This window comes from Ovis aries, chromosome 2, assembly GCF_016772045.2.
Source record: "Ovis aries strain OAR_USU_Benz2616 breed Rambouillet chromosome 2, ARS-UI_Ramb_v3.0, whole genome shotgun sequence".
NCBI classification, from domain to species: Eukaryota; Metazoa; Chordata; class Mammalia; order Artiodactyla; family Bovidae; genus Ovis; species Ovis aries.
In genome coordinates, this window is record NC_056055.1 from 74,423,899 (window position 1) to 74,532,560 (window position 108,662).

Here is a 108,662-nt window from a genome sequence, read left to right on the forward strand (position 1 = left end):
CACCTGATGTGGAGAACTGACTCATTTGAAAGACCCTGATGCTGGGAGGGATTGGGGGAAGGCGGAGAAGGGGACGACAGAGGATGAGATGGCTGGATGGCATCACCGACTCAATGGACATGGGTTTGGGTGGACTCCGGGGGTTGGTGATGGACAGGGAGGCTCAGTGTGCTGCGGTTCATGGGATTGCAAGGAGTCGGACACGACTGAGCGACGGAACTGAACTGAATGTTGAATTTTGTCAAAGCCTTTTTCTGCTTCCATTGAGATGATCATGTGTTTGTCTTTCCTTTTGTTAATGTGTTGTATGACCTTGATTTGCATATGTTGAAGCATCCTTGTAACTCCAGAATAAATCTTGACCATGGTGATGATCATGGTGGTCATGACTTGATCATGGTGTATACTTTCTTGTAGCGTTAGATTCTGTTTGCTAATATTTTGTTTAGAATTTTTTCATTTATATTCACCAAAGATATTGGCCCATAATTCTCTTTTTTATAGTGTCTTTGGTTTTGGTATCAGGGCAACAGTGGTTTCATAGAAGGAATTTGGGACTGTTTTCTCCTCATGAATTTTTCAGAATTGTTTGAGAGGATAGGTATAAGTTCTTTTTCGTATGTTTCATAGAGTTCTCCATTGAAGCCATTCAGTACTGAACTTTCATTTGTAGATAGTTGGGGTTTTTTTGTTATTATTATTATTACAGATTCTGTTTCACTTCTGGTGATCAATCTGTTCAAATTATCTGTTCTTCATGGTTTGGCTTTAACAGGCTATATGTTTCTAGAAACTTGTCTATTTCTTCTAGGTTGTCCAATTTTTTGGCATATAACTGCTCATAGTATTCTACTTTATTTTTGTATTTCTGTATTTTGTTGTTGTATTTCTGTGGTATGAGTTGTTATTATTCCTCTCTCATTTTGTTTATTTGGGTCCTGTCTCTTGGTGAGTCTGACTAGAGGCTTATTTATAAAAATAAGATTTATCTTTTCAGAAACCAGTTCTTGGTTTTATTGACCTTTTGTATTGTTTTTTAATCTCTAATTAATTTATTTTCTCTTATGATTATTATTTCCATCCTGCTGCTGGTTTTTGCTATTCTTTTTTCTAATTTTTTAAGTGATAGATTAGGTTATTTTCTTGTGTTTTTGAGAAAGACCTGTATCACTATGAACTTCCCTCTTAGAACTAATTTTGCTGAATCCCATAGATTTTGTAAAATTGTGATTTCATTTTCATTTGTCTTAAGGTATTTTCTCATTTCTTCTTTGATTTCATCATTGACCCATTGGTTTTTTACTAGCATGTTGTTTAGTCTCCATCTGTTCATTCTTTTCTTGTTTTTCTTTCTCTGCTTGATTTCTAGTTTCACACAGTTGTGGTCAGAAAAAATGCTTGAAATCATTTCTATTCTTAAACTTTGTTGAGGTTTATTTTATGATCTAATATGTGGTCTATCCTAGAGAACATCCCATGCACACTTGAAAAGAATGTGTATTCTGGTTGTTTTCTTTTTCTTTTTTTGAAGGGGGTAGCTGTGGTGTCCAGTAGATACTGATTACATCTACTTGGTCTATTGTGTCATTTAGGACCTCTGTTACTTTATTGATTTTCTTTATGAATGATTTGCCCGTTGATGTCAGAGAGGTATTAAAGTCTTCTACTATTATACTATTGTTGATTCCTTCCTTTTTTGGTTTTTGGTATTTGTTTTATATATTTAGATGTACCTATATTTTTGTTGTTGTTTAGTCTCCAAGTTGTGTCCAGTTCTTTGCATCCCCATGAGCCTGCTAGGCTCGTCTGTCTGTGGGATTTTCCAGGCAAGAATACTGGAGTGGGTTGTCATTTCAGGTACATACATAATAACAAATGTAATATTCTCTTCTTGTATTGGTCCCTTTATCATTATATAATGTCCTTCTTTGTCTTTCTTCACAGCCTTTGTTTTAACCCTCTTTTGTCTGATATGAGTTTTGCTACCGCTGCTTTCTTGTAATTTCTATTTGTACGAAAAATCTTTTTCCGTACCCTTACCTTCAGTCTGTGTGTCTTTCACCCTGAAGTGAGCCTCTTGTAGGCAGTATATTGTAGGTTCTCGGTTTGAAAACAAAAATCCAACCTGCCATTTATGTCTTTTGATTGGAATATTAAGTTCATTGGCATTAAAAATAATTATTGATAAGTATATTCTCATTGCCATTTTAATCCTTGTTTTCCAATTCTTCTTTGCTCATTCCTTTTTTTGTTTTTCCTTTTGTGGTTTGATGGGTTTCTTTTGTAGTATACTTGAATTCTTTTCTTTTTTATTATGTGAATCTATTGCATATTTTTGAACTCCATAAAATATTGCATATTTTTAACTCCATGGAGTTCAGGTGTGCTGTGACTCATGACTGTATCTACTCCCTTTAAACTGATAATCATTCAAGTTCAAACATTCTAAATTATCTACACTTTTATACTCCCCTCCCCCACACTTTGTGATTTTGGTGTCATATTTTAACATCTTCATGCTTATTTTTCATTGCTAATTGTAGCTATAATTTGCTTTTACAATTTATTTTTTAATCTGTGTAATGGCTTATTTAAATGATCTTCAATCCTCTTATATATGTGTCTTTCCTATTATGATTTTCCTTTTCCTATGGAATCTGGCTTCTTTTTTATTTTGTAAAGATCCTTCAATAGTTCTCTTAGGGTAGGATTAGAACTGCTGATTTCTTTCAGTTTTTTCCTTGTCTGAGAAGTTATTTCTCTCTCCTTGTATTCTAAATGATAATCTTTTAGGATAGAGCACCCTGGTTTGCAGGTTTTCCCTTTTCAGGACTTTGACATATCATGCTACTCCCTGCAATAGGTTTTTATTATTGCTTTATAGGCTTCTGAAGTGCATTTATTTACCAGTGTCAGAGTGGGAAAAAATGAAATGGGAATGACTTTCTCCTGATTTTCATAAGCCATTCTAGAAGCTATTACAGTGAAGCATATGGGTATATAACCATTTCCTTTGCCTCAGAAAAGATCATTGAGCAGCAATAACAAAAATATCTTTCCTGGATGATTTTCAACAAAATTACAATATTTACAGTAGATAATGTCTGTGGTTAGAGTTGCTGGGAGAAAAGGAATAGATTGTAAATTTTCTAACCTGAATTTTTAAAAGCAAATTAAAAACTTCTTTTATATCTGTAACTTTATGTGATCATGATATCATATTTTAAACCTCAATGAAAGGTTTGGATTTTCAAAATAGGGAGAATTTCTGAGAACAAGCACACCAAAACCTGCCAACACACAAGAGCCACTACAGATTTGTGGACAAACCAGCCAAGCAACCACAGGCTTCTTTGCTTGTATGCACATAATGAAGGCCAAATCAAAACAATTATTTTTCAAAATGATTCAGTACACTCTCCCTTATTTTTCTAAAGCCAGTATCTATTCCTAAGATATTCTTAAGATAAAACATACATATAGATTCTATCTCTTTAGGTTATGTATACAAAACTCTTTCTTTTCTTACCACCTATTTTTAGAAATTATTAGTTTAAATTATTGAGTTCTGTGTTTTTTAAGGAAAACATTTTGTCTTAACTATCTAGCTTTAGAAAACAAAGTTCTTTATTTAAGCTATTTTAGGATTTAATGTGATTTATTAAAAGGAAAAGGAGCTCTGAAAATAATCTCATCTAGAGGGTTTTTTGCAAAGTAAAAAGGACAAGTCCATTGCATTCTTTCTCACAGTGTTTTCTCTATGCAGTGGTTTTTTTGTTATCTATTTGTCAGTGTGCTGACTAACATTTTTAGATAATTGTGTTTTCTAAGATTAATATTGATTACGTGGTTATAATTCATTTAGCTGTTAGAAATCTGAACTTCTACCTGGCTGAAGCAAATGTTAAATTCCTAAATTAGTTCTGGATTGGTTTGTTTGTTTTTTAAATAGCAATTCACCCTTTATTTAAGGTATTTTACTGCTTGTAATTAGTAGTAAGTTGTAATATTAAAAGTAAAGTGGATAACAAGACAATTTTAAGTTCATGGATATAGCATCATCCCATAGATTCATCGCATCCCCCTCCCCAGAATTTATCTGCTGAAGTCCTAATCCCCAGTGTGATGGTATTTGGAGATAAGCCTTTAAAGAGGTGACTAGGTTAAATAGGTCATAAGGGTGAGATTCTAATCCAACATGATATCCTTATAAGAAGAGAAGGAAACACCAGGGATGCACCAAAACAGAAAAAAAGACCATGTGAACATACAGTGAGAAGGCAGCTATCTGAAAGCCAGGGAGAGAGCCCTAGGAGAAACCAAACCTTGGACACCTTGATCTTAGACTGCCATCCTCCTAACTGTGAGAAAATAAATTTCTTTTAAGTTACCCAAGTTTGTGGTGTTTTGTTATGACAACCTTAGAAAACTAATACAACATCTGAGGCTTTTAAATCACCAAGTATTTTTAAGCCACAGATAAATGCCTCTGAATGATAATAGGAAAAAAAACCCCACAGGAATCTTGCAAATAATTTAACAGAAAAATAATAACTGGTTCTATACACAATAGCAAATAGAAAGACCATGTGTCTAGATGCTTTAATGACTACACCACAGTTAAACTGATTGCTCCAAAGCTAGGCTATGTTCAGAGTAACCAACTTAATCACCATATATGGATTGGGACTCAGCTCAGAAAAGATACAGAGAAATCATACTTCCTCTGTGCACCACTACTACCTCTCTTATTGTTTTGCTTGGACTTCTTTCTTCAAAGGAGACATTCAGGGGCATCTATTCTATTTCTACTTAGATTTCCAAACTATGGGACATATAAAAACCCTCAAAGCGACTTCACTTTCAATATTTTAAGGGTTGATTTGCTAAAGTTACTGAATACAAAATCTGACAAGGCCATGACCCTATCTCAATTACATCCACTGTCCTTGAGTTTCTTTTGGCCTCTTTGACAATTATAATTCATTCAGCATATATGCTGACTTTGGATAAAGTTGTTGAAGATAATTTCAATGTAATGATCTCAGTCACATTCATTCCTAATCCATTATTTTCCACCACCCATCTATGACTAATTCACAATAGCTGAAAAACCTCACGGAATATATTTTTAATATGATCCTACTTTTAAAAATTCACACTTTTCTTCAGTTTGTCCCCATAATCATGATATCAGGAAGCTAAATGCAAATGTATTTTGGCTTTTAATTTTTGACTTTTTAAAACTATATGCATGGGATATCTCAACACATGAGGAAAAAAAAATCCAGTAGCTCTCATTCTTTCGTCTCTTCTCATTCACATGTCATCCCAGTCTCTTTATCAAAGACCTTATACCACACTGTGAGCCAAGTGTCTGCTCATTCTCCCCCAGCTTTTTCACTCCTGCCTTGCCTCAGGAGCTTGGTCTCTCGTCCCCTCCTGCATTTGTCCACACCATAGCAGCTTCTCTGTAGTCACATAACTCCTAACTACCACCTCCACAGTGAGGTTTGCTTCACTTCACTCCTGGTGGCTTTGTGAAGTCTAGGATCACCGTCCTCCCTCACTACATCCTGTTTTTCTAGTTACATTGGCCCCAGGGAGAAGTGCGGTGGTAAGGCTGCTCTTCTGTTTACCGCCTTGTCTTCTTCATTCCCTGCACACTGTCCCCACAACACCAAGCACATAAGGCTGCAGAATGGGTGCTATGCTTTCCTGAAACATTGTGGGAAATATAGAGTGAATTACTATATAGGAAAAAACATAGAAATGGATGCTATAGGTCTAAAGGAACAGAAATAAGGGTCTCCTTGGGCCAGCACTTTAGTTCTAGACTTGCTTTGTCTACCTTCCTTCATAGTTCACTATTACCCTCCTTTCCTCTTCACAGTGTGGTATTAACCCTACTTTAGAAATATTCTAGTCCCTAACACACAAGTGACTTCCTAGTCCTAGGCTCTCTGCCTTGTATCCCACCTCCATCTAGAGCAGAACATTTCCCCAAATCTGCATTGTTATCCCAGAGAAGGCAATGGCACCCCACTCCAGTACTCTTGCCTGGAAAATCCCATGGATGGAGGAGCCTGGTAGGCTGCAGTCCATGGGGTCGCACAGAGTTGGACACGACTGAGCGACTTCACTTTCACTTTTCACTTTTATGCTTTGGAGAAGGAAATGGCAACCAACTCCAGTATTCTTGCCTGGAGAATCCCAGGGATGGAGGAGCCTGGTGGGCTGCCGTCTACGGGGTCGCACAGAGTTGGACACAACTGAATCGACTTAGCAGCAGCAGCAGCAGCATTGTTATCCAGAATAATAGCCCTTGGGATCTTCAGCAGAATTTTGGGACTCAAAGCCTACACCCTTTCATGAAACTTTTGCTATTTTAGAGAACAGTTATGCCTCCTCACACTTCCTAAGGGAGTTTAGTAGAAAATACACATGCATACATGCACATATTAGTGTGCATAGAGCATATGCACACACATGGTTACAAAATGCATACATATTCATACATGTGTATATGTGCCATACCTTTCCCAAGAAATAGAACAACCAATCTCTCATCAATATTCTTAATTCATGAAACTGTGGAATACTGAGGAAGCTTTTATTTATTTTGTGTGTGTGCTATTTTGGGGGGTGTTTTTGTCTTTTAAGAAGCTTTTAAATTTCGTTTGTCTTATAATTTTGACTAGATCAAATTCTTATACTGGACTTCCCTCTAATTAATCTCTGAAAGAGGAGGAGGAATAGCAGAAAACAGATCAACTTGAGGCCATGAGTAAGATTTATGTTTTCATTTATAACACCACTAGATAGAATTTTAAAATCCACTTTTTCTAAAATGGACATCTATATAAATATGTGTATGCTTTACTATACATGTATGGTAAAGTGAATATATCATGAGTATATAATTTACTAAATTTTTACATATCTAAACCCTGCTGTGGCTCCTACCTAGATCAAAACACAGAATATTACCAAAACCCAGAAGTTTTGCTTTTACTCTTACCAGTTAACACTACAAATTTTGTTACTCCCCAGAGGTTTGACATCTAACAATATGGACTAAATTTGCATCTTCTTGAACTTTATATGATCTAACATCCATTGGATCATCAAAAAAGCAAGAGAGTTCCAGAAAAACATCTATTTCTGCTTTACTGACTGCCAAAGCCTTTGACTATGTAGATCACAACAAACTAGAAAATTCTTTAAAAGATGGGAATACCAGACCTCCTGACCTGCCTCTTGAGAAATCTGTATGCAGGTCAGGAAGCAACAGTTATAACTGGACATGGTACAACAGACTGGTTCCAAATTGGGAAAGGAGTACGTCAAGGCAGTATATTGTCACCCTGCTTATTCAACTTATATGCAGAGTACATCATGGGAAACACTGAGGGGATGAAGCACAAGCTGGAATCAAGATTTCTGGGAGAAATATCAATAACCTCAGATATGTAGATGACACCACCCTTATGGCAGGAAGTAAAGAAGAACTAAAGATCCTCTTGATGAAAGTAAAAGAGGAGAGTGAAAAAGTTGGCTTAAAACTCAACATTCAGAAAACTAAGATCATGGCATCCAGTCCCATAACTTCATAGCAAATAGAGGGGGGAAAAGTGGAAACAGTGAGAGGCTTTATTTCTTGGAACTCCAAAATCACTGCAGATGGTGGCTGTAGCCATGAAATTAAAAGACACTTGCTCCTTGAAAAAAAAGTTATGACCAACTTAGACAACATATTAAAAAGCAGAGACATTACTTTGCCAACAAAGGTTCATCTAGTCAAAGCTGTAGTTTTTCCAGTGGTCATGTATGGATGTGAGAGTTGGACTATAATGAAAGCTGAGCATTGAAGAATTGATGCTTTTGAACTATGGTGTTGGAGAAGACTCTTGAGAGTCCCTTGGACTGCAAGGAGATCCAACCAGTCCATCCTAAAGGAAATCAGTCCTGAATATTCATTGGAAGGACTGAAGCTGAAACTCCAATACTTTGGCCACCTGATGCGAAGAACTGACTCATTGGAAAAGACCCTGATGCTGGGAAAGACAAGGCAGGAGGAGAAGGGGATGACAGAGGATGATATGGTTGGATGGCGTCACTGACTCAATGGACATGAGCTTGAGTAAACTCCGGGAGTTGGTGATGGACAGAGAGGCTTGGCGTGTTGCAGTCCATGGAGTCACAAAGAGTCAGAGACAACTGAGAGACTGAATTGAACTGAACTTTATATAAGGGAATCATATAATATGTGCTTTTTGTGTCTGGCTTCATTTAATCAATAGTTTTTTGATACATTCATATTTTGACATATATTAGCAGTTAATTCTTTTTTATTGCTGTGTAGTATTCTCTTGTATGGATAAACTACAATTTTTTCATCTATTCTATTTATAGACATTCAGGCAATTTACGATTTGGAGCTATTATAACTAAAGCTACTATGAACATTCTCGTACACATTTTGTTAAACATATACACTAATTTCTATGCTCAGGTTTCAGATTTGGTTGAATTAATTTGTACTCTCACCAGCAATGTATGAAAATCCAGTTGCTCTATATTCTTGCTAACATTCAGTATTTTCAATCTTTTTATCTTGAGTTCATTCTACCGAGACTTGTGATAAGTTTTAAGAAACTAAATATTGTGATATTCTTAAAAGCAGTTTTTATTTTTATGGATAAAAACTAAAAATTTTCTAAAGTCTTTTAGATTTTATCATAATATATTCTGAGAGGTCATTCAATAAATTATATAATTTTTTCTTACAATTGGATAAAATGATACTTGATCACAGATTTCAGATAGATCAGTTTACGGGCATCACCCAGTAATGTGACAAAAAATTTCAGCCTGTACCAGCACATATATGTGCACACTTATAGCAATAATCTGTGCTAGACTGAAATACTGGAAGATTATGAGAAGCAGAGTAACAAAATTACTAAAGCCATAAAATATTATTAATGGGTAATCTATTTTGACTAGGATTGGTAGGAGATGGTGTTTCAGATTAATTTTAAAGTGGCCATAATTATTTCCCTCTCTATCCCTTTGCAATGAGTCGTTGCATCTCCTCCTTTTAAGAAAAGAAGTCAATTTTCCCTTTCCTTTAGCTTGGGCTGATATGACTTGCTTTGGTCAATAAAACTGATGAGCTGACCCTGGGCCAATTACAAGTCTAGACTTCAAGAGGCCTTGGTGGCTTTCACTGGTTCTTGTAGAACCCTGCACATCTACCATGTGAACAAGCCCAGGCTCGACCTATGTGGTGCAGTGACAGATCATCCCAGGTGAGGCCATTCTAGATCAAGGCAGCCGTCATCTGAGAGTTGAAGAACTGTTCAACTGGCCTAGACCAAATTGTTACCACACAGAATAATGAATTAAATATTAATAAGTGGCTTTTGCTTTAAGCCCAAAGTTTTGAGATGGTCTCTTAGGCAGCAAAATATATATAACAAATACAAGAGATATACAAGAAATATATCTCATGTACTTTATGGGGAAGGAATTCTTAATTATTAATAAGTATTACTCCAAGAAACTCACACTTCTGAACCCTGCCAACAGCTGCTGCTGACAGTGGCAGTCAACATTCATAAAATGGTAATGTTAAGTACTATATGTATCTTATTTATTACATGATATCTTATTTATTCTTACCACAGATCTACTAGGTACCTAATCAGTTATAGTTGAGGAAACTGAAGTTTGCCTCACAGTTTACTTCAAACCTGATCCCAAAGCTTAAGTTCTGAACCATTGCATCATCAGCTAAGAGCAAGTAGTTTAACCCAATACTACCTTTCCTGCTCATCTTGATTTATGTATAGGAAATTGATAGCCAAGAAAAGCTATGATTTGCCCAAAGCAGTTCCTTCTAACTCCCAGTATAATATAGTCTTTTGCTAAAATTCTTTGTTGTCTATAAATTACACTAAAGCTTATGATAAAAAAAATTGTGGTAGTTTGTAAACAAAATATGTAAGCCAAATATTCTAGAAAAATTCTCTTCAAAAACCTACAAGGGATAACCAAATTTCTTCAGTGTATGGAAACTTTATAAAATGTGATTTTAATAGTAAGGTTTGGGAAGGAGTTGCTAAAGGTATCTGGTTTATTCACATTGTATAAATAGCATTTTAGAAGTTTGTTTTGTTTAGTTGCTAAGTCGTTTCTGACACTTTACCCCATGAACTGTAACCTGCCAGGCTCCTCTGTCTCTGGGATTTCCCAAGCAAGAATACTGTAGTGCGTTGTCATTTCCTTCTCCAGGGTATCTTCCTGACCTGGGTATTGAACCTGCATCTGCATTGGCAGGTGGATTCTTTACCACTGAGCCACTCGGGAAGCATGAGTGGGATTATTATACCCTTTACAGATTCAGAAATCAAAGCTCAGAGAAATTAAATAAGTCACCCAATGCCATAATACTGGTAATGAGCAGAACCCAGATTCAAATTCAGGTCTATCTAACTCTAAAGCCCCTGTTGTTTCCATCATGCTACATAAATTCATTAAATCTGTATTAAACAAATAATTACTAAATGGATATAGAACAGTTATACAGTATTTCTTACTTATGCAAATCTGCAAAATAAATTTAACATGTATTTTTAACTGGAAATGAGGAGGGGACATATTTTTCTATAGATAGTATCAATATTTTAAGGTCAATAACTTTTCTTCTTTGCAGGCAACAATCCTTACTTATAACACATTAAATATTATATTAGTGAGACTGAAACACTATTATTTTTTTGTCCAAAATAGTCTAGGAAAGAAAACCCATTTTTTATTATCTTAATTTTCTTGTCCTTCATAAATAGTAATAGTTTTGAAGGTGTTCAATACCTTAGAACCTAGGAATTAAGACCATGAGAAAATGTACAAGCAAGTTTTTTCTATGCAAAAACTATAACCACATAAAGGACACAATTTATCTGCCTCCCTGCAAAGAGGAAGGGAGAGGGCATGAAGAAATACTCTCAGGTGAGGTGGGGTAGAATAATGAAGAGAGGTGTCTTTAGAGAATTGCGTATTATGCAAACTTGTTTTTTTCCAAGCAGACACCTAAATACTAGTTCCTTCCTCCCTCCCTTCCATCTTGCAACAACCACTTGTTAAGTACAACTAGGTACCAAGCACTGAATTCTGTGTTGGAAACAAAGCTAAATAGAACAAGTCTCTGTTGTCTCAGTGGAGAAGACAATCATGTAAACAAATAATTACAGCTCTAAATGTAGTGTTAGACATATGAACTAAGTATGGGAACACAGAAGCAGTCTTTCCTTCAGCTGGGAGGTATCAGGAAAGGCATACTAGAGCAAGTGGCATTTGTGGAAAATCTTAATATATGAATTAAATATATTCATATAGGCAGAGAAGGCATTGTAGGAAGATGCTAGTCTGAGTTCAAAAGAGGGTGACTAGAGGGGTCTAAAAGTAGATGTTCATTGACCTTTACTCTCAAGAATAAATAATGAGAAGTGGAGTCCAGTGTGGCTTTTCATAAATCAAAACTTTAGTAAATCTGTCAATTTTATTCCTAAATTAGTGTTTCTCAAAATTTCTTCTCAAGGCAAAGAAGCATGATAAGGATGGGGTTGGGAATAGCTTTCAGTGAACACAAGATATCTAAAATGTCATATATTGTATACTAGAGCTAGCGTCAGCAAACTATGGTCCACAGGCCAAATTCTGTACTGTATCATCTATTTTTATAACTAAAGTTTTATCAGAACACAGTTACACCATACACCTACATATTGAGTAGAGCTGCTTTTGTACTACAACTGCAGAATAAGTAGTTGCAACAGAGATTGTCTGCCCACAAAATCTAACATATTTACCATCTGAGCCTTTAAGAAACTTTGTATTAAAGCTACATATCACCATGAGTAAGTTTCAGAAAAATAATACTGAGTTCAAAAATAAGGTTCAATGCTATAGAGAATCATTTTGTGTAAAGCTGTGTGTATGTGTGTGCACATGCATGTGTTAAGTCATGTCCAACTCTTTTCGACCCCATGGACTGTAGCCTGCCAGGTTCCTCTGTCCATGGGATTTTCCAGGCAAAAATACTGGAGTGGGTTGCCACTTCCTTCTCCAGGGGATCTTCCCACCCAGGGATGGAACCGATGTCTCCTGCTTGCGAAGTGGATTCTTTACCACTGAGCTATCTGGAAAGCCCATATAAAGCTTTAAAAGACCCCCAATTTACTATTGTTTAGAGATACATGTATTAGAAGTGTAAAGATGGGCATAATAATGGTAAATAAGATAATGTTTATCTCTTTGGAAAATGGAATGAGGACTGTAAATAGAGAGGGATTTTAACTATTTTAAATGTTTTATTTCTAAAGCAAGGTGGTGAATACAAAAGTGTCTATTATATTATTCTCTGTACTTTTCTTGAATGACTGATGCATTTCATAATTAAAAAACTCTTGGTCATACAAAAAAAGGGGGAAAAATCAGATGGAGGAGTTGTGTTGCAGATTCTATTGCTCCTCCAACAGATGCAACTTCTTTCATCCTGTATACTCTTTCTATGTTGCTTTGAAACCCTTCCCATTGAGAGGCAAGGTCTCTATCCCCACCCCCTGAAATTGAATGTTCTGGTCAAAATAATATGGTAGAAGTGACACTGGATTAACAGGCAAGTTTGGCCTTGGAGTATAGAAGGACGCGTGGCAAGGGCTAACAGTTTTGCCAAGAGAATGCACTGGTCATAGCACACACCCTCTTCCAACAACACAAGAGATGACTCTACACATGTACATCACCAGATGGTCAATACCAAAATCAGACTGATTCTATTCTGTGTAGCTTAAGATGGAGAAGCCCCATAAAGTCAGCAAAAACAATACTTGAAGTTGACTGTGACTCAGATCATGAGCTCCTTATTGCAAAATTCAGAGTTAAATTGAAGAAAGTAAGGAAAACCATGAGGCCATGAAGGTATGACCTAAGTCAAATCCCTTATGATTATACAGTGGAGGTGATGAATAGATTCAAGGGATAAACCTGGTAGACAGAATGCCTGAAGAACTATAGACAGAGGTTCATAATATTGCACAGGAGGCAGTGACCAAAACCAACCCAAAGAAAAAGAAATGCAAGAAGGCGAAGTGGTTGTCTGTGGAGGCCTTACAAATAGCCAAGAAGAGAAGCAAAAGGCAAAGGAAACAGGGAAAGATATACCAAACTAAAGGCAGAGTTCCAGAGAATAGCAAGGAGAGATAAGAAAGCCTTCTTAAGTGAACAATGTAAATAAATGGAGGAAAACAGTAGAATAGAAAGACTAGAGATCTCTTCGAGAAAATTAGAGACACCAAGGGAACTTTTCATGCAAAGATGGGCACTATAAAAGTCAGAAATGGCAAGGACCTAACAGAAGCAGAAGAGATTAAGAAGAGGTGCCAAGAATACACAGAAGAACTCTACGAAAAAGGTCTTAAGGACCTGAAAAATCACAATGATGTGGTCATTCACCTAGAGCCAGACATCTTCAAATGTGAATTCAAGGGGGCCTTAGGAACTATTACTATGAACAAGGCTAGTGGAGGTGATGGACTTCCAGCAGAGCTATTTAAAATCCTGAAAGATGATTTTGTAAAAGTGCTACACTTAATATGCTAGCAAATATGGAAAACTCAGCAGTGACCACAGGACTGGAAAGAGTCAGTTTTCATTTCAATCCCAAAGAAAGGGAATGCCAAAGAATTTCCAAACTACCATACAATTGCACTCATTTTACATGCTAGCAAGGTAATACTCAAAATCCTTCAAGCTAGGCTTCAACAGTATGTGAACCAAGAACGTCCAGATGTACAAGCTGGATTTAGAAAAGGCAAAGGAACCAGACATCAAATTGCCAACATCCATTGGATCATAGAAAAAGCGAGGGAATTATAGAAAAACATCTCCTTCTGTTTCATCGACTATGCTAAAGTCTTTGTGTGGATCACAAAAAAACTGGAAAATCCTTAAAGAGATGGGAATACCAGACCACCTTACCTGTATCCTAAGAAACGTGTTTGTAGATCAAGAAGCAACAGTCAGGACCAGAGGTGGAACAATGGATTCGTTAAAAACTGGGAAAGGAGTATGACAAGGCTGTATATTGTCAGCCTGCTTATTTAACTTATATGCAGAGTACATCATGAGAAATGTAGGGCTGGATGAATCACAAGCTGGAATCAAGATTATCAGGAAAGATATTAACATTCTCAGATATGCAGATGATACCACTTTAATGAAAGAAAGTGAAGAGGAACTAAAGAGTCTCTTGATGATGATGAAAGTGAAAGTTGCTCAGTTGTGTCCGACTCTTTGCGACCTGATGGACTATACAGCCCATGGAATTCTCCAGGCCAGAATACTGGAATGGGTAGCCTTTCCATTCTCTAGGGGATCTTCTCAACCTATGGATCAAACCCAGGTCTCCCGCATTGCAGGTGGATTCTTTACCAGCTGAGCTACCATAGAAGCCCCGAGGGTGAAAGAGGAGAGTGAAAAAATTGGCTTAAAACTCAGCATTCAAAAACCAAGATCACAGCATCTGGTCCCATCACTTAACGACAAATAGATGGGGAAAAAATGGAAGCAGTGACAGATTTTATTCACTTGATTCCAAAATCACTGCAGATGGTGACTACAGCCATGAAATTAAAAGGTGCTTGCTCCTTGGAAGAAAAGCTATGACAAACCTGGACAAAGTATTAAAAAAGCAGAGAAGTCACCTTACTGACAAAGGTCTATATAGTCAAAGCTATGGTTTTTCCAGTAGTCATGTATGGATGTGAGAGTTGGACCATAAAGAAGGCAGAGTGCTAAAGAATTGATGCTTTTGAACTGTGGTGCTAGAGAAGACTCTTGAGAGTTCCTTGGATAGCAAGGAGATGAAACCAGTCAATCCTAAAGGAAATCAACCCTGAATATTCATTAGAAGGACTGAGGCTGGTATTCTCACTGTTAGAATCTAATTTGAACCCATCATCAGGATGTTGAACCCTAACAGTCTTCAGTGAAGAAATCCAAGCAGATTGACCCAAAACCCTCAGAGAGGTTGAACAATAAGAAGGACCAGTCTCACAAGGCAAGCGAAGGAATGTGACTGAAAACGGAATAAACTGCAAGTGTTTAGTGAGAATCTCAGGTCCTCACTCCTACTTGAACCATCAGGTATTCCAAAGAACCAGAGAACTCACTGCAAGAAAAACGAGGATTATTCTCTGGACAAAGTGAATGGGCAGGCCTCCAGAGAAACAAGAGGGACAGCTGAAGGGTAAAGAACTCTGACTAAGAGGAAGGACATGGGAAATTTAGGGTCCTAACACTGTCAGTTATTGATTCATGTCCTTGTCCAAGTCATTTTCTCATTTGTTAAAGAGCTTAGAGCAAAACGACCTATGAAATATATTTCTATAGTAAAAATCTGTGATTCTATTAAAACTAGAAAAAAAATTCTAGTAAAAATAAGTGATTCTTTAAAATATGGCTAATTTAAGTAATGAACCACAATATAAAGTGTTTTTTAGTCAATGGAAATTCTAGTTCAATTCTTGTAACATGTAGTTCATTTTAAAATAGCATTAGAGACACAAACCTCTGGACCAACCTTAGAAAGTGAAAGTGAAGTCGCTCAGTCATGTCCGACTCTTTGCGACCCCGTGGACTGTAGCCCGCCAGGCTCCTCTGTCCATGGGATTCTCCAGGCAAGAATATTGGAGTGGGTTGCCATTTCCTTCTCCAGGGGATCTTCCCAACCCAGGGATCAAACCCCAGTTTCCTGCACTACAGGCAGATGCTTTATCCTCTGAGCCACCAGGGACAACCTTAGGAGGGCAGAAACCAAAAGGAAGAAAGAATTCAACTTTGAAGCCTGGGAAAAGGAGACCTCAAACACAAGAAGTTAAAAAAATAATAATGAAAAGGCAGAGAAATACTACACAAATGAAGGAACAAATTAGAAATACAGAAGTCCAAATAAATGAAAAGTAAATAGGCAAACTACCTGAAAAAAGACTTCAGAATAATGATAGTAAAGATGATCAAAAACCTTGAAAACAAAATGGAGAAAATGCAAGAATCAATTAACAAAGACCTAGAAGAATTAAAGAATAAACATACAGAGACAAACAACACAATTACTGAAATTAAAAATACTCTGGAAGGAATCAATAGAATATCTGAAGCAGAAGAATGAATCAGTGAGCTGGAAGATAAAATGGTGGAAATAATTTCTGAAAAGCAGAATAAAGTAAAAAGAATGAAAAGAACTGAGGATAGTCTGACACCTGTGGGACGATATCAAATGCACCAACATTCGAATTATAGGGGTCCCAGAAGAAGAAAAGAAAAAGAAAAGGTCAAAAACGAAGAGATTATAGTTGAAAATTTGCAGTCCAAAAAGAAGAGATTATAGTTGAAAATTTTCCCACCAAGGAAAAGGATATAGTCAGTCAAGTCCAAGAGGCACAAAGAGTCCCATACAGGATAAAATAACATTAGAAACTATTACAGAAAATCTCCCCTTGAGGTACTTTTAATGTTTATTTCCTCCACAAGGGACTAATTAGTGTGGGCCTGTGAAAAACACTATGGAAGTTCCTCAAAAAATTAAAAATAGGACAAACGTTGTGTTGTTTGTTTAGTTGCTAAGTTGTATCTGACTCTTTTATGACCCCATGGACTGTAGACTGCCAGGCTCCTCTGTCCATCGGTTTTCTCAGGCAAGAATACTGGAGAGGGCTGCCATTTCCTTCTCCAGGAGATCTTCCCAACCCAGGGATTGAACCCACATTGGGTTCTTTACCACTGAGCCACCAGGGAAGCCCAGAACTACCACATGACCCAGCAATTCCACTCTTAGATATTAAAAAAAAAAACAACACACTAATTCAAAAAGATATATGCATCCCAGCAATGTTCATAGCACCATTATATACAATTGCCAAGATATGGAAGCAACCTAAGTGTCCACCAACGGATGAATAGATAAAGAAGATGTGAAATATATATATATATATATATATATACACACAAACACACACATACACACATATATATATACAGTGGAATATTACTCAGCCATAAAAAGGAATGAAATTTTGCCATTTGCAACAAAATGGATGAACTTGGTAGGTATTGTGCTAGTGAAATAAGTTAGACAGAGAAACACAATTACTGTTCAGTTCAGTTCAGTTGCTCAGTCAGGTCTGACTCTTTGTGACCCCATGAACCACAACAAGCTAGGCTTTCCTGTCCATAACCAACTCCAAGAGCCTACTCAAACTCATGTCCGTTGCGTTGGTGATGCCATCCAACCATGTCATCCTCTGTCGTCCCTCTCTCCTCCTACCCTCAATCTTTCCCAGCATCAGGGTCTTTTCCAATGAGTCAGTTCTTCGCATCAGGTGGCCAAAGTATTGGAGTTTCAGCTTCAACATCAGTCCTTCCAATGGACACCCAGGACTGATTTCCTTCAGGATGGACTGGTTGGATCTCTTTGCAGTCCAAGGGACTCTCAAGAGTCTTCTCCAACACCACACTTCAAAAGCATCAATTCTTTGGTGCTCAGCTTTCTTCACAGTCCAACTCTCACATCCATACATGACTACTGGAAAAACCATAGCCTTGACTAGATGGACCTTTGTTGGCAAAGTAATATCTCTGCTTTTCAACGCTGTCCAGGCTGGTCATAGCCTTTCTTCCAAGGAGCAAGCATCTTTTAATTTCATGGCTGCAGTCACCATCTGCAGTGATGTTGGAGCCCCAAAAGATAAAGTCTGACACTGTTTCCACTGTTTCCCCATGTATTTCCCATGAAGTGATGGGACCAGATGCCATGATCTTCATTTTCTGAATGTTGAGCTTTAAGCCAACTTTTTCACTCTCCTCTTTCACTTTCATCAAGAGGCTCTTTAGTTCTTCTTCACTTTCTGCCATAAGGGTAGTGTCATCTGCATATCTGAGGTTATTGATATTTTTCCCAGAAATCTTGATTTCAGCTTGTACTTCATCCAGTCTGGCATTTCGCATGATGTGCTCTGTATATAAGTTAAATAAGCAGGGTGACAATATACAGCCTCGATGAACTCCTTTCCCGATTTGGAACCAGTCTGTTGTTCCATGTCCAGTTCTAACTGTTGCTTCTTGACCTGCATACAGATTTCTCAGGAGGCAGGTCAGGTGGTCTGGTATTCCCATCTTTTTAAGAATTTTCCACAGTTTTTTGTGACCCACACAGTCAAAGGCTTTGGCGTAGTCAATACAGCAGAAGCAGGTGTTTTTCTGTAACTCTCTTGCTTTCTTGATGATCCAATGGATGTCGGCAATTTGATTTCTGGTTCCTCTGCCTTTTCTAATGTGGAATCTAAAAAAATTAAAGCAAACTAGTAAGTATAACAAGACAGATAAAGAGAACAAGCTAGGTGTTACCACTGGGGAGAGGGTAGGAAGGAGAGGCAAATAGAGGTAGGAGATTAAGAGATACAAACTAATAAAACTATAACTATAAAATAAATAAGCTACAAGGGTATATTTTACAGCACAGGGAATATAGTCAATATGTTATAGTACCTATAAATGGACTAGAACCTTTAAAATTGTGAATCACTATGTTGTATATCTGAAATTTACATAGTACATCAACTATAACTCAATTGTAAGAAAAAAAGGAGAGAAAGGCTATGGGCCAAGGTATAGGGAACTGAAAGACTATATATATATGAATCTAGGACTGTAAAAATGTTACAATTCCTAGACCCAAGCAACAAAAGAAGGGAGAAATTTCAAGAACATGAATAAGTAAGTCATGCTTAGTGAGTCACTTTCAGAGAAAGTCACTTTCGGGGAAATAGTTACTTCCTTAGCCAGGAAGGCTAAGACACCTTTCAGGGAGAAAACCAGGGGAATAAATATACTGACCTCACTCCTTTCCCATTCTGCAGTGTTCCTGTCTGTGCTTCCTCTCCATTGGCCAGACTCAGTTGGAAGTTGAAAGTATGAAAGCACTGACCCTATCTATGTACTCTCTGTCTTTGGACTTCAGGACAGTGGGCAGGTAGAGAGTGGTCCTGGAGGAGTGAAAGGAAGGTAATCATAAAAATGTGCAGATAAAAAGGTGGTAATAAAAACCTTAGAGACCAGAATAAAATTCACTCTACGTGTGTGTGTGTGTGTGTGTGTTGACTAGTTGAGAAAAGGAGATATTCTGAGGGGTGATAAGATTCTAGAATAATTAGTTCAACAATCAATTTTTATTTTCTGTTTTTGCCTCTTTTGATTTGAACGAATATTGAATCATGACTGATGGCATAAACTTTAGTATTTGCTTCTCATCCATGTAAATAATTCCTCTTTTCTTTCCTTGTTCACATCCAGGTTGTTTCAGCTACACATCTGATAATAAGGTATGGTATGTCAGAACTGTCTCATATTATGAATTTTGTCAGAGAACTTCTATCTTGTTTTTAAAATGGGGCAACTTCCTAAGTAGACAACAGCATTGCAAGGAAAGAGAGAAAATCTTTACATGTACTGTGTGAATAAACACAAAAGGATGTATTTTGTTACACATAAAATCACTGTTTGTGGTTATTTATAGGCTAAGTAACTTAGTATATATAAAATATATGTTTCCAGATGTAATTCATTTGATCTGCACAGGACAAATAATATATTTTCTGGGTTTTAACATCTCTAAGCCCTGTCCTATCAATCATTTGGGATCTATACTGACTAGATTAACACATATCCTATATAATCTCAGTAGATGACCAATTTTGACAGTTAATTTCCTCCTCTCCCCACCCTCACCAAGAGTTCTCCATGGAAGACCCACTACATTAACAAGGACAAATTGTATCATGGAAGTGAGTACCAGAGGTCTTGATCAGTGCCTCCTTCAGAACGTCCCTCCAAAACTTTGGCCTTGTATTTCCAACTGTCACATAGATATCTCCATCTAGGTATACTTTAGATGCATTTCAAATGCTATACAGTGCAAACGGAACTCACCTTATTTTCCCAATTTGCTTTCTCTTCTAGTTATAAGCATTACCATCTACCAAAACCATCATTTAAGTCTCCCAAACTAGAAACACTGGGCTGGAAGAAGCACAAGCTGGAATCAAGATTGCCGGGAGAAATATCAATAACCTCAGATATGCAGATGACACCACCCTTATGGCAGAAAGTGAAAAGGAACTAAAAAGCCTCTTAATGAAAGTGAAAGAGGAGAGTGAAAAAGTTGGCTTAAAGATCCACATTCAGAAAACGAAGATCATGGTATCTGGTCCCATCACTTCATGGGAAATAGATGGGGAAACAGTGGAAACAGTGGCTGACTTTATATTTTTGGGCTCCAAAATCACTGCAGATGGTGATGCGGCCATGAAATTAAAAGACGCTTACTCCTTGGAAGGAAAGTTATGACCAACCTAGACAGCATATTCAAAAGCAGAGATATTATTTTGCCAACAAAGGTCCATCTAGTCAAGGCTATGGTTTTTCCAGTGGTCATATATGGATGTGAGAGTTGGACTGTGAAGAAAGCTGAGCACCGAAGAATTGATGCTTTTGAAGTGTGGTGTTGGAGAAGACTGTTGAGAGTCCACTGGACTGCAAGGAGATCCAACCAGTCCATCCTAAAGGAGATCAGTCCTGGGTGTTCTTTGGAAGGACTGATGCAGAAGCTGAAACTCCAATACTTTGGCCACCTCATGCAAAGAGTTGACTTATTGGAAAAGACCCTGATGCTGGGAGGGATTGAGGGCAGGAGGAGAAGAGGACGACAGAGGATGAGATGGCTGGATGGCATCACCGACTCGATGAACGTGAGTTTGAGTGAACTCCGGGAGTTGGTGATGGACAGGAAGGCCTGGTGTGCTGTGATTCATGGGCTTGCAAAGAGTCGGACAAGACTGAGCGACTGAACTGAACTGAAACTAGAAACGAGAATTATTCTTAGCATTTTCTTCATTCCTCATATCCACACATTCTGCAAGGCTGAGAGGCTTGATTTTCTAGAATACTCTAGAATCTATCCTTTCCTCTCTCACCCACTGCCACAAATTTCACCAAAACTGACACAATTACTGTTCAGTAAGCTTTCTGACAGCATTCCACCTCCGCCCCCTACTTAGTTTTTCCCTAAGGCATCCTTCCACATTCCTTCTGCTGTCTTTCCAAAGGCCTATTTAATCACATCAGTGGGCTCCTGTAAAAACCTTAATTTCTCCCTGGGGCCCACAAAATCTACTGCTTTGAATGCTAAGCTTCACACTCTGCTCTTCTCCATTTAGTCAAACTTTCTCTTACATGCAATTCCTACTGGACTGCAAAATTGTGTACCGTCAGTCTTTGCTTAAGCACTCTTTCCTCTGAGGGCATTCTGTACTTAACTAAATCTTCTCCATAAGAGCACAAAAATAATTGATTGTGTACCAGCTAGGCACTATGCTGAACCCTCTACACTCTTTAGACATTACAAGCACCATTTTACATTGAAGAAACTGAAGTAAACAATCCCTCCAAGATCATATTTTAAGTAAAGAGCAAAACTGAGTTCACAATCCAGGCCTATCTCAACCTGTGAACTGATTATTTAAATACCGTCTTCCTTATAGTACACCATTTAACTCAGGTCAAGGTGTACCCCTGTCTTCAAGCTCACAGATTATTCTAGTCCCTCATCTCTAATTCTAGTCTCTCATGTCTAATTGTTGCTTTAATCAAAAGCAGACTATTTAGTACTAAATTATTCTTTAATATTTTCATGCTTTCTAAATCTTATCTCAATTGGATTGTAAATTCTTTGTAAGCAGAGAATTAGAAAAAAATTTTCTTAATATGCTTCCACAGTGGCATAGGATATCCTATGATAGCAAATAGCTATCCCTTATTGGGACAGGTTACAAGCGTGCTTAATAGTTACACATGTAATGAATACTCAGTATTTGCTTTAGTTAGGAGCAGAGATGAATCATATCTAGAAGATACAGCAAATGTAAAATTTCCAACGAGAGCAGAGACCAAGTCTGTATAGGTATTCCATTCCTTTTCTGTCCCTCCCCTGTTGGGCCATCTTTTTTTTTTTTTCCCAATCATACTACTGGATCTCTGTACGGCAATTATTTCAAGTGGTTATAACAAAAATGCTGCTCTGCCTTTATGCTAATAATTTGCACCAGTCTGAATAGTCAAGTTATGGATTTTGGCAAATATTAAGTTCAAATCTTTTATATATGTATAATTTTATAATGCTCTCTTCCTTCTTAGTTGAAGTAAGCGCACTGTTTGATGTCTTAGGTAACGTGCTTTGGGCCTATTTCTGATAATTTATTCCTAGTAGGATCTCTGGACTTCCTCAGAGGTGTGTAATTTTGCATCCTTTAAAAGCATTATCCACGACCCTTCAGTCCCTCAGACCAAATGTCGGGTAACTCAGGTCCACAATCAGTAACCGCGAAGGGCCCTCCCGGCGGCGGTACCAACACTTCCGAGGCCTGAGGCGCAGCGGGCCGGAAGAGACGATCCCAGCAGGCCCTTAGCCTGCCCGCCTAGGGCCGCCACCTCAGCTCAGCGGCGGGAAACCCCAGGATGCAGGTTTCCGCGCGAAGACAGCATTCGGGCCTGGCGGGAAACGACTTCGCGAAGCAGAAGGGTCCCCAGGGTCTTGACTGGGTGGCCGGCCCAGCCAGGCCGCGTGGCTGACAGTGTCTGGCAAAGAGCGGTGGAGCGGGTTCATTTCCTGACGTGATTTCTCACAAATTTAGGCTGCACCCGCACGCACGCACTCCCCTTTTCTTGATCACACAAGTGCACGTCAGAATTTCTTATCTTTGGTGTGTTTTTGAGACCACAGAACCGAATCCGCTAAGCCTGACGAGTCGCTGGCGCCCTGGGTAGCGAAACCTGGACCAAAGCGGGAATCCGTGTGGGCGGCCTTGTAACCGCCAGACACCCCAAGGCTAGAGGGCGTGTCCAAGGCCCAGGTGCAGGCGGAGGCGCAAGTAACGGCTCTCGGCGGCCCCGCCCCTCTATCGCGTCCTCCCGGCTCCCTCCCATTTTAGTTCCCTCTGGTCTACGGCCTCTTCCCTAGTCGCTACCTCTTTAAGGCGGAGCCCGGCGTAGATCTCGCGAGATCCGGGTTGGCGCCGTGACCTCCATGTGGGAGCTAGAGCTCTATAAGTAAACACTCCGCGCAGCGCAGACAAGGCTGTTTCCTATTTGTGAGGCGGGGGCTGCAATAGCAACCGAGCTTCCGACTGGTTTCGTTTTCCTTCCCTCTCCAGCTCTGTTGGGCGGGCGCACGGTCTAGGATTCACCGCCGCCTGTCGGGCCCGGCGCCTGGTCAGTCTTCCTCCCTTGTGCGCGCGCTCGCCGGCCAGCCGCTGAGAGCCAGAGCCGCCGGGGAAGCGGCGCGGGCCGGGCGGGGCGCGGCGCCCGGAGCGCAGGGGTAGACAAAGCGGAGCCGGCCCCTTCTCCCGGCGCCGAGATGTGGATCCAGGTTCGCACCATCGACGGCTCGCAGACGCGCACCATTGAGGACGTGTCTCGGAAAGCCACAATTGAGGAACTGCGCGAGCGGGTGTGGGCGCTGTTCGACGTACGGCCCGAGTGCCAGCGCCTCTTCTACCGGGGCAAGCAGGTAAGGCGCGCCCAACGCACTTCTCTGGAAGCCCTAGCAAGGGCAGCGGGATGCTTGGGCTGGGCGGGCCGGAGGGCTTGGTGTGCCGCGCGCACAGAGCGCACCTGGCTCCACTTCGGGTGGGCAGCCCGCGAGGCTCAGAGTGGGGCCCTGGGCCCGCCTGTAGGGCGCAGCAGGGTCCCGGCCACCCGAGTTGCAGGTGCGCTTGGCGGGGTCGGAGGCGGGGGCGATCCGAGCGCCGAGACCTACCGCCCTTGCCAAGCCGGTCAGCAGCCGCAGGCACAGCCCGCTAGAGTGCCTGGGGTCCCTCCTTTCCCGCGCTTGGTGGGGTCCGTGGCCCCTGGAGGGCGGGGAGGGCAGAGGGCTCTGGCGGCCATGCCGAAGTGCGGGTGGGGAGGGCAAGAGGCTCCGGCTCTCGGCCGTGCTGACCCGGCTAACGGCTCGTATCGCTTCCGTACCTCAGACGCGCTGCCGACTCCCAAGTGGGAGGGGAAACTTACATATTGCTCCCTATGGGGCACAAGATTGTAAGTCCGCCTCCTCACTGTGGAAGGGATTTGTATACACTGAAGATTCGAAGGGTTTCCAGAACTTCTGTTTCCCCACCCCACCTCCTTTCCTAGAATCGAATCTGTCGTAGGGGAGATTAGAGACCTGCTGAAGAAGCTGTTGGTGTAACCCGGGACCAAGCTTAAACTGCCCAGTTTGGGCCAAGGAGGTTGTTCGAAGAGTGAAAAGCAGTGCAAAAGATTTGTTTTGCTCTTATCCTTCACCTTCTACTAGAACCCTCACTCAAGCTTTTGACACAGTAATTGGAGCATAGCCAGCGGTACACACTTGAAGGCGAAAGTGTTTTTTGGCGGTGAGGTTGCCTGTGAGCGTCGCTGGTAGTTGAACGGTATGGCCTTGGTCTGGCCCATTGAAGATTTTTCCTACTCACATGGTCTGTATCAAGAGACTCAGACCCGTCCTATCTTTATCTTTTTCTTTTTTAAAAAATGTTAATCAAGTAAAGAAGTTGGCATCCTCCAGCTGATCATAGTTTGGCTCCAGTCCTGTTGTTTGAAATAAGTGTAACTCTCTTTGATTTGGTAGAAGTAGCCTTTTTTTCCTACAGCTTAGTGTTTGAAAGGAATATTTTTCTCCCCTTCGTAGGCTTACCGTTTGAAACTGTCCAGAAATTTTAGAGTAATGAGATTACACTCTGAGAGAGAAAGAGCCAGGGATTGTTTTAAGTAAGAAATATCATGGGCTTCCCAGGGAATGCAGGGGACACAGTTTGATCCTGGGCGGGGAAGATCCCCTGGAGGAGGAAATGGCAACCCACTCCACTATTCTTGCCTGGGAAATCCCACGGATAGGGGAGCCTGGCAGTCTATTGGGTCACAAATAATCGGACACGACTTAGCTACTAAACAACAACAGCAAGAGATGGCATCTTTGGTAATAGTTTTATATTGATCTTCCAGTGTTTGACTTACAAAAACAGCTGTTCGATTTAAACTTTGCTTTAAAAATAAATGTATGTATTAAACTATGCAACTTTATATCGCTGTGCCTCCTATGGCTAATACCTTTTTTATCTTTTGATCAAAAGTGAAAAGCATGTAATCAAGTCTATTGAATTTTATTTTCTAGCTAGGGACAATAGTACATAAATTCCCAGGATACTTTTTAACTTCACCAGAGATAGAAATGAAGCATGAAAATGTATTCTCAGGCAACACCTCTTAGTGTCTAATAATAAAAATATGATAAAAAGAAAATGTGCACCTGGCTGTCTTGAGGGAAAGGAAGGGATTGTGATATATTCAAGGCAACAGAGTACATTTTCAGGACACCACGAAGCTATTCCAGGCTCATGGGAAAACTGTTGAGGATAACAACCTTATGTACTCCTTAGCCCAGGACAGTTGATAACTCTCTGCTTTGATTTCTCTATAACAGTAGGCAACTAGGAATTAGGAATGGACCTTGGGTTCCTACTTAGTTGGAGAGGGAAGAAAGATAGTGCTACAGGTGTTTATTTACGAGCTGACAAGTAGCCATGGAGTGATTATTATCTCTATTCTCCTTTGGAAATACTGTCTACAGTCCTTGGACAAGATAGTGTGTCTGTAGTAGGCTTCTATTGGATTGGTGTCAAAGACCTGCCCTTATCCTGTAAAATGCTCTTTTGAGAGTCAAAAGGAGAAAGGGCGGAATAGATCGATGCTACCTTTGAGAGTCAAAATGGAGAGAGAGCAAGGCTGTAAATTCCAGGTAAAGTAGGGTAACCTCATTTGGATATGGTTCTCTGAGAAGCTGAATTTGCACTCTGGAGGTCGGAATTTTTTTAAGGATGAGTTATATTGGTGAATCTCTAAATCTTTGAGAAGTCAGAGTTTTGTGCTTATTAGGAAAACACACTCCTTCCTCAAGATACCTTATGCTGCCACATAATGAAAAATGTCATAAATAAAAAAACATTTACAGTGTCCATGATGTAGATTGCCTCCTCTTCCACCTTTGTATGTTAGGTCTCCTGCTTTTAATCTTTGATAAAGCATCAGAATCACTTGGTGGATATTTATTATAGATGTTCACTTCACCCTAAAATTGCAAGTGGTTGAATTTAACAAGACCCCAAGGGAGATACTGATGAACACCTGAGTTTGAAAGTGCATTTTGTAGGAATTCAGCCTAATACTAGTTTCCTACTGTTCAGAGTATGGTCCCTGGATCTGCAGGACCAGCAGCATTAGCTTCACCTGACCAGCCCCACTGTACTAGAATCTGTATTTTAACAAGGTCCCCAGGTGGTCGGTATGCAAATGAAGCTTGAGCAGCGCTGTAATTGTGTGATTGACTACTTTTGAGAGTCAAAATGGGGAGAGCAGCAATTCTGGGCTGTAAGTTCCAGTTAAAGTAGGGTAACCTCATTTAGATACTCTTTGAGAGGTTGAGTTTGCTCCCTGGGGGTTTGTTTAAGAAAAGAGTTGTATTGGTGGATCTCTAAATATTTGAGAATCCAGAGCTTTTCCTACTCTGAAAGGATTCTCTTCCCTCTTCTCTTCCCTGTACCATTGTAGGAACTCTTAGAGTAGATTGTAGATGTGAAGCATGAACCAGAAGAAAGTTTTCTTTTGCCCCTGTATTCAGTTTTCACATGCAGTACAAAGTAAAAGTGTTTGCCTGCTTGAAAGACCGGGGAGGGGCAGGGGGGTTGGTGGTGGGGTGTGTGTTTGTAGTATATGTGCTGTGAAAGACAGATGGAAGTTAGTAATGGTCTCCACCTGCATCCCTTATCAGTAGCCTCTTGGTGTTTGCTTCCTAGTTTTCCCTTGCATCACAGCTGTAACTCTTACTGTTACCTATAACTTAACTTCAATCCAATTCAAAGAAAAAAATTATAGGACTATCCCTGCATCTTTAATATTATAAATTCTTCAGCCATATCTTCTGGAATGGCAGTTCTCAAACATATTCTACAATGAGACATTCATTAGTTAAATGCCTGAAACTCGTAAGTGTAAGTTTCAAATCACCAATCTGTTTCTCCCCTACTCAGCATAATTTAAGTGCAGGTAATTTTCAGTCTATACTTTTGTTAAATTTGGGAGGACTTTAGTACTTTTATTATTCAGTTGGCTGCATGGCTCCTGGAGAAGGGAATGGCTACCCACTCCAATATTCTTGCATGGAGAATCTCATGGACAGAGGAGCCTAGTGGGCTACAGTCCGTGTGGTGCTGAAGAATCAGACATGGCTAAGTGACTTTCACTTTCAGAATCTTAGTTCCCCAAACACGGAGTGTACTGCCCTTGGCAGTAGAGTCCTAACAACTGGACCACCAGGGAATTCTTGGTACTTTTAAAGTAACAAATCATTCCAACAGTCTTCACAACTCTGCACAACAGCAAAACTCTGTGGAACTTGCTATACAGTGGATGGATAATCACTATTTCAGAAAAACTTTTGAGAGTGCCTATGAATTAGGAAAGGACTCATCATCTGGGTAAAAGTGGCTATCTTAGCAAGCATAACTGATTGAGGAACAGTGGTTACAGGTTACTGTGGGCCTGATTTCTATTATACGGCTTCATATAGGTATCTTCATTTGGGGGAATGTCCTACCAGTTAGTTTTCATGTTCTGTGCTGTTAGGTGTTTTGGTTTTTTTTGGTGAGGTGGGGATGCTATTGGAGACAGGCAAAATGAAGGTGTGAACGTGTTTTTTGCTTATTGAGGTTTTCCCAGTAGTTGAGGATTAGGAGTTCTTGTTTTTCTAATCAGATAAGCCATGTTAACATCTCATCCTGAAAAGGGCTTATCTGCTTACTGACTTGGGAGACTCCTTAGACTTATTTGAAAGAAGCATGTTAGCTAGTCTGTTAGATAATGTCTTGTTTAATTCCACTATTGGGAAATTTTAATTTCTCAATTCCTTGATCTGTTTAACAGTTGTGAACACCTGTGATGTGTTCAGCTCAGTCGTGTCTGACTCTTTGAGAGCCCATGCACTATTGCACACCAGGCTTCCCAGTCTGTCACCCCAACTCTCAGAGTCTGTTCAAACTCATGTCCATCGAGTCAGTGATGCCATGCAACCATCTCCCATCCAACCATCTCATCTTCTGTTGTCCCCTTCTCCTGCCTTCAATCTTTCCCAGCATCAAGGTCTTTCCAGTGAGTCGGTTCTTAGCATCAGGTGGCCAAAGTATTGGAGTTTCTGCTTCAGCATCAGTCCTTCCCATGAATATTCAGGACTCATTTCCTTCAGGATTGACTGCTTTGATCTCTTTGCAGTCCTGTAATGTGTAGGATTGTTCTAAGTATGTTTTGGATTGCTTGAATTAAAGGTACTTATTTAATATACACTAGTAAGTTTGTCATTCAAAGACAGATTTTTATTCTTGTCTCTTTGGTTGACTTCTCACATATGGCCTTATTGTGTTAGAGGTGTGGATGGTGACAGATTACATACAAAGGGAAACATGACTAGGGATTAAATTGGTTGTGTTTCCTGGGAAATGATAGTTCTGAGCCTTACAGAGTTTAGTGAAATGGCCAACTAAATTGTATAAAGAAACAAAATGGAGACTTAGTTTGCTAGGGCTTGCATAACAAAGTATCAAACCCTAGGTGGCTTAAGAGACATACTTTGTCCTACATTTCTGTTAGTTGTAAGCCCAAAGTCAACTTGTCAAGCAGGGCCATGCTATACTCTAGGGGAGAATCCTTTCTTGCTTCCTTCAAACAGTTTCTTGATGTTTTGATAGCAACCCTTGGTGTTCTTGTCTTGTAGATACATCATTCCAGAATGTTACTGTTTTCTCCACATGTTTGTCTGTCCAAATTTCAGCTTCTTACAAGGACACTAATCATAATGGATTAGGGTCCACCCTTATCTAGTTTTAACTTGATGACCTCTGTTAAGATCCTATTTCCAGATAAATATGTTCACATTCTGAGTTACTTGGGATTAGAACTTCAACATATTTGGGAGGAGTGAGAGTGGGAATGGTGGATGCAATTCAGTCCTTTATAGAAACCTTGCCAAAATATGGATAAGTTACAAGATAATTTGTTCACTAGTCATCCTGGAATACTTTTCATAATTCAACTTGACCACCTTTACAGAAAACTTTGAGCAAGTTGGAGTAGCATGAGCAAGCATTGTAATCATTCATGCTTGAATTTTTTTCTACTTGGTTTTTAAAGTTGCTGCTTCAGAAAGATAAAATGGTTAACTAAATGTCTTTATGAACACAAAGTTATAAAACAATTCACTTTGAAAATTCACCTTTTGTTTCTTGTAGTGGATTCATTAAAATGCATAGAACTTGTTGAAGATGAGTTTTTCTGCCTAGATGATGAGATCACAGCAGCAGTGATAATATTTGGTTTCAGTGGCTATCCGTTTTCCCTATAGTTTACATAGAATGATTCCTAAGAATTTATTGAGGTTCTGAGAAGATGCTTCCCAGGTGGCGTAGTAGTAAAGAATTCGCCTGCCAATGCAGGAGACACAGGAGGTTCGGGTTCAATCCCTGGGTTGGGAATATCACCTGGAATAGGAAATGTCAGTCCATTCCAGTATTCTTGCCTGGAGAATTCCATTGACAGAGGGGCCTGGCAGGCTACAGTCCATGGGGTCGCAAAGAATTGGACATGACTGAGTGCACACACAGACAAACTGAGAAGATGCTGACATCAGAGGCCATAGGAATGGCTTCAAGATCACTAAATTGTAATGCTGAGAATTTTATATTAATAATTTGACTAGGGCATTTGGGTAACTAAGGATGTAAAAAGATCGAGTTTTGAGAGAAGCATTTTAATCTTTTTCTGTCCTTTTTTTTTTCCAGTTGGAAAATGGATATACTTTATTTGACTATGATGTTGGACTTAATGATATAATTCAGCTACTAGTTCGCCCAGACCCTGACCTTCCTAGCACATCAAAACAGACTGATATACAGGCCAAACCCTGTTCTAATAGTCCACCTAAAGTAAAGAAAACCCCAAGGGTGGGACCTTCCAGTCAGCCGTCTACATCAACTCGTGATTTTCTTATCGATCCTGGCATTGGACTATATAAGGTATGTTGTCTTCCTCAGACTTCTTGTTAATTGTGAGAATATAGATGTATTCTCTTCAGGATGCTGTGAATAAGTAAACATTGATTGCCATTTGAAAGTAAAGATTGGAGTTGTTAATATTTTAACTTTTTAAAAAGTAATATTGAAAAAACAGTGAAAGTTGTGTAGACATACTATACTCAGTGGTTCAGAGCATAAAAGCAAATACCTATGTAATTCCACCAAGGTTATGTAGTTGCTTTCTGAAGCCTCTTGTATGCCCCTGCCAGAGTACATCTCACTCTCTCCCCCTCAGAGGTAAACTACTTGTTCTGACGTCCATGATCATTCCATTTTTCTTTAGTGTTACTAGTTATCTCTAAATAACATTTTGTATTGCTTTTATTTGCAATTTTTCACATGTGGCTATATTTTTTCACTGTTTGTATTATTCCGTTTTATTAACATACCATAATACATTTATCTAACCCATGATGAATAGATAATTGGGTTGTTTCCAGTTTTAGCTGTTATAAACAGTGCTGTTTTGAGCCAATTATGTGTATCCTGGTACACACGTTCAAGAATTTCTTTAGGAATTTTTACCTAGAAATAAAAATACTGCTGAAATTTCAATGGAAACCATATCTGTAGACCACCTTGAGGAATTGACATCTTTACAATGTTGAGTCCTTCATTATTGGAATGATAGATGTCTCCATTAATTTAGATCTTTGACATCTTTTTCAGTTACTTTCCTCTTTACATACCTTTTGTTTATTTCTAGTAGCTTTGTTTTTGATGTTATTATAAATGGTTACCTTTTAAAATTAGTTTGTTTGCTATATAGAAATGTGATTGATTTATTGACCGTTGTTATCTAGCAACTTCTTCAAATTCTAGTAAATTTTGTAGAAATAATTAACACTTTTGCTACATCTTTATCCTTATATTTTTTCATAATTCTTAATGGTTGAGGTAAACTGGGACCCAAACTTAACTAAAGATTGGCAGACAAAATGAATCACATAAGAAATGCAGATCGAGATCTATGAAAACATGCAAACAGAGCCACAGAAAAGGAAAGAATCGAAACTGGTGAAGAGGTGTGTCAAAGCACCTGGCCTGGCTGCACTACACTGAATTGCTTCAAACCTATAAAGAATAATAACGATATCTAAATTGAGCCACAAGATTTTAAAAAAAAGAAAGCTTTCATTTGTTCTATAAATTTAGTATAACACTGATACTGAAAACATGATTATAAAAGCACATTAGTATCACTACATATTGATATAAAATCTCAAGTTATAGTTTACAAATAAAGTAATAACTATATATTAGAGGAACATACGTTGACCAAGTGTGGTTTGTCAGGAAGTGGGGTAGTTTATTGTTAGGAAACATTTTAATATAATTCATCATATTACTATAACCAAAGAAAACAAATGATCTAATCTGTTTTCTGCATCTAAATAAAAATTTGAATTTATTTCTGATTTTTAAAAAAATCCTTAGTAAGAGGAACAGATGGAATAGATGAATATTTTAAACCATACCCAGCATCATGCTTAATGGTGGGGAAAAGCCACAAGCATTTCCATTAAAGATAGAACCAGACAAACAAGCCTGTTAATGCTATTGTTTAACATCGTTCTAGAAGTTCTAGATAATACAGATAAGCAAAAAACAAAATATTGTAAATCCTGGAGAAGGCAGTCAATACTTAGGAATACCTGGTAAGCTGAGAAAATACATAAGAGCATTATGAGCCATTAGCAAAGTCTCTGTTTAAATATCAGTAGCTTTCCTTACTATGGTCATTTAATAAAGAAAAAAAATTATAGTAACAAAGCAAAAGTCTGGGAATAAACTTACATGATATATACAAAACATATAAATTAGTGCTTTTATATAATGTTCACAGTTCAGATCGAATTGTTAATATTGAAAGCGCACTTGCCAAATTGTCTATTTCATTCATTGGTTTCATCCCTCTTTCAGTTACCAAGACTTTCTACTTGATAATTTTTCACATTATTTTAAAAATAAAGTTATTTTAGAACAGTTTTAGATTTACAGCATAGTTGGGAAGATACTGCAGAGTTCCCATATAGCCTACACCCAGTTTGCCATCTTACATTAGTGTGGCACATTTGTTGCAATTAATGAACCATATCTCCTTAGCATTTATCTAATGTCTTTTATGTTCCAGAACCCCATCTAGGTTACCACATTACATTTACATTAGTTTTATACTAAATAGTCATCTCCTTAGGCTCCTCTTGGCTGTGGCAGTTTCTCAGACTTTGTTTTTGATGACTTTGACAATTTTGAGGTGTATTGGTCAGGTAGTTGTAAAATGCAACATAAGAATATATTTTCTTCATCGTTAGACTGAATTTACATACTTGGGGAGGAAGAACACAGAGGTAAAGTGCTATTTTCAATGCTCAGAGCTAAAGTGCTATTTTCAATGACATGTCTAGGGCACAATACTGTTGATGTTCTATTTTATAATTATTTAAGTTTTAAATGAATAGTAACTTACCATTGTGAACTTTAATCACCTGGCTAAGATGGTGTTACGTTTCTTCACTGTCAAGTTGTTCTACCCTATCCCCTTTTGCATACTGTATTCTTTGAGATTAAGTCACTATATGTAGCCCACTCTTAACACATTATTGCTGCTGCTGCTAAGTCGCTTCAGTCGTGTCTGACTCTGTACGACCCCATGGAGAGCAGCCCACCAGGCCCCTCTGTCCACGGAATTCTCTAGGCAAGAATACTGGAGTGGATTGCCATTTCCTTCTCTGTAACACATTATTGACTGGGGGATTTTTGCAGCAACTGAGGCCTGTGACCAGCAATTTGTTATGCAAGTGAATATTGAAAACATCCCTGCTGTAGTCAGTAACGTTCAGGTAAAAAAAACATATTCTGCATCTGTGTTTAATAAGTTGTTAAAGAATGGAGAGTTAGGAACCCTCCATATTTAAGGTCAGATTATCTACAAAAGTTATTAGGAATTCTTTTACGTGGGTACTTGTCTCTTCTTCATTTTTTTGGTCATATATTTACACTAGTATTTTTTCTCCTCTGTCCTTTCCATATGCCCCTATTTGGGGTTTGAGTTTTGTTTTGTTAAAACCTTTCTTTCTGGCACTAGAAGGTGCTGCAGGCTCATCTTGTGTGTTTCCTGCCCCAGTCCTGCAGTCAACCATTTCTCTAAGAAGCCTTAGTTCCTTTAATTGGAGAATGATATTGGAAGCTAATACCTAGGCTTTAGATATGCTCTTTGCTTCTAGCATGTCCTTGTTTTGAGGGTCCTCGGTGTAGAAGGCAATGACACCCCACTCCAGTACTCTTGTCTGAAAAATCCCATGGACAGAGGAGCGTGGTAGGCTGCAGTCCATGGGGTCGAGAAGACTGAGTGACTTCACTTTCACTTTTCACTTTCATGCATTGGAAAAGGAAATGGCAACCCACTCCCGTGTTCTGGCCTGGAGAATCCCAGGGACGGGGGAGCTTGGACTGCATTCTGTGGGGTCGCACAGAGTCAGACATGACTGAAGCGACTTAGCAGCAGCAGCAGCAGCAAGGAAATACATGTGTGTATGTGCAATAACTTCTGTATATCCATATATCTATAAATATTTATGTAACCATCTTTGTATATATTATGCTTACATTGTTACATTTTAACTTTTTATGATGTAATGTAACCGTTTGGAAGCTGCTGCTTTTGACCTGGTTTGTTTGGGGCCATATAAGTATAAATGTGTTTTCATAGGAGGACCAGCTTATATATCTGATGGTCTGAAATTAATCAAAGTTAAACCGTTATGGTCAATTTAAATTCTCTGTTTAGCACACTTCTCAATACCCAACTGTGTCCCTTCCCCCAATCTAATTTAGAAAAGCACCATGAGAAAGTACTTCTCTTAGCAGATCTTTGTGTTTTATTTTCAGTGTTAGCACTTTGCTGTCAACTATTCCTCGTACTTTCTTTTTTTTTTTTTTTTAAGCATCTCTTATATTTCATATTAATACATAGCATAGATGTTAAGGACTTGAGCTTTCAACTTTCATCAGACTTGGTTTCATGTTTCAACTCGGCCATCTTCTGAGTTGGACAAATTTGGCAAATAAGTACATTGTCTCCCCTTGCTCATTTAGAAATACACTTGGAATCTGGCACGTAAACTCTCAAAAGGCTAGTTATTTGTAAAGTAATATTTAGTCAAAGTTTAGTCAAAGCCATATTTAACCTTCCTTGTTAGTTAAAGAGTGCCAGTACAGATTTACTTGGTTTTTTGGATGAAGCTCAGTAATTGCTATAGGTATTTGAAATTTTGACTAGGGACTTTCATATAGAAGGAATTATTTTTGGATAATTCAGTCATTGAATATTAAGGTATTTAGTATGTATTTGTACTAGGTACTAGAAATGATGGGTAAACAGATGATATTGCCATTGCATGGAATTCATGGAATCATACTAGATACTAACTTCATTTTGGGCTAGCCTGAAAATGCTTAGAGGCTGCTACTTTTGATTTAAGTTTGCTTTGAATTTTGTCTGTTTTCGTTAGAGCAAGTCTCTAAATAGTAAGTATATCAAAATTTCATTGTTGAGTCTGAATTATTTAAAATTTGGGAAATTTTTTTTTTCTCTTCTCATGAATTCTTACCTTCGTAATTTTTGGTTTATAAAGATTTTGCTTTATGGATGAGCAAACAGATATAGGGGCTTTCCCTATCGCCTAAAAATATATTTGGACCTCATGATTTGCAGGCACAAAAAGTAAATTAAATATTTTCAGGTAAGCATACATAAAACAGACTATAACATTTAAACCTTAAGATGCAATTTTAATTTGAAGTTATTACCTAATATCAGTCTTGTTTTGCCTTATTTGGTAACTTTGAGCAGTATTTGGTCAGTTGTAGCTATCTTTTCATGTGTAGTAAGAAACTAGATATCACTATCATGTTTGGAGAACCTGTGGAAAATAGTACAGAGGGCAGGGGTCCATTTATTCCCCTTGTACAATACATTGAATTGCTGACTCTAGGAAGTAGTTTATTTTCCAAAACCAGGTGGACTTCTGATGCCTAAATTGGTGTTCTGGTTTTTGTGGAAGCTGTGTATGACTCACATGAGGTCTCGCTGTTGAAATGACTCATTCTGGCTTAAATAATGACTGTTTAGCTTCCTGATAGTAAGCTTTCGGGGTTTACCTAAGTGTGTGGCACTGTTAAACTTTTTTATATGCCTATGCTCATTGTAGCAAATAAAGGAAAAGGAAAGTTATCAATAATTACTAAGTAAACATCATGGATTTCTTAGTATTTCCTGTCTTTTGTCTAAAGTACTATGCTGCTTTTTAAAATCTTTTTGGTCATGAAATGTAATAGACAATATAAATATGAGTAGAACTTAACAACCTATTATAAAGTCATTGTCCATAAATACCACTCAAATCAACCCCAGAAACTTCTCATGTACCCCCTCTTGATTAAACTTCCCTCTCCCTAGTTACTGCTACTACCCAAGCTTCTATGGTAATCATTTCTTTGCTTTTTATCAATTTTATCCTGTTATTACCATTAAACAGCCTGATAATAACTTTTAACCTATGTCTACATCCCTATTTTTTCTCCATCTGAACTTTATGTAAATAGAACCATATTGTGTTTTGATTTGTAACTCTGAAGAAACATGGTATAAAGAGGAATCCTGTTCAGAGTTAGAGAAACCTTTATTAGCCCCCACTCCTAGCTGTATTGGAGAAGGAAATGGCAACCCACTCTGAGATTCTTGCCTTGAAAATCCCATGGACAGGGTATAGTCCATGGGGTTGCAAAGAGTCGAACACGACTTCACTTCACTTCTAGCTGTATATCTCCTGAGGGCAAGTGTTTTTCACTTCTGAACCTAATTAGGAAATAAGAATGACTTTGTATTGTAATTTTTAAAGGAGATAATGTATATAGCATTAAATGGATAATGTATTTCCTAAGCATGGTATAATAAGACTTAACTATGAGCTTTAATAAGTCTTAACATTGAACATATATTGATAATTAGTGGAAGGAGAGTTTTTTCATTTGTTGCTACTGTATGCTTGCTAAGTTAGCACATTATACAAATTGTCACCTAATCGCAATACACCGCAAAGTATGTTACTTTGTAAAAGAAGCTGAGGCTGGAACAGGTTAAGGACTTTGTTCAAGGTTACATTTAGGAGGTGATAAGCAAGGACTTAAACCTAGGTTTATGTGCAGAGCTTGTGTGTTTTTCACAAAACATACAAAACTGTAGCTAGCTATGGTAAATCCTCAAGTATTTGCTGTTGGTGCTATTTTATTTTTTAATGATTTTTCCTTTCCTCTCATATGTGGAGCTTTTGTTTGGGGTGTTTTTTTTAATCAAATACTTCGACATGAAAGACTCTTTTCTAAATGTGGCCAAATGTATATCTCAAAGATAGTACAAGTTTGGTTCCAAATGACTGCAAAAAAGAGAATACCTCACTAAAGCAGGTAACACAAGTTTTTGGTTTTCCAGTACGTATGAAAATTACATTTACACTATTCTGTTAAGTGTATAATAGCATAATTTTTAAAAAATGTGCATACCTTAATGTAAAAATGCTTTATTGCTAAAAAAAAAAAAAAAAGCCATTGTCTGAGCCTTCAGTAAGTCATGATCTTTTTGCAGATAGAGGGTCTTGTGTCCATGTTAATGGCTACTGACTGATTAGGGTGGTCATAGCTGTGGCAATTTCTTAAATAAGATGACAATGAAGTTTGGCCACATTGATTGACTCTTCCTCTCACAAACAAGTTTTCTGTAGCATGCAAGGCTTTGAATAGCATTTTACCCACTTCTTTCAAAATCGGAGTTAACCCCCTCAAACCCTGCCACTGCTTTATCAACTAAGTTTATATAGTATTCTAAATCCTTTGTCGTTTCAACAATCTTCACCACATCTTCACCAGGAATAGGTTCCATCTCAAGACACCGCTTCTTTGCTCATTGATAAGGAGCAACTCCTTATCAATTTGCTTCACTGCGGGATTACAGCAGTTCACCTACATCCTCAGTATCCATTTCTAATTCTAGTTCTCTTGCTATTTCCATCACATCTGCAGTTACTTCCTCTATGAAGTCCTGAACTCCTCCAAGTTCATCCATGAGGGTTGGAATAAACTTTTTCTAAATCCTGTTAATGTTGATATATTGGCCTCTTCCCATGAATTGCAAATGTCCTTAATGGCATCTAGAATGGTCAGTCCTTCCCAGAAGGTTTTCAGTTAACTTTGCTGATGCTGAGATCCATAGGAGGAATCACTATGATAGCTATATCCTTACATAATGTATAGCAATGTGCAGTAGCAAGAACATAATCTTTAAGGTTAAGGTGTCTTCAGATCCTAGTTTTGCATTTTATTAACTTCCATTTGGAGCAAGTTAACTTGTCAGAGCTTTTGTTTCCTTATCCTGTAAAATAGGATTTATTAATTATTAAGATTGTTAAACCTAACTGAAGTAGCCTTGCATAATATCTAGTATATAGGTTTTAACTTTTACTATATACTCACCCCCACCCCACCCTATATGATACCTTAAAGTGGTCTTAGACTCTTAGAAAGAGCTAGCTTGATTAGGTGATGATCTTGTATTAGTCATGTCATTTTTTTGTTTTTAAAGACTTAAAGTTGAAGGGACTTCTCTTGATTATTGCTTCTGAAAGGGCCTTAACCTGGAGACCAATTCCTTCAGTTTTTTGACAACATAATTTTTTTAAAAACCAGCTTCTTTAGGTAAATCTAAATTTCTCTGGTATACCTGTTTTTCTGACACCTTGTTTTATACCTTTTGTTAGATTGTATGATTTAGTTCTGGAACATCTGCTAGAGTTGACTACATATATTTTGCATCTTTATAGCTCTGTTCTCTTTATATTTGTCCTTTGAGGTAGTAAATAATGCATTTGCTAGTGAATTACTGTTGGTGAAACTTAACCCCATTTTGTATAGGTGGGTTCATTAAATTCTTTCCTTTGTACATGTGCACAAGTCCCTCTTTTATTTTTTGCTTAATACACTGTTTTCTGGTTGGTCTGACTAAGTTATCTGAAGGATTCTGAAGAAATTAACAGAGTAAATTAGTTTTACAGTCACAATACTCCAAAGTTCTGGCTTTTTGTTAGTGACATTCTTAATGAATAACATGCCAGGATGACTCTTCGGTACACAAGAATTATATTTTAAAAGTCTAATATAGATAAGGATAAGGAATAGTTAAATACCTATTTCACTGAAGGATATTGGGAGGAAAGTTAATTTCATATTAGTAAATAACAGATTTGACAGTATAATCCAAAAGAATAATTTTGTTCTAATCTTTGAAATTACTTTAAACTTTTGTATCTGCAAATATTAACCGTGATAACTCTCAAAATAACTTGAGTCATATTAAGGTTTTTGAAGCAATAGATGAAGTTACGCTTCATTAACTAATTTTAAACTTTTTTAGGTAAATGAATTGGTGGATGCCAGAGATGTCGCCCTTGGTGCTTGGTTTGAAGCACGTATACATAGTGTTACTAGAGCTTCTGATGGACACTCACGTGGCAAAACTCCACTGAAGAATGGCAGTTCTTGTAAAAGGACTAATGGAAATGTAAATCATAATTCCAAAGAGAACACAAAAAAATTGGACAATGTACCCTCTACATCTAATTCAGATTCTGTTGCTGCTGATGAAGACGTTATTTATCATATCGAGTATGATGAGTAAGTGCTCATGATATTGAGGACTTCATTCATATTTTTGTTTGCAGAAGCAAAATCTCCCATTTCAAGATTGTTTTCAAATAAGTCTTTCTGAAGAGATCATCTAGGAGTCATGTTTGGTCTAGTACCATGTTTTTGTTTCTGTTTAGTGGTTATAATAAGAGCTCCTTAACATTCAACATTTGGCTCATAAGTAGTTTGTATCTGGTATCCTAATACCTGGCTTAATTTAATATGTAAGGTTTCTCTGTCTGGTCCTCTGGTATGTTAGGGCTTTTGCTATGCATTTTAAGAATATTTTAGAAAATATATAATAACGTGGGATGTAATAGTCTTTAGAATGGAGTTGAAATATTTTCTGAAAGCTATTGCTGAGTTAATTCACATAAAATTTATACATATAAAGGGTATAATTCACTGTCTTTAATATAGTCACAGGATTGAGCATTATCGCAAACTAATCTTAGAACACTTTTTTTATTTTCCCTCCAAAAAACTACATAAGCAGCAATCACTTTCCAGTCTCCCTCTCCCAACCAAATGTTTTTAAATGTTCACGTGAAAATAGTATTAAGAACTTGATTTGAGGGCCAAGACTCTAACACTGAATTATCATCGTTGTTACTTATTTTTAAAATCCTACTATAAAATTTACTGTGGTGAAAGATTTAATATTTATTCAACACTACATAAACTTTTAAGTCTTCACTCAAGTGACATCTTCATATGTGTAGAAAATACACAACCAAATATTTTATCAAATGTAAGTTCAAGATTCTAAAAGGGTTGTAATTTTTCTTACAAAAATGGTATGAAAGATTTTGGTGTTGACACATATTTCCAGGATACCTGGAAAGGGCTCCAAAGTAGATCCCTTTTATCTTTTCTGACACTTCTTATGGCTCTAACTAAGTTGCCAACATGGCTTATTTCAAATGGCCATCATACTGCTTTTTTTTTTTAAAAAAACATAGTAGATGATAATAGAACCGACAGTTTAAATGAGTATTAAAATGTGGGATTGGCCAGGACTTGAAATATTGGTAAATCAAGGCTGGGATAGGAAGGGATTGGAGTTGGTAGGTTAACAGTAACCAGTCTCTGGGTTTATGAGTACCATGGCAAAGAGGCAAGACACTGCATTAGTGGGGGACTTCAGCTATCTGTATATCTGTTGTCAACAAGTAGAGCTCTTGATTTGTTTTGAGTGTTTATTTCTTAGAGAAAAGAACTCAGAAACCAGCTACTTGGGACTTGATTCTGGCCCATAAAGGAGTTATTATTTGGCCAAAAATTAATAATTGTATAGAATGGCACAGTGTGGATATAGAGTGAGTTTTAAACACTAAGTGAACTAAGGCTTACTAAATTTTTACAGGTTTAGGGGCTCTTAGTTGGTTTTGGAATACAACTTTCCAAGGGATAGGCCTGAGTTTGGTATAATGTTAAAGCATAAATCACAGTATCTTAGCATTTATTTGACTATTTATTTGGTTGCACCAGGTTGGCATGTGGGATCTAGTTCCCTGACCAGAGAAGGAACCTGGGCCCACTGTCTTGGTAGCGTAAGCCACTGGACAGTCCCTGGCTATTTTTTAATGTAGGAGAAATTTTTCTTGACTAGAGTGAATGTTAGTAAAAGGAAGTGTAAACCCAGAATGCATGAGAAGACTAAAATTATCTGTTCAAAATAATTTCACTGGATGGAATTATTTCAGTACTGGCAACTTAAGGAAAACAGTATCTGAACTTTCTTTGAGAAATAAAGTATCAGAAGCTTAATTTAATATGTATCACTTACATCTTCAAAATGAACAAAGGACTATATGAAATAAAGTATGAAAATAGATGAGTTTCTGGATAAGAGTCCTAAATAACAAAAGGCTGGTGTAAGCACCTAGAAAGACCCATGACCCCATATGGATGTGATGACAAATCTTGTTAAAATTTCATTCTTCATGGTTATCAGAAAAGTTAAAAATTATAGTCAAGTTTATGTTAATTTCAATAACTTATTAAACAAGTCCTTACTTTCTTGGGTGGAGGATGCATTGACAAGAGACTGGCATATATGGCTTAGCAGTAGTAATACAGATTCTTACTGAATAGTAAGCTCCAACTTAGTCAGTAGAATGTAGCTGTCAAATAGTTACATTGTAAGGTGCTTGATTAGAAACAAGATAGGTAGAAGAAGACTGGTGTTCCTGTTGTACTGGGCTGATTATTCTCTACTTGGATATCTTTAGAACTCAAAATACAAAATCATCATGAAGAATAGCTGAAAGAACTAAGTATTTAGCTTGAAAAGACTGGGATCAGGATGGCTTTCATATTTTAAAAGCTCTGGGAGGAAGTTCTGTACAACACAGAAAGTAGGTTTCAGGATAACCTGGGCTTCCCAGGTGGCGCAGTGGTAAAGAATCTGCCTGCCAATGCAAGAGACGTGAGAGACATGGGTTCAGTCCCTGGGTCGAGAAGATTCCCTGGAGGAGGAAATGGCAATCCACTCCAGTATTCTTGCCTGGAAAACTCATGGACTGAAGAGCCTGGTGGGCTACAGTCCATGGGGTCACAGAGAGTTGGACACTACTGAGCATGCACACAGTTCCCTTTAGAGATAACAGAAACTTCCTACCAGCCAGATCTCTAAAGATAGAGAATGGTCTGCCCTGAGAAGTAAACAAAAACAAGCATTGACCCGCTTTAGTCTTAGGTGGCGGATTACTAAATATGTTACATTGCAAACAGAAATAATCCAGTCATTCTAACTTCAGTTTTCACTTTCAAAACAGTATTTGTCAGACAATTTTTTTGTACTTAAACTTAATAAATTCTAAGTACATATAGGTTGCGTTTATGATTCTGATCTAGTACTATCATTTCTCAGTGACTTAATTCATTTTTCTCATAGAGTAAGTTGAAAGTAATCTGCTTGATTATTTCCAGGCTCTGAGTGCAGCAGTGCATTTTGAACAACTTGTCATTTAGCCTTAGCAGAGGGATATGGTACTTGGGACCAAGGAACCTGTCAGAGGAATTCTTTGGGAATAAGTTTAAAATGGTGGTGTCGAGAAGTTAGTTTTATGGTGACCTACTGGTCCTAACATATTAACCAGATCAGAGTTTAGAACAATTTTTACTCTATGAGAAGTGACATTACAGAATTATGATATAACTTATAAGGTTCATGGTTTCACCAGTCTAGCCCCAAAAGCCAGATCTAGTAGTTAACATTGTTATAGAATCTAAATGAAATCATTTGTTTCTTAATCTTACTTCATTTTTCCTCAAAATTATAGCTACAAATATTCTAAGTTCATAAAAAGCAGGTTATAATAAGAAATTTATTTGAAATGTTTTAAGGTTTGAGTTTTTACTGTTTGTAAGAGTCCCTTTTCTATAGATTCTTCAATGAACATAGACTGAATTTAGAGCTTCTTACTACAAATAATGTAAAGCAAAATCGTGGAGTTAACATCAGAGTACCTGATTCATAAAACTTAAATGTGTGTGTGTGTGTTTTTTTTTAATGATTGTTGTTCTGACTCATCTAGCATCACCCTTGTCTGAGCAAGGGTTTTGTATTTTTAGAGTTAAACCACCCCATTAAGTACTTTGAGAGAAAGAGTTGGCAGTATAAATATTAATTCTAGACTTTAGAGATTTAGATCCAAAGGATTCTTAAATCTTTTGTAAAGTTTTTTAAATTCTTAAAAGCAGCTATGTTAAGACAAATCACACAGCATTCAATTTGCCCATTTAAGTGTAAAATTCAATTTTTTTTTAGTATATTAACAGGATTGTACAACAGTCACCACAATCTAATATAGAACATTTTCATCTTCCAAAAGCCTCATACCCATTAGCAGTCACTCTCCATTCCCCTACCTCTGCCCCCACCTCCTCCAGCCCTTTTCTCAACCCCTCTCAGCCATAGGCAATCAGGAATCTTCTGACTCTGGATGTGTGTATTCTGGACATTGCATATAAATGGAACCCTCTAATATGTGGTCTTTTGTGACTGGCTTTTTTTACTTAGTAAAAGTAAACAGGTTCATCCACGTTGGAGCTTGTGTATCAGTACTTTATTCCTTTTTATTGCAAATAATTCATTGCCAAACCACAGTTTACTTATCCATTTATCAGTTTATGGGCACTGATATTTTCTACTTTCTGCTGCTATGAACCTTCATGTACTATTTTTTGTAGGGGCATTTTAATTTTTTGGTATGTATGTGGCAGAGGGATTGCTGGGCTGTATAGCAGTTATGTTTCACCTTGGGAAGAAGTGCCAGGTTTATTTCCAGATGGCTGCACCATTTTATATTCCCATGAGTTATGTATGGAAGTTCCATTTTCTCCATATCCTCACCAAAAGCTTAACTACTTCTTGATTAAAGCCATCCTGTAGTGTTGGAGTATAACTGTATTATACTATATGTATATATTTACATATATTTGCATGTTGTATATATATATATGTCATTTTATAGTATTGTAGGTATAATTGACCTACAACACTGTAGCAGCTACAGGTGTTGAATATAGTGATTCAGTATTTCTATACATCACAAAATGATCTTACTCCTAAAGTGTGTTTGTTGGAGAAGGACTATGCCTGATTGAAACTTTTTTTTCCCTAGTGATATTTTGGCAGAAAATAAAAGGAAGGTAATACAGGAAATTAAAAATGCATGAAGTCGTTACGGTCAAAGAAAGAGAAGATGAAAATTTTCTTTATTTCCTAGTTATATTGTGCTGTATATTTCCATAGCTTTCTAAAAGTTGTTTATTCCCATTAGTTACTCTCTGTAGTTATTTAAGGTTTAAAATTTTTAAGGGTCCTAAACATTTAAATTCACAAAGCTATAACTGCAGTCTTGTGAGAGTAGAGATCCCAAAGCTGTTGTGATGAAGAGCCATGACCTTGACTGATGTGGAAGTAGATGAAAAGGGTCAGTCAGTTCTTTAGCATTTGTAGTAGTTTAATATGTCTATAGTGTAGCTTACAGGTACTTACATTAAGTCTTTTTTAAATTTAGGTTTACTTAACTACACTAACTCTTCTGTACCAGACTCTGAGCTAACTTCTTACTGGAATGTTCATATAATCTTTAACATAACTGTAATGTTTCATTAACTCCCATATGAAGAGACCAAGACTTCTGTAACTTGCCAGAGGTCACATGTTAAATGGTCTGACTCAGAGCTTGTGCGTTAACCAATATGCATTATTGGCACTGTGCCTAAACATGGTATATATAATTGGTAGAGGCCTACGTGACTTCAAAGGTCAAACATTCTGTATGACCTAAAGACTGGCTTTGGACTCTGCCAGGGTTTTAAAGCAGACCGCACTCACAACTTTGAGTTCAATCCTGGGTAGCTGAGGGCACACTACTGAGTTTATACTCATCACTTGGCTGCTCTATCAACAGATAAAGGCTTAAGTCCTTACCCTGCTTTTGTATTAAGAAACATCTGTTCCTTGTGGATTTGGTTTAGATTCTCTTTAATTACGCTAGTGGTTCTCAACCCTACTTCCACGTTAGTTGTCTAAGAAGCTTTAAAAATATCAGTGCCTAGGACCTACTCCCAGAACTTCCTATATAATTGATCTTTGGGATTTCCAAGCATTGGTGTCCAAAAAGTTCCTCTGGGATTCTCATATGTAGCCATAGTGAGAACTATGGCCTTGGAACAGTGGTTCTCAAAGTGTAGACCTGGCTGGGAATGTGAGCATTATACTTGCTAGAAATCCAGTTCCTTGTACTTAACTCCAGATATAATAAGTTGATCTCTGTAGGTGGCCCTGCAATCTGGGTTTTAATATGTCCTCTGGGTGGTTCATATGTATACTCAAATTTAAGAACCACTCACTCATTGCCTTTTGCCCACCTTTATCATTTGCTATCACATACCTGCCTCTAAAGACCAATATGAGGGAAAGGGGTTGATATGACAATTTAAATATAGTAACTATATTAAAGACTGGAGATGATATACAATACCTGAGGAACCTGAGTGTTCATCTTTTAGTACCTATATAGGTGGCATATGACTTATTGATTTTTCCATTTTTGTTTTTATATAGATAAAATTGTTAAGTCTTTTTTCTATTAATAAAAGAATTGTATTTCATTTAAGCTAAATGATCTATATCATTTAAATGAGGGCCCATATTCCACTATGCAGTCTTTGTGCCAGCTTGGCTAACATAGGGAAGCAATGTCCATAACATGTTTGTGGAGAATTTATCTTTTATGATATATTGGTAATTTTTTTTGTTTATTCTTTATATATATAAATTTTTTTAAACTGAAGGATAATTGCTTTACAGAATTTTGTTGTCTTCTGTCAAACCTCAGCATGAATCAGCCATAGGTATACATATATCCCCTTCCTTTTGAACCTCCCTCCCATCTCCCTCTCCATCCCACCCCTCTAGGTTGATACAGAGGCCCTGTTTGAGTTTCCTGAGCCTTAGGGCAGATTCCCTTGGCTATCTGTTTTACATATGGTAATGTAAGTTTTCATGTTACTCTCTCCATACACCTCACCCTCTCCACCCCTCTCCCCATGTTTGTAAGTCTGTTCTCTATGTCTGTTTCTCCACTGGTAATTTTTTTTAGCCAGTTAATGTTTTGAGTTTTGTGACAATTTTAGTATGTTAACATCATTCACATACTGTTTCTTTTGACTTGATAATTTCTCTGAATTCCCCAAACTTCGCACTTCCTCTTAAGAACTCAACCCAGATCATATAAAAGGAACTTGGTAGTAGTATTTGCAGAATTAGCTCCAGAATGACTGTTTAAAAGTATACTTTATTTCTTCTCTCTGTTCCATCATCCATTAAGTATTGGTAAATTCTGGAGTGGGGGCCAACACTCATATAGTAGTTGAGTATTTGCTCTGAGATCTAGTCCTGGCTTTCCTTTAGAATTACACTCTAAAAGGCATCTGTGGTTTTGAGACAAGCTTCCTAAATTTGGCTTCACGTTGAATTAGATCTCAGTATCTTCCCACATACATGCTTTCTTGCTTGTGCATCCTTACAATGTGTACCTTTATAGGTCATTTGAAAAGGTGAATTTGGGAATACTAGTCATGTTAGTGGCTTTTTAAAATTGCTTTGTTAAATTTAGTGGTCTAATTTAGAGACCTTGGTTTATAAATTGGAGCTAATTTCTATAAAGAGAAATGTAAGTTAGAAACCTCTAGTAGTTTGAACAAGGAAGTGTATATCTAAAGAGGGAAAATGTTTATGAAAATTACTTTATTTCTATATCTTAATAATTGTCAGTGGCTAGGCAAAGTTGAAATCTTGAAACATGAATAAGTGTTAAGAGTTTTCATAATGATGTGAAAATTACCATATAAGCTTTCATGTTCCATAGTGTTCACATTTAGAATAGAAATGTTGGTTTACCTTGGAAACAAACTTAACTTCTTATTTTGAATTTTTAGTAAATTATTCTGAAGTACCCTTTTAAAAGTATAGTTCAATAATTCTCTTTTTAATACAATGCTGTGTGCCAGGCACTCTACAAGTCCTTTACCTGGATTATTTCATGTAATCCTCGTTAAACAATCCATGGAGTAGATACTTTTCTAAGTGTAAAGAAGGAATAACTGAGATTTAGAGAAGTTAGCTAACATACCCAGTATTGAATAGTTGATAGGAGGCAGATCGAGATTCAGAAAAGCACATACTTAGAACCACACTACCAGACTACCTCTCACTTTGAGAGAAGCCTGCTTATAAAATATTTTAATATATAAATAAATATGTATGTATAATATTATAAAACAGTTATGTTTACATATTTTTAAATTTTCTGTCAGTCTCTCCAGTTATACTTTCACAGAACAGAAACCTTAAATCAATAAACAAATACCTGTGTGCTTTCTTTTTTTCTGTAAGGGAAAATAGATTATTAAACTGCTGTTTTTAACACAGTGTCATGGCTCAGCCCATGGGAATGAGATCAAATGGAACTGTTAGAGCATCACTTAGGACTTGGAGGGTAACTTATGCTAGGCTACAGTTAAAAGCCCATCTGGCGAATGTCTTAGAATAATGTTGTCATTGCCACCAGCAGTCTTTTTAAGATTTTTTTTTTTTTTTTTTTGAGTTATTCTGAGCCTGTGGTGCATGCTTTTGAGTAGCCTTGATTATGGTTACTACAAATAGAAGTCAGTGAGCCAATTTTGAATAAAATCAAGTGGTATTTTTAAGTAAAAGTTGTTCTGTAAAGTAACAAAACTGATTTTCTTAAATGTATTGATGTGATCTGTTTCTAAAGGACTGTCAAAAATGTTTGAATGATTTCTGGGTTTTCACGGGAGAAAAGGAGTATGATTTTTAAAAATCAGGTCAGCGTGTCATGTTGATCTTGAGTAGGGAGCTATAAATGAGAAGTTAAGTTTCAGAACCCTGGCGCAGTGACAAGTCTGCTTCATTGTTTCTTGGTTGTTACTGACATGTTTGCCAAAAACTTAGAGTATTTCCTCTATGACTTGCAGTGTTCTGAATGGATAAAAATCAAAAGGAGGGCAGAAGAAGTTAGATCTTTAACCTTATTGTTGTTCTTCTCTTGTGTTAAAAGATAACTTAGTGCTTAGAAAAATAACTACAAATATTAAAATGACTACAGATATCAGTTGATTTCACTTTTTCCAGTTTATACATCATTCCTTTATAGTAGTATCTCTCAAAGATGGTCAGCAAAACTGTGGATTCACCCAGGTAAGGTGTCTATAGTACAGTTTCCCGAGGGCTATCAAAGACCCACTCCCTGCATTGGGTTGGCCTGGAGTAGAGCCCAGGAATCTGCTTTTCAAACAGGCAGCCAGGGCCTTCTTAAGTATACAGATCATTGGTTCTGTTATAGGCAGCATAGTTTTCAGGCATTAGAATCAGAAATTTGGTTTGAATTCTAGGTCTTTGGTTAAGTTTTTTGCTTTGCTTAACTTTCAGCTTTAATTTACTCATTTGTAAATATCTACTTGACTGTGTTCTCTTTTTCCCTAACAACCTCGAAAAGTATCCAGTAATAATAGTCAAACTTTCTGCTTTTAATTTATTAATAAGACCAAGTTATTTTGGTAAGTACTCTAAAATAATTTACCTTTGGCATAGCTATTTTTAAACATAATTACATTGTTTTAACAATTAAAAGTTATACACCATTGTTAACGTGTTGTACAAATGAGTTTTATTTCCATGTATGTATTTAAGTCCTACTGTAAGCAGTTTTAAGTAAGTTATTTTTATCTGTGAGTAAGCTTTACATTTAAGGTGTGAAAGTTAGCAGTGCTACTTATTAGATTAAAAAATGCTCTCTTTTTGCATGTAGTATGACATTAAAGATTGGCTAAACTAGAACATGCCTCCAGATGAATGTTGTCCTTATTTAAGCATTTTAACCCCAGGAAGCCATGTTTTGAAAGAAGGTTGCAGTGACAGTACTTTGCTTAATTCAGTTTGAATCTTATAAAATGATTAGTTAGCTTACAAGTCACCTAAGGAAATGTACTTTTACTTTCTTATAACAAACCTGTTGTAAAAATTGTGCTTAATCAATTTCCTTGTAGTTTAATTCCCCAGGTTTTACTCAATTTGCTAATTGAGAACACAGTTGGATTTTGTTAAAATGTCACATAGTTCAGGATAAAGCATATACTGAAGGATAGCTCTAAAAGATACCTGAAGAGTATGTAGAGCAATGAAAATGTTACTGGGAAGAAAAAACTTAGGGATATTTAAGGTTTATCTGAAAATATAGGCTGTATAACACCAAAGTGTTTCTCTACTCTCACAGATGCAAAGTAGCTAACTGGAATAGTCTGTCTTACATCTCTATTAGGATAATAACTTGACTTCAGGTTCTGAGAACAGGAGGGCATGAAGTGTAATTAGAAAAAAAAAGGACCCTAGTCTCATCTTTGCATATCTGTATGTAGGCTCATGGCACAGTCTAGATGGAGTCAGCTTTGATATGTTCCTACCTCTCTGCTTCAGATTTTGAGGGATATCTTGAGCCCTGTTTTAGAATTTTTTTTAAGCTTCCAGCACTTTCCAGAATATTTCATGCAGTCTCCTGCAGTCTTCCTCAGTGCCAATGCTGGAAGAACTCAGTGCTTGAACCAATTTGTAGTGCTTATCTTCAGCCCTTTGATGCCATGGGAGGCAGGGAATGCTGTGTTAGAGATTGCTTTTTAAGAACTCCAAAAATGTAATCTTTAAAGTACCTTTTTGTTATCTCTGTATAGAGTTCTTCACTGCCACTTAACTATCCTAAAACACAGTGGTCATAGTTGATTTATTACATTTTTTTCAAGAGCTTTAGTTATATAAAAGATTTTTTCATTTAATGAGTTGCATGTTTCCAAACATTTGTTAGCCTGTTACATCCCAAACACACCAAAGTTTGAACATGGTACCTGCTGCTTAATGAAAACTTGGTATTTTACAGTGTAAGTTGTGATAGAAGTACGCACACCTAGCTTTCAGAATACCTTAAGTTCTGAGAATATAAGGTAGAGAAGGTAATTCTGTATTCCTGACGGAGGAGAATGCTAGGATACCGGGATAAGGAGATAGGAAATATGGCATTACCTGAGGGTAGACTAGTATGGGTGGAGTGTAGAAGATACATGGTGAGTAATAAGAAACCAAAGTAAAGGTGAATAAAGATTTCCAGTTAAATGTGGCAGATTAAGATGCATGTTTGTCTCCACTCCTTCTTAAACCCTCCTAGAAGACAGTAAAAGAATAAAGGCATAAGCCCCTGAGGACAAAAAAAAAAAATGTGGTAGAAGTAAAACACAGAAGAGAAAACAGCAAACTTTTGAAAGGTAAGAAGCTAATGGGTAAATGATGCCTAACTTAGCAGGCCATAAAGAGCTGAAACCTGAGTGTAAGCCAACAACAAGCAAGTGCATTGTGTTGAAGAACCTTAGGAAGGTTCGGATCTTGGATTTACCAGGTACTTTGGAGGTCGGCATATCCATGGGGTGACAAAGTGTTGGACACAAGCGATTGAGCACACACACACAGGAAAAACTGAGAACAAAAAGATTTATTTATATGAAAGAGCATTTTAATCACTTCTACCACATTCAAGGCTTAAGTCAAGAAAGAGGAAAACATGGTATTTGGGAAATAGGATTCAACACAAGAAGTAATGATAGGAGATCCCAGCATGATATTAATGAAGAGCAAGCTGTCCAGGTAAGAATAGGACAGAGGTATTTAGAAAATGTTTTGCAACCCAGAAGATTAGTAGAATACCTGAAATGTCTGAACACAGTGGAGTTTTAACAGCTGTGGCAGAATGGGGGTAATTAATGGTGAAAGTGTTAGTCACTCAGTTGTGTCTGACTCTTTGTGACCCCATGGACTGTAGCCTACCAGGCTCCTCTGTCCATGGAATTCTCCAGGCAAGAATACTGGAGTGGGTTGCCATTTCCTTCTCCAGGGGATCTTATCGACCTCGAGATCGAACCTGGGTCTTCTGCATTGCAGGCAGGTTCTTTACCATATGTAAATAGAAAACTAAGCAAGTAGCAACCATAAAGAAAACTTAAGTACACAATAGTGAACAAAGCTGTGGAAGAGCGGATGTATAATTAAAGCATACTTCATTAGTTAGCTGTGAACACTTATTAATATTTAGTCAAGATAATAAAAAAATACTGATATGTACAGACAACTCATTTTGTTTAATGTGCTTAAGAGCAAGCAAGTTCATCAGTCATTGCAAGAGTCTAGAGCCAGGTGATCAGTTTAAGTCATGCCTCTGCTTCTTACTTCTTTCCAAATAACTTCTCTGCCTTGTCTGTGAAATGGGGATAGAATAATATCTATCTCTGTCCTAAGAGGTAAATGTTAACACTTAGAGCAGTGCCTTGTGTTAGTAAAGTGTAAGAAAGAGGGGGATGGAGGCAAATGAGCTGTACATGAGGGGTGGGTAGAATAAGTTTGAAGTAAAAAGCAATGTAAGCACATTGCATAAATGTAAATGTGGAGGTGAACAAAAATAGCTAAAAGTTAAACAGTTGCATCTCGGGAATAGAAATCAGAAGTGTAGTGGACTGGAACCAGAGGCTGCTTGTCCTCATTGTAAGCCTTGAGTGTTAACTTTGAGTTTCGTTCACCTGTGGGAAAACTTTAAAAAAGTGGGAAGATCCTTTTGCCTGAACTTGAAGCACAAAGCATTTTATTTTTTATTGTAGAAATCTTATGCAGAGGTTGAGAGAAAGTATAATGAACTCATCACCTATCTTTACTCATTTTGACCTCCTGGCCAATCTTGTTCAGTCCCTGCCAGCATCCCCAGGTACCACCACTGGATTATTTTGGAGCAAGTCCCCAATTTTAAGTGTTTTCAACCAGAAATAGCCTTAGCAGCTATGGTGGGCACACTGCTCAGATCTTCAAGACAGAACTTGTTGACCTACAGGGAGTGATTGCAGTTAACTGACAACTTTTAATCACAGCACTTTTGAGATCTGTTACAGTGTTTGAGCCAAGGCCACACTCTTTCCTGGTTCATCTTGTTGTTGACATCTTAAGAGCATTCAACTGAGAAAATAGCTAAATGGATTCTTTTTAAAGTGTGCAGAAGAGAGCTAACATCAAGCCAGAGATTTACTACTTTTTGAAGGGTCGATATGTGGTTGACCTTTGGCTGGTGTTGGGGAGCTAACTTTCAGGAGAATTCTCATTCCTTGATAAAAATGGTTGACTATGCATAAGCTCTACAAAAGAAATATGGATTATGTTGAATACCTGCTTCTGAGACTCTGGAATTTTGGTTTGTGCTAGGCATTGAATGCTGATGTGATCAATTCCTAATAAAACTCTTGAGCATTCTTTACTGCACATCCCTGGTAGACAACATTATAACACATATGTTGTCAGAATTTGTTGCTGAAGGAATTAAGCACATTTTGTGTGACTACTGGGAATGGACTGCTTGAGTTTGTACCTGGTTTCCTCTGGGCTTGACCTTATGTTTTTTTTCCTTTGCTGAATTTGCTTTGTATCCTTTCATTATAGTAAATCATAGCTATGGGAAGAACTGTGTGCTCTTCTGTGAGAATGAGACCTGTGAGTTCCCCCAACAAATCACTGAACCTGACTTGGAGACCCCAGCATGTTAAAAAAAAAAAATCACACCTGAAATTTACAATGATTCCTTAAAATCAAATGACCAGTCAATGTTCAGACTTATTTGTTTTTAAAATATATTCTTAGAATGTACAGATAAGGATAAAATTAAGATTCATCCATTGCATGTAGTTGCTAGATTAAGTCTCAACCTACAGATCCCCCCTACTTTTTTCTTTTTCTCCTTATTATTTGTTTATGCAAGTGACAGTTTATTCAGTTTTCCCACAGTTGGGACTTTACTGAACACATTTTTGTTAATGTTAGTTTCCTGAAAGCTTATACAGTCATCCCTTGGTATTCATAGGGCATTGGTTCCAGGACCCCAGTGCATACTAAAATCCATGAATGCTCAAATTTCTTAAATGACTTTTTGGGGTATAACCTATACACATCCTCTTATTTAAATTATGTCTAGATTACTTGTAATACCTAATACAATGTAGATATTCTGTAAATAGTTGTAAATACTATATAGTAAAAGTGCTCAGTTGTATCTGACTCTTTGTGACCCCTTGGACTACATCCCACCAGGCTCCTCTGTCCATGGAATTCTCCAGGCCAGAATACTGGAGTGGGTAGCTATTCCCTTCTCCAGGGGATCTTCCCAACCCAGGGATCGAACTCACATGTCCTGCATTGCAGGCAGATTCTTTACTGTCTGAGCCACCAGGGAAGCCCAAATACAATGTAAATGCTGTATCGGGACTTCCCTGATGGTCCAGTGGTTAAGACTCTGAGCTCCCAATGGAGGGAGTAGGTTTGATCCCTGGTTGGGGAACTAAGATCCCACGTGCTGTGTGTCCAATAAATAAAACATTTGGGGGGGAAAATGCTGTATAAATAGTTGTTGGAACCTGGCAAATTGAACTTCTGCTTTTTTGGAACTTTCTGGAATTTTTTTCTGGTTCTTTTCCAACAGTGATTGGTTGACTCTATGGATGCAGAACCATCCATATATTTACCTGTTGCATGACATTGAGAAATGTATAATACCTGCTTCCCCTTTCTTTTTTTGTTGTAAGATTTGGGTGTTGTCAGTCTGATAAATCCATTGTGAAATTTGCTGCCAGCTTTTAATGGTTTTAGTAGCCATTAACCTTTACCTTCTCAGGTGGTGCAGTGGAAGAGAATCTGCCTGCCAATGCAGGAGATGCAGGTTTGATCACTGGGCCAGGAAAGACCCCCTGGGAGTAGGAAATGGCAACCTCCTCCAGTATTCTTGCCTGGAAAATTCCATGGACAGGAACCTGGGGGGCTGTAGTTCATGGGGTCACAAAGAGTTGGACACGACTGAGTGACTGAGCACCCACATAACCTTTACCTATCGTTGCTATGTAATGAAATGTAGTAACAATGGTAATAGTTCTCTTTCCTTCATTTGTTAGCTATATAGCTCTTTCATAAAGAACTTTCCTTAACAGTTGATTCATATATGAAAGATAGAATAAACTATCAATTGTTGAACTTTTTCAGTGTTCAGAGTGAGTAAATTCCCTAGCATCCTCCAAAGGATCCTCCAAGGTCAGTGAGATTTTTACTAAGTATCATGTGAACTAATGGATTTTAATACTTGCTTTAATCTAACTCAGCTCTTTGTGGTGCCCAAGTTGTCTCATCTCTGGCCTGTGGAAGCTCCTTCAAGTTGAACCTGACTTAATGAGGATTTCTTTACACTCAGGTACAACAGGACGTCGCAAGCTCTCCTATTTCCTGCCAAGGACTGGATTCAGCCATTTCTTTAAGGAGCTTTGATTCTTTAGAGTGTATAGTCAGCTGTTCATTGATACTTGCTTTGATCGTGTTTCTAGGTCTTCACATTGGAAACAGCTAAGAAATGTTTGTATTGATACTTCCAATTAATTTTAGAGTTGAAGGGCTATCATTTAATCTTTTATTTTTTCTCTTACTCGAGAATCATAGTTCTGATAATGTCAGCATTACCCTGCTTTATTCTACTCATATGATGGTTTCAGACTAACAGTGCTACTATTGCAAACAATATTAGTGAAAAGTTGGTGTATTTTTTACTTTGTCCTTAGAGAAGTATAACTCCACTAGGAATATAGAGTTAATTTAGTGTATTTTCAAGTCACTTAAGAGTTTGTATTTAAGCCACTTTTTTCATTTTGCTTTTGATCTTTAGCGATTTATCACATTTTATAAATTTATGATCATTTGAAACATTATACGGTTCTAAAGGAAAAACATCAATAAGTACATTAAGAAAAACAGTGTCCATCTTGGTTCCTTCTAGCCTATTTCTTATCTCTTTTTGTGGTAAATAAATGAGTTTTGGTTTATCCTTCTATGTCAAAATATACATATTTGTGTGTGATGACATGTATACTCACACATATATACACTTATATATGTACATACATAAGTCAGTCATGTCCGACTCTTTTGCAACCCCGTGGACTGTAGCCCACCAGGCTCCTCTGTCCATGAAATTTTCCAGGCAAGAATACTGAAATGGGTATCCATTTCCTCCTCCAGCGGATCTTCCCAACCCTGGGATCAAACTCATGTCTCCCGCATTGGCCGGTGGATTCTTTACCACAGAGCCACCTGGGAACCTATTCTTCAGGCACAAATACTGGAATGGGTTGTCATGCCCCCCTCCATGGGATTTTCCTGACCCAGGGATTCTCCTGTATCTCCTGCATTGGCAGGCAGGTTCTTTTACCACTAGCACGGGGTGGGGAGCCCATGTACAAATATATTTATTTCAACACATACTTAATAGGTAGAAGATAAATATTGTTTGCATCTTGGGTTTTTTGAGTTAATATATCTCTACATATATATGTATCACTCCAGTAAATGTCATATTCTTTCCATTATATAATTGTATCATGTAGTAAGTAGTTTCCTATTGTGGACATTTGGTTATTTCTAGTCCTGCTGTTACAGATAGTTGCAGGCTTATGTGTGTGTCTTTTCATGGGGTGTTTTGTTTCTTAATGTTTGGGATGGATTCCTAGAGTAGATAGAATTCCTGGATCAAAAGGTAAATACATAGGCAGTTTTGCTGGATATTGCCAAATTCGCCTCTTCAGGGAGACCATACCAGTTTGTATTCCCATCAGCAGTGTTTGAGAATGCCTGTTTTTCTACGGCTTATGAACACATTATTATCAGGCTTCACAAAATGTTTTAAGTAGATCTGTGTTTTAGAGTCTTTGGCAAAAGTATGGTGGAGTCTAAGGAGTCTAAAACAGGGAGATGAGTTGGCCTTGACAGCCTCAGAGAAATGCAGGCCTTTACTGAGGATATAGAGTTACATTAAAGTGTTGACAGTATGCATAAGGAGGACTTAGTAATGATGGAGAAATTGGAGGTAACTTCAGTTTCTGGGAGTATGAAAAATAGTGAAGAATATTGAGCATCGGCAGATTAGAGGATGGGGGAATTTCTTGAATTTGAGGTGCTCCTGAAATACATGTTAGAGATGTAGTTGGATATATGAATCTGAAGAGAAATTTGGGTTAGAATAGAGCATTTGAGTCATCCTGTGTGATGTTAAGATATGTGTAAATGAAGATGCTGAGGAAAAGAATAAAAGTGATAATGGAGCCTCAGCGTGTTCTTGACTTTGGTAAAAATAGTTTTATGGGTCCTTTCTATGTCTTCTTACTTCGCAGCTGACTTAACATCTCTGGGTAGCATTAGAAAAAGTATACTTCATTTTCATGACTTTTACACACTATACATAAAGACTGTGTATTTATATGCTCTACAATGTAATTCTGTTCTGAACTCGTACAAACTTAGTTTCAGGGCAAACATAGCTTAAATTCCTTTGATGTAGGGGATGGTTTATTTTGACTCATCTCCAGTAAACATGATTTTATATATGATTTTAAGACTTGTTTAAAATATTTCCATTCTTGGTGTCTAATCATAGGCAAATGGAGAGTTCTTGCCAGTGAAATACCCTTTTTTCCCTATATTAATCACACAGGAGTATATGATAATGTCAGGATGTAAAGATCATGTTACAGCTGAGAAAAGGATCTCATATAAAAGAACAGTTTTCTATCATTTATGGCCTTAAGAATATTGAGTCAGAAAAGCCCTAAAATAGCTAGTTAAAAGTCTTCACCATTTTAGTTTTCAAAACAACCATATGGGCTAGTTAATTAACCACGAGGTATGTTTTACACATGAGAGTCATGTGTAAACTAAACACAGGTAAAACTAAAACAGCGAAGTTGGTAACTTTCCCAAGGATACACAGTAGTAGGAAGCTAAAATGGAATTTAAACCCAGACAAGTTGAAAATAGAACATATTTTGAGTGAAAAGACAGGATGATAAAGGATTCAAAACCTTATGTAAGTTGAAGGAAATTCATTTATAATGTTTTATACTTAAAGGGTGGCAGGGTGACCAACTTAGACTATCAAGGATTAGGTCTTTAGTGGAGACGGTGTGTAGATTTCTTCTTGGCACTTAAGCTCATTGTGTTTATCTTTGGTCCGGTATCAAGTATATTCTGTTTCCTATGTCAGAGTTATGTGAAAACAAAGTGACTTTTTTTGAAGTTAGAGCTGCCCTCTTCTCACTGTCCAAGTAGAGGTTGCTCGGAGGCTTGTGGTAAAAGGGCATTGCAGCACTGAGGGTGAATGGACCAGACCCTTTTTAAGGCCCCTTGCAAGTCTGAGAGTTTTTTTCTTTTTTCTTCTCTGTTTAACTAAAATTTGAAGAAATTTGATTAAACTGAATGATTAACTAAAATATCACCAGGATTAATATCCATTTATTATAAATAAGTTAGACATACTGTGAGAGTCCTAGGCCTGCATAGTACTATTTGATTTGGAAGAACCGAGACAAGCTGCTAGAGCTGCTTCCAGATTCAGGCTCACTTCCATTTTGAGTAGGCCACTCAATTAGTTAAGGGTTAATGGTCTCTTCCCTTAGTTACTACCTTGTTAATGCCGTCACAAAATGCTGTGATATTTAACTATTCTTGTGTTTCTATATAGCACAGTAGCTTATCAAAGTTGAGTATGCTTGAGAATTGCTGAGAGGATTTGTGAAAATAGACCACTGGGCCTCACTCCCAGGGTTTGAGTCAGATCAGAAGTGGAGTAAGGAGTTTGCATTTATAGCATGTTCCCAAATGGAACCACTGCTTTGAGAACCACTGCTATAGTAGTTTGACCTACCCGAGGAGATTGAGTTTTCTAAGAGCAGGAACCAGAAATTACTTGTTTCCTTACCCCTCTACTAGCAAGCAATACATAAAGACAACAGATCTTATTAATGTCACAGAAACCACTGTGGATGGTTACATTGCTCTTTTTGTCTGTGGATACCAGATGTTAGGCCCCAAATTGAGGAACCTTTTAAGTTCAAGTCAGGTTTAGGTTTGTTAAACCTTTAGAAATTAAAGTAAGATCAAGATTCTACTGGAATTCTTTCGCATGGGCTTCCCAGGTGGCGTTAGAGGTAAAGAACCTGCCTGCCAGTGCAGGAGACTTTGGAGACATGGGTTCGATCCCTGGGTCAGGCAGATCCCTGGAGGAGGGCATGTCTCTCCAAGATTCTTACGTGGAGAATCCCATGGACAGAGGAGCCTAATGGGCTACAGCCTAGAGAGTTGCACAGTCAGACAGGACTGAAGCAACTTAGCACTCATGCATGTTCTTATTATGCATAAAGCAAATGGCAGAGCTGGATAAACTAGTTCCAAGTTCAGGAAGAGATGAGCATCTAGTCTTACTAAAGTAATTTTTAAATGTGGGTTAAGAAAATGTAGAAAAGAATAACTTGTTTTTTTTACCTATCTCTACTCATCATTCCCCATCACCTCCCTCCCCAAGCTAGTTAAGAATAACACATTAAGATTTTAACAAGACTTGTTTATTCTGGCATTTAAAATCAGAAATAAATATCATTTACTTAAGTGCCATTAAGAATAAAATTATTAGGCTTTTATACATATAATTTTAGTCTTCCATGCTGATAATCATAATCATAAGCAGTGTTCTGTGATTCTTTCTCCTCAGATATCCGGAAAGTGGTACTGTAGAAATAAATGTCAAGGATCTTCGACCACGAGCTAGAACCACTTTGAGATGGAATGAACTAAATGTTGGTGATGTGGTAATGGTTAATTACAATGTAGAAAGTCCTAGTAATAGAGGATTTTGGTTTGATGCAGAAATCACTACATTGAAGACAATCTCAAGGACCAAAAAAGAACTTCGTGTGACTGTTTTCTTGGGGTAAGATTCTCTTCACTTATGCCGTTTAATTACTGAATTAAGAAATGTAATTTTTAAGTGTTAAGCGCATGTTCTTTAATTTAAAGAAAGATGAAATCCATGAAAGATGGAAATTTCCATACTAGAGGAAAACTTTTTAATAGATTTCTTGGGTTTTTTATTAAGAATGACCCTTAAATCTCCATTGCTACTTTAAGGCTGAAGGTATTGTTTGAAAGCACCTTGGAAACAATTGAACATGTTATTAGAGAAATTTTTGTCTACTGTACAAGATTCTACTAGGCTAAACCAATAATATACAGACATGTTTCAATAGCTATGTTTGCTGTGAAGATCTATTGATAGAAATGAATGTCTATCTAGCCAGCTATCTGCTGGACTTGAAAGACTAGCAAAAATTTTCCTTTATAGTAATTTTATTTAACTTAGAAACTTAAAACCACCTTTGAAAAGGATTCAAAACATAAAATATCACCCAAGATTTCATATCACTCAGATGCTTCCATTGTTAATTCTTTAAGAAATACTTTTAGATGTTTTCTTCAAGTGATTCAAGTACTATGCATTGTTTCAAAGCTACCTTTTTACACTTGGAAAAATGTTGTCAACACTGTTTTGTGTTCAGTTCTTCTGAATAAAATGTATTTAAGAAATAGTCACTAATTTACTTTTTTTAAAAAGTCTGCTAAAGTATTTCCAGTTCTTTATCATGATGCTTAAGTAAAAACCTTGTGTGTGCACTTCTGTGCATTTTTCTTTAGAATGAATTCTTAAAAGTACATTTGTTGTGTTGAGCATTGCGAACACTAGAATGACCCTGACAGTTTTCTTTCACTTAAGAGAAGCAGCCAAACTAACATACGTGTAAGTCCTGGTTAACTGATTATGCACTGGGCATACATATAAGGGATACATGTATATCTAGTTTACCGTTGAGGTGACAGATCTAAGGTTAAGCATCTGCCTGTAATGAGTAATATAATGAGAGGTGGGTAAACTGTGGCCCATTGGCTACTGTTTTATGAAAAGAAATTTTTATTGGAACACAGCAGTGCCCATTTATGTTTTAGCTAAAACTGGCTTTTTTGTCTGTGTACTCAACAGCATTGTTGAGTAGCTGCAAAAATAAAACTTACAGAATTTTAAACTACTTACTCTCTGACCCTTCATGGGAAAAGTCTGCTGACTCCTAAGATAAAAAGATTGTGAACTTTTTTTTAGAACTTTGTGCAAACACAAGTGTGATTCTGTTGTCAGGCTAAGGATGTAATAACTCAATTAACAGATTTCTAAGTAGCTTGAAATTCTGACATGGATACAAATCATGAAGGGAGAAAGCATCTACATAAATTAGTTATATAGAGATTCTTATAATGTACATAGGTGTAGGAAGTTAAAAAAAAAGGATGTATACACAGCAGTACTCGTAACATTGAGCTAAAAACGCTTGCTGTTTAAAACGTTTTCCTGAGTAATTCTGAGGTACAGTTAGTGGAGCACTCTGGCTTTAGGGACTAGAGATAAGATTGAGTGGAAATTATAGATAGGCAAATACTGACTCATGAGAAAATGGTGGTATTTGAGTGCTGTCCCAAAATAAAACACACTGTCCTATATAAAGGCTTATGTTTGCTGTCATATAGGTTTTCACTAGGCTTGTTAAGGATACAGGAGCCAAAAAAGGAATCACTTTGGCTTGTGGATGGGAATTTTTTTTCATTGTTAGAAATCTTTTCCCTTCACTGAAAAGAGTTTGGTGCTGTTACAGACAGTGCTTCCATGACATACTTCTGTCCTGGTGCTTATGTGTGTTAGTTTCTGTTGGGTGAGTCTTTTCTAGAAGTAGAATCACTTGATTGTAGAACTTGTGCATCTCTAACTTTAGTAGATAGAACCAAATATTTAAGTGGTTGTAACCAGATTCCACTTCGACCATAGTGAGTTCAAATTGCTCTGCATTCTTAACAACACTTAATTTTGTCGGACTTGAGTTTTTGGTACTCAGGTGAGTTTCTAATAATACACTGTTGTGGTGTTAATTTACGTTTCCCTGACTATTAATGAGTTTGAGAACCATATGTTTATTGGCTATTTGGATATCTCTTGTAAGAATCCTGTTTCAAGCATTGGTGTATGTTGTAGTTAATTAGGTAGTCTCTCATTGAATTTTTAGGAGTTCTAGTTACGGACTTGACCATTTCAGTTATATATGGAGAAAATACCTACTTCAATTCTGTGGCTAATCTTTTTTTCCTGTGTTTGAATTAGTCTTAATTTTAGGTTGTCGAATTTATCAAAAATTTCCCTTAATGCTTATAGTTTCTGTATCGTGGTTTAAGAAACCTTCCGAGGGTTAGTCAGGGTGGGAGATGGGTGAGAGTGGTTAAAAGGTACAAACTTCCAGTTATGATATATAAGTTCTAGGGATATAATGTATAGCATGGTGACTATAGTTAATAATGTACTGTATATTTGAAAGCTGCTTAGAGAGTAGATCTTAAAAATTTTCATCACAAGGAAAAAATTTGTAACTGTGGGGTGTTGGATGTTAACTAATCTTTTTGTGGTAATCGCTTTTCTGTATATTAAGTCATTATGTTGTACACCTTCAGTTCAGTTCAGTAGCTCAGTCGTGGCTGACTTTTTATGATCCCATGGACTGCAGCACACCAGGCCTCCCTGTCCATCACCAACTCCTGGAGCCTAGTCAGACTCATGTCCATTGAGTCTGTGATGAGCCATCCAACCATCTCATCCTCTGTCATCTCCTCCTCCCACCTTCAGTCTTTCTCAGCATCAGGGTCTTTTCAGATGAATCAGTTCTTCGCATCAGGTGGCCAAAGTGTTGGAGTTTCAGCTTCAACATCAGTCCTTCCAATGAATATTCAGGACTGATTTCCTTTAGGATGGACTGGTTGGATCTCTTTGCTGTCCAAGGGACTCTCAAGTCTTCTCCAACACCACACTTCAAAAGCATCAATTCTTTGGTGTTCAGCTTTCTTCATAGTCCAACTCTCACATCTATACATGACTACTGGAAAAACTTCATGTCTAGCTTTGACTAGACAGACCTTTGTTGGCAAAGTAATATGTCTGCTTTTTAATAAGCTGTCTAGGTTGGTCATAACTTTTCTTCCAAGAAGCAAGTATCTTTTAATTTCATGGCTGCAGTCACCATCTGCAGTGATTTTGGAGCCCCCCAAAATAAAGTCTGTCATTGTTTCCACTGTTTCCCCATCTTTGCCATGAAGTGATGGGACCAGATGCCATGATCTTTGTTTTCTGAATGTTGAGCTTTAAGCCAACTTTTTCACTCTCCTCTTTGACTTTCATCAAGAGGCTTTTGAGTTCCTCTTCACTTTCTGCCATAAGGGTGGTGTCATCTGCATATCTGAGGTTCTTGATATTTCTCCCAATAATCTTGATTCCAGCTTGTGTTTCATCCAGCCCAGCATTTCTCATGATGTACTCTGCATATAAGTTAAATAAGCAGTGTGACAATATACAGCCTTGACATACTCCTTTTCCTATTTGGAACCAGTCTGTCGTTCCATGTCCAGTTCTAACTGTTGGCTTCTTGACCTGCATACAGATTTCTCAGGAGGCAGGTCAGGTGGTCTGGTATACCTTAGACTTAGACAATTGTACGTCGGTTATATCTCAGTAAAACATGGAGTGGAGCAGAGGGGAGAAACTTCGTCCTACTCATAGATTATATTCTCCATTATTACCTTATAAAAGCTTAATACCAGCTTTCTTTAGCTCTTTAACCCACTTGAAGTAGGTTTTTTGGTACAATGTGAGGTAAACATTAGACTTGCCTTAATACATGTGAATAATCATTTTTCCTGGCATCATTCATTTAAAAGGCCATTCATCCATCTAATGTATGGATGTATCTATTTTGTATCATTGGTTTATTTTGTATATCCTTACATAAGTTTCATACTTTCATAATATGACAGAGCATTCTAGTCACCTTGGTAACACCTACATAAAAACCATTAGGAATTTGAGAGGTACAGGATTAAATCTAATCTATGGGTGTGATTTCTTTGCATTTATTTAGGCCTTTAATATGATTTTGTCATGTTTTTATTAGGTTAGGCATGTGCGCTCAGTAATGTCTGACTCTGTGATCCCATAGACTGTAGCCACCCCCAGGCTCCTCTGTCCATGAGATTTTCTGGGCAAGAATAATCGAATAGGTTGCCATTTCCTTCTCAAGGGGATTTTCCCAACCCAGGGATTGAACCCATGTCCCTGTGTCTTCTGCATTGGTAGGTGGATTCTTTACCCCTGGTGCCACCTGGGAAGCCCTTTTTATTAGATTGGACTGTATGAAATGTTTTTATAGATTCAAAATATTTGAATGTTGACAATTATATGACTCAGCCTGGTAGAATTCTCTCCAGAGGTCTGATCTTATGTGTCTTTTATTCTTACTTAGCCTCAGGTAGCACTTGTTATAAATAAATAAATTTCATTTTTCTTTCTTACTGGTATGTAAATAACCTTTGATTTTGGATCGATTAGCTTTACTAGAGTTATTAATTTTAATTTACGTGTAGGTTGTTTTGGGGTTTTTATGATTGTAAACATAACTGTGAATTATGTTTGTGTTAGTCACTCAGTCGTGTCCGACTCTTTGCGATCCCACGGACTATAGCCTGCCAGGCTCCTCTGTCCATAGAATTTCCCAGGCAAGAATATTGGAGTGGTTTGCCATTCCCTTCTCCATGAATTACATTTATGTGTTCTTTTTCCTTTGATCCCTAACTTTGTCTTCATTCACCAGTTGCCGCTTGGTGGTTAGAAGGAGGTGGTGAAGTAGGTATCTTATTTTTCTTTCCACCCTGATCGCCAAGAAAAAACTTTGTTGAACATTTTACCAATACTTACAGTGTTTGACAGGTATTTTTTAGGTATGCTTTCCTGGATTTGGCTTAACAGTATTTTGTGTAGGACTTTTCCATTTGTTAGTGAGTGAAATCTGTATATTATCTTTCCTATCTAGCTATCCTTTACAAATTATGTTAATTTTATAAAAATAGTGTGCTGTAATATTTTTCTATTTTATGGTAGAATTTCTGTCCTTTTCTTGAATGTTTATTAGAACTTCTCAGTTAAGGTCTTTGGGGCTGAGTTTTCTTTGTACAAAGTTTTTTTTTTTTTTTTTTTTTTCCTGTAATGATTATATAGAACTATAAGGTGCAAAGGAAGAAGCAAATAGAGGACATGATTTTTAATCTGCCTTGGAGATTTGATAAGGGAACTTGGAGTTAAAGTTCATTATTGTTTCTAATTTTTAATGTGAGTACCAAAAGGCGAATATGCTTAAACTATCTAATTCTAGTTAACACATTCTATTTTTCACTTGTCATTTCTATTTGAGCTTTGAAGAAAATAGAAGTCTAGAGTTTAAATCCATTTTTTAAACTTTTGTTCACTTACTCTTGTATACTTAATACTACATGAAATTATACTAGATTCGAGTTTCCTAAGTAGAATTTGAATCCTATAGCAAAAAAATTTAACCTCACTCAAACTATGAATATACATAGCATATTTTGCGTCTTTTTTATAGGGTTTCATTTACTAAATTTTATCTATACTTGTTTATCATAACATCTCTAGTGATGATTTTATTGTTGAATGTGCCATTTTTACAGATTTATAAACTTGATGTCCATATCAAGTTATATCAAGTTAAATCAGAGTTCACTGTCTTCCAATCGTATTGGCCTCCTTGTGTTGCTTAATCATACAGACGTGCTTCTGTTTCAGAGCGTGTGCCCTTGACCATTTCCTCTCACTGGTCTGCTCCACACCAGTATTCATTGACTGGCTTTGTCTTTCGTTTTATTTCTTTATTCAAACATCACTTTGAAAGACAACTTTCTTGATCATGCTATGTAAAATCATACACACCCGGCATGGGTTACTTAAATTCTCCTTTAGTCTAACTTAATTTCTTTATGATACTGATTATCACCTGACATTTATTATTCTCTCTTGCCCTACTTGTATTAGTTTCCTATTATTGCTGTAACAAATTACCACAGACTTCAGTGGCTTAAATCGGGGAAGGCAATGGCAACCCACTCCAGTACTCTTGCCTGGAAAATCCCATGGACGGAGGAGCCTGGTAGGCTGCAGTCCATGGGGTCGTGAAGAGTTGGACATGACTGAGTGAATTCACTTTCATGCATTGGAGAAGGAAATGGCAACCCACTCCAGTGTTCTTGCCTGGAGAATCCCAGGGATGGCGGAGCCTGGTGGGCTGCCGTCTATGGGGTCGCAGAGAGTCAGACATGACTGAAGCGACTTAGCAGCAGCAGCAGTAGCTTAAATAATACAACTTACTATTTTACAGTTCTGTAAGGCAGAAGACTTACAGAATTCACTGGGCTAAAAGTATCAGCAGAGTTGTGTTCCGTTTTGGATACTCTGAAAAAATATATATATTTCCTTGCCTTTTTAAGATTGTAGGGATCTCCCAGTTCCTTGGCCTATGGCCTACTTCCTCCATTTTTAAAGCCAACAAAGTTGTATCTTTGACTATTCGTTTTTAGTCACATCATCTTCAGCTCTTTCTTCGCTCTTCTACTTTCAAGATTCCCCCATGATTACCTTTGGTCTATCTAGATAATCCTATTTAAAGGTTATTAACTTCATAATGTCTGCAAAGTCCCTTTTGCCATGTAAGGTAATATATTCATAGGTTCCTGGGCTGATAACAGATATCTTTGGGGCCTATTATTTTGCCAGTCATACCACTAGAATGTTAATGCTTTGATTTTTGTTTTTGCTGCTGTGTGTCAGACCTTGTTCTAAGAACTAGTTTAAATAGATATTCAGGAAATACAGTATTTCATAGAATCTGAAATGAACTTTTCTGTATTTTAACATCTGTGAAATTAGGGTGTATCTTAAAATTGCTATTGGACTGACTAAAGTTGGGTTCTTTCAGATACTTGATTTTACTTCTGCTAGTTACGTTGGAGTGCCATCTAACTTGAAGTTAAATTTTCTGTATCTAGAAATAGGACTAAAGGAGGTACATAAAGGAGAAAATATAATATGTAATGGCTTTATGGGTAGTATGTAACAGCTTTATGGTATGACACTATAGCCGTAACTGTAATACATGGAAGAAATTTTTAAGTATTTTCTATAATCCTAATGACACCTGGTGAAAATGTCTTATGTGTAACATGGAATAAAGCAAAGAAGTACTTGTAGCATTCTCATTTAGGCATCCCTGCTGTCTTCGAGAACTAGGATTTTCTGATCGTGAAAGAAAAGAGAAAGAGATAAATAATTGCTTTGTCAAAAGCCAACTTTCCCTTCAGTCCTGAATTTGAACAGAAAGTGTTTGCATGATCTCATGAGGTATCTTGCATATGTATTAATGTGTAGGTCTCAATTTTGTAGGTTTGTCCACTAAAAAGACCTGAAAATAGCAATCAGTCCAGTTGCAATAAGCTTTTTAGTGCCTAAATTGTGGTCTTGAAATAACCATTTCCACCTAAAAGAAGGCTTCCCAGATAGCTCAGCTGGTAAAAAATCCACCTACAATTCAGGAGACCCTGGTTCAATTCCTGGCTTGGGAAGTTCCCCTGTGAAGAGATAGGCTTATCCACTCCAGTATTCTTGGGCTTCCCTGTGGCTCAGACAGTAAAGAATCTGCCTGCAATGCGGGAGAACTGGGTTCAGTCCCTGGGTTGGGAAGATTCATGGAGGAGGACATGGCAACCCACTCCAGTATTCTTAACTGAAGAATCCCCATGGACAGAAGAGCCTGGCAGGGCCCAGTCCATGAGGTCACAAAGAGTCAGACATGACTGAGAGACTTAAGCACACACACACACACCCACACACACCCCCCTAAAAAACCAGGCTTCACTGGAGATAATAGGACAGACTAGAGGCAGAAATGTACAAGAAGAACTAGGAACATCTTGTCTCGCAGAAAACAAGAAAGCCCACAAAGACTGCTAAACTCCTGTCAGAAAGATTTGAGAATCAACTGGAAGATTCCATTGGCTGAAGATGAGACAATTTGACCATCAATAAGGCAAATAATAACTAAAGTGGATTGAAACACCTCAAATATGTAAACTCATAGTAATATAGAAACTGATTGGTCAACTGCATAGAATGTTTGAGAGCTTTTTTTTTTTTTTTTCACTGCTTAAAAAAAGTATTCCATTTGTATTTGTTATATGAGCTATACCACTGAGTTACCAAATAATTGATGTGGTCATGTTTCTGTTTATGGAATTATTTCAGCAAATAAGTGAAAAGGGAGTGAAAGAACTAGAATGTCAACATTATCCAATCCCCAGTGAATTAATCTGGAGAAGGTAATGGCACCCCACTCCAGTACTTTCACCTGGAAAATCCCATGGACAGAGGAGCCTGGTAGGCTGCAGACCATGGGGTTGCAAAGAGTTGGAAACGGCTGAGCGACTTCACTTTCACTTTTCACTTTCATGCATTGGAGAAGGAAATGGCAACCCACTCCAGTGTTCTTGCCTGGAGAATCCCAGGGCCGGGGGAGCCTGGTGGGCTGCCGTCTATGGGGTCGCACAGAGTCAGACACGACTGAAGCGACTTAGCAGCAGCAGCAGCAGCAGCGGATTAATCTAGTTGTTGAGCATCTGTGGCTGCTATCATCATAGGAAAAGACAACTAAATAATTAGGTGCTTACTGATGAAAATAGACCTGTAGATGATTTAACTCAAAAAATGAACCTATTTGAGTAAACATTGAGAAGAAGGTTGGCAGTTCTATTCTGTAAAGAGCCAGATAGTGAATAGTTTAACCTTTGGCCGCCAGATGGTCTCTGTCACAACTCAACTCTGCTGCTGTAGCGTGAAACCAGCCATAGAGAATACATAAATGAATAGGCCTAGCTGTGTTCCAGTACACATTTTTAAAAACATGCCTCAAAGCAACGGTTTTTGACCTTTTCACCAGACCAACTACTGATTTACTGGAAACACAAATGACAGAAAAAACTGAAATGAACTTAGGGAATTCAGATATCAAAATCAAAACCAGGGGAAACTGTAGGACAAATGGTGGGGGTTCGTCAACAAGTTATAAGGGAAAAGATTGGGAATTTAGTTTTTGAAACACAGAACTATATCATATACTTAGGGAGGAAGACAGGTGAGAAGACTGAAGAAAATGAAGGTAAAAGTGACTCATGGGAGGGAGTGAAGAGGTTTTGACTTGGAGGGAGGATGTGAAGTGCTGAGGGGGTTGATAGTCCTATCTCTTGTCTTGGTTGATTACAAGGATATGTGCCTTTTAATTGGCTAAACTATACATCTGTCTATAAATTTTCTGCATTTGTTTGCATTCTATGTTAGAAGTTTTAAAAGAAAGGTGAAATATTTGAAAAAGTCACCAAGCAAATAGTAACCCAAAAAACCAAAGGTACCCTTGTGATACAAAATGTGTTACTAGAGATAGAAAGACATTTCATAAGAACATTTAAGTATTCTTAGTCTGTATATCTTCAAAAATATAAAGCAAAAGTTGATAGATTAAAAGGAGAATTATATAAATCTATAGTTACAGCAAGAAACTTTGAAGAAGTATATGCAAATAGCTATAAATATGTCTGTGAAAAATAAGGCTTAGTATTTGAAAGACTTTTCTTTGTAATGAGGTCATCTGTTTACTCAGAAACGTGCATGTTTATTGGAAATATGTTTAAATCTTTTGTTTTAATTGGGAGTATCATTTTACTGTATCTTTAAATTTACAAGATAGGTGTCTTCTCACCAGATGATCTAAGTCTTGATTTCTTTTCCCCTAATATTAAAGTTACATTTTAACTTCAAATATTAATCACTGGACTTTTCCTACTGCTGGAAACAATAATTCAGTGATTAGAATAGCTATTACCCCATTTTTAGTAGTGTTCAGTGAGTTTTGAAACTGACTTTTAATTACTATTTGCATATGGTTTATATTTTGCTGATTTGCATATGGTTTAGATTTTGCTAACCTTTCTTCTTGTTTAAACAGGGGTTCTGAAGGAAAATTAAATGACTGCCAGATAAGATTCATAAATGAAATCTTCAAGATCGAGAAACCTGGAGCCCATCCTCTTTCATTGGCAGATGGAAAGTTTTTAAGTATGGATCTTTCTTATGGGCTGAGACTGCATGTATTGTTCAGGATTGCCATTTTGACTGGCCAGGGAATGACTTTTGAGGAAGTACAAAACTAAAAACCATACAAATTTATTTTCAAGACAACCATTTTGATATAAGATCAATTTGGTTTAATGGATTTTTCTCAAATGATAAAATTTGTTTTCGAAGAGTATTTTCTCATCTTGGCATTTTATTTCCATTTTCTTGATGTTTCCTTTATTATAGTCTGTCCAGATAAAAAACCCACTTTGGTAATGTGGCCATTTAAGATTAATATTTAATAAATGAGCCTTATTTTTATACTAGTAGAGCCTGAGAAGAATAATCCTGGTTGAGCCCTGAATTTCTGGGAGGTAATGAATGGTTTATGTAATCATTAGAATGCAGCCTCATCTCGTATGTAACGTAATTTCATGCAGCTAGTTAGTAACAAAGGTAGGACTAAATTCTAAGTCTTTTCCTTCATAGTTCAATTGCTGTCTTTCCAAATAGGTTACAGTGTCTCATACTCTGTTAATTCTGATTTGTGTGTGTGTGGAGAAGAATTCATTGAGCTTTTGCCATATGTCGATGTCAGTGTCTCATATATTTTGACAAAAGAAATATTCAAGATTAAAGTGTCCTGCCTATCCTCTTCTTAACCACAGTAATGCAGAATTAGAGCAAGACAAGTCCTTTAACAGATTAATAACTAGACTTCCGTGTTACTGGTTTAAGCCATACTCATTTTTGAGACTGCAATGCTAATACATCTAGACTTGAATTAAGAACTTGAAGGCATTCTGTGTATGATTGTATGGTTATATTCTAGGGATAGAGGTAACTTCTTGAGTAAACTTGTTTAATGTGACTTGCTCTCAGTAAAACACAAAAGAAAAATTGACTAGATTTTTCTTGTGTTTTCTCTGTCAGTATATCTGCATATATATGTTCTTTGCCTAATGCTAATCATGTTATAGCTACAACTTTGAACTTCTGTGTAAGGAAACCATTTCAGAGCCACAGCCAGACTGCCACTGATAACTCTCTAAACCAGAAATGTAAACATACCTTTGGCAGCATGTCATTCTAGACATCTTTCTGTATCGATATAATTCATCTTTGTGTGTTTATACAGTTCTGTATAAAAACTTTATTCTGCAGTTTCATTTTTTTAATATATTTGGCTATCTCTATATTATAGTTCTTATAAATTTAACTTGATGTTAGTGAGCATTACTATAAGACTTTTGTGTATGTATGTTTATTTTATAATTTTAAACGAACATTTTGGCAAAAAAGTATTTTGGATTTAGATGGGAGAGACTGGCAGGGGAGGGGTGGGCAATAAGTGGAACCTGTTAGTTGCCAGAATTCTGAACCAATTGCTAAGTAAGATTTAAAAAAATCAACTGTTAGTACTGTATTTACTAATAAAGAATATGTTGGGGGCATAGCAAAACCAAAATGGATTTGCTGACTTCTAACAGGTGTACCCCTCCTAGTTTAGTCCACCTGGGGAAAGGTTTGGATCTGCAGAACAGATGATACCTAACACTTCCATTTTGGAACAACTTTGTTCAGTTATTTCACTGGAAATTTTAATATATCTTATGATGCCCCATGAGTTAACTGCATTACCTCTATACATCTTGATGCACATTTGGGGAATATTAAAGTCTTGCACTGAATTATTCCATATGGTTCTTTTTGTTTAAAAAAAAAAGGCTGTGTGCTATTTCTCATGGGTTTTTCTTTATAAGATTCATAGACATAAAAATGATTTTAAGACTGGGCTTGCTATAATTTTGTTCTTAATAGGGAAAAATGACCCTGAATGTGATTCTTGTGGTGGAGACCCAAATAAGAAATGCCGTTCTTGCTCCTGTCATGTATGTGGTGGAAAACAAGAACCCAACATGCAAGTTCTATGTGATGAATGTAACATGGCCTATCATATTTACTGCCTGAATCCTCCTTTGGATAAGGTCCCTGAAGAGGAATACTGGTATGATTATCAGGGAATTTTTGTTGTTACTAAGTAAGAATTGAATGTGCAATATGTATTTGAAACCCCAAAAGTAGATTTCTAAAGATACAAATATGTAAGAGGTGGACTTATTGAGAGAGATACACATCTTCTCTTAGCAGAGATGCGGTCCATCTTAGAAGACGAGTGGCCTGCATAATGTATACTGAAGTGCTTAAAATTGTATAACTAGTGGTTATTTGGCATTGGTACCTTTATTCAGTTACTATACAACAGCTTCTGAACTGATCTCTCCGTTTTTTAATCCCTCCAGTCCTTTCTCCAATATGAGTCTGTGTTCTTTCAAAAATGCACATTTGGTCATTACTCCTTTGCTTCAGACACTTTACGTTACTGTAGAGAGTCTTGCACAGTGTTTTTTAGTTGATTTTTCCCACTGTATCTCTTACCACTTTCCTCTTTTATTTTCCCAAGTGCTCCCTAGATGGTTTCATGCAATGATGAGACTTTAAATACCAAGCAATTGGTTCAGAATTTATATTTTCAGACCCAGCCTTACCTGAACTTTATGTTCCTGTATTCAACTGCTTGCTTGACTAGTATTACAGAATAAGTGGCTCCAAGTGGAGATCTTGATTTCCACAAACATGTCCACTGAAATCCTACTCCTCACTCAATCATAATAATAATAATAAAGATAAATCTTTGTCTCATCCACCTATTGAGGAAAAAGCTGAATTTGATTTCAGTTCTCGCTTCTCCTTTGTCACATACTCTATATCCAATAACATTAGCAAATCTGACAGTTCTACTCTCATTACCCAGCTCAGCCCCCATCTGTACCCTGAACTCTATGTGTGTGCATGTATGCTCAGTTGTGTCTGACTCTACGACCTCAGGGACTGTAGCCTGCCAGGCTCCTTTGTCCATGGAATTTTCCAGGCAGGAGTACTGGAGTGGGTTCCCATTGCCTTCTCTGGGATCTTTGCAACCCAGGAATTGAACCTGAGTCTCTGGCATCTCCTGCGTTGACAAGTGGATTCTTTACCAGCGGAGTCACTAGGAACTCTATAGTAAATGCACAGCTAGTCGTCTTGCTTTCACCAGTTATCCTTCCTGCCATAGCAGCAGAATGATCTAAATCCTGAATCAGAATACTCACCTGTTTAAAACCCCTAATGTCTTCCTGTTGAATTTAGAATAAGATCTAAACCCTTGCCTTCTGTGAACCGACCTCTGCCTACTTTTAATGTTCTTCAGAACATACCATTCCTTATTATGCCTCAGGACCTTTACATTTAATGTCTCTTTGCTTGACTCTTGATAGGTTTGGCTCTTCTAATCTCATCTGGAATAGGACTAACCCTGATGTATTTCCTTTATCAGTCAGTTCAGTTCAGTTGCTCAGTCGTGTCCAATTCTTTGCAACCCCATGGACTGTAGCACACCAGGCCTCCCTGTCCATCACCAACTCCCGGAGTTTACTCAAACTCATGTCCATTGACTTGGTGATGCCATCCAACCATCTCATCCTCTGTCATCCCCTTCTCCTCCTGCCCTCAATCTTTCCCAGCAATGAGGGTCTTTTCCACTGAGTCAGTTCTTTGCATGAGGTGGCCAAAGAATTGGAGTTTCAGCTTCAGCATCAGTCCTTCCAGTGAATATTCAGGACTGATTTCCTTTAGAATGGACTGGTTGGATCTCCTTACAGTCCAAGGGACTGTCAAGAGTCTTTTCCAGTATCATAGTTCAAAAGCATCAATTCTTTGGTGCTCAGCTTGCTTTATAGTCCAACTCTCACATCCATATAGAGAAGGAAATGGCAACCCACTCCAGTATTCTTGCCTAGAGAATTCCATGGACAGAAGAGCCTGGTGGGCTGCTGATCATGGGGTTGCACAGCGTTGGACACGACTGAAGCAATTTAGCATGCATCACATCCATACATGACTACTGGAAAAAGCAAAGCTTTGACTAGACGGACCTTTGCTGGCAAAGTAATAATGTCTTTGCTTTTTAATAAGCTGTCTAGGTTGGTCATAACTTTCCTTACAAGGAGCAAGCGTCTTTTAATTTCATGGCTGCAGTCAATCTGCAGTGATTTTGGAGCCCAAGAAATAAAGTCTGTCATTGTTTCCACTGTTTCCCATCTATTTCCCATGAAGTGATGGGACAAGATGCCATGATCTTAGTTTTCTGAGTGTTGAATTTTAAGTCAACTATTTCACTCTCCTCTTTTACTTTCAAGAGGCTCTTTAGTTCTTCTTCGCTTTCTGCCATAAGGGTGGTGTCATCTGCACATCTGAGGTTATTGATATTTCTCCTGGCAATCTTGATTCCAGCTTGTGCTTCATCCAGCCCAGCGTTTCTCATGATGTACTCTGCATATAAGTTAAATAAGCAGGGTGACAAATACACAACCTTGATGTACTCCTTTCCTGATTTGGAACCAGTCTGTTATTCCATGTCCAGTTATAACTGTTGCTTCCTGACCTGCATACAGATTTCTCAAGAGGCAGGTCAGGTGGTCTGGTGTTCCCATCTCTTTCAGAATTTTCCATGGTTTGTTGTGGTCCACACAGTCAAAGGCTTTGGCATAGTCAATAAAGCAGAAGTAGATGTTTTTCTGGAACTCTCTTGCTTTTTCGATGATCCAGCAGATGTTGGCAATTTGATCTCTGGTTCCTCTGCCTTTTCTAAATCCAGCTTGAACATCTGGAAGTTCACAGTTCACGTGCTATTGAAGCCTGGCTTGGACAATTTTGAGCAATACTTTACTATCATCTGAGATGAGCACGATTGTGCAGTAGTTTGAGGATTCTTTGGCATTACCTTTCTTTGGGATTGGCATGAAAACTGACTTTCTCCAGTTTTTTCTCTCTGTGGCCACTGCTGAGGTTTCCAAATTTGCTGGCATATTGAGAGCAGCACTTTCACAGCATCATCTTTCAGGATTTTAAATAGCTCCACTGGAATTCCATCACCTGCACTAGCTTTGTTCGTAGTGATGCTTCCTAAAGCCCACTTGACTTTGCATTCCAGGATATCTGGCTCTAGGTGAGTGATCACACCATTGTGATTATCTGGGTCGTGAAGATCTTTTTTGTATAGTTCTTCCGTGTATTCTTGCCACCTCTTCTTAATATCTTCTGCTTCTGTTAGGTCCATACCATTTCTGTCCTTTATTGTGCCCATCTTTGCATGAAGTGTTCCCTTGGTATCTCTAGTTTTTTTAAAGAGATCTCTAGACTTTACCATTCTGTTGTTTTCCTCTATTTCTTTGCATTGATCACTGAGGAAGGCTTCCTTATCTTTCCTTACTATTCTTTGGAATTCTACATTCAAATGGGTATATCTTTCTTTTACTCCTTTCCTCTTTGCTTCTCTTCTTTTAAAGCTATTTGTAAGGCCTCCTCAGACAGCCATTTTGCCTTTTTGCATTTATTTTTATTGGGGATTGTCTTGCTCCCTGTCTCCTGTACAATGTCACAAAGCTCCATCCCTAGTTCTTCAGGCATTCTATCAGATCTAGTCCCTTGAATCTATTTGTCACTTCCAGTGTATAATAATAAGGGAGTTGATTTAGGTCATACCTGGAATGTCTAGTGGTTTTCTTTCTTCAATTTTAGTCTGAATTTGGCAATAAGGAGTTCATGGTCTGTGCCACAGTCAGTTCCCAGTCTTGTTTTTGCTGACTGTATAGAGCTTCTCCATCACTGGCTGCAAAGAATATAACTACACATGGACCGTCTGGTGATGTCCATGTGTAGTGTTCTTTTGTGTTTTTGGATGAGGGTATTTGCTATGACCAGTGCATTCTCCTGGCAAAACTCTATTAGCCTTTGCTCTGCTTCATTCTGTACTCCAAGGCCAAATTTTCCTTTACTCCAGGTATTTCCTTTATATTTCCTTTATAGCACTTAACATTTTCTGAAATTGATTCCTTGTGTGTGCTAGTTTTCCTTAACTATTTGCAAATATTTTCATCACAAACATTTATCCCTATCCAGTGCCAAAATAGTACCTGGACTCATAACAAACCTGATAAAGAGATGGATCCCAGGGATGACTATAATTAGAGGACTCTTAGATTACTCTGTAAAGTATTTCTACATTCATATTGAGGTCCTTAACCTTACATCTTTTCTACTTCTCCAAATCACATTGTCTGGATATTTAGTCTCTGAACTCATTTTCTCATTAGAGATGATACCTGCTTTCACCATACAATCTTTGATAAAATTATAGTTAGAAGGTTGGCATATCAGGTAAAACAGTCTTTCTTAACACAAATTAATTTTTGGAAGTGTTCCTGATTTCCAGATTAGTAGGGATTTTACTTGATAATATTCATTGCCTTATCATACATAATTTTGCCTTGGATTTATTTCTGTGTCTCACTGCCCAGCTAATTTTCTCAAGATCTGAATTGTCTATATATCTTGTCTATAGTTAAATGTAACATCTCATAATTAGGTATTCAAAATTAACTAGTGGGTATAGATATCATCTTTGTGAAAATATAGAACAAGAAATCTAAGATTAATGGGTGGAATGGCAAGTTGATCTTTGGATATACCCAAAGTTTCTATTTCTTTGTGACTCAAAAATAGCCCCATTTCATTCTATGTATATATATTTATGCTTTGCTTTTCAAAAATGATAACAAGGCAGCTTATAATGATGTATACGTTACAGTGGGCTTCCCTGGTGGCTCAGTGGTAAAGAATCTACCTGCCAGTGCAGGGGACACAGGTTTGATTCCTGGGTCAAGAAGATCCCCTGGAGAAGGAAATTGCAACCCACCCTGGTATTCTTGCCTGGGAAATCCCATGGGCAGAGGAACCTGGCAGGCTACAGTCATGGGGTTTCAAAGTTGGACACGACTTAGTGACTAAACAACAACAAACAACCCAAGTTACAGTAGAGTGACAGCCACAAATAGGATAAAAGATAAACAACTGTAGATAATTAAAATTGAGCTAGAGACAAACATCCTTTAATCCAGTATACTTGTTATAATTGGCTATAGATTTTTTACTTTGAAAATTCTAATAACCAGTTCAGATGGGAGATACATCAGTTGCCATGGTTCATTGTTCAGTCTAGAATCATCTATTCTTACCATTTTTGTTTTAATGGTAAAAAGTTCAAATGAATGATGTCTACTCTGAGAATTAGTGATAAGATCAGAGTTTATGGTGCCATTTGGATTGGACAGCCTTGTTGGCTTGTGTACTGAGTTTGATAGTAAAATATTAAGTTCTCTAAAAGAATGGCAAGCTTATTGTGTAAATATTTTGGAAAGTTTAGTACTGAAATGCCAACCGAAACTCTAATATGCACTAAGTATTACACATCTTAAAAGTTATTCTAAACTAGAAAGGCCATTATTTGTTGTTGACGTTAATATGATATTATAAAAATTCTCTTTTTTTTTTGAAGGTATTGTCCTTCCTGTAAAACTGATTCTAGTGAAGTTGTAAAGGCTGGTGAAAGGCTCAAGATGAGTAAAAAGAAAGCCAAGATGCCATCAGCTAGTACTGAAAGCCGAAGAGATTGGGGCAGGGTAAAGAAGGAATTCTTTTTCTTTCTAGCTATAATGTTTATAACTGTAATGTAAGTTATAATGTTTTGATTCCAGTAGTAGTAATGGTATAAGTGATAATCTGAAATGTTAACAAATAATAATATTGACTAATCATATACATTGTTGGGATGTGCCTGATTGCCCAGTGGTTAAGCCTCTGCTCTTCCACTGCAAAGGGTGTGAATTCGATTCCTGGTTGGGGAACTAAGATCCTGCATGCTGAGCAGTGTGGCCCCCAAAAAAGGGAAAAAAAAAATTGTTAAATATTAATCATATAAATTGTACGGTTTTATTTTATTTGCGTTTTATGGGGATTAAGGGCTTTCTTTAAGATTTAAAATAACTGATTTCTCAAACAACTTGTTTGGTACCTTGTAGGGAATGGCCTGTGTTGGTCGCACTAGAGAATGTACTATTGTTCCTTCCAATCATTATGGACCTATTCCTGGAGTTCCTGTTGGATCAACTTGGAGATTTAGAGTTCAGGTATGTTTCAGATTGGCTTAGTCAAAAGAGTAAAATTGGGTATACCTCACATTGTAGCAGTGTTAGTGTTAATTATTCTAAGTGAACTAACGTTTATAGTATCATATGGCATTCACTTTTTAAAATGAACAGTTTCCTGTAGGATGATTAGGCACTTCTTCGTAGCTTAGCAGACAGAGGAACATAACATCGTGGACTTGGGCATCATCTAAGCCTTTGTATCACTTTGTTTTATTTTTCTGTTATTGTTATACTCGTTAAAGTTATTATTCAGTATTCTGAAGAATTTTCCTTGCCAAAAAATGCAATATTTGAAATAGATCTTCTGTCATGCAGTAATTTCTCATTTAATATTATTGATCTGCAAGGAAGCTCACTTAGACAGTATTTTCTTTGGCAATAATTCTTCTCAGTGAATATTAAGATACTGGTCAGAGGAAATGTCAGACAATCCAAGGATTTGATTACTTCCCTTTTTCTCTTGAAGAAGACTCTCGTAGTTTTCTAATTTCTTCTTTAGAAAGATAATTTTTTCATTGTGAAAAATTTAATGTAGGGAAAAAAAATCTCTTAGTTTCCAGTTAGATGGGATTCTAAACTTTCAAGAGCTGAATAGCGCTGGTGCTTAGAACATTGATGAAATTTTATGATTAAAATAATGTAATACATATACTTGGCTTGAAATGTTGAATATTAGTGTATGGTTTATATTTTAAAAACCTACTCTTTTCACTCATTTTCTGTTTCTAAAAGACAGTCACTTTAAAGTTCTGAATTTACCTCCTTATAGCTAAATAACATATGGCTTTTGTCTGTATTTTGGTTTTGTTAACCTCTTTCTGTGGAAGACAGGCATTTAGTTTAACAAGTACTGTGTTTTTTTACAAATGGAAAGTTTTCGGCAACCCTTTGTCCAGCAGGTCTATTGGTGCCATTTTTCTGATAGCATTTTAAAATTAAGATATGTACATTTTTTGGGCATAATGCTATCAAGCACTTAAGACTACAATATAGTATAAATAGTGGCTTTTATATGTACTGGGAACCCAGAAAATTCATGTGGCTTGCTCTGTTGTGATATTCACTTTACTGCAGTGGTCTGGAACCAAACCTGGAATATCTCTGAGGTATGCCTGTACAATAATATTTATTTTTTATACTATGCATTATTGATAATATTTATATATAAAATAAAAGTTATAAAATACACTTCATTTTAGTCGCTCAGTTGAGTCCAACTCTTTGCAACCACATGGACTGCAGCATGCCAGGCTTCCCTGTCCATCACCAACTCCCACTTAATTGTCTTGTTCTTTGTTGTTGTTGTTGTTTTTTCTTTTTGTGTACCTGTCATTCATTCCCAAATTCTAAAAACCTCATTAATACAGTCTAAGATGACTTTGAAGCCATTGACTTGAGCAACTAGAAGGATAGATTTGCAGTTTAGGAAATAGGGAAGATTCAGCACAGATTTATTTTTGGGGTTGTTCATGAAGCTGAGAATCAGATGGTCCTTGCTTCTAAAGTACTTGGTGTTTCCAAGGCCTAAATCCAGGTTCTGTTGTTATCATCTTCTCATTAACTTCTAATATACCTCTTTACCCAGCCCACTTTACAGACTTGGATTTCAGTTTGCCTTACTCTGAGAACAGTTGTGTAATAAACAAATGAATAGAATACTTCTCTTAGGGAGTTTGAAGTACATGAAGAAGTGACACTTAGTTTAAGTGAGCCAGAATTAAAGGTATATGGGGAAATGTAGTAACCCCATTGAACTAAACTAAAAATGAGTGCTATGTTTGAGTATTACTGAGTAGTTGGGCTCAGATGTATAAACTCCATAAAGAAGAAACCAGATATAAGGATGAGAAAGGAAGTAGAAGCCCAATTGAGAGAAGGTAACATATAATACTTAACTTGGGCTTGATATACTATTATGACCATTTAATACATGTTAGGCAGTTGAAAGTTAAAAGCAGATTTGTTCTCTAAAGGGTTATTCTGTTCTTAATGGGTAGAAGGAATTTGAAGGAACAAAGCTGGAGGCACTGAAAAGGGAATGTTTTAAGCATTCATAACTCAAATTAGAATTATATCAGTGAATGTGGAAAATGATGGATTTGAGAAGATTAGGAAATCAAATCACCAATATTTATAACCAGATGGGTTTGAAGAATACACAGAAATAAAGCTGAAATAACTGTTGCCTGTCTGACTTGACTGGGTTGCAGACTGGGTTGCCTGCATTGCAGGAAACCTGGGTTCAATCCCTGGGTCCGGAAGATCTCCTGGAGAAGGGAATGGCAACCCACTCCAATATTTTTGCCTGGAGAATTCCATGGACTGAGGAGTCTGGTGGGCTACAGTCCATGGGTTGCAGGGTCAGACATGACTGAGCGACTAACAATTTCACTTTGACTTGACTAGGGAACAGTACCATAATGAAAGATGAGAAATGAGTTCTGGAACACTGATAGTAAATTATCTTTCACCTGAATTGAGCTGGAATTACCAGTAGCACAGGATGATGATGATTTAATAGTTATTTTGAAACTCAAAATTCTAGGCCTGAGCAGTTTTACAAGTCATTACTTCAGTACCTGAGGAATATATAGTTGGAGAGAAGTCAAGTCTGAGCAAAACACGGAATTCTGAGTGACATTCACTTCTTAGTTGGAAGCTTTTAGGATACAGTAACATATGTGAAACCATCTTGTAAATATAACTTAATGAACTGTTTGAAGGTATTTTGAGTCTCACTTGATGTTATTATAGGTGAGTGAAGCAGGTGTCCATCGACCCCATGTTGGTGGAATTCATGGTCGGAGTAATGATGGCGCTTACTCTCTTGTCCTGGCTGGTGGATTTGCGGATGAAGTAGTAAGTCATGATGCAGCCTTGTTCTTTAGAACCTGTCTTGATTATTCAGTAAAATACAGAAGCTTTGTCCAGGATAAATCCCATCTCTTATAGCATGACTTTTGTGTTGAAGTGGTCAGTTCTGTACAAGTAACATAGTAAATCAGTCAGCGTCTTTAATCATTGCATGTGCTGATTACTGCAATGAAAATAGTCACATTTTCTTTAGAGCTCATTTTATTTTGGGGATAATTGTAGATTGACAGTTATTAGAAATAATACAGAAATGTCTGTGCCCTTTACTCAATCTCAGCCAACGGTAACATCTTACAAAACTATAGCCCAATATCACAACCAGGATACTGACACTGCTATACATTCAGGACACTGAACATTTTCCTTACTGCAAGGGTCCCTCACATTGCCCTTTTTTAGCCACCATACTATCTCTGCTTCCCCAATACCCATTAACTCTAGATAACCACTAATTTGTTGTCCATTTCTATAATTTTTGTCACTTAAAAATTTTTTATAAATGGAATTTTATAGTGTATAATCTTTGGGATTGGCTTTATTCAGTCAGCATAATCCTCACTGTGGCATGTGTCAATAGTTCATTCCTTTCTATTGCTCAGTAGTGTTCCATTGATATAGGTGTATCACAGTGTAACCATTCACTCATTGCAGCAAATAATGCTGCAGTAAACATTTGTATACAGGGGGTTTTGTGTGTATAAATATGAGTGTTTGTTTCTTTGGGATAAATGACCAGAAGTGTAATTGCTGGGTTGTATGGTAGTTGCATGATTGTTGCTACTGCTGCTGCTAAGTCGCTTCAGTTGTGTCCGACTCTGTGCGACCCCATAGATGGCAGCCCACCAGGCTCCCCCGTCCCTGGGATTCTCCAGGCAAGAACACTGGAGTGGGTTGCCATTTCCTTCTCCAACGCATGAAAGTGAAAAGTGAAAGTGAAGTCACTCAGTCATGTCCGACTCTTAGTGACCTCATGGACTGCAGCCTACCAGGCTCCTTTGTCCAATGGATTTTCCAGGCAAGAGTACTGGAGTAGGGTGCCATTGCCTTCTCCGCTGCATGATTAGTTCTTTAAGAAACTGCTCACCCCTCAAAAAAATGGGGAGGGAAAAAAAACCTGCCAAACTGCCATTGTGAAGTCAATCCAGATACCATCTGGAAGACCGTATCTGATCAATTTAAGAAGTATTCTGGACTTTTTAATATGTACTTTTTATTAGACTTTCTTCAAATGATGTGTACACTGAAGATGAATTCCTTAATGCCTTATTCCTTAAAATATAAACCTCAGTGTTGAATCAACAGTGTTTAACCCAAACCTCAGTTTGGATCTGCAAAGGGTCACAAAAGTTTTAAGACATTTAAAAACACTTAAAATCATGAAATTTTACTTCTGATTCTTAGTCCAAAGGAAAAATTAGATGAAAAACCTTTATTACAAGCAAGAATGAAGTAAAACATCATTATATTCAGTCTGAATCAAAATAATCTTGCATTGAAGAACCACTATTAAGATAGTGTTAGTAGAAGTCATTTACATACTGATGGTTTTCTTAGTTTAAGTACTGAATAGAAACTTAACGATATAAATTTGTAGTTAAATTCTTTTGTAACTTTCTTCTTAATTATATGCAGTTGTCTTACCCAAATATAACTTGGGTAAACCCATAGATTTTGAAATGTGAGGAACTTAAAATGCTATGAGGATTATAAATTTGAAAGTTATCAGCAAACTTGGATATGGTATAGATTGCTGTTGAGAAATCAGTTTTGGAATATTTATTAAAATGATGCCCTGTAAAGAACCTACGAACATAGTATTGATTTAATTATTTTAATAACATTGAATTAATATTCCCAACCTATAAGACCTTATTTTGTAACATTCTATAGATTATTTGTATATCACAAGAATAGTTATGCCTGGAGGTGTTGAAAGCTATAATATTAAAATGAAATCTTTAGATAAAGTGATACAGCTTGAAGGTATATTACACACAAGACTATATTTGAATTTTCCCTTATTTTGGTAGATACCTTGAGAGAACATGTCAGCTTATAGCAGCCTAACCAAAGTTCTGGCTATGAAATAAGAATTGGTGAAATCATACCTAGATTTAGATGTTTAATGCCAAAAATGCTCTTCTGCAGGACCGAGGTGATGAATTCACTTACACTGGGAGTGGTGGTAAAAATCTTGCTGGTAATAAAAGAATTGGTGCACCGTCGGCTGATCAAACATTAACAAACATGAACAGGTACTCTTTATTGTTGGAGTTTATGAAAACTGTTTAGAATTTGGGCTTTGTATTAACAGTTGGACTATAGGACATAATCTATAACTTACACTGTAGAGAAGAATCCTAAAGTGTAAGTTAATATAGCTAAAATAAAAATCTGATTACCTGATTAGTATATAAATACTTTCTAACTAATTTTTAGTATTATTCTTTTTTAAATGACGTAATTCCCAGTCTTAATACGTGTGCTTTGCATTTGGAAACGTGTTGAAAACTTTGAAGAAAAGAAACCTATATAATTTAAGTGAAATTAAGGACAAGATGGCTTGCCTACTACCACGTAGGTCAAATTTTGTTCTACTAAACACAAATTTACCTTTTAAAGTGACAGACTTCTTATTAGAAGAGACTAATGTGAAATAGGGTTATGTTTGGGAGCCACATTTATGTGCATGAAACATCAGATAACTTAATCAGAAGGTTAAGGTTAAGCACAAGGTGCTTTTAGAATTTGTCTTTTAAATGTCTAAACAAAATCGTCACGAAAGGGCCACCTTGTTCTAACTTTATCGTATAGAAGTATTTATGATATTCCAGCTTCCATGGGAATACAAAGTTTTAACTTCAAATGTTTTATTTTGTAAATGCATGCTAGCACCAGAAATAGATTGTGACCCAAACCATCAGATAGCACATTGTAACTTCTCATAGTGATAATTTTGCAATGATAAAGTTGAAATTTTTTGTATTTTATTATTAATATTTTGTGGAATAAAAGTGAGTTTTGCTTTCCTGAATCTAAATCACTGTTTTAAGTAGTGTGCCCTTAATTTCTGATTACTGTGTAAAGAATATACTTTGTGGTTTCGAGACTTTTGTTGTATACCAAGTTATATAGAATCTGTTTTATGTCTTCCTTCTATATTATTTCTGACAGTAGGATTATTATATTGAACCAGCAGAGGAGACAGGTCAGATTTGCTGGTGAAAACATTGTTGAGGCAGAAGTCTAGTCCCTATGCAGTCTTTTTCTAATAAGGAAGCAATTCTTTAGGAGGAATGATCTTAAAAAGAATTAGAAATATTTTGATGTGTATTGTCAATGTATCTTGAATTTGCAAAAGGGCTTTTTTATGTCAAATCTGAAAATTATATATTTTTTTAAATAATAAGATTATTTGACTTGAATGAAACTTCCTTTGTAACTACCTGCACTTGTACATGAGAGTTTCTTTTCAAGCTTGGAAAAATCTAATAAGTATACCCTGTTTATCGTATGTGACAATCTCAGAAAATAATTAACAGTAAAAATGTCTATATTAATAAGGAAGGTAGTGAAAATGAAATAGTAACTCAGAAAAACTCAGGATTAACTTATCACAGAGATGCTAACATTCCTTCAGTTAATTTATACACTGAGCTGTGCATACACCTTGTGATTGTAAAGACATCTTCAGCAAAGATACCTATGTGTCTTACTATAAACATGAAAACTGAAGTAAAAGACCCTTAGCTTTGACTCATAGTATATTCTTTCCTGGAGTGTATGTGTTCTAATTCCTTTTTGCTTCTCTACTGAGAGGTAGTTTGATACTTGCTCCTTGCTTTTAAGAAGTTTGTTCCTATTTCTTCTCAGCTCTTAACACTTTATGAAACTGAAAAGGGCAGCAGGTTACCTGACCATCCTTTATCGGGACAATTAGAGGCAACTGATTGAGCTGTGGACAGAGTAATGGAAAAGCCTTTTGTTTTGCCTAGTTTCATCCTCTTGAACTCTTTACACAGACTTGAGCAGACTGCACACTTACATGAAACTGGAAGTGAGTTAATAATGCCAATTAGTGGTGGCAGTCATTATGACGAAAGGTACCTGTGGCACCAAAGCATTCTACTCATTAACAGGAAGATAGTACATATCTCTGTCTCAGTTCTTTTAGGGGATAAAGTATGTGTATCTCAGTAGATATTCCATAAATAATACCAACGCTGGCATTGATGGCTACAGCTTCTTCTACCTGACAGGGTTTTAATGCATTTCCCATTTGAGATTTTAACCAAAAAAAGATAACTTGATGAGCTTTAATGAAACCTAAAAAAAATTTTTACAACAGAACACTTAAGTTCATTTACTTTAACTGTGATAGAGATTATAATAGAATAGTCATTTAGTCTTAATTTTTTTTTTTTGAGCCTGCATAAAAAGAACTGTACCCTGGAAAAAAGTATTTTGTTCATATCTGATTTTACCAGATTTCAGGGGAGGGTGTCTGTATATTTATTTTTTAACCTTAAATGTTCTCAGTGGATTCTTTCCACTTAAGGTAGGATACAGGTGTCTTACAGAAGGAATCCTCAACCTCACGGATCTCATGCCTGATGATCTGAACGTGGAGTTGATGTGATAATAATAGAAATAAAGTGTGCAATAAATGGAATATGCTTGAATCATCCTGAAACTATCCTCCCCCACCCCCATTCCACGGGAAAATTGTGTCCCATGAAACAGGTCTCTAGTGCCAGATAGGTTGGCTACCACAATCTTAGAGGAAAAATACTAACTTTAAATAGTTCTAATTTGTCTTTTGGAGGGTAGGACTATGTTTCCCCAGGAAAGTTTTCTAACATCTAATAACCTTACTGATTAGTTACTACGCGATGAGTACACATACTAAGGAAGGTTCAGCTAAATCAAGTGCTGCTTCCAGCTCAGTGTTCCTCCTTGTTCATGTGTCATCAGTAAAATGTAGTGATCTTGAGCAGCCAAAAATCTTTATTGTCATGATTTAGCACAAGTATTTGAATGCTTCAGTTTTATTTAAACTTATCTTTTTACTGGAAATCTTTAAAGGATATCTTCATGTTAAACTTGTTCTTTATTATCTTGTAAACTTTAAGGAATCTCTGTCTGGAATATGGAAAGTAGACCAAGAAAGGTCATTTGTACCTTGCAGACAAATTTATTTTTCTGGATTTCTTTTTACATTATTCCAACAATTTAACCTTATTCCCTTATCAAAAATAATGATTACAGCAGTCAACTTGCTTTAGTTTTCCAACTTTCTCCCTTCCCTCAACAACGTTATTTAAAGAAAATTCCATGTATTTCTAGTTGTTTTCTATTATACGTGGCACAGATGTTATTACTTTCAGAAGAACCCTACAGGCTATCTGAGAACCAATCCCCTGGCTTGGGGGTGACATCAGAAAACTGATTTGTCTTCTCTGCTGGTGGGGGAAAGCATAATCCTATTATCTGGAATAATATGGAAAGAATCATAGAATCTTAACCATCAGGTAAGGCATAATTCACCTTTTAAGTTAGCTAATGATGTGATTATATACTTCAAGAAAGATTACTTGGTATAAAGACTTTGTTTTATTTTTTAGGGCATTGGCCCTAAACTGTGATGCTCCATTGGATGATAAAATTGGAGCAGAGTCTCGGAATTGGAGAGCTGGTAAGCCAGTCAGAGTGATACGCAGTTTTAAAGGGAGGAAGATCAGCAAATATGCTCCTGAAGAAGGCAACAGATATGATGGCATTTATAAGGTGCTCTATCTGGCATGACATCTTGTTAGTCATTCTTCCTGGGCTTTCAAGACAGGGTTGCCACAGGGAACTGCTCTACTGTGGGTGGGCTAAAGGAAACAATAGACCTTCTTAGTTGGTCTTTCTACTTTTTCTAGAAATAAAACATGCAAAAAACGAGCTCTTAATTTTGATACTTGTCTTTTAAGACTTACTTGAAGTTCCTAAAGGCAGAGTTATATTTGGGGTTAAGCTTTTTTATAAGTGATATCTCTTATGATAAAACTGTTCAAATAACTTGGCCGTTGTAAATATTGGATTCTTATATCTTCCAGAATGATTTTAACTGTAATAGATTTTTCAAAGTAGAACACATTATAATTTTAAAATAGGATGCATTCTTTGTTTTAAAAATGAAGGCATCTACTGCCACCATTTTAATCTACTATGTAAAATTATATTAATGAACATAATCTTGCTACAACTTGAAATTTGTAGCAGTCTGTCCTTATGGGAATTATCATAATTAGGAAATAAAGTCAAAACAATATTTTAGTGCATACTTCTTACTATTCCAGCAAAGCCAGTTTTTTTCAAAGTTGCATTTAGTTCTGCCAAGTTTACTTAAAACACTAACATGACATTTTGAATAAGTCTAAACCGTACATCTCATACTAGCTGAAATATTATGATTTAGGTGGTGAAATACTGGCCAGAGATTTCATCAAGCCATGGATTCTTGGTTTGGCGCTATCTTTTAAGGAGAGATGATGTTGAACCTGCTCCTTGGACCTCAGAAGGAATAGAACGGTCAAGGAGACTATGTCTTCGTTTACAGGTTAGATTACATTTGTCTAGGCTACATGTGTGCTCATAAAAATGTATGCCTGTGTGCTGTGTGCCTTAACACTGGATATAACCCACAGCAGTTGATCAGTGGACTGTAAGGGGTGAGGAATGAGATCACACAAGTATAGGAAAGGAAAAGAAGTAAAAAAGCAGCCTCCTAGGTGTCAAACTGCCCTAAGACCAAGAATTATGCTTGGGGAAAACTGGGCTTGACAATGAAAAGTAAAATACATTTGACCCTTGAACACCACAGGCTTGAACTACATGGGTCCACTTACACACGGATTTTTTTTTTTCAGTAGCAAATATTGCAGTACATTTCTGCAGTTGGTTAAATCCCCAGATGCAGAAGGCCAACCATAAGTTACTCAGGAATTTTTGACTTCTGTACAATTGGCCCCACCCTAACTTCCTGCATTGTTCAAGGGTCAACTGTATTTCCAATTCACTCTGGACTTTTAAGTATGAGGGAAAGGGATACCTGAAATTGAGGTATAGGAGGCCTTGAGAAGGGAAGTTTTATCCTAGAGGGCACAGGGGGTGTGTCTCTGGTAGGGGAAGGGGGGAGGTGGCTTATAAGAGTGGTCTGCTTTCTACCCTTCTCACTTTTCCTCACCCCTTTTCTCTCTTCCCCCTCCAAGCTGCTTCCTTGTCCTGTCACCACCTTTAGTGCTTTGCCTTTTTTTTTTCTCTTTGCCCATGCTTAGCTGTTAACCCATGTAAGACTTTGTTAGTTTTGTGTGCATAATGGATGGTATGGCTACATTCCCCCTCCACTGCCTATACACCCTAGACTTTGTCCCTGACACTGACTTCAGAGCATGGTTTGAGTTTATCCTCCATCATTCCCCATCACTGTGCTTCTCGTAAAGACTACCAGCTTTGTCATTTCCCCTGGCTCTGCCCACACTGCATGTGTAGGGGCTGAACTATGGGCAAGTGTCTGACCACCCAGGCAGGTGAGTGTGTCTCTTCTAGTGCAAGTCTGTTTTTTTGGTTTTTGTTTTTGTTTTTCTTTTTAAACTCATGGAATTGTTTAAATGAGATCTGTCAGCTGCTAAAATAACTGCCAAAATCATTCCTTTTATAACTAAATATTTTTAAAACCTATTGTTAAATCCATTTTCAAAAGATTTTTTTTTTCAGGTCTACTGTTCAGCAGAGCAGTATTCTAGATAGGTTAAATGTGAAACAGTTGAACAGAAAGAAGCATGTAAGCCAATCAGCTATGATGAGTTAATATTATTGAGACTTGTAACATTTTGAGCTTTAAATATGAGTGTTATCACAAAGCATGTCCAAAAAAATGTATAGCTAATAAAACACAGGGTAATCGGTAAGAATTTATTCCTTAAAAGTCTTACCTTTTAGTTGATAAAGGATTCAGTAGTGTAGTGGCTTTAGGTCTTCTAAAAGCTCTCCTGCCTTACCGTATCTGCCTGTTAATTTTAGGAGACAGAGACTTACCTTTCTATCTAATTCTACTTTCTTCTTCAAACTTTTTAAGCCACCTAGTCACAACTTGTAGACTGTTCTTTTCTCTTTTCAGTCTGAAACTAAGATCATGATGTTATAAAATGGAGTATCTCAACAGTCAAAACTATCTTCTTACACTGAATTGGGGGATTTTTAATAATCTTTTGTCCTTTGAATTCTGTTTCTTTCAATGTCTATGTCCTTTATATAAATCCTTTTAATTTAGGGAAAGTATAGATTCCTCCCCATTCCCCTTTAACCTCTCTTCTCTATGAAGGTTAAATCTACATTGCACTTTTTCCCCTCATCAGTATCCAGTAGGTTACCCTTCTGATAAGGAAGGGAAGAAGACCAAAGGACAGTCAAAGAAGGCCAGAGGAACCTCAAAAAGGCCATCTGCAGATGGTAGGTAATGATCTAAGGATGTAAATACAAATAACTTAGTTTTTAATAAAGGGAAATACTAAGAGTAAGCAGAAAACTCATAAGAAATTAAAAGAAAAAGGGGGGTGTGTGTATGTGTATGGTGGAGATGGAGTGGGGTGGGATATTTGTGTATTTGAAAACTGTCAGAGCCTAAACAGCAAAGTATCCTAAACTGTGGGAAAGTTAGATGCTGCTTTATGCTTGTTATCTTCATGTTAAGCATAATTGGTGCCGGTTAACTCATCTGCTTAGAACCACTTGTAGTCTGCTGATATATTTTTAAATAAATCTAGATGATTGTCCAAGTGCCTCCAAAGTCCTCAAACCAGCAGATTCAGCAGAAGCAGTTGAGGCTTTCCAACTAACCCCTCAGCAGCAACATCTAATCAGAGAAGATCATCAAAACCAGAAGCTATGGGATGAAGTTCTTGCATCTCTTGTGGAAGGACCAGTATGTAAAGATTTTTTAAAAGAGTTTCTAATATTAATAAATGATGAAAAATAATTTCCCTATGAATTATCATTTTCACAAGGCAGTTAAAACTTGATCCTTTTATCCAGGCTTCTCATTCAATTGCTCCTTTCAGAAATGAGGCAGCACTCAAATGCTTTTAAGTTGATTTTAGGCCTCTTAGATGTTGGTTTTTTGACTACTTTGTGCTTAAACTGTATGAGGTACTTTTCATAGGGAGAATTTTCAGTTGTGGAACACATTCAATTTAATCTAAAACTCATCAGGAAAGTTTTGTTCCAAGTTACCTGATAGAATAAATTTTAAGCAGTTCAGCACAATTTTCAATGCTCATATGTTTAGCCTAGGAGTAAAATAAAAACCAGCATATAAGTATTTCCTATGTTTTTTATTTTTTTGTTTTCTTTGATAATCATAACATTTTAAAGTGAAAAGGAGTTTCAAGTTTAACTGATGTCTGGGTTTTGTGTTAAGCTGTGTTTTGCAATGAATTTTTATTATCAAATCCCAAAAGGCAAAGTTCCAGATGTAAATGTCTATTCATTCGTGGCTCACTTGCTTTTGTCTCTCAGTTTACTTATAAATTTGATTCTTCAGTTTTCTTAGATATTAGACCTTTGTCAAGTGTAGTGCATTACTCTTCTGTTTTCTTTCCTTCAAAGTGTGTGATGTGCAGCTGTCGTGGGCAGACTCTAGTAACCTCTCTTGAAATTCCATTTGATCACCTTTGCGTAGTTTCTTCCTTCCTATGTTCTCTTCATTTTCTGAGGGCATTGGCCAGAACTTCTGTGTGTTTGAAATGGGGTTAATGCATATCTTATATGCGCCTCTTATGTGGATTTAGAGGAAACTCTCATAGTTTTTGTGTTGCTTTTAGTCATCATTATGGAAAAATCTTCCTGATACAATTTTTAGACTAAGGAATGAATCAGTTCAGTTCAGTCACTCAGTCATGTCTGACTTTTTGCGACCTCATGAACCGTAGCACGCCAGGCCTCCCTGTCCATCACCAGCCCCCGGAGCCTACCCAAACTCATGTCCATTGAGTTGGTGGTGCCATCAACCATCTCATCCTCTGTCGTCCCCTTCTCCTCCTGTCCTCAGTCTTTCCCAGCATCAGGGTCTTTTCAAATGAGTAAGCTCTTTGCATCAGATAGCCAAAGTATTGGAGTTTCAGCTTCAACATCAGTCCTTCTAATGAATACCCAGGACTGATCTCCTTTAGGATGGACTGGTTGGATCTCCTTGCAGTCCAGCGGACTCTCAACAGTCTTCTCCAACACCACAGATCAAAAGCATCAGTTCTTCGGTGCTCACCTTTCTTCACAGTCCAACTTTCACATCCATACATGACCACTCGAAAAACCATAGCCTTGACTAGACGGACCTTTGTTGATAAAGTAATGTCTCTGCTTTTTAATATGCTGTCTAGCTTGGTCATAACTTTCCTTCCAAGGAGTAAGTGTCTTTTAATTTCACGACTGCAATCACCATCTGCAGTGATTTTGGAGCCCAGAAAAATAGTCTTCCATTGTTTCCCCATCTGTTTGCCATGAAGTTATGGCAAATAACTTCAGATGCCATGATCTTAGTTTTCTGAATATTGTGCTTTAAGCCAACTTTTTCACTCTCCTCTTTCACTTTCGTCAAGAGGCTTTTTAGTTCGTTTTCGCTTTCTGCCATAAGGGTGGTGTCATCTGCATATCTGAGGTTATTGATATTTCTCCTGGTAATCTTGATTCCAGCTGTGCTTCTTCCAGCCCAGTGTTTCTCATGAAGTACTCTGCATAGAAGTTAAATAAGCAGGGTGACAATATATAGCCTTGACGTACTCCTTTTCCTGTTTGGAACCAGTCTGTTGTTCCATGTCCAGTTCTAACTGTTGCTTCCTGACCTGCATATAGGTTTCTCAAGAGGCAGGTCAGGTGGTCTGGTATTCCCATCTCTTACAGAATTTTCCATAGTTTATTGTGATCCACACAGTCAAAGGCTTTGGCATAGTCAATAAAGCAGAAATTGATGTTTTTCTGGAACTCTCTTGCTTTTTCGATGATCCAGCAGATGGCAATTTGATCTCTGGTTCCTCTGCCTTTTCTAAAACCAGCTTGAATCTGAAAGTTCACGATTTGGAGTGAAGGAGATTTATGGAATACCCGTTTTCTTTGTTTGTTTCATCTATAAACATGATATTTGGGGTTGTCCTTGGGTAGAATGAGACTTATGTTTGGAGGATAGAGAAAAGTGAGTTAGCTCTGTGAGAAGTGTTGACTTACTTTTTAGCCTAGAGACTCAGGCATATAGAGTCTTGACTCTGGTATGTGAGAGTCATTTTCACTTAGAGCAAATAAGAAACAACAAGCAGTTGTTGATTATGGTCTAATTTTCTGGGTGGAGAGGATACAGCTGGGTTAGTGGTAACTCAGATGAGTCCCAGCTGTGAATGGGCAGAAGACAGAGTAGCAGATACAAGTGAAGGATGACATCTGGGTGCACATGAAAGTTCTCTTTTGCACATTTGTTGTCTGGGTGGAACATATGTATTAAACTTCAGTCTGAGGCTTTTGATATATCATGTTTATCAATTAAAAAAAATCAAAGTCATCAAATCCTGCAAGACTTGATAGATATGTGCAAATCAGGTATACTTTTCAATCTCTTCTTTTAATGTAACTTTTTTGTGAAAGTCACCACTTGACAGTTCTCAAACCAGCAATAAAACCCTGCCCTCTGGTGGCAGGATCTTACATACCTAGGTCAGGTGGCTGTAACCTTGCCGCTAGTGGTTACCCTGCATAGGCTTCATGCCCATTCTTTTCAGATAAACCAAGAACAACAAATCAGATTTTAGCCAGCTGTGACTTTTAAATAAGTGCATATATTACATATGTACATTTATATCCAAACACCTTCCCAAGGCCTTACCTGATCTGGCATCCCTACCAACCTCTGCATTCCCCTCTTGGCCACTCTTCCCCCCAAAACTGCTTCAGCCATAGTGACATTTGTGCTATTTAAACACACTGAGCCTGTTCCTATTCCTGGACCTTTACACAGACGCTGTCTCTCTGACTGGCATTCTCCTCTCTGTATCTTCATGTAGCTCATTCCTTCATATCCTGTAACTCTCTACTAAGTACTGCACTCCCCAAACAGGGCTTCCCTAGCTATCTTTTCTAAAATAGACCCTCTTTACCCTGTTGCTTTAATTTGCTTTGTTTCCTCAGTTATGACTATCTGAAATTGAATTTTTAAAAATTGGCTCTCCTAAAGGAATATAAAGTTCTCTGAGAACAGCGACTTGGCCTTTTTACTACTCTCTGTAGATGGGTACCTAGCACATTGTAGGAACTCAAAATGTTGATGCTACATATGCTTATATTGCACTGTGAAGGTACTGGGGAAATAAAGTCGTTTGACAGAGAGAGGGACTTGGTATTAAAAGTTTTTTCCACATCTCCCCAGAACCAGTATATTCTTCTAGTGTGTTGGATAATACTTTATTGATAATTCACTTGACCTTGATAATCCAGGTTTATAAATAAGTTAGTATCAAGATATAAATATGAAACGTAATCCTTGTTTGGGTTTTTTTACCTGAAATGCTTGTAGATTTTACTTTTTCTATTAACAAAACAAATATAAAATACATACCCCCACTACCCAAAAATAACTGAGTGGAGGATTATCCTGGTGACTATTCAAAAAACTACTTTTCCTTCTAGGTTAAACAGCTTGGATAAAATAGAACACAATAATGGCTTTTGAAGATTAAAGAGTACTCATTTGATCATGTTTGCTTGAGAAAGCTTGACCTTCTATAATTTAATCCCAGTTTGAGTAAATGTTAGCAATAGGAAAATAGGGGATTTTTGGATTGGGGCAAAATATCACAGAAAATTATCCTAGGAATATAAATACATTGATTCTTTGGGGTTTTTTATACTAGAGTATTATTGCCAAGTGGTTTCATCTTTTTCAGCATAAAAAATAAGTACTGAAGTTTTATAAGAGAAAAGGGTGAATAGATATATTAGAATATATATAGATATATTTAGAATACCATGGAGCTTTTTGAAAATCTGTGTATAATGACCTTGAGACAAGTTGTTCATGATTTTTTTCAAGTGAAAAATAGTAAACTCTGAAATATGAGGTTTTCTTTTTAAAGTCGTATCTTGACTTTGCAAACTTTGCGACTGAATCCTAAGATTTAAAAACTAATATGTTTATCTTATGGATGAGATTTCTGCAGTTTCCTATTACACAGTTGCTTGTAGTTACCACTACTTGATTTTGTTTTTTCTTGATAGAAAGCATATATACTAAACGCGATAGACACTTTTCCCCCCAATTATTTGGAATTCTGTTAATATATTATGAAATGCTAACCTTTTTTTCTTTCGCTTGGGTACCATTTTAGAATTTTCTGAAAAAATTGGAACAATCTTTTATGTGTGTATGCTGCCAGGAGCTAGTTTACCAGCCTGTGACAACAGATTGCCTCCACAACGTCTGTAAAGTAAGTAGAATTCCTTTCTCATTTTCCGTTATTAGGCGAGGAGGCACACTAACCTCCAAACCTGTTTTTAGCTCATGAAAAAGCAGTTTTTTTCATGAAGCAGGATAGATAGGGAACCTTGCTGGATAGGAAGCATTTAATTTCATCTTGGTGGTGGATGCATATTTTAATTCTACAGCAGTTCAAATCTATATAGTCTCCACATTCTATCATGTTTGAAATTATTGAAGATGAGTTGAAATGGAAAAGAAAGTAAGGTGTTGCTGGTGTTTTCTATTACGGCTTATATATGTCTCAGACTGAAATAATTCTGTATACTTAACAGAATCTAGAACAAATTCTGTCTGGCAGCATGCCCAGAGGAGTTGTGTATTGTCTTATCAGTGTGGTATAAAAGGAATTTGAATTTCAGTCAAACCAAGGTTGGAATCTTGTTCTGCTGCTTGGTGGCTATATGTCCTGACCTAACTTCTGAGGTTTAGTTTCTTTTGTAAAATGGAAACAGACTTTCCACATAAGAGTTTGTATCTGACCTTGAGTCAGTTAAATATTATCTTTTTGGAAAACACATTATATAAAATAGATAATGTAGTTTTAAGGAGGGAATTCCTGAGTTGTTTTTTTTTTTCTTTAGTGCCCTGTCAGGAAAGATAAGGATTAAAATCCAACCTAGGTGAGGCTAGTGGGAACCATGCAGAATTCTAACACTCATTTCACTGAATGAGGAAATTTATATAAAAATTGTCATTTGCCTGAAGTCTCACATCGTGTGTTAGAGGTGGAACTGAAGCCTTGTCTGTAAGTTCATTTTCATACTGCAGGTTCAGGCCTTGACAGTTGTTCATCTTTTATGTTTCTCTTGTTGCCAAATTGTAAGTTTCTAGTTCTATTCAAAAGCCTAAATTGTTGAGTATTTTCTATATGCTTTACCCTCAGATGAAATCGGGTGTGTTTACTTTTCATTTTGATTTCGGTTTTGCCTTAGGATTGTTTGCAGCGCTCCTTTAAGGCTCAAGTGTTCTCCTGTCCTGCTTGCCGGCATGATCTTGGCCAGAATTACATCATGATTCCCAATGAGGTTCTGCAGACTCTACTTGACCTTTTCTTCCCTGGCTACAGCAAAGGACGATGATCTGTCTACTACTGTGTTGCTCCCCGTGGCTTTTTGGACAATAAGGAATCTAAAATGGTTGGGGGTGGTTGGGAGGGGTGGAAGCAATGGTGGACCATATCTCATGTTCTGAAGCAGCTAATCCTCTTTCCTACATAGCCATCATCTTGTGTGTGTAGTAAGAGGCCCATTTCTCAACTGTCTTTTAAATATCAAAAGGTAGTTCTTGTCAGTTAACAACTAGTTTTAATGAGTAAGAAGTCAAAGCCTCAGCTCTAGTTGATATCCAAGTTATGATTTATTTTGCAACTACCTCAGGACAGAAAAGATTTATGGGGATTTTTTAAATCATTGAGAAATTAGTTAAATGAAATTTTAGCTACACACTGCCTCCCGAATATTAGTTGTGCCTGTTCATGTAATTTGATTTTAGAAAAGGAAGTGACACTTGAGATTGTTGGAATGAACGCAGCTTCTGTAGTGTGCATAATACATTTTTAATGTCTTCTTCCATTACAGTGTGTGTTTTGCAAGAACAGGTTCATTTTTTAGCCCATTTTGTGAGCTCCATTGTGCTTTTTTCTGGTGTTTTACGCAAGTTGACTACTAATGAAAACAATATGAATGCATCGTTGCTGCATTAGTGTAATGTGGTGTGGTTTTGCACTTAAAAGAGGTATTCAGATGATCTAGTTGTAAATTTTATGAAAAGCCTCTTCTGTACTAGTCAAACTGCTTTTAGTGAGTCTCACCAGTGGTTTTACATCTGCAGAGCATTGAGGACTGGGCTGACTTTTTGAGAGGATTGAAATTGCTTCATATTGTGATCCTAAATTTTATATTCACTATATTCCCTAAAGTATACCTTAATAAATATTTTATGATCAGAAAAAAAATAGCTCATCTTGCTTCCCTTTTTTACATTTGTATGGCTTATATTTGTTGGTATCTTTAAGAATTAGTCACTTCCAGAGTATTTCAGTGTGTGTTTTTACTGAAACAGACATTATGCACAATTTTTCACTCTTGATTTTTGGTATTGAGAACTAGTATGAAATCTTAAGTACTAAAGGACAGATTTCACCCTGAATTTGATCTTTTTTTTTTTTTTAAACTAAATGGGGGGAAATTTTCAAATTAAGAACCTAGTGACTATTTTATCTATAACATCTCAGTCTTATGTTCAGTTTTAGCATAATCAGTGATACTTGTTTCACAGACATGAGAATATTCTAAAACAGTTCTAGTTTCTAAAACTAAATTTTCACAAAAGTTTTAATATTAAGTCAGTTTTCCTGCCCTTAAATACAGTCATAAATATAGTCAGTATTTATTGAATATTTGCTTTGCATTTGTTCATTTTCATGTGTACTCACTTAATCCTACTGGCAGTCCTAATAGGCAGAACTTCTTACCCCTTCTTATGGACGAATATCAAAGGCACAAAAAGGTTAAGAAACTGGCCAAAGTTCACTGGACAGGGGGGTGACAGAGCTGTGCTGTACACAGGCCATCTGAGTCTAAACCTGGCAGCCTACTTTGGGCTACATAGGCTTACGCGTGAATATAAGCCAAACTGGTTTCAGAACTTTTCCTGCATTCAGTTAAGCTCAAACACAGTGATTGGAGCTACTGTCAGCGAGGGCTAGTTTTAAACATTGGAGTCGTTTTAATTTGAATGAATTAGGTTGAAAATGAATCATTAAATTGCATCATCTGGTGTTGGCCATATTGATCCATGAAGAGTGGAGAATACCTTCCGGTTTCAACTACTTGAACTGGTTCTACTACATTTATTAGGAAAATAAAGGATTCCCACATTTATGGTATCTATTTATTTAACTTTGCTATAAAATGATAGACTGTAAATAAAAAACTGAGTACAGTTTAACATGTTCAGAAGTGTCAAGAATGTCTCAAAGCTAAACAATTTTATGTTGCTCAAGCTTTTTTTGAAGACAAGTTTTTCTTAACATAAAGCATAGGAAGTTTAAAAAATTTAATGGTAATTATATCCTCAAATCTAGTAAATATTTGTTCAAATTTATCTTGTCTCAAATATCATAAATGGATCTTTAAGTTTGTTTGAATTAGGATCCAAATAGACTTTAAATTGTTACTACTTGCTATCTTAGTATCTTTAATTTGTGTATATCTCCTGACTCTTTTTTTTTTCCTTTGCCCTTTATAATTTGCATTTTGAAATGTCAAAAGCCTTTCAAACAGAATAGATTTTGCCAGTTTTAACCATGTGGTACAGTTTAACCTATTTTCTCCTAAATTGGTAGTTAGAATTCAAGAGTGACCAGATTTAGACTTAAAAGTGTGCTTAGGTAAGCAGCAAGACTTCTTCATAAGTGTTGTAGTTGTCCATCAGGAAGGTGGAACATAATATTTGATTGTCTCTTAGGCATAAGTTTGAAAGATGAGATTTTCACTGGATTCTGTTACATTTAGTAGGTTATAGTGTCTGCTAAGCACTCAGCCACTTTCATAAGGGCAAGAGTTTTGGAACTTTCTTTTTTCTAATTAGAGTAGGCAGAGCCTCTAGCTTTAGAACTTACTTCTAAATAATGTTCAGTCATCAAATATGTGCATGCTAGTGTGTTTCAGTGTTCTAGGTGGTCTTTGGGGAGCTGGCAATCGAAAACACCATTAGCTCTCTCCCAACCCTGTTGTGAGCGTTTGGCTAACATAAGGGGGGCCCTGCCTATGTAAAGCTTAAAGCTTTGGATTCAGTATAGATTCTGCTTATAAGAGCTGGCTGGGGATCTGCTCTGACTTGCCCGCTGTGTATTTCTCTTTATGTACCAGGGACAAAACCTTTCCCTGTTCTTCAGGACACTCTGAAGATAGAGCTCATGAATGTCTACCTGTCTGATTTGAGGAAATTGAGCTTGATGGCCTACCAGTTCACAGTGAGAAGAGTTTTAAATCTCTGAAAGAACTGATATTTAGTAACTTGGATTAATCAGACACTACGCAGAAGAAGATTAAACACCAGTCACTGGACATAAGAAATCAAGAGACAGCTCGAGGGACTAAGCAGGCTGACCAAATGATGTATTGAAAAAAATGAATTAAAGAATAAGGGTTTTACAAGTATATCCTCAAGTATAAAATGACATTGTTTTGGTAGAATGGGAACAAGCTGCTGTACAAAAATAATTTGAGCTTAGAATTCTTGGAAATAAACCACTGTGAAAGGAAAATGCAACAGACAAAACAGAATGGACACTGCCAGAATTTGCAGATACTGCTAAGTAATCCATTATATGAGTATCCTGCAATCTGTATTAATCTACTGATGAACATTTGGGTTGTTTCAGGATTTTGCTCTCATAAGGCATGCTGCTGTGAAACTTCGTGAATCTTTCAAAAAGTTTGACATCTCTTACAAAATTAAATATGTGTTTAACATATAACCCATCAATTTCATTAATAATTATTAGGAAAAATGAAGACCTGTTTCTAAAGCAATTTGTATCATTTTGTATTATTGAGAGTTCAGATTGCTCCACATCCTAACGCTTTATTTTGTTCTTTCATTTCATTATAACTATTCTGGATAGAGGGCTTGTTGTATCTTTTGGAGACAAGAGAGGGTTGAAAATTCAGTGACCAGAATGACTGTGGTGACTACCAGCTATTCTTTCCACCAGCTCTTTCTGGCTCAACTGCATATGTTAGGATTATATATCCCAGCCTCCTTGTGGCTGGCTAGGACTGTGTGACCAGTTAGTTGTGACATAAGTGCTGTGTGTCACTTCTGGGCAGATCATCTCATTGCCCTTCAGAGCTTTCTCCCCCTTCCATGGAGACACATAGCATCCAGAAGTATCAAAGTGGGGTCCCCAGCCAACTTGTGATATACATGCAACACGAGTGTGAAGTACAGTTTAAGAGCCTAAAGTTTTTGAGTTTTTAATATTTTTGGACTACAACTCCTACTGTTTTTAAACTAAATTCCTAAATATCCAAATTGATAAAGCGATTGATAAATTGGTTGATAGTGTGGTAGGCAATCTCTAAGATGGTCCCCAGTGATCTCTACCTCCTAGGCTTCATGCCCTTTGTAATCTCCCCTCTGTGAGTGTGGGCTGGAATGCTTTCATCTTGTTCATGTAATGAACAGAAGGGATGTTACTTACAAAGTTAGGTACTGTGGCTTCCTCTTGGGCACCCTCTCGCTCATTAGGGGAGAAGCTGGCTGGCATGTTTTAAACTACCTTACAGAGAGGTTTATGTGGCAAGAAACGGATGTCTCCAACCAACAGCCAGCAAGGAGGTGAGCATGAAAGTGGATTCTCCTCCACTCAAGGCTTGAGCCTCTGTGACTCAAGTATATACTTGATAAATATGCTGTTTTTTACACATTGTTCATCCCCTATTGGTAATTATTTTCTCTACCCTCTTTCAAGATTTATCTTCGTCTTTTAAATTTTCAGAAATTCAATTATGATGTGACTGAGCTTGGGTTTCTTTAGGTTTTTCTTGTTTGAGGTTCATTCAGCTTCTTGAATCTAGATTTTATTTTCTGTCAGATCTGAAAACTTTCCAGCCATTATTTTTTCAAGTGTGATTTCAGTCCTGAACTTTTTTTTCTCTCCTTTGGAACTTTAATGACATGAATGTTGGTTTTGTTATTGTCCCACAAGTCTCTGCGATTCTGTTTGTTTTTATTCACTTTACAGTTTCTAATCGTTCAAATTAGATAATTCTTAATGATCTCTAGGTCCGCTGATGATTTCCTCTGTCATCTGCATGCTGCAGTTGAACCCATTCAGTAAGTTTTTTGTATTTTTTAGTTCCAGACTTCCTGCTTGGGTCTTCCGTATATCTCTTACTCAAGTGTATGTGATGAGTAACTTTGCTTTGGATCCTACACATTTTGAGTATTATGCGAATCTTGTTCCTATTTAATAAGGCCCACTGTTCAGGTTCAGTGGGGTTCAGCCCCACTTTTGTGGCTCAGTGTCAATTTTCAAGGCCTTTACAGTGGGATTCTGGTCTGTCTCAACTTGGATACTACCTGAATTGAGTTGAAATCTGGGCAGCAGTCCACTCATAGTTCATTTTGCCATGTTGATTGTGGTCACTTTCTTTTGTGGTCTGGCTGAGGGTATGCTCAGGACTTCATTAACACATTTAAAGGAACCCTTTCTCTAGTTTCTTTCTCTCTGTAATGTTCCCTCAGTCTCTATAGTTGGGATGGCTGAGATGCTGCCTCTTTGCAGCTGGTCACTCAGTACAGGGCAAGGAAGGTCCACAGGGCTCCTCCTATAGTCTTACCCACATCCAGTGACTGGGGAATGTGTGTTCACTTGGAGTGGGGCAAGTATAATCAAATTAGTATATTCATACATATCACCCTTTCCCCACCCTTTGGTTTATGAGAGCAGGCTTTTAATATTCTTCATATGCACCCACTGATGTTTTCAGGTTTTAGATGTTTCTTGCACCCAAGTCAAAGGAAAGTAAAAACAAAGGAAAGTGGCATAAGAAAACACCCAGGAAACTTCCAGGTCATTCCTCAAGTTCCAAAGTGACTACACAGGTAACCACCTTTTCCCTACCTTTCAGGATCTTTAGATAGCTTTATATAATTCATCCACAGTCTTTAGCTATATTTAGCAGCAGGAATAAGGTGAACTATATATATTCCATCTTGTGTGGTACTCAAACCACCAACTTCAGTTCAGTTGCTCAACCCTGTCCGACTCTTTGCAACCCCATGGATTACAGCATGCCAGGCTTCCCTGTCCATCACCAACTCCTGGAGCTTGCTCAAACTCATGTCCATCGAGTCGGTGATGCCATCCATCCATCTCATCCTCTGTCGTCCCTTTCTACTCTCGCCTTCAATCAATCCTAGCATCAGGGTCTTTTCAAATGAGTCAGTTCTTCACATCAGGTGGCCAAAGTACTGGAGCTTCAGCTTCAGCATCAGCCCTTCCAATGAACATTCAGGACTGATTTCCTTTAGGATGGACTGGTTGGATGTCCTTGCATTCCAAGGGACACTAAAGAGTCTTCTCTAACACCACAGTTCAAAAGCATCAATTTTTCGGCTCTCAGCGTTCTTTATAGTCCAACTCTCACATCCATACATGACTACTGGAAAAACCAAAGCTTTGACTAGACGGACCTTTGTTGATAAAGTAATGTCTCTGCTTTTTAATATGCTGTCTAGGTTGGTCATAACTTTCCTTCCAAGGAGGAAGCATTTTTACTTGCATGGCTGCAGTCACCATCTGCAGTGATTTTGGAGCCCAAGAAATAAAGTCTGTCATTGTTTCCACTGTTTCCCCATCTATTTCCCATGAAGTGATGGGACAAGATGCCATGATCTTAGTTTTCTGAGTGTTGAATTTTAAGCCAACTATTTCACTCTCCTCTTTCACTTTCATCAAGAGGCTCTTTAGTTCTTCTTCACTTTCTGCCATAAGGGTGGTGCCATCTGCATATCTGAGGTTACTGATATTTCTCCCAGAAATCTTGATTCCAGCTGGTGGTTTCATCCAGCCCAGCGTTTCTCATGATGTACTCTGCATATATAAGTTAAATAAGCAGGGTGACAATATACACCCTCGACATACTCCTTTCTGGATTTGGAACCAGTCTGTTGTTCCATGTCCAATTCTGTTGCTTGACCTGCATACATATTTCTCTGGAGACACGTCAGGTGGTCTGGTATTCCCATCTCTTTCAGAATTTTCCACAGTTTGTTGTGATCTACACAGTCAAAGGCTTTAGCATAGTCAATAAAGCAGAAATAGATGTCTTTTTAGAACTTTTGCTTTTTTGATGATCCAGCATTGTTGGCAATTTGATCTCTGGTTCCTTTGCCTTTTCTAAATCCAGCTTAAACATCTGGAAGTTCACGGTTCATGTACTGCTGGAGCCTGGCTTAGAGAATTTTGAACATTGCTTTGCTAGCGTGTGAGATGAGTGCAACTGTGCAGTAGTTTGAGCATTCTCTGACATTGCCTTTCTTTGGGAGTGGAATGAAAACTGACCTTTTCCAGTCCTGTGGCCACTGCTGAGGTTTCCAAATTTGCTGGCGTATTGAGAGCAGCACTTTCACAGCATGATCTTTTCAGATTTGAAATAGCTCCACTGGAATTCCATCACCTCCACTAGCTTTGTTCGTAGTGATGCTTCCTAAGGCCCACTTGACTTTGCATTCCAGGATGTCTGGCTCTAGGTGAGTGATCACACCATCGTGATTATCTGGGTTGTGAAGATCTTTTTTGTATAGTTCTTCCGTGTATTCTTGCCACCTCTTCTTAATATCTTCTGCTTCTGTTAGGTCCCTACCATTTCTGTCCTTTATTGTGCCCATCTCTGCATGAGTGTTCCCTTGGTGTATCTAATTTTTTTGAAGAGATCTCTAGACTTTACCATTCTGTTGTTTTCCTCTGTTTCTTTGCATTGATCACCGAGGAAGGCTTTCTTATCTCTCCTTGCTATTCTTTGGAACTCTGCATTCAAGTGGGTATATCTTTCCTTTTCTCCTTTGCCTTTTGCTTCTCTTCTTTTCACAGCTATTTGTAAGGCATCCTCAGACAACCATTTTGCCTTTTTGCATTTATTTTTATTAGGGATGGTCTTGATCCCTGCCTCCTGTATAATGTCACAAACCTCCATCCCTAGTTCTTCAGGCAGTTGTCTATCAGATAGATCTAATCCCTTGAATTTGTCACTTCCACTGTATAATCTTAAGGGATTTGATTTAGGTCATACCTGAAAGGTCTAATGGTTTTCCCTACTTTGTTCAATTTAACTCTGAATTTGGCAATAAGGAGTTCATGATATAAGCCACAGTCAGCTCCCAATCTTGTTTTTGCTGACTGTATGCAGTTTCTCCATCTTTGGCCACAAAGAATATAATCAGTCTGATTTCAGTATTGACCATCTGGTGATGTCCATGTGTAGAGTCTTCTCTTGTGTTGTTGGAAGAGGGTGTTTGCTATGTATGACCAGTGCATTCTCTTGGCAAAACTCCATTAGCCTTTGCCCTGCTTCATTCTGTACTCCAAGGCCAAATTTGCCTGTTACTCCAGGTGTTTCTTGACTTCCTACTTTGCATCCCAGTCCCCTATAATGAAAAGGACATCTTTTTGGGGTGTTAGTTCTAAAAGGTCTTGTAGGTCGTCATAGAACCATTCATCTTCAGCTTCTTCAGCATTACTGATCGGGGCATAGACTTGGATTACTGTGATATTGAACTGTTTGCCTTGGAAACAAACAGATGGTTCTGTCATTTTTGAGATTGTATCCAATTACTGCATTTTGGACTCCCTTTTGTTGACTGTGATGGCTACTCCATTTTCTTTTAAGGGATTCTTGCCCACAGTAGTAGATATAATGGTCATCTGAGTTAAATTTACCCATTCCAGTCCATTTTAGTTCGCTGATTCCTAGAATGTCAATGTTCACTCTTGCCATCTCCTGTTTGACCACTTCCAATTTGCCTTGATTCATGGACCTAGCATTCCAGTGCATTCTGAAGGAGATCAACCCTGGGATTTCTTTGGAAGGAATGATGCTAAAGCTGAAGCTCCAGTACTGTGGCCACCTCATTGAAGAGTTGACTCACTGGAAAAGACTCTGATGCTGGGAGGGATTGGGGGCAGGAGGAGAAGGAGATGACTGAGAATGAGATGGCTGAATGGCATCACGGACTCGATGAACGTGAGTCTGAGTGAACTCCAGGAGATGGTGATGGACAGGGAGGCCTGGCGTGCTGCGATTCATGGGGTTGCGGGGAGTCGGACACGACTGAGCAACTGAACTGATGCAATATTGCTGTTTACAGCATCGGACTTTACTTCCATCACGAGTCACATCCATAACTGGGTATTGTTTTTGCTTTGGCTCCATCCATCTCTTTATTCTTTCTGGAGTTACTTCTCCACAGATCTCTAGAAGCATATTGGGTACCTACCAACCGGGGGAGTTCATCTTTCAGTGTCCTATCTTTTGCCTTTTCATACTGTTCATGGGGTTCTCAAGGTAAGGATACTGAAGTGGATTACAGTTCCCTTCTCCAGTGGACCATGTTTTGTCAGGAATCTCCACCATGACCCATCTGTCTTGGCTGTGGTCAAATGTGATCAGATTGGTTAGTTTTCTGTGACTGGTTTTCATTCTGTCTACCCTCTGATGGAGAAGGATGAGAGGCTTATCAGTTCAGTTCAGTCACTCAGTCGAGTCCCACTTTTTGCAACCCCATGGACTGGATGCAGCATGCCAGGTCTCCTTGTCCAAACTCCCGGAGTTTACTCAAGCTCATCAGGTGACCAAAGTATTGGAGTTTCAGCTTCATCATCAATGAATGATGATGAATCAGCTTCATCAGCTTCATCCTTCCAATGAATATTCAGGGCTGATTTCCTTTAGGATGTACTATTTGGATCTCCTTGATGTCCAAGGGACTCTCAAGAGTCTTCTCCAACACCACAGTTCAAAAGCATCAATTCTTCAGCGCTCAGCTTTCTTTATAGTCCAACTCTCACATCCATACATGACTACTGGAAAAAACCATAGCTTTGACTAGACATACCTTTGTTGATAAAGTAACGTCTCTGCTTTTTAATATGCTGTCTGGGTTGGTCATAACTTTCCTTCCAAGGAGGAAGTGTCTTTTAATTTCATGGCTGCAGTCACCATCTGCAGTTATCTTGGAGCCCCAAAACATAAAGTCTGTCACTGTTTCCATTATTTCCCCGTCTATTTGCCATGAAGTGATGGACCAGATGCCATGATTTTCTGAATGGTTTTCTGAATGTTGAGTTTTAAGCCAACTATTTCACTCTCCTCTTTGACTTTCATCAAGAGTCTCATTAGTCCTTCTCTTTCTGCCATAAGAGTGGTGTCATCTGCATATCTGAGGTTGTTGATATTTCTCCCAGCAGTCTTGACTCCAGCACGTGCTTCCTCCAGCCAAGCGTTTCTCATGATGTACTCTGCATATAAGTTAAATAAGCAGGGGACAATATACAGCCTTGATGTACTCCTTTCCGAATTTGGAACCAGTCTGTTGTTCCATGTCCAGTTCTAACTGCTGCTTCCTGACCTGCATACATATGAGGCTAATGGAAGCTTCCTGATGGGAGAGACTGACTGAGGGGGAAACTGGGTCTTGTTCTGACGGGTGAGGCCATGGTCGGTAAATCTTTAATCCAATCTGTTGATGGGCTGGGCTGTTTTCACTCCCTGTTACTTGACCTGAGGCCACACTATGGTGGAGGTAATGAAGATTACCTCCTTCAAAAGGTCCCACTTCCACTGCTGCACGCAGTGCCCCCAAACCTGCAGGCCACCGCCGGCCCACACCTCGGCCGGAGATGCCTGGACACTCACGGGCTAGTCTGGGTCAGTCTCTTGTGGGGTCACTGCTCCTTTCTCCTGGGTCCTGGTGCACCCAAGGTTTTGTTGTGCCCTCCAAGAGTCTGTTTCCCAATCTTGTGTAAGTTCTGGCTTCTCTATGGTGGGGTTAATGGTGACCTCCTCCAAGAGGGCTTATGCCATACCCACCAAGAAGCCTTTCAAAAACAGATTTTCATCTACTCAGAAAACAAAACAGGTTTAGCAATAAAGGGACTCTTGAGAGGAAGCTTACATTTGTTAAGCATTTATGTGTCAGACTTTATGAGTGATACTGAAACTTCACAGCAACCCAACAAAGAAGACATTTCTCTTTTATTACAAAGAAACTGGCTCAGGAAATGGAAGGAAAGTAATATCTATGCTATGTTCTATGCCTATTGGGGTTTGTTTGTTTTTGAAGATTTTTTTGATGTGGAGCATTTTTAAGGTCTTTTTTGAATTTGTTAACAATACTGTTTCTGTTTTGTTCCGTTTTGTTTTTTAATGTTTTGGTTTTTTGGCCCTGAGGTATTTGGTATCTTAGTTCCCCAACCAGGGATCGCACTTGCAGTCCCTGCGTTGGAAGGCGAACTCTTAACCACTGGACTGCCATGGAAGTTCCTGTTTGTTTTTAAAGTATGAAAAAGTATAAACTAGCATATATACAAGCTATCTAGTATTGATCACTTTAGGATCATTCTTAAGATTTTAAATAAAATACCCTAAACAAAGACATACTTTAATCAGTCACCTTGCCCATTCCCTGCCCTAAGAAATTATGAGTTCAGTGTTGCCTTTTCTGTTTATTTTTATACTTAGGTATTCATAAACAAAATATAGTATTTCAGATGTTGAAATCTGAGACTTTATTTCATTGGACTTTATGCTTTGGTATAGTCTTTTTTTTTTTTTCTTTTTGGTATAGTCTTAATAAACTTAGTATCTCTGTGTTTATTATCCTGGCATGTATATTCCTGTCATTGCAGTTGTTATGGAGGATGCAGGAATGAATCTTCTCTTTCCTCCTTGATCTTACATTTAAAGCAGATTTTATCTTCCCCCTGACCCCCCCAAAACACCAGCACGACCAAAAGGTAATGTTTCTATCATTTTGTGATCATCTTTAATCTTGCAATGTACCTACACATGAGAGTATATATTTATAAAATGGTCAATAGCTCAGTTTTTTCCTGAATAAAACAAGTATATTTTTATTTCCCTTCAAATTATCTTTTCTGACTTATTTTCCATGTTAATGTTTAATATTTGTTATAACATTTTTAAAACTCGTCATTTTAAATATGACTTACTGATTTACTTGATAAGTTTTATCTATTTACTCACTGTTACTTGTTGAATACTTCAAGATGTTTTTGTGCCAGACTTTTCAGTGAAAGTCTATGAACAGTAAGTCTTCTCTTTGTGGGTTGAAAGTGTCTTTTTTCCACAGATTTTAGAAAGGTAAATTGTCTGGGTTTAGAATTGTAGGTTCCCAGTTTTCTTTGTTACATTCTGTAGGTACTCCATTGTGTTCTGACATCTTTTATTGCTGAAAAAAGTTGGATGTCATTTTGATTATTTCTTTGAAGGATGTATGTTTTTCTCTCTAATAACTTCTGAGTTTCACTAAAATCTATCTAGGTGTGGATTAATTTCTATTTGCTTCACTTGGGATTCATTGTATTCCTTTAAATTGAAAATGCATTTCTGGAATTTTAAATTTTTCCTTTAAAAATAATTGCTCCTCCCATTTTTTTCTATCTCCCTCTCAGCATCCTAGAAGTTTGCAGCAGTCTACCCTCCATACCTTAATCTCTCTTACATCTTCTATCTCTTTATCCACTCTGTGCTGCCCAGTCTGGTAATTTCCTTAGATCTTCCAATTCACTGAATTTTCTGAGTCTAGATGGTGGCTGTAGCCATGAAATTAAAAGACACTTACTCCTTGGAAGAAAAGGTATGACCAGCCTAGATAGCATATTGAAAAGCAGAGACATTATTTTGCCAACAAAGGTCCATCTAGTCAAGGCTGTGGTTTTTCCAGTGGTCATGTATGGATGTGAGAGTTGGACTGTGAAGAAAGCTGAGCACTGAAGAATTGATGCTTTTGAAGTGTGGTGTTGGAGAAGACTCTTGAGAGTCCCTTGGACTGCAAGGAGATCCAACCAGTCCATTCTGAAGATCAGCCCTGGGATTTCTTTGGAAGGAATGATGCTAAAGCTGAAACTCCAGTACTTTGGCCACCTCATGCGAAGAGTTAACTCATTGATGCTGGGAGGGATTGGGGGCAGGAGGAGAAGGGGACAACAGAGGATGAGATGGCTGGATGGCATCACCAACTCGATGGACGTGAGTCTGAGTGAACTGTGGGAGTTGGTGATGGACAGGGAGGCCTGGTGTGCTGCGATTCATGGGGTCACAAAGAGTCGGACACGACTGAGCAACTGAACTGAACTGAGTCCACTGTTTAACTGAACCAGTTCTTAATTTTGTTGAATGGGATTCTTTCACAGTGCAGCTAGTATGAATTTGACTTCTGTGTTCACATGCAGCAAAGATTCTTGTTAGTGACTTTGTTTCCACCCATGGCCTGGGAGGGAAAGCTTGTTTTCCTGCTATGACCCTGAACTAAAGATACCAAGTTTTCAGTCCTCCTACTGGGACAGAACTTTCCCCATTCTAAGCATACCCCATCTCTACTTACTATCCATTATACCTGCAGCCTCAACTCCTAACATCTCTCTTCCGTGGCATCTTTGGAACGCCAGTGCCTGAGACACATCCAGCTACCTCCATTGGCCTTGCAGTGTCTGGTCCTTTGGGTTCCCTCTCCATTTCTGCCACCTGGAGGTTTCCTCTTCTTCCTTGAACCTTTTTTTTTTTAAACGGGGGGAAGAGAAGGTTTTCACTGGCATATCCATGTCTTTGGAGCAGGGATAGCAACTTCCCATGTGTGTTCATTCTGTGTCCAAAAAGAACTGAGTACCATTGGTAGTTTTCATTCCAACTTCCTACTCATACACACCCTGTGAGGCGAATGGCATCATCTCCACTTGACTGGAGATGAGAGTTATTCACCCTTAGTCACTGAAGGCAGTTAGGAGCAGACTTACAATTGAAACTCATTGCTGTGTTACTTAACCACTACTTTATCTGCTTCACTGTATTATTAACTCCAGTATTTTTATATTACATCCTTTTGCTCTTTGAAAACCAGATTTGAATACTAATTTAAAGAGAACCTGTGCGTAACCTGACTGAATTTCATCTGAAAATGTCTGAATGGTTGTTGCATGGCACTTGTTTCTTTTTAGAGACTCTTCTCATTTTCCTATAAAAACCTTGGACTTCATTCCTAAATGCAACTAGTTTCTGGAAAATAATGAAGTTGTGTCAGGATGGTACTGAGGCTGCTTAACTGGCGTCTTTCAGCCTCTTGTCTCCAAACTGCCTACTGCTCCTCAGGAGAATTAGACCCCAGTCTGACAGCACTCCTGTGAATGGCAGGCACTGTCCCAGGCTAAAGGCAGTCTTTCTGACAAAATACAGAAATAGTGCTGACTCTCCCCCGCTCCCCCCCACAACATGGCTAGCACCACACACTATACTCACTCCTTTGCTATTTGCGAGTTTATTTAACAGCCTACCCAACTGTCTCCTTCCATGGAAAGTATTTTCTTCATTGTCTTTTGGAATGCATTTGAAGCCACTTCTCTTAACCAATAAAAACATCTAGTTCTTCTATTTTAGGGAACTTTAATATTCTTATGTAGTTCACGTTGGATAAAATGTCTTGAATGCAAGCAAGTTATCTTTTTCCACTCTTTATGCCAGACTTTTAAGAAAGAATCTGTTTGTATCTAATTCTGCTTTGGCTGCTTCCTACTGCAGTGAGTAGCAATTTTGGATCAAGTTCCCAGTGGCAGCACTGTTGGGGGAAATTCTGCATTTTTGGGGAATGACTGACATCACTCCTGGTGCTGTTGGATTCCACCCTGTTTTCTGGGAATTTATGACTGTGGCTCTAACTTAAAACACTTAAATCTTCTGAATCTCACCAAGGTTTTTGTTTTGTT

The 108,662-nt window shown here is 37.6% G+C and overlaps 1 protein-coding gene and 1 long non-coding RNA gene across 2 annotated transcripts; one reads left to right on the plus strand and one right to left on the minus strand.

The window, feature by feature from the left end:
* Nucleotides 1–11,526: 11,526 nt before the first annotated feature.
* On the minus strand, nucleotides 11,527–22,974 carry LOC106990496 (uncharacterized). The gene is made up of 2 exons (XR_006058669.2): nucleotides 18,961–22,974; nucleotides 11,527–18,406 (listed from the first exon to the last, which is right to left on the minus strand). It is a non-coding gene; the product is annotated as an uncharacterized LOC106990496 (long non-coding RNA).
* Nucleotides 22,975–23,250: 276 nt separating this feature from the next.
* Nucleotides 23,251–95,108, plus strand: UHRF2 (ubiquitin like with PHD and ring finger domains 2). The gene is made up of 16 exons (XM_004004371.5): nucleotides 23,251–23,686; nucleotides 30,036–30,269; nucleotides 38,797–39,056; nucleotides 58,256–58,474; nucleotides 68,523–68,632; nucleotides 70,454–70,640; nucleotides 76,068–76,191; nucleotides 76,591–76,698; nucleotides 79,474–79,578; nucleotides 81,742–81,848; nucleotides 85,218–85,380; nucleotides 86,057–86,197; nucleotides 87,996–88,089; nucleotides 88,404–88,561; nucleotides 93,003–93,101; nucleotides 94,087–95,108. Exons 1-16 carry the CDS (start codon nucleotides 23,534–23,536, stop codon nucleotides 94,231–94,233), a joined length of 2,409 nt encoding a protein of 802 aa, XP_004004420.1. The 5' UTR covers nucleotides 23,251–23,533; the 3' UTR covers nucleotides 94,234–95,108.
* The last annotated feature ends 13,554 nt before the right edge of the window (nucleotides 95,109–108,662 follow it).

Excerpts from the sequence above, each read along its gene's own strand:
- UHRF2 (XM_004004371.5), top strand. The coding sequence starts at position 23,534 with ATGTGGATCCAGGTTCGCACCATCGACGGCTCGCAGACGCGCACCATT. Across the intron at positions 70,641-76,067 it reads GTCCCTGAAGAGGAATACTG|GTATTGTCCTTCCTGTAAAA; the intron begins GTATGATTATCA and ends TTTTTTTTGAAG. Across the intron at positions 85,381-86,056 it reads GATATGATGGCATTTATAAG|GTGGTGAAATACTGGCCAGA; the intron begins GTGCTCTATCTG and ends ATTATGATTTAG.